The sequence below is a fragment of the Polypterus senegalus genome, chromosome 16 (assembly GCF_016835505.1).
Source record: "Polypterus senegalus isolate Bchr_013 chromosome 16, ASM1683550v1, whole genome shotgun sequence".
Classification (NCBI taxonomy): domain Eukaryota; kingdom Metazoa; phylum Chordata; class Cladistia; order Polypteriformes; family Polypteridae; genus Polypterus; species Polypterus senegalus.
Window position 1 is genome coordinate 97,612,229 of NC_053169.1, and position 144,179 is coordinate 97,756,407.

At 43.0% G+C, this 144,179-nt stretch overlaps 3 protein-coding genes across 7 annotated transcripts in view; 1 reads left to right on the forward strand and 2 right to left on the reverse strand.

Moving 5' to 3' along the window:
* Positions 1-9,443, forward strand: part of ezrb (ezrin b) — an 89,745-nt gene extending 80,302 nt beyond the window's left edge. For both annotated transcript variants that reach the window (XM_039738911.1, XM_039738910.1), the window contains exons 10-14: positions 686-816; positions 1,111-1,271; positions 4,068-4,160; positions 5,949-6,191; positions 8,066-9,443. In XM_039738911.1, the coding sequence (XP_039594845.1) occupies positions 686-816; positions 1,111-1,271; positions 4,068-4,160; positions 5,949-6,191; positions 8,066-8,230 (793 nt within the window). In that variant the 3' untranslated portion in view covers positions 8,231-9,443. The remainder of the gene's footprint in view (positions 1-685; positions 817-1,110; positions 1,272-4,067; positions 4,161-5,948; positions 6,192-8,065) is intronic.
* Positions 9,444-25,665: 16,222 nt separating this feature from the next.
* Positions 25,666-76,095, reverse strand: sytl3 (synaptotagmin-like 3). 4 transcript variants are annotated; one of them, XM_039738196.1, is made up of 16 exons: positions 75,720-76,090; positions 71,359-71,656; positions 59,644-59,859; positions 59,330-59,394; positions 57,250-57,301; positions 53,349-53,415; positions 51,528-51,600; positions 51,079-51,197; positions 49,403-49,546; positions 48,903-49,075; positions 46,293-46,395; positions 41,262-41,432; positions 39,204-39,321; positions 37,015-37,123; positions 32,033-32,238; positions 25,666-26,634 (listed from the first exon to the last, which is right to left on the reverse strand). In XM_039738196.1, exons 2-16 carry the CDS (start codon positions 71,478-71,480, stop codon positions 26,498-26,500), a joined length of 1,875 nt encoding a protein of 624 aa, XP_039594130.1. In that variant the 5' UTR covers positions 71,481-71,656; positions 75,720-76,090; the 3' UTR covers positions 25,666-26,497. The 4 variants fall into 4 exon arrangements, with proteins under 4 accessions (XP_039594130.1, XP_039594129.1, XP_039594131.1 ...); XM_039738195.1 differs by having other exon boundaries at positions 75,550-76,090; XM_039738197.1 differs by lacking the exons at positions 71,359-71,656; positions 75,720-76,090 and adding an exon at positions 61,004-61,069.
* Positions 76,096-83,239: 7,144 nt separating this feature from the next.
* Positions 83,240-144,179, reverse strand: part of LOC120516230 (ectonucleotide pyrophosphatase/phosphodiesterase family member 1-like) — a 123,440-nt gene continuing 62,500 nt past the window's right edge. The window contains exons 5-24 of the mRNA XM_039737735.1: positions 142,966-143,063; positions 133,765-133,844; positions 133,571-133,690; positions 131,315-131,424; positions 129,707-129,772; positions 127,673-127,745; positions 126,390-126,498; positions 124,252-124,380; positions 122,675-122,706; positions 122,437-122,564; positions 118,003-118,069; positions 116,164-116,251; positions 114,900-115,084; positions 110,155-110,197; positions 104,652-104,803; positions 96,308-96,452; positions 92,262-92,336; positions 89,445-89,577; positions 85,926-86,073; positions 83,240-83,773 (exon numbers count right to left, since the gene is read on the reverse strand). Coding sequence (XP_039593669.1) covers positions 83,603-83,773; positions 85,926-86,073; positions 89,445-89,577; positions 92,262-92,336; positions 96,308-96,452; positions 104,652-104,803; positions 110,155-110,197; positions 114,900-115,084; positions 116,164-116,251; positions 118,003-118,069; positions 122,437-122,564; positions 122,675-122,706; positions 124,252-124,380; positions 126,390-126,498; positions 127,673-127,745; positions 129,707-129,772; positions 131,315-131,424; positions 133,571-133,690; positions 133,765-133,844; positions 142,966-143,063 — 2,152 coding nt within the window. The 3' untranslated portion in view covers positions 83,240-83,602. The remainder of the gene's footprint in view (positions 83,774-85,925; positions 86,074-89,444; positions 89,578-92,261; positions 92,337-96,307; positions 96,453-104,651; positions 104,804-110,154; positions 110,198-114,899; positions 115,085-116,163; positions 116,252-118,002; positions 118,070-122,436; positions 122,565-122,674; positions 122,707-124,251; positions 124,381-126,389; positions 126,499-127,672; positions 127,746-129,706; positions 129,773-131,314; positions 131,425-133,570; positions 133,691-133,764; positions 133,845-142,965; positions 143,064-144,179) is intronic.

The following is a 144,179-nucleotide window of genomic DNA, read 5'->3' on the forward strand; positions in this document are numbered from 1 at the left end:
GGGTGGGTGGTGAGAGAGAGAGACCCCCAACCTAAAGTGGCGTTTGACAAAAGAGAGTTCAAATCACCCAAACTAGCGTCCCAATGTTTGCCTATTATCGTGGTTTTTTTGGTGATCTCTAATTAGGAGAGAGCGAGTTAGCGTGAGCGCCCCCTGTCATCCCAGGGTGGTATGACTTACCTCAGCAGGATTAGGAAGTTGATCCCCAGGTGCACATGCATGGCATGAGTTAACCTCTCCCGATTTTTTGCCTTCATACTAAATTGGAGAACATTTTCTGTTTCAGCACTAAGTTTGAGGTGACTGCCACAGTTGTCCTTAAAGGGGAAATCCTCCTGTTGTACAAAACAGTCGACTGCATTTTCAGATTTTTATAGCTGGCTTCCTATAGGACTCTAGGAGTCGACTTAATCAGCCTTCCAGATGCAGAAATATGAATCAAACAAAATAGCGTAAAATCATGTTGGGGGTGATGTCCGTTATGAAACCGCGAGATGTAAAATATTGACTGGTTATCTGAGACAACACGATAAGCCATGAGTGATGGTGTTGTAATCCTCCAAGATTTAGTTTATTACAGACTCGATGCACTCCTAGCCAGCACCGCGTCCGCCGTGTTTGTCTCTTGAATACCCTCCATTGTTTCGCCCGGTCGTCATTTGTGCTGTTATGCTGTTATCTGCAGAGCTCAGCTGGAAAATGAGAAGAAGAAAAGGGAGAACATCGAAAAAGAGAAGGAGCAGATGGAGCGAGAAAAGCAGGAGCTCATGATAAGGCTGCAGCAGTTTGAGGAAAAGACCAAGAGGGCAGAAAGAGGCACGTTTCTCTTCTTTTCTCTATGAAATATGCGGTTAAAAGGTGTGGTAGATTGGCATTACTAGTAGCAAGTACAGTAGAAGGCAACCGCGACTGGCTAGGTTGTATTGCTTTATTTTATTTTTATTAAATAATTCACCAGGAAAAGTGTCGCCGACTCCAACGGTAATCAATCTAAACTGCTCCGTGGTATGTGCAACAATAAGCTTGTGATTCCAGCGAAAAACATGAAAACTGTGAGAAGGCAAATTAATGCATGGTTCTTGATTTTAATGATCTCTCTTCTCCCGACAGAGCTTGAAGATCAGATGCAGAAAGCCATTCAGCTAGAAGAAGAAAGGAGAAGGGCTGAAATGGAAGCGTCGCGCCTGGAAGCGGAGCGCTTGGCTGCAGTTCGTTCCAAAGAGGAGCTGGCCAGACAGGCGGAGGACCAGATGAAGAGCCAAGAACAGCTGGTACGGGCCTACAAGTGCCTTATAAATATATACAGCTTTGATTAATTACTTGCAATCATCCGCACACTTATAAAGGCTTGAATGAGAAAAAAACTTCTTAAACGAGACCAGGGTTACCAGCAGGAATCACTTATTTGTGTGACTCATCTTTTGACGGTGTTTTAACTTTGCATATAATTAAAAAAAAAAAATTAAATAATAGATAAATTGGGCAGCATGGTGGTGCAGTGGGTAACGATGCTGCCTCACAGGAGACCTGGGTTCACTTCCCTGGTCCTCCCTGCGTGGAGTTTGCATGTTCTCCCCGTGTCTGCGTGGGTTTCCTCCCACAGTCCAAAGACATGCAGGTTAGGGTGGACTGGCGATCCTAAATTGTCCCGTGTGTGTGTGTGTGTGGTGTGTGCGTGCGTGCGTGCGTGCGCCCTGCCCGTGGCTTGTTTCCGGCCTTGCGCCCTGTGTTGGCTGGGATTAACTCCAGCAGACCCCCCGTGACCCTGTAGTTAGGATATAGCAGGTTGGATAATGGATGGATAAATGACAAAGGCAGCTCAAAATGATGCCCGTGAAAGTCATTAAAAAAAAAAAAAAATCAAAAATCACAACAAACTTTATTGTCATCTCTACCATGTACAGGTATATAGACAGATGAAATTGAGAAGCTCGGGGTCCACAGTGTAACAATATGAAGTGCAAATAAAAATGAAAAATGAAAATTAAAACACAAACAAGACGAGACAAAAGTAGCAGCAATATGGCGTGTAGTAAGCAATATGAACATTGATGCAATGTATGGTATTGTGCAATCTAGATACATATATTCAATAAATATGTAATGAGTAAATAACAGATAATGCAACCCAGTGTGAGGTAGCACAGAAATGGCTGTATGACAACAGTTTAAGACGAGTAAACAATGGCCGGTCAGAACGTTTCACAGCAGAGGGATATCAAGAATGTCCAAATCCTTAAAGGTCAGTATGAGATTTTCAGTTCTTCTCTACATGCACACTCGTCTTTTTAGGACAGTGGCTCTCATGTATAAAAGTTCAGATTTTAGAGGTGGTTGAGGCCATGTGGAAGGTCCCAGGGGGCAGCCTGGTTTTTAAGGAGTCTGACAGTTTGGGGGTAAAAACTTTCCTGCAGCCTGGCAGATCTGGCTCTGATGCTGCAGTGTCTTCTCTTGAAGAGAGGTGTGTAAGGGGATCCTGCTCAATGCTGCAGGCCTTGCGGACACTGCGTTTGTAAAATATGTGCTGTGGTGAAGGGAGAGGCACCCCAGTAATGTTCTCTGCTGTCTTCACTGTCCTTGCGTGATCTTCAATGGCTGTGGAGTGCAGGCTTCAACCCACGGATCTTGGGACTGTGGCGGTGGAAGAAAGAAGACCCAGCCTCTACAAATCTCACTGGTCTACAAAAAAATATTTTTTGTTTGCTTCTGGGAACTTCAGAGCAGCTCTTTATTAAGTTTTTTTTTTTTTTTTAACTGATTTCATATATGTAATCGGAATTAAGCTAGCACGTCAGGTTTTTGAAATACACATCATTGACATTTTGACACTTTTGAATATCCATATAATATCCATCTGTTATCCAACTCACTATATCTTAACTGCAGGGTCATGGGGGTCTGCTGGAGCCAATCCCAGCCAACACAGGGCGCAACGCAGGAAATAAACCCCGGGCAGGGCACCAGCCCACCACACACACACACACACACACACACACACACGCGCTAGGGACAATTTAGAATCGCCAGTCCACCTAACCTGCATGTCTTTGGACTGTGGGAGGAAACCGGACACGGGGAGAACATGCAAACTCCACACAGGGAGGACCAGGGAGAAGTGAACCCGGGCCTCCTAACTGCGAGGCAGCAGCTCTACCCACTGCGCCACCATGCCATCCTCAATATGACACAATATCTGGAGTTTGGACTCTGTCCCACCAAAATTTTTTTGATGTGTTTATTCTGAAAACAAACCAGAAGACAATACCAGAGACATGTTTTTTAAAGCATATTTACCTCAATATAAAAGTGAGGTCAGCGTGCCCAAAAGTGTTGGAGGCACTCGCTTTTGCGCTTGTACTGCATGTCCACCTCTCTTTGCAAGAACCAACAGTAGGCACCCATCATGCTTGGAGTGAATTTTCCCCGATATCGGTTTTCCATCACCTTTGTATCTTGATGAAATCTTTCCCCATGCTCATCACTGACATCGCTTAGATTTGGTGGAAAAAAGTCGAGACGAGAATGTAAAACATGCGTCTTCAGTGACATTCGGGCTCCCGTAAGCTAATATACTTTCAGCAGGTTCTCCACAAGCTCCGTATAATTCTCTGCTCTGTGCTGGACAACCTGCACGAATGAGGGTGCTGATTCAGTGGGCTTCAGTTTCCTTGTGAACTCCTCGTCAAGCATCAGTTCACGGATTTCAGGGCCAACAAAAACACCTTCCTCAATTCTCGCTTCACTTTTCTCGAGACCAAACTTATTTCTTAAATGCTGAAATGCATCACCTTTACTGTCCAGTCACCCTAGTTGTCCAAGACCTGGAACATCATAACTAAAAAAAGGTGACGTGCCGCTGGACGAAAACGGAGTTGGCAAGTGAAATTTGTTAAAGTACTGTACAGGTGAAAGAATCCCAGTAGCAAAATGCTTGTTGACCAGTGTTTTACGCCGTCGATCTTCAAATAAATTACCACACAATAAATAAAGCTGTTGAGGGAGGACTCCGACAGCTGTAGGTGGACTCTGACGTTTATTTATTTTTTTTATTTTGCCCCCCACCTTAGGCTGCAGAGCTGGCAGAATACACGGCAAGAATTTCACTCCTAGAGGACGCTAAGAGGCGCAAGGAAGACGAAGCAAACGAGTGGCAACAAAGAGTAAGTTTTCCTGCTTGTGTTTTTATGTGTTAAGTTTGAGCAAACCTTAAAATGTTGGTGTGACAACAGATCCCTAAATAAATTAAAAAAAAAAAAAAACGGGGGGTTAGGGGGAAAACCACACCATATATTTAAATGAAAAAAAAAAAAAGTTTCTTCAACTATGGGTTGGTGCTGTTGAGTCGCATAAGATCGAGACACACTGTTGTATCTAATGGGAAATGGGTCGCCTACGGTTTGTGACGTGTCTCACGATGGGTTGGTAAAGGTAGTTTAAGCAATTGTCGTTGCTCCACCATGATGTCGGTGACGGTTTTCCAAGGTACGGGGAATATGACTGTCTGTGGCAATCTCCTCTGTCTCTCTCTCAGATAGAAAACAAATCCTAAGTCTAAAAGTACATGCTTTAAATGTGTCTTATTTTAAAACCTACGTATATATGTTTGGTATCATTCTTTTCCGAATTAATCGAAAATTAATTTTCAGATTCTAATTCCATTTTTAAATGATAAACTAAAATATCAAGAACTGGCGTCCCGCTAGACGACACTTTGTGCCAATAGATTGAACTACGTCCGGGGCCAGAAGTAAAAGACAAAGAGTAGGACAGCTGCTGTACAGACTTTTAAATGTTCAAAGTGGATACAGGAAAGAGGAGGTAAAAAAAAAAAAATAAACTGTATTTGTTTCCCATTGTATCACCGTTTTAAGAGGGGGGTTTTGGAGGAGCGACCGCGTCGCTCCATCGTGATGTCGGTGATGGTTCTCCAAGAGGCAGCAGAATGTGACCGTCTGTGGCGGTTCTCAGTAGAACAGATAACAAATCCAAATATCTGGATAGTTTAAAGCAGAGTTTTTTTGGAGTTAACTTTTTGTCAATATCGCATTGAATTTTGATTCCGTCTTTGGACTTTCATCGTGACAACGCGACGTATAACTGGCCGTGAGTGAATTTCGTTGCTTTCCCTCTAATACATAAACAGACTTTTTCGAATGTTTGCCCCTGTGATTTGTTAATTGTCATAGCAAAAGCTGTTCTAACAGGAAGCTGTAAACGTTTTAATATGAATGGCATATATCAAGATCTCCTTTGGTGTCTAATGTGCTCCCCTGTGAAGATGGACTGCATTACTTGTCACCTGTTAAAATTTTACATGTCAGAATTGTTCAACCAATTTTGAATGCAACTAATCTTCTCCTAATGCATAGCCCATCACTCAGACATAAATCGCACAATAACATTACGATACATTGTTCTTTCAACAGTAATTCGGCCGGTAGAAAGCCAGACGGTGTTAACGGTTGTCGATATTCTTCGTGATATTGTAAGTTGATGTTTTCGTCTTCCTCACCATCACCACCAACTGTTTCAGCAGAGTCTATCGATACGCATTTAACTAATTTGCAGTGTAACTGATCGACAATTTTCACGTTTAATCCGTTTGACTTCGTCGTTTCTCGATGCTAGGATTGCCCGTGTTCTCATTTCTTCTGTTGATAAATCTTTGGGATGAAATTCTTCAATAAGATTTGGACGTAGCAAGTTGTCTTTTATTGGGATCTTAAAGTGTGGAAAACGTTAAAATTTATAAGAGATGAGAGTGCAGGAACTGTGTCTGACAAAAGCATTCACACGAATGAGAGGTGAGAGGACCGGGGTCGTGGGCCGTGAACCGGAAATGGTTGAGAGGAGGGCGGGACTTGAAACAAATCTCTTGGCAATGGTCTCGTCTCGTTTCATGATTCTCTTTAATACAGAGTTAATATCAATTGTAATTGTTATTTAAGGCCAGAGAAGCGCAGGATGACTTGGTGAAGACTAAAGAGGAGCTGCACTTGGTGATGATGGCCCCACCTCTGCCCCCACCCCCAATATATGACAACATTGATGACAACGATCAAGACGAAGCTGAAGAAAACCACAGCAGCTACAGCGCCGAACTGATGAATGAGGGCATCGACGATCACCGCAATGAAGAGCAGCGCATCACGGAGGCTGAGAAAAACGAGCGGGTCCAGCAGCAGCTTCTGGTAGGAGATTATAAGTTATATGGATGTGATATTTGCCATTTTAAATTTAAATAGAATCCACGGAGGAATGGTCTGATGGAAATACTCGTGATAACTGTTTATTTAGTTATAAAGTTCCATTGATGACGTTGATCAGCCGATGGAGTGTATTTTCAAGTTAAGTTCCTCAATACCAAGTAACTCTGTCATTAAAAATGAAGGCTGTTTAGATAATTAGAACAAACAAAATTTTACAAAAGAGGAGACTATTTGGTCTATGAAGCTCATTTGTTTAGCTAATACAGTAGCTAAGGTCCCCTAATATCTCATCCAGATCCTTCTTGAAGGGTGTCAAGGTTTCTGTTTCAGTTCTCTCTCAGGGCAGCTAGGTCCCGATTACCACAACTCTTTGAGTACAGAATTGCTTTCTCGATTTGGTTCTTTAATAAAAAAAGTACAGAAAAGTAGCTTACCCAATACAAAACATCAAGCCACAAAATGGCACTTGTGAAGGAGTTTTGTAGTTTCCTTAGAAAACGTGATACCATTTTATAGTTTTCTAACATTAACTTCACCACAAAGATCGTGATGATAATAAATATTTCATGGAATAGGAGAAGGAAACCAATAATAAGGTAGGATATTTGTGCTAAGCTACACGTAATTGTCATTTTGCCACAACATTGAGAATAGCTCGGCTTCCACCCATGACCCACCTGTGTGCTGGCACTGTGATCCCGTTTGTGATTCACCTAAGCATGCTCATCCACACTTGGAGGAATGAGTTTTATGTGTCTGTCGATTTTGCATTAGCATTACCTCACTGTGGAGTGGTGGGGAAATGTAGAAATCTGTGTTACCTCATGCGTCAAAATTCCAGAAACGGTTAGGTGCGACACTGCCATATCATCACTGTTGCAAAGCTGCACCTTCCTCTTAACCAAAAGAAGGTAGCATTACTAAAAGTTTCATTTTGGTGGCCTCTTTGCAAAGATGGAGCGGTCACACGAGGTACGAGATTTGCTCCGGATGTTGTTCCATCTCTGTCGGGGGGTCATTGTTGTCCAACGTTTCCAAAACGGAGTGGTGGCTCTGAGGCTAAGGATCTGCGCTGGTATCCCGAAGGATGGCGGTTCGAATCCCTGTCACTGCCAAAAAAGAGATCCTACTCTGCTGGGCCCTTGAGCAAGGCCCTTAGCCTGTGATTGCTCCAGGGGCGCTGACCCTGCACTCTGACCCCAAGGGGTTTGCAAAAACTAACAAATTCCTAATACGAGAAATTACATTCTGCCATTCCCGGACTGTGAGCGTCAGTCAAGTCCTAGCGAGTTAGGACATCTCCGGAGCTCTCCTCAGTCCTGGTGAAGTTGGACTAGTTTCCTAAATTGGAAAGACTGCTATTACTTCTACGCACTTCTAGAAATGGCACCAAATTTGTGTCACTCTGAGATTTTTCCGAGCCCATTAGAACCGTTTTCCTACTCTTGAGATAACTGATAAATACAAACACAGATGTTCAAAATTGTACTTTTAATAAAGCAGATCCCGTTGAATTCTTTCAACTTGGTACCAAATCACGTTTTTGAGGACAACATTGGAAGCGCGTTTAGAAGCAAAGCCAGGAATCCCTTCGTTACACAAAAGAGTTTTGGGAATCTGGAACCAACTACTAAGACAATGGGGTTGGATGCAGAAACCTGGATGACCTTTAAGAAGGATCTTGGGCCAGAGTAGCGAAACAAATGAGCCTGATGGACTGAATGGTCTCGTCTCTTGTTCTATCACATTTCTGAGGTGCCACACGTGTGACCCGTTTTTTTTTTTTTGGTCTGTCGTTCATGAGATGATAAACTGACGTGTCCTTTTTGTGTTTCCCTTCACTTGAATGCTTTTAGGCGTTAAGCTCGGAGTTGTCCCAGGCCAGAGATGAAACAAAGAAGACCCACAATGACCTGATCCATACGGAGAACGTGCGGGCGGGCCGCGACAAGTACAAGACGCTGAGGCAAATTCGACAAGGCAACACCAAGCAGAGGATCGACGAGTTTGAAGCTCTGTAAATTCACTTTTGCAATGCCGAGTGGTGTGGCTGTGCCCCATTAAAGCAGATCTCCAAATTTTTGTTTTCCCTTTTTTCCCCCAAACCCCGCAAGTGGTCACAGTTGGACCCCCTAGAATTCTCCTATCCACCATGGGATACACTAGCAAACAGTATGCACTTGTTGAGAGCAAATTCTAATTAATGATAAGGCACAGTAGTCTATTCAAACTCTGATAATTCAGTGCCAAATCTGTCAGGATTTTGTACGTAATAATAATTTGGCCAGTGGTATTGTGGACTTTGGTCTTCTAGCTTACACTACAAGCTTTTCATTTGCACAAAGCGAAAGGCTGAGCAGAAGATGTGTACGTATTGTGGGAATCGGGACTGAGCCACCACTTAGCTAAAGTACCTTTTGATTACATTGCAGATGGAGGCCAAACTCCGTGCGATGGATGCGGTCAGGTTAACCATTTGTTTAAAAAAAAAAAAAAAACCAACCTAACTACGCAATCAGATCTTTCAATGTCTGTCTGCTTGGAAGACGCAAAAAAAAGACGAGGGAGCAGATAATACTTTCAGCTATTTGAAATATGGAACAAAGCGAGTGAGCTTTGCCACCAGAATACTCTTCCTGTAAAGGTGTGACATTCTCTTATAATAAGTAATCCGACCTAGCCTAGTATTTATAGAGGATGGGGGCTGTTCCTGAAAATTGAAGGGTGCGTAAACTTGCTTTGTATATTTTTGCAATAGGCAGCAGCATAATAATAATTAAAAAGAAATGTATAAGCTCCTGTGACTCTTAACCAAAAAAAAATCTATTATTGTATTAAGCGCAGACTTTTTTTTTTTTTTTAATATTACATAGTTGTAACCGATTTAATTTGTATTCAGCCTGCATGCAGTTCTTTGTATAAAGATAAATATTAGTCCATTTCTAGTGAAGAAATATAACGTACTTTTGGCATTTATGGTATTAACATTTTGAAAGCAGAGACTCCAAAATTGAAGGGTTTTGTGTTATCTCTATTCCTATATTACTTGTTTTATACACCTCTTTGAAAAGCCCTTGAAGAAAATGATCATACGAAATGCACTATTTGTCATGTATATTATCTTTCCAAAATGTTAAGTCGCATTATTATTATTATTATTATTTTTTAATGGAACGCTCTATTTTCTTCCATTTGAATTGAACACCTCTCCCACTTTTTTTTTTTTACTATAATCCGTCTGCTCCCGCCCTGAGCAGAAATCAAGTAGTATTTCTCGCAACTCTTTTTTCCTGAGTGTATTGGCACACTTGGCCTTGTTCAGAATATAAATATTATATATAAATATATATACATAGTAGTTTAACTAGCCATTTATGAACAGAATGTATTCATTTATAACTTACTGGTTTGTATTTGCAAATCATGAATGGTGTTCTTAAAAACATTTCTCACAATAAAGATCTGCAAATAAGTGCATTCCATCTTGTATTTTTGTCATGGTGTGCAGAGAAGAGGGTAGAACTTGGGGGTTTGGTGTGAAGCGTCTCTGGCGTCCATGGTGAGCAGCTTTTTCGTGTGGAAAGAGTGAAGCTCAGACTTAAAGAGTGAGGGTGTGTGGAAAAGCAACGAGTCGCCGCGGACATCTTAACCTCTTGGGCGATAAGTGAATTCTGTGTAAATCTGGTTAAGACTCAGTCAGATTTGGGGAGATGTATAATTAGAAAGAAAACCTGAAGCCGCTGCGCCCCTCCAGGCCCAGAATTCGATACCCCTGCTCTAACAGTCTTCATTAGTGACCAGAAGATTAATTTTTGCTGCTAATTAACGTCATTTGCCTTAATTTAAATTTAACTCGACTCCGGCCCCTTTGTTGTTTGGTTTTCCCAAAAAAGCAACCAAATCCTAATGTGACAAAAAACGAACCACCACATGACCAGCTCACCTGTGCCATTCACACAATCAGTTTTTCTCTATCTATCTCTATATATCTATATCTCCATAGATAATTGATATCTATCTCTAATATATGTACACTCACCTAAAGGATTATTAGGAACACCTGTTCAATTTCTCATGAATGCAATTATCTAATCAACCAATCACATGGCAGTTGCTTCAATGCATTTAGGGGTGTGGTCCTGGTCAAGACAATCTCCTGAACTCCAAACTGAATGTCAGAATGGCAAAGAAAGGTGATTTAAGCAATTGTGAGCGTGGCATGGTTGTTGGTGCCAGACGGGCCGGTCTGAGTATTTCACAATCTGCTCAGCTACTGGGATTTTCACGCACAACCATTTCTAGGGTTTACAAAGAATGGTGTGAAAAGGGAAAAACATCCAGTATGCGGCAGTCCTGTGGGCGAAAATGCCTTGTTGATGCTAGAGGTCAGAGGAGAATGAATGGGCCGACTGATTCAAGCTGATAGAAGAGCAACTTTGACTGAAATAACCACTTGTTACAACCGAGGTATGCAGCAAAGCATTTGTGAAGCCACAACACGCACCACCTTGAGGCAGATGGGCTACAACAGCAGAAGACCCCACTGGGTACCACTCATCTCCACTACAAATAGGAAAAAGAGGCTACAATTTGCACGAGCTCACCAAAATTGGACAGTTGGAGACTGGAAAAATGTTGCCTGGTCTGATGAGTCTCGATTTCTGTTGAGACATTCAAATGGTGGAGTCAGAATTTGGCGTAAACAGAATGAGAACATGGATCCATCATGCCTTGTTACCACTGTGCAGGCTGGTGGTGGTGGTGTAATGGTGTGGGGGATGTTTTCTTGGCACACTTTAGGCCCCTTTGTGCCAATTGGGCATCGTTTAAATGCCACGGGCTACCTGAGCATTGTTTCTGACCATGTCCATCCCTTCATGACCACCATGTGCCCATCCTCTGATGGCTACTTCCAGCAGGATAATGCACCATGTCACAAAGCTCGAATCATTTCAAATTGGTTTCTTGAACATGACAATGAGTTCACTGTACTAAAATGGCCCCACAGTCACCAGATCTCAACCCAATAGAGCATCTTTGGGATGTGGTGGAACGGGAGCTTCGTGCCCTGGATGTGCATCCCACAAATCTCCATCAACTGCAAGATGCTATCCTATCAATATGGGCCAACATTTCTAAAGAATGCTTTCAGCACCTTGTTGAATCAATGCCACGTACGGTGGTGTGAAAAACTATTTGCCCCCTTCCTGATTTCTTATTCTTTTGCATGTTTGTCACACAAAATGTTTCTGATCATCAAACACATTTAACCATTAGTCAAATATAACACAAGTAAACACAAAATGCAGTTTTTAAATGATGGTTTTATTATTTAGGAGAAAAAATCCAAACCTACATGGCCCTGTGTAAAAAGTAATTGCCCCTTGTTAAAAATCACCTAACTGTGGTGTATCACACCTGAGTTCAATTTCCGTAGCCACCCCAGGCCTGATTACTGCCACACCTGTTTCAATCAAGAAATCACTTAAATAGGAGCTGCCTGACACAGAGAAGTAGACCAAAAGCACCTCAAAAGCTAGACATCATGCCAAGATCCAAAGAAATTCAGGAACAAATGAGAACAGAAGTAATTGAGATCTATCAGTCTGGTAAAGGTTATAAAGCCATTTCTAAAGCTTTGGGACTCCAGCGAACCACAGTGAGAGCCATTATCCACAAATGGCAAAAACATGGAACAGTGGTGAACCTTCCCAGGAGTGGCCGGCCGACCAAAATTACCCCAAGAGCGCAGAGACGACTCATCCGAGAGGTCACAAAGACCCCAGGACAACGTCTAAAGAACTGCAGGCCTTACTTGCCTCAATTAAGGTCAGTGTTCACGACTCCACCATAAGAAAGAGACTGGGCAAAACGGCCTGCATGGCAGATTTCCAAGACGCAAACCACTGTTAAGCAAAAGAACATTAGGGCTCGTCTCAATTTTGCTAAGAAACATCTCAATGATTGCCAAGACTTTTGGGAAAATACCTTGTGGACTGATGAGACAAAAGTTGAACTTTTTGGAAGGCAAATGTCCCGTTACATCTGGCGTAAAAGGAACACAGCATTTCAGAAAAAGAACATCATACCAACAGTAAAATATGGTGGTGGTAGTGTGATGGTCTGGGGTTGTTTTGCTGCTTCAGGACCTGGAAGGCTTGCTGTGATAGATGGAACCATGAATTCTACTGTCTACCAACAAATCCTGAAGGAGAATGTCCGGCCATCTGTTCGTCAACTCAAGCTGAAGTGATCTTGGGTGCTGCAACAGGACAATGACCCAAAACACACCAGCAAATCCACCTCTGAATGGCTGAAGAAAACCAAAATGAAGACTTTGGAGTGGCCTAGTCAAAGTCCTGACCTGAATCCAATTGAGATGCTATGGCATGACCTTAAAAAGGCGGTTCATGCTAGAAAACCCTCAAATAAAGCTGAATTACAACAATTCTGCAAAGATGAGTGGGCCAAAATTCCTCCAGAGCGCTGTAAAAGACTCACTGCAAGTTATCGCAAACGCTTGATTGCAGTTATTGCTGCTAAGGGTGGCCCAACCAGTTATTAGGTTCAGGGGGCAATTACTTTTCACACAGGGCCATGTAGGTTTGGATTTTTTTCTCCTAAATAATAAAAGCCATCATTTAAAAACTGCCTTTTGTGTTTACTTGTGTTATATTTGACTAATGGTTAAATGTGTTTGATGATCAGAAACATTTTGTGTGACAAACCTGCAAAAGAATAAGAAATCGGGAAGGGGGGCAAATAATTTTTCACACCACTGTAGAATTAAGGCAGTTCTGAAGGCGAAAGGGGGTCAAACACCGTATTAGTATGGTGTTCCTAATAATCCTTTAGGTGAGTGTAGATCAATATCTATCTCTGCTGCTCGCGTATGGGAATGCGGATGTACAATTTAAACAGATTTTTATTTTCATGGGAATTGTTACATATGCATCAATGCAACTTTTAACTGCCCGTGATTGAATTTCATTTCTTTCTCTTTATGAAATGATTTTTTAGAATGTTTGGCTCTGAGATTTGTTAATTGTCTTTACAAAAGCTATTCTAATGGGAAACCTTAACGTTTTACTACGATTGGCATATCAAGATCTCCTTTGGTGTCTAATGTTATCCCCTGAAGATGTACTCCATTACCTTTCTTAGATGCATCCTTCTTTCTACAGTAATTTGTGTGGAGGAAGACCGGACGGTGTTAACGGTTGTAAATATTCTATGGGATATTGTAAGTTGTTTTCATCTTCCGCATGATCACCACCGACTGTTTCAGCACAGTCTATTGATACGCATTTAACCAATTTGCCGTTTAACCGATCGACTTTTTTTGCGTAAATTCATTTGACTTCCTCGTTTCTCGATGCTAGGATTGCACGTGTACTCATTTTTTTCTGTTAACACTTTGTGATGAAATTCTTCAATAAGATTTGGACATAAGTCTTTAATTGGGAGCTTAACGTGAGGAAAACGTTAAAATATAATAAGAGTTCAGAGTGCAGGAAGTGTGTATGACAAAAGCATTCACACAAATGAGAGGCGAGGTCTTGTTTGAAAATGTTTGAGAGGAGGGTGTGACGTGAAAAAAATGTCAAAGCAAAAGTCTCATTTTGCGGACTTGAAAAAAAAATCTCTCTCCCAAAAGTCAAAATATAAAATCCAACGTCTGTCTGTCTGTCTGTCCGCTTTTCATGAGAGAACTACTTAACGGATTTAGATCAGGTTTTTTTCTATAATTTGCTTGAACATTCCGGTTGATTTTGCGACTTCTCTCAATGCACTAAGTCTCGTAGTTCTCTTGCGGTACCGATTTATTTGTGTAAATCCGAGAGAGACGGAGGGGGCGGAGCCAGGCCAACCTCGGGGCATATTTTGCACCTGCTTAGCTAGCGAATGAAAGAACTGATTCATGGATTTAGATCGAGCATTTTTTCGAGAATTTGCTTGAAAATTCTGAGATGCAGGCTGCGGGCCACTGGAGTGGGGAGTCGCACTACCTCTGTGTTTTGGAGTGTAGCTTGTCTCTGCTTAGCTATCGATACCTTTTTTTTTTTGTTTGTTATTTAAAGTTTGTCCTGTTTTACTACTACATGGGTGGAGCCACAGGGAACGTCTAGTCTGAAAATAAAGAAAGGTGAAGGTCTCAGTAAGGTTAATCTCTCAGGTCACCAAAACATTGTGAAGGTGTTTTTTAAAAAAAAAAAAAAACGAAAAATCAACAGTTTTGGAAATGTCTGCCGTGACAGAATGAGGGCAGCAACAAGCCATGGAATTAATGGCTTCCCCCAAGCAAGAATTGGCTTCCCATTAAGAAAGTGATTGGAGTTTGATGTCCCAATTCAGCTGCTCATCTGTTGGCTCGTTTCACATCTCGTTTCTGTTTGGCTGCCATTTAATGAAGAAACAAATCGATTCAGAGCACTGAATCCTTAAAAACAGGGCTACTAAAATGAAGGGAAAAAGAATTTAATTAGTAGTGAAAACTGGTCACTGATTAGGGAAAGGGTTAAAATGAAAACCTGCAGCCACTGCGGCCCACCAGGACCAGAGTTTGACACCTCTGAATTAGAGCATTAGAAGAGTGGTGACGAGACCCGAACATTCAGCCCAGCAAGCTTTTTGTCCATCCTCTTCCCCTTGGTTGTCCAAAATAACATCCAATCAAGAGCTGAAAGTTCCTTAAATCTCCACCACATGACTTGGTATTTTATTTCATTTGAAGAAAAACTTCCTTACATTTGGCTAAAGTCTGCCTTGAATCCTGATCCCTCTCGCACTTGGACAGAGGCAGTGGTGCTGTAAGAATTATGTTCCTGGACTTCTCTAGCACCTTCAACACCATCCAACCTCTCCTCCTTAGGGACAAGCTGACAGAGATGGGAGCAGATTCACACCTGGCGCCAAGGATCGTGGACTATCTTACAGACAGACCTCAGTATGTGCGTCTCGGGAACTGCAGGTCTGACATTGCGGTCAGCAGCACAGGAGCGCCGCAGGGGACTGTGCTTTCTCTGGTCCTGTTCAGCCAACATACATCAGACTTCCAATACAACTCGGAGTCCTGCCACGTGCAAAAGTCCGCTGACGACACTGCTATGGTGGGCTGCATCAGGAATGGGCAGGAGGAGGAGTATAGGAACCTAATCAAGGACTTTGTTAAATGGTGCGACTCAAACAATCTACAACTGAACACCAGCAAAACCAAGGAGCTGATGGTGGATTTTAGGAGGCCCAGGCCCCTCATGGACCAGGTGATCATCAGAGGTAACTGTGCAGAGGGTGCAGACCTATAAATACCTGGGAGTGCAGCTGGATGATAAACTGGACTGGACTGCAAATACTGATGATCTGTGCAAGAGAGGACAGAGCCAACTATACTTCATTAGAAGGCTGGCGTCCTTCAACATCTGCAATAAGATGCTGCAGATGTTCTATCAGACGGTTGTGGCGCGCCCTCTTCTACGCGGTGGTGTGCTGGGAAAGCAGCATAAAGAAGAGGGACGCCTCACACCTGGACAAATTGGTGAGGAAGGCAGGCTCTATTGTAGGCACGGAGCTGGACAGTTTGACATCCGTGGCAGAGCGACGGGCGCTGAGCAGACTCCTGTCAATCATGGAGAATCCACTGAACAGGATCATCTCCAGACAGAGGAGCAGCTTCAGTGACAGACTGCTGTCACCGTCCTGCTCTACTGACAGACTGAGGAGACCCTACACTATGTGACTCTTCAATTGCCCCTGGTAAGGTAAACGTTAACATTATACAGAGTTATTGTCTGTTATACCTGCATTGTTATCACTCTTTAATTTAATATTATTTTTATCAGTATGCTGCTGCTGGAGTATGTGAATTTTTCCTTGGGGATTAATAAAGTATCTAGCTATCTATCTTAAATGATTTGCTACAACATTGTTAAGCCTGAAAAAAATCTTGAAACTGTATTCTGCTGCCATCTAGTGGATAAAATAACATCATGCAGTAAAAAAAACAAATGTTTATATGCATTTTGACACTCTTGACTCGTCAGTATTCGTGAGTGGAGTGGAGTCATCAATCAGAACACAACGGCATGTAAACGAGAAGCTGTTAAGTCAGTTTTCGAACGAATGGAAGCTAACCCATTTGTTGAATCAAACGATAGTGATGACGATGTGAACTGGTCGTCAGATAGTGGAACTGATGCACACAGAACTCTGCGACTGAATCGTCATGATTTGCTCCCATGCTGCTCCCAAGTAGCTTTGTGGCATAAAAGTCAAAGATGATTGCGATCGAACAGAAGGACAAGGAGGACGTTGGCCTCCTAAGCGCTGTTCACAATGCAGTAGCAGTCGTGGGCACACGCAGAGTCGAGGCCGAGTGCACTCCTTGCATTCCTGAATTAAAATGAATAAATCACCATTTTACAGAAGAGAGGATCCGAGTGCCTTGTGGCCTCTATACTTCTTGTTTTTTTATTTAAAAAAAAAACATTTAAGTTCTCCCGCGGATAAGTCGGGGCTTGATTTTACCGTATAACTTCCGGTATTTTATAATGTCATTTGTAGAAGTTGAATGTGGAAAACTCACGCTATTGGTCCAGGAGATGATGATATGGTAACGCCCACCTGAGAGAGTAACCACGGCGCACGCGGCCTTTTCTTGATATGTGGGTGTGGCCATGCGCTGTAGCAGTGTGTGTGTGCTACTAACACCTCTCTCTCTCCTGTTGTGCCTACGTGACCAAACGGTAATTAATACCCAAACTATTCCGAAGCGACGTTTGCACTGTTTTGTGTTTTTGTATCTCACACCCTCATACACCTTAATCGTAAGAGCATCCCTTATCTACATCAGAAGGAAATATGAAGATGGTTTTAAATTCAACGTCACTGAAGTTGCAAAAGAAATTGGTAACTGCGCTGCTGCAGCACAATTCGATGTGTCTGAGAAACTGGTGTGAGATTGGAGGAGGCAAGAAGTAAGTGTTGTACTTCTGCACGGCCGTTTAGGGCAGAGTGGTGTTTCTGAGGCTACGGATCTGCGCTGGTATCCCGAAGGTTGCCGGTTCAAATCTCCGTCACGGCCAAAAGAGATCCTACTCTGCTGGGCCCTTGACCTTCAATTGCTCCAGGGGTGCTGCTCAATGGTTGACCCTGCGCTCTGACCCCAAGGGGTATGTGAAAACTAACAAATTCCTAATACAAGATATTGTAAAAAAAAAAAAAAAAAAAAGTTGGGGTCTGATTTTATGATCGATTTTTCGTGTTTCAAGCCCCGACTTATAGGCAAGTATATACGGTAGGTAGAACAACCATCTGAATATCTCTCGATTGATTAGCGTCTCACCAGTACAAAGTTCAAATGGAAACTGGGCGTCAAATTGATCTAACTTTTTAGACCAAGTTCGAGATATTGTGTGGCTGGCGTGCACAAATGTTTGTTTTATACACCAACTATAAGGTCATTTGAATGGATTTTTTTTTTAAATACATTCGTACTGTGAGTTTTGCTTAAAAAATAAATAAATAAATAGTATGATAAACACTAATTTTACACTGGCGTTGGGGGAAAAAAAATTATCGATTTTCATTTTAGTTAATATACTGAATGACCCCTGAAGAAACTCCAAATCCCCCTTACTAGGACTGCGAGCTTAACCGAACACAGCAGGAAGGAATCCATCAGGTAAGCCGATTCTGTGTGTTTTTTTTCTATTAAATTTAACAAAGTGGGGTATTTCTTATACATTCTTGTTTGTAATGGAGAAATGTCATTTAGATACGCAAGTAAGAAAATCTCTATGCTTTGTACGTGTGGCAATATGATGACTACTACGAATTTTCTTGAGAAAATTGACAAAAAAAAAAAAAAAAAAACAAACAGGATAAAAACCTCTCAGTGCAACTCCAGGACCCATTCGCACCTAAGCATCTTTCAAGTGTTTTAGCGCTTGGTCAGAATGCTCTGAATCGCGTGCAAAGTTACTTGCCCTGATTTTTCAAGGATGCTATTCACGCCTACGCGTTTTACCAGAAAGCGGTTTTCAAGCAATTCAGCCTAATGCTCGTTTCCTTGAAATCGATGGCAACGCTCGTAAAATTTTTTTTTTTTTTTTTTTAAACGGGTGTCGCTGCCTATTCTGGAGTGAGCAAAGAGTGAAGTGGCTCACCGAACGTAGAATCGGTAAGGGCGGATGAGTGGATTCATGTGATTCGGCTGTCTAGTTACAGCTATTAATTTCAAGATCAATTATGGACGTATAGCTTGGAATCAAGTGACAAGAATTTAACAAATGTTATGGGTATACATTTAGTTGAATGTAGTGCAGACATTTTAACGTGTCTTTAACGTGCAAAGCTGTCGTCCCTTCCTCACAATGCCAACTTAGAGGATTTGCATCTTCTCTGTGGATTGGATTTATCTCTGTGTGTGCGTTTAACTGCGGATAGCTGCCTACTGTTTTAACTCTTTGAACCCCACCCTCCTCGCAGTTCTGGCATTTATAACCGTAGCCTCTCCAGCAGTATTCGACAATTGTGAAAAACAAAAATTTTGATTTATAAAAGAAACATTTTTGCTATATGATGATAAGGCACACTGTTACAACAACAGACTGATACCAGAGAACAAGCCTTATGCCTTACAGACTCGCAGGTTCCATTTTCTACCGTCCATTGTAAGAACCTGATGGGCTTCAAAACAGTTTTCACTCCGTGGCGTACCTCGAGTTCGTGCCACTTGGTGCGGGGCGCTGCTTCAATTTGCTGCCCTCCAACACATCTGAATATCGTAACGTCATTTCAATTTACTCATTAAATTGGTTGAGAGAAAAATCAAGATCAATTTTGCATAGATTTATTCACATATAAACAGCAATAATTTTTCACATATTATTTATAAGCATCAGCTAGACAAGAATATCGTATAGACCAGCGTTTGTTAACCTTTACGTATTTGCGACCCGAGTTTTCATAACCGTTTTAATCGCGCCCCCCTAAGGTTTTTTTGAAAGGAGCCCACTAATAGCAATTTGTTCTTTTTTAATTAATGATATATCATAGATGCATATTTTACTATACCTACTTAACTTTTATCGACATTTATCTAACTCTATATTTATTTTTCTAGTATCAGAATGTAGTTTAAGTTAATTTGTTTTGGTTGCAATAGATATATTTTTCATATTTTCGATTCTTGTTTTCTATTTTTCACATCTTCGCCCCCAAACCCGCCCCTTAGTTATTTCACGCCCCCTTAGGGGGGTCCGCCCCACAGGTTAAGAACCACTGGATAGACGCACTGATGAGCCGTGTTCTGATTATTAGTTTAATATAATCACGCTGCGAAAACCCGAAGCATCGTAGTGTCCAAGTGATAGTCGGGGATGTTTTCTGCACAGAGCAAGAACGCATTTGGATTGATAACGAAACGAAATAATAAATTAGTTGATTACACTGGTCTACAAAAAAAATACTTTTTGTTCGCTTCTGGGAACTTCAGAGCAGCTCTTAAGTTTTTTACACTGATTTCATATATGAAATTGGAATTAAGCTAGCACGTCAGGTTTTTGAAATGCACATCATTGACGTTTTGACACTTTTGAATTTCAATATAATATCAACATGATATCTGGAGATTGAGATATGTCTCACCAAAATTGTTTTGATGTGTTTATTCTGAAACCAAACCAGAAGACGATACCAGAGACACGTTAAAGCATATTTACCTCAATATAAAAAAGTGAGGTCAGCGTGCCCAAAAATGTTGGAGGCACCCGCTTTTGCGCTTGTACTGCACATCCGTCTCTCCAACAGTAGTCACCCGTCATGCTCGGAGTGAATGTTCCCATCACCTTTATATCTTGGTGAAATCTTTTCCTATACTCATAGCTGACATCGCCCAGAATTTGGTGGAAAAAAAGTCGAGATTAGAATGTAAAAAAAAATGACATCTTCAGTGCCATTCTGGCTCCAATACGCTGATGCGCTTTCAGCAGGTTCTCCACAAGCTCAGCGTTATTCTCTGCTCTGTGACTGCCAAGAAAATTCTGGACAACCCGCACGAATGCTTCCCATGTTGCTGATTCAGTGGGCTTCAGTGAACTCATCGTCAAGCATCAGGAGCAACACAAACACCTTCTTTAATTTTGGCTTCACTTTTCTCGAGACCAAACTCATTTCTTAAATGCTGAAAAGCATCGCCGTTTCTGTCCATCGCCTTGACAACATTTTCAAAGTAATGATGAATCTAACGAGTAAAATGTCCTAAAACCTCGACCTACTGCACCGTCACGTCTCAGTTGTGTCATTACGCTTTAGAGCAGCGGTTCTCAACCTGTGGGGCGCGAAAACAAGAATCGGAAATATGAAAAATCAATCTATTGAAACCAAAACAAATTAACTTAAACTACATTCTGATACTAGAAAAATAAATAGTTAGATAAATGTCGCTAAAAGTTAAGTAGGTATAATAAAACTTGTAGCGGTGTATCGGCAGCAAAAACTATAGGAATACATTTTATTAGGGTTTCAAAAAAACGTTATGGGGGGCGCGATTAAAACACTTATGAAAACTCGGGTCATAAATACTTATAGGCTGAGAAATGCTGCTTTAGGCCGGAGTTATACTTCACGTGACGCGATGCACGCTGCAGAGGACGCTCCTGCTACGCAAGCGTTGTAGTGTTTATACTTGCGCGCGTACTTTACGTAAATCTGGAGGAATCCACCAGGTGGCAGTGCGAGATATTATCGTGGTGAGAACATGTCCGGCTTCTCTGTGTTGTGAATTGCCTGGAACACTCATTAAATTCTGATGACACCTTACCGCAATATCTTTGAAAATTATGTTTATTGATTAAATCCATCAATCCAGGGATGTGTCCATTCCAGCAAGCATTGGGCACGAGTGAGAAACAATCCCTGAACGAGGCGCCTCAGCTCATCCCAAGGTGAATACAAACACTCGCCTACACTAGCGTCATTTTAGCGGCACCAAATCCCTAAATCTGGATATCTTTGGAAGGAAACCGGAGCACAGTGTGGAATACAAGCAGGAAATACCAGCAATATAACTCTCTGCGAGACAGCAGTGCTATCGCTCCACCACCGTGACACCCCCATGTGTGTAATTATTAACAGTATTCATTATTTAAACGAAATATGTAAAATGTAACATACACACCTTAATGCATTTCATCATGAAAGTGGTATCAAGTACAAATCTAAAGATTCTAAATGTGCAGAGAGTTGGAATATCAGACACGTCATGTGTTCTGTGTGGTGATCTATTGCTGCTTGCCGCTGCTGTCTGGTCCAAGAAGCTCGTAGCGATTAAAAACTGGGATGACATTTACGATGGTCTGCATTAATGATAAAGTAAACTACGAGGTTAAAGTGGACATTTCGAGATTAAAGCCGAAATTTCCACTTTAATCACAAAATACACGTTTTCATCGTGTCCTTTATTTTTTTCTCAGTGGCTCAAATACAGCGCTATACATTATGTTGCTGTTGTTAAGTTGCAAAAAAAAACAAAAAAAAAAAACAAAAGACGTCACAAGAGATGGTATGTGAGACTTTTAAAATGTATCGTGTCATTACGATCGGGAATATGCGACGCTTGAATATAAAAGCACCAAGGATGCATCTGTATGTCGGCATTTTGCTTCACCCCTTCGAAGCATTCATCCCGTAGGATCTGCATGGAGGCTTTCTGTCACATGTAGATAGTAAACAGAGACACTGACGTCACGTTCTGACTTTTAGCACACTGCGTCCTAGTGAGCTGAATGACTTCAGGCCTGTCACTCTGACATCACATGTGATGAAGACCATGGAGCGGCTGCTGCTTCACCACCTGAGGCCACAGGTCCACCACGCCCTTGACCTTCTGCAGTTCACATACCAGGAAACGGTGGGAGCGAAGGATGCCATCATCTACATGCTACACCTATCCCTCTCTCACTTGGACAGAGGCAGTGGTGCTGTAAGAATTATGTTTCTGGACTTCTCTAGCGCCTTCAACACCATCCAACCTCTGGTCCTTAGGGACAAGATGACAGAGATGGGAGTAGATTCATACCTGGTGGCATGGATCATGGACTATCTTACAGACAGACCTCAGTATGTGCGTCTCGGGAACTGCAGGTCTGACATTGTGGTCAGCAGCACAGGAGCACCGCAGGGGACTGGACTTTCTCTGGTCCTGTTCAGCCAACATCCATCGGACTTTCAATACAACTCGGAGTCCTGCCACGTGCAAAAGTTCACTGACGACACTGCTATGGTGGGCTGCATCAGGAGTGGGCAGGAGGAGGAGTATAGGAACCTAATCAAGGACTTTGTTAAATGGTGCGACTCAAACAATCTACAACTGAACACCAGCAAAACTAAAGAGCTGGTGGTGGATTTTAGGAGGACCAGGCCCTCATGGACCCCGTGATCATCAGAGGTGACTGTGCCCAGGGTACAGACCTATAAATACCTGGGAGTGCAGCTGGATGATAAACTGGACTGGACTGCCAATACTGATGCTCTGTGCAAGAGAGGACAGAGCCGACTATACTTCCCTAGAAGGTTGGTGTCCTTCAACATGTGGAATAAGATGCTGCAGATGTTCTATCAGACGGTTGTGGTGGGCGTCCTCTTCTATGCGGTGGTGTGCTGGGGAGGCGGGATAAAGAAGAGGGACGCCTCACGCCTGGACAAACTGGTGAGGAAGGCAGGCTTTATTGTAGGCATGGAGCTGGACAGTTTGACATCCGTGGCAGAGCGATGGGCGCTGAGCAGACTCCTGTCAATCATGGAGAATCACTGAACGGGATCATCTCCAGACAGAGGAGCAGCTTCAGAGACAGACTGCTGTCACCGTCCTGCTCCACTGACAGACTGAGGAGATCCCACACTATGAGACTTGGGGGGTAAACATTAACATTATACAAAGTTATTGTCTGTTATACCTGCATTGTTATCACTCTTTAATTAAATATTGTTTTTATCAGTATGCTGCTGCTGGAGTATGGGAATTTCCCCTTGGAATTAATAAAGTATGTATCTATCTAATATGGTGAAGGCCGATATTCCGGTCAACAGTGTTATTATGGCAGAGAGGTGTGTCTCTACAATAGCGGACTGCAATATTGAGAGTAGAGTAGCGTGTCGCAGGTGGCTTGATGTGGTCACCAATCAGCCACCTACTTAAGGAGCCGCTGCTCTGTAATCAAGGCTGGAGTCGGGTGAGGAGGAAGACAAGGTCGAGACAAAGGACTCGGAGAGGCCCGTGTGTGTGAAGAAAGTGGCTATTGAAAGCCTAGACTTTGGGGGGTTTGGTGGCGGTGCACTTGACTTTGTATATAATTGTGTAAATAAACGTGGGTGATGGAGCAAATGGTGTCCGCCTGTGTGTGTCCGGGCCGCTATCTTTCACAAGCGTAACAACCGTTATTCAGGCTAGCAGCGTTATGACGGTAGAAAGGTGGGCTGTCCTTTTATGTATATACCGTTATGCAACTGGTCTGTTAGTTTCAAAGGATTAACACTAAAAACTTGAAATGTGTCAGTAAAACTTCAGTTGAGAAAATAAACTTTGTCATTCACGTACTGTGAAATAAAAAAACGCCCTTCCCGTTTCTTCATCCCCAATCTGTGCCGCTTCTTTACCTGACCACACAATTCCAAAATCTTTATCCAATAACTGATTCAAAACCCCACAGCTACTTTAATAGGTTTCTGCTGCTTGGAGGCAACCAGCACACTACTTTTGCTTTTTCGTGTTTGGCTGTGTGATTGAGGCCTGAAAAGGAGCGGCACTCCGTCCACCACGTTTGCTTCTTGCTTTACAGTGGGTGCTGCTGGGATCATTGCTGGCTCCCTGGGACCCTAAACTGGGCAGATTAAATTTACCCATGCAGGATTAACTATGAAAATGACGTTATGTTACGCACGAGCTTAGCCCCATTCTCACTAGCTGTCACGGCCAGCTCACGCGTTTGCATGATGTTACACAGTCAGGAGCTGGCAATTTATTTTTATTTTGTGAAGTAATGCATTGATTTGGTTCCCTTTCACATATCACTACTTACGTGCTTATCGGCACTTGTGTAATCCTGGAGTTATTTGAGGATGCCACCTTCGAGAGTCCAGAATTGTCTTCTTAACTCCCTTTGTTGCAGAAAAGGGTGAACCCGATATGCGCACTCACAATGCTGCCATCACCTGCTGTTCGGTTCTGTGATTGCCAGGATTAAAAGCACTAAAGTCCTAGAAGACAATGTGCAACCACAATAGTCACCTCACAATCTACAAAACGGTGTGATCAGGGCAAAAGAGTGGTGTCACCTTGATTGTTCGGGCAAAGCTGGGTTGACCCTGTTTAATAAATGAAGTAAGCAAAAATAGTGAACGATGGCACAAATGCAAAGATGGCTAAGCCCGCTTGGAGTTGGCTAAAGGGCACCTAATAGACTTTCAAATTGTGAGAAACAAGATTCTCTGGTCTGATGAGGATGCTTGGCTTCAACTTCTAAGCATCATAGCTAGAGGAAACCTGGCACCTCTGGTCACCCGTGTAGTACCATCCCAACTGTGAAGCATGGTGGAGGCAGCATCAAGCGGCAGGGCTGTTTTACAATGAAAGGGACTGGAAGACCAGTTAGGGTTGAGGAAAAGCTGCATGGAGCCATCTCATGAGATACCCTTAATGAAAACCTGCCCGAGAGCACAATGGGGGCCTCCAATGACCCCCTAACCCAAAGCCAAGACAACACAAGAGCGGCTTGAGGACAACACTAGGAATGACTCTATAGACTTGAACCCAACTGAATATCTCTAGAGAGACCTAAAAGTAGATGGCCACTGACGGTCTCCAACCAATCTGACAGAGCTGGAGAAGATCTGCAGATAAACAAAATGTTTAAAAGAAAAGGTCAAAATACTTTCTGAAGTATCGAGGGGGGCAATGTCTACTGCAAATGTGTTTCTACTTGAAAATCCAATAATAGCTACTTGGTAAGTCCTAAACTTCTTGCACTGGGTGTAAGCCTGGCCGCTAGTCCACCACAAGGTACTTCCACACACTTCCATGCTAAGTGAATCAAGAGTTATGGATGGAGTTGAACATTTTTGGAATGTTTCATAAGCAGAGAAGAGCGCACACACACGTCTAAAGAGGGAAGTGAACTTCAGGCTGAAGCCTGGTCACCATTAGAGTCGTGATCTTACTGTTCTCAAACACAGTTAATTCAGGACGACCATGAAAGGGACCGATGCCTATCAAGGTGTCATTGGGCAAAAAAGTAGGGAAAAGTACCAGATTGGGGCCTTGTTCAGTGTAGTGCCCACTCATACCAGAATTTGCCAGTTAATCGAGCAAGCGTTGCCCATTACATTTGTAATTTAGAGCGGATTTGTGCTAGACGCTCAATGACCTCGATCTCTGTTGGTCCAAAATGTGAATTTAATATAAACCTAGCAGTGATAGACCTTTATTAATGGAAGCAACTGAAATCCAAAACTCATAAGTAGCAAGGTGCCAGTGTTACATATTTTCAGTGATATTTTAATTAGTATAAACAATAGCTTTAAAATGACAAGTTAAGATTTCATCTTCAGTCCTTTCTCTGTGTTATATTTGTCGTGTCTTTGACTATCTTAGTCACATTTTGTGCATAAATGTTGGTGTGGTTGTTCACCGTAGCCTTGTTACCTTAGGCTCCCCGGGAGATTCGCAATTCTGGGGTACTCCATGTGGATTTTCTGTTGAGATTCTCGGTTCCTTTCGCTTACCCAGAACTTTAGGATTAAATTAATGGGCAAGAGTCCATCTAGAACAGAATCTTGGGCTTCCCAGAGGATCTGAGATTCCAGTGTACTCTGAAAGGTCGTGTAGATTTTCTGTTGAGAATCTCAAAGTGCCAGAACTGCCCAGAGTTTATACATTTCCTCTGATGGGTTCAAGTCTCCTTTAGGACAGAACCTTGGGCTTCTAAGAGGTTTTGAAATCCCAGTGTACTCGAAACACTCATCTGGATGTTCTGTTCAGATTCTACTGTAGGTTCCTCACAATGAACCAGAACTGCAGGGTTTTTAAACTTGCTCGATAGTCTCCTTATGGACAGAACCCAACTATCATCTTTCTGTTGAGCTTCATTCCAGTCTCTTTTGAGCCCTGGAATCGGATGGCAGTTGTTTTGTAAAAGGTTGGATGTTCTGAGTTTCTTTCTTTCACTTACCAACACTCCTAAAACACACAAACGTGATATCGAGCCAAGTAGTCCCGTCAAAGGCAGCAAATGTTAAGCTCTCACAAGGGCTGGGTTTGACTGGAGTGTAAGATTGATCGTATTCCATTCATTTGGTCTTTTCAGTATGGCCTCCCACGCTTCACGATGAGCAGCTTCCGTTTGATTTATAGGCCCTCTTAAAAGCGTACCTGTAAAAGGACACAAGTGAAAGAACATTTACCAGAAAATGCAAGCTGTAAGAAAGGAATAACTATAGACAACAATATGTTCAAATGAAGTCTGTCAAGAAACGTTTATGGGGCTCCTTTTATACTTTTGTCAATACGCCGTTATGAGGCTTTAATAAACCCGTTATTTATGGGAAACCCGGATTTAGAAATGCCTTGTAAATGCTTATTCCGGTTAGAGAAACCTGGTTAGCAGATATTTTAAGAATGTACACTCAAATAGTGAAACGGTCAAAATACTTTATGAAGCATCAAGGGGGCAAGTTCTACTCCAAATGAGTTTCTACCACCTGTGGAATATGGCCCGGACACAGACAGGTAGACATGCTTAATTCACACACACACACACGTTTATTTACAAGTCCTAATATTTACAAAAGTGCAACACAACCTCCAAACAACTCCCCCAAAAGTCCAGGCCTCTCACTCAATGCCTTCTCAGGCCACCTCCAGTCCTCTCCTCACCTGACTCCAGCCATCGAATGGAGGGAGGTGGCCCCATTTATCCCCACCCTGACGTGCTCCAGGTGTCTCCCAATACTCTTCTGCTGGAACTGTCCAGTGTGGCGGAAGTACCGGCTACGCACCCGGAAGCACTCCGGTTGTCCCTGGTCTTCTTTACCCGAGTATTTCCGGGTGTGGCGGAAATGCTGAGGGCCAGGGCTCCTCAAGCGTTCGGGCACCCCCTTAAGGTGACCACGGGCCCCTATAGGGTTGAGCTTCTAAGCTCTGTTCCCGTGGTCCCCAAAGCCACCAGGGCGGTCGACCCCACGTGGTCAGGAGGGAGGCATAAGCCCTCCTCCGGTCCTCCTACCCAGCCCCAGCCACTCGCCACACACCATTGCTACTTGGTAAGTCCTAAACATCTAGCACTGGCCACTAGTCCACCACAGGGGACCTTCACCCACATCCATGCTTCTCATACCAGGCCAATGAAGAATTACGAATTGAACGGCACATATTTGGAAGATTTTTCAGACATAAATGCCTACCAGGGTAGGGAACTTGTGGCTGTAGCCTGGTCCCCACTACAGTCCTGATCCTAGAATTCTCCAAAACAGTTAATTCAAGTCAGCCACGCAAGGGACTGATGTCAATCAAGGCGTCATCAGACAAAAAGTAAGGAAAAGTACCGGATCGGGGTCTTGTTCGGTGTAGCACACACTCATACCAGAATTTTCCAGTTAATCGAGCAAGCATTTCCCATTACAGAGGAGGATTTGCGCTGCATGTTCAACGACCTTGATCTCTGTTGGTCTAAAACGGGAGTACAGTAATCCCTCCTCGATCGCGAGGGTTGCATTCCAGAACCCCACGCGATAGGTGAAAATCCTCGAAGTAGAAACCATATGTTTGTATGGTTATTTTTATATATTTTAAGCCCTTATAAACTCTCCCATATTCTTATAAACATTCCCCGTACAGTTATACAGCATAAACCCTTTGTATTCTCTTAGATATTAGGTAAGATTCATTGAAATTATGTATGTAAACACACTCTTTATATACAGTAAAACCTAAATATTATTTTAAAGATAGAGCGTCTCCAATATCACGTATGTTACAGACATTACGATAAACAGGCCACCAGCAATATGTACAATGCAAGAAAAATTGTATACAGTAAATGTATGTACAGTGACACTAAAGTACTGTACGTAGAAAATAAATGATGCTTACTTGCCAACAATGACACGATGACTTGTCCGATAACGATGAGTTTAATTTCACTGCACAACAAAGGAGAGCGTTACAGCTCTTCTAAACGAGCCTCTTCAGGTGACTGTGTAGCACCGCCGTTGTTCTTCTTCAATCCAAATCCCTAAAGCTGACTCTGTCCAGACTACCGCCTTATTACGTCCACTTACAACTCATTTTGCGCCCTGGTTAAAGGACACTGCAGCCGTAGATCTTATATTCTTTTCCTCCTTTTTAAATAAAAAGGAATCGTGGACTCATTGATGCCGTAATGGCGTCCTACAGCGGTGTAGCTTTTTCCTTCCTTCAACATATCCAAAACTTTTACCTTTTCGGCAATCGTTAACATCTTCCATTGGCGCTTGGGCACGGCCCCTGAAGCAGGAGCAGATCGTTTTTGAGCCGTAATGAAGGGCTTGACCACGCACAAAGATAAACACAAAAGAGCACAAAAGTGAACTCTTTACACAGCGAAACACGTTAATGCTGCTGAATGAGCGAGACGAGACTTCCTGGTTAACGCCGCGGAATCGAATTCGGCGGTCCGTCGCCGAGTCAGTCAGCACACAGGAACTTAACTGCATGCTCTGATTGGTTAGCTTCTCAGCCATCCGCCAATAGCGTCCCTTGTATGAAATCAACTGGGCAAACCAACTGAGGAAGCATGTACCATAAATTAAAAGACCCATTGTCCGCAGAAATCCACAAACCAGCGAAAAATCTGCATTATATATTTAGATATGCTTACATATAAAATCCGCGATCGAGTGAAGCCGCGAAAGTCGAAGCGCGATATAGCGAGGGATTACTGTATTGCATTTTATATTGACTTATGTCTCTATTCAGCATTTGTATCCTTCTCTGACAGCTTTACAACCAATCATTAGCAAAATCTATTTTGTTTAATAAGAACGCTGGTCAACATGCATTTTGCTACTCGGTTTCTTTCACCCGTACTTTAATTTCAATTGCTGCCTCCAAATTCATTTCCTCCCACAGTCCAAAGACATGCAGGTTAGGTGCATTGGCGATCCTAAATTGTTCATAGTGTGTGCTGGGTGTGTGTGTGTGTGTGTGTGTGTGTGTGTGCTTGGTGGGGGTGTGTGTGCCATGTGGTGGGCTGGCACCCTGCCCGGGGTTTGTTTCCTGCCTTGCACCCTGTGTTTGCTGGGACTGGCTCCAGCATAACCTCATGACCCTGTAGTTAGAATATAGCGGGTTGGATAATGGATGTATGGATATTGATATCCGAAAGTGTCAAAATGGCAATGATGTGTATCTCAAAAATCGGATGTGCTAGCTTAATTCCAATTTCATATATGAAATCAGTGTAAAAAACTTAGAGAGCTGGTCTGAAGTTCCCAATAGCAAACAAAAAAGATTTTTTTGTAAACCAGTGTATAATTCACAAAGTGAGTTTCATGTATGTTAAATAGGTTCACAGTACCAAAGGAGTCTGGCTAGAGAGAGTTCAATTTTATGAATCCTTGCATTCTCAGTTAAGTAAAGCAAAACATATTGTAATAGCCCAAGTTATACATGAAAAGCTTAAGTCTGTATTTTTTTATTTCTTCCAAGCAGCTAAGAAAACTGCCTATGCTTATCAGCTCAAGGCCACTTGGCAGTTCTGCCTGTCTGCTAATTTCGGAGAGCAGTTTGAGGTGACGACAAGCCAAGGGAAAGTGTGTCCTGCAAGAAAACTAAGCACATTTGTTTTAGAAAAACTTTGGTCTTGAGAGACTCCTGCACAACAAGTAACAAATTAATTGAACAGCCCGGTATCTCATGTATGGGTCCTCCTGATCCGATTAATGAGCGAGTGAGTTTCGGACACCTACACAGGCTATGAAGTAATAATGATAGCTAGTTTCGGTCAAGTGATGGTGTAATCCACTAGGAGGTGGTGTACTGCCACCCTAACCCCCCCCCCGGACCCAGACAGGTAGGACACAGGTTCACTCAACACCCGTGTTCATTTACAGTTTGTGCACACATTACCAACAGCACAATACACAATCCATTCCCTTCCTTGCCACCAGTCGCTCTTCCTCAGGCTTGGTCCACACGGAAGTGCTCCAGGTGTTTGATGTATTTCCGGCTGCACTTCTGGGTGTGGCAGAAGAACCACCCAGGAACAACTGCAGCGCCCCCTGGCGGCAATAGGGAACCCAACTGGGTTGTAGAGAACTCCATCTCCCATGGGAGCCCTGCAGGAATCCGAGCCACCACTGCCACCCAGGGGGTTTGCCATCTAGTGTCCCAGGGGAGGTACTCTTCTGACCAGGCTTGCTCCCCTGGTCCATACAGTAAAGAGGTGTCCTGGCCGGGGTCTTTGTCAATGGATATTAAGTAATGGTGGGAAGAACTAGAAAGAGGAGAGTATTTTGCATCGATGATAAGAAATGTAATATAAACCAATGCACTTCCACGTTTAAGCTCAAGTCTCTGTTACATTGCTGCGTAATTAAGATTGCAGTAAACGATTTGATCCTCCTCCTGCCAGGCTTTGCTTAACGGTCATTTCTACCACAAAGAGGATCTATTCTGGTCCTTTTTTTATATACAAAACATGACACAGTTAAATTAAGAAATCATAACTACCTGAGAACTAGTTGCACTATTCACATTCAATGATTCAAATGAACGAGAATTGTGCACCTCTGAAAAACAATGCTTTAGTTGCCTCACATTTTTATGTAATCTTTTTGTTCACCCCACTGAATTAAAGCTGAAAGTCTGCACTTCAACTGCCTCTGGGTTGTTTCATTTAAAATTCATTGTGGTAATGTACAGAACCAAAATTAGAAAAAAGTTGTCTCTGTCCAAATATTTATGAACCTAACTGTATGTAAGATCTTCATGGGTGTAAGAGCCAATCTTAGAAAGTTAAAGTTTTGAGTTAAACTCATATTGATGTTTGCTTAATTTGAATAGAATATTAATGTCTTTCATAGTCATAGCTTATGGTATAGTCTTTTCCCCCCTATAGTTAACAAGGGATAGAACCTTCTTACTATAACTGAATAACAGTGTGATAAGAAGCTCAGTTTGTTTGGAACAAGTCCTAGTAAAGAGGGACTTGAAAGACCTATTTCAGCTTAGAAATGGGATAAGCATATAGTTTTCTGACCGTTTTGAAATGGTTCAGAAATGTTAAGTAAGAAGTAACGATTTAAGATGTAACAAGATTAAGCTTAGAACTGAACTTTTCTTAACATTAACTTTTCCTTTTTTGTTATTTTAATTTTCCTTTTATGTGAACTGTTTTACTTCAAAACTTAACTAAACTTTAAAAAACCAAGATGTTTTGTCTGTGGAATCATTTCTGCGCGTCAGGCTTTTGTTGAATCCCATTTTTTGAGTTGAAGCTGCAGAACTTTGGTAGTTTTGGGAAAACGCAGCTACAATGTTTTTTTTTGTTTTTTTTATGTAGGCCAGATAACTAACCAATGAGCTCAGTTAAAAAGAACGAATGGCCAGAATTGAATTCGAAACAACTGGCATAGGCAATTACTGAGGTCAGATGAACTAAATGAACTGGACCCTCGAAGCTATAGCTGTACTATACGAGTATGGGGTATATGAACTTTGGGGTATTCCTTTAGAGCAGAACATAATACCTTCTATTGCTGGAATGCAAAATGAAGTAAGGGTGACGTACCTTTTTCCAGACGAACACCTCCCAGGAAACGGTCGGACAGGCCCAATGCCGCCTGGTCCCACACGGTGAGGTCCAAGTTGGACTCGTGAAGCTCGCCAAGGGAAATCCCTTTAAAGACAAACTGGTGCTTCCACTGGGGATCGGTCACCCTTTTCAAGACTTGGGTTTTCAGTTTCCGCTCCTGCATATCTGGTGTAACCAGGCTTCTGAATAAAAAGAAATACAAAAAGTAGGACGGTAAGGAGAGGCAGTAATTCAACTCGTTTTTTTTTTCTTCTTTTTATCATTGACTAGTCATCCCTGGTGGCTTCGCCCACATAGAAGTGAAACATGACAGTGAGAAGGGCCCTGCCCAGCTCCCCACTCCTGATGTCACGCTTCTCCTCCTCTTGGCCAGCAGCCTCTGTCTTGGATTAACTCGAATAGACCAAAGTGAACTTTGATTCTTAGCACAATGAGAGAAGTTGCAAATCAACTGGAATGTTCAAGCAAATTCTAGAAGTAAAAAAAAAAAAAAGACCTAAAACCATTAAGTAATTCTCTCGTTCGCCAGCTAAGCGGATGTAAGATAGTGTGAGGAGGGCCTTGACCCGCCGAGTCTCTTTCGGATTTGCGCAAATAAAATCGGTACCGCAAGCGAACTATGATACTTAGCATGATGAGAAAGGTCGCAAAATCAACTGGAATGTTCAAGTAAATTATAGAAAAAAACCCAATCTAAATCCTTAAGTAGTTCTCTCATGAAAAGCGGACAGACATATATATACCTGTATATCGATATCTATATATATCTATATACAGTGGGATGCAAAAGTTTGGGCAACCTTGTTAATAGTCATTATTTTTCTGTATAAATCGTTGGTTGTTACGATAAAAAATGTCAGTTAAATCTATCATATAGGAGACACACACAGTGATATTTGAGAAGTGAAATGAAGTTTATTGGATTTACAGAAAGTGTGCAATAATTGTTCAAACAAAATCAGGCAGGTGCATAAATTTGGGCACCGTTGTCATTTTATTGATTCCAAACTTTTAGAACTAATTATTGCAACTCCAATTGGCTTGGTAAGCTCAGTGACCCCTGACCTACATACACAGGTGAATCCGAGTATTTAATGGGGTCCATTGTAAGTTTCCCTCCTCCTTTAATTTTCTCTGAAGAGTAGCAACATGGGGGTCACAAAACAACTCTCAAATGACCTGAAGACAAAGATTGTTCACCATCATGGTTTAGGGAAGGATACAGAAAGCTGTCCCAGAGATTTAAGCTGTCTGTTTCCACAGTTAGGAACATATTGAGGAAATGGAAGACCACAGGCTCAGTTCAAGTTAAGGCTCGAAGTGGCAGACCAAGAAAGATTTCGGATAGACAGAAGCGATGAATGGTGAGAACAGTCAGAGTCAACCCACAGACCAGCACCAAAGACCTACAACATCATCTTGCAGCAGATGGAGTCACTGTGCATCGTTCAACCATTGGCGACTTTACACAAGGAGATGCTGTATGCGAGATTGATGCAGAGGAAGCACAAACAGAGCCGCTTGAGGTCTGCTCAAGCACATTTGGACAAGCCAGCTTCATTTTGGAATAAGGTGCTGTGGACTGATGAAACTAAAATGAGTTATTTGGGCATAACAAGGGCGTTATGCATGGAGGAAAAGAACACAGCATTCCAAGAAAAACACCTGCTACCTACAGTAAAATATGGTGGTGGTTCCATCATGCTGTGGGCTGTGTGGCCAGTGCAGGGACTGGGAATCTTGTCAAAGTTGAGGGACGCATGGATTCCACTCAGTATCAGCAGATTCTGGAGACCAATGTCCAGGAATCAGTGACAAAGCTGAAGCTGCGCCGGGGCTGGATCTTTCAACAAGACAACGACCAAACACTGCTCAAAATCCACTAAGGCATTCATGCAGAGGAACAAGTACAACGTTCTGGAATGGCCATCTCAGTCCCCAGACCTGAATATAATTGAAAATCTGTGGTGTGAGTTAAAGAGAGCTGTCCATGCTCGGAAGCCATCAAACCTGAATGAACTAGAGATGTTTTGTAAAGAGGAATGGTCCAAAATACCTTCAACCACAATCCAGACTCTCATTGGAACCTACAGGAAGCGTTTAGAGGCTGTAATTTCTGCAAAAGGCGGATCTACTAAATATTGATTTCATTTCTTTTTTGTGGTGCCCAAATTTATGTAACTGCCTGATTTTGTTTGAACAATTATTGCACACTTTCTGTAAATCCAATAAACTTCATTTCACTTCTCAAACATCACTGTGTGTGTCTCCTATATGATATATTTAACTGACATTTTTTATCGTAACAAGCAACGATTTATACAGGAAAATAATGACTATTAACAAGGTTGCCCAAACTTTTGCATCCCACTGTATCTATATATCTATCTATATTTATATCTATATCTATAGAGAGAGAGAGAGATATTCCAGGTATGTTTAAAGTACTAGGGTGTTGTACCATGTTAGCGTTTATGGACGTAGTGAGAAGGAAAGCAAAATGACCCTTTTATGGGCTAACTAGAAAGATTACAATATGAAAGCTTTCAAAGCAACTCGGGCCACTTCTTCAGGCAAGATGCTGCCTCAGGAGCTGTGCATATTGTAATCTTTCCAGTTAGCCAATAAAAGGTGTCATTATGCTTAACTTAAAATCGTGAACGCGACTGAGACAATGAAACTGAATTAAAAAAAACCAAAGCTAACCTTTACAAGCATCATAAATTACACCGGCTGTTACAGACTGGAATCAAATGTATGTTTTTATTTTAAAATAGTAATACGTGCAGCTCACTTCTCAAAACAGAGTCGTTGGGGATCGAACCCGTGAAGATTTGATTACCAGTCAACAGTTGATTCCGTTGTGCCACAGAAGCAGTCATAGTAAATGTGTGTCAATGTCGCACCCTAACGTGGGTTCTTTTTCTGCAGTTATATTTTTGAATAGAAGCGCACTTGTTCTGTTATATTTGTACCTTTTGTGAAAGTGTTTCTTTGAAATTTGTACTTCAGGCTTCACACATTATACACTTCATGTCTGCATTTTGTCAATTATTACTAAAACATGAAAAACGTTTCTTTAACGATGTGTTTACATAGATCGTTGTAGACACAGAACACACATGAAATTCATGTGTTCCAAATAACGATATAGTGTTTATAAAAGGTGTCATTTTGCTTGACTTTGCTTGACTTCTAACTCTAAACAACTCTAAACAACTGACATGCAGATAAACAGACTTGAGCTGAGAAAACTGTGCGGAGTTGGGGATATGATAGTAGACTTTGTTTGCTGCTTATCAGCACATTTACAGGACAAAAGACGCTGACGGAGAGGTGCAAAGCATTTTAAGGTGGGACAGATCTACAAGTTAGTGTTAACTCAAGAGTGTCTTCTTTCTGGTCATAAAAACCTGACTGATAGAGTGATACCGAGTTGGTCATACTCTAATCCCAGAAGATGACTTTAGAAGCACCGTCAAAGTGACCATTGGGTTCTTGGTCACCTCCCTGACGAAGTCCCATCTTGCCTGGTTACTCAGTTTGGCTGGCTAGACAACCAACTCTAGGAAGGATCCTGGTGGTCCTAAACTTCTTACATTTCATAATTATTGAGGCCACTAAGCTCCTGAAAGCACTCAATGCTTTAGAAATCATTCTAACCCCTTGACATGATCTACACCTAACCACAATTTGATCATTTTGTCCCATGAGAGTTCCTTGGATTTCATGGCTTGGTTTTTATCCAGACGTGCAGTGTGAATTGTGGGACTCTGTGTATACAGGTACACGTGCGCCTTTCTAAATGATGTCCAGTCCATTCAGCTTGGACTCCAATCAAGTTGCAGACACATCTCGAGGAGAGTTCAAGCAAACATGAGGCACAGCAAGAGGTCTGACTACTTACTAGGAATGAGAGATTTCAATTTTAGATTTTTAATAAATTGGAAAACCTTTCTGAAACCAGATTTTCACTTACAGGTCATTGAGTTTTGACTGAGGAGCAAAAATAGCAAATTTTTACCTTGTCAAGTTAAAGCTACAGCACAATTAAGTGTACAGAGGGTGAATAGGTGTGAAATTAGGGTTACCAGACGTCCGGAAAAAGGAGGCCATGTTCTCCTTTTCGGCATTGTGTCCTCCGTCAGGCGGGCATTGCCTACAAAAGGTGAAAATACCCGGCTTTCGTCAATCACTGACTTGACCATGTCAGCATAATTCATCTCCGTTTAATCAGAAACAAAACACAGCTTCGCGCCTACGCCCACTTCGCCATTTTGCGTTGCCCATACTTGTTATACGAATACGCAGTAGCCTATTATCTAAAAATGTCGTCCAGCAGTAAACACTAACAAGAGGAAATGCAAATTCTTGGACCACATGAAAACGGAGTATCCGTGATTGGTGAAGGATGCAGCGAAAACGCAAAGTGTCACATGTCCGTTGCAAATAAGGGTACCACTGATTTAGAACGACATGCTACCGGTGAAAAACACATGTTTTCGTGAATAGAACAGGACGCGTTCCCTTTTGTCTTCCTTTGACTTTCGATGTCCTCCTTTGGGTTCGCAGGTATCTGGTAACCTTGTCTGAAAGCCACAGTTCACCCCACTAAGTTTCTTATCTTTTTCTACAATTTGTATCCCTAGTTTCTTGGCAGGACTCTAACCGATCAATCTCACACTTGCAATCCACCGAACTTTGACACTCTCCTGCCATTAAACCGCAGAATCCATACAAAACCACATCAACCAATTAAAAACAAACCCAGTCTGTATTCTGATTGGCTAACTTTATCACAGTTATCTATGGGCAAGTGCCTTCTCTTCACTCTCATTGGTTCTTCAAGTCAAACAAGCCTCACACAAATCCTACTCCAGCCTAACAAAATTAAGGAAAAAAAAAAAAAATCGAGCTTGACAGAAAATATCGTTAACTGTAGTGATGACGGCTCTTACCCTTTGACAAATGAATTTAAAGTGCCATCCGTCCTGGTCGATGGAAGGTTTTTGGCGCCAATAATGAAAACGCTTAGCTGGCCAACATCATCCATTTTTTCGTCAAGATCTGTAAAATAAACCGAGAAGTCATGTAAGTCAAAGAAACATTCTCTTGAGGCACACATCTGGTCTCATAATTGACTGATAAAAATGACGCGACGTTTTAGATTCGGAAATTTAACAAATACCAGTTTATGGAGAAAGTCTTCTAATTAATTACCATTTTATTTAGAAAATATGCAATTATTTTAAATATTAAGTATTGAGGCAGCAGGATTGAATAAATAAAATGATTGGGATATCATGAAGCACCCAGAGTTGTCCATCCACTGTCCTCTGTAAATCAAGTTTCACAGCATGAGTTCTTGGAGTACGAGAAAGGTGTTATATAAATAAAATGTATCATCATTATTATTATTTATTATTAATGGAGAATTCATCAGTTTGGAGTATTGGGTGAAGTTTATGCCAGTGTGACCCGGGCACAAAGCTGGGGTCAGTCTTGTATGCTAGGTATTGCTTGGGCAGATTGTGCAAATGTGTATTGTTTTAATAATATTCATTAATAAGTGGGTATAATTTTTATCTATTAGCCATAATTAAGGTTTTAATAATACAGTGCCTTTAGAAAGTATTCAGATCCTTTCGGGTTTTTTTCCCACATTGTTACATTTCAGCCTTGTGCTAAAATTATTACATTTTTCCCCCATATCAAACAACACTTGATATTCATGAATCACAAATCATAAACAATATTTTAGACAAGTTCTGCATACACAAGCATGACACTTTGGCTCAGGTGCATCCCATTCTGTTGTTTATCACTGAGATGTTTCTACACCTTGTCTGGCGTCCATCTGTGGTCAATTCAATTGACTGGACTGACTGGGAAAGGCACACGCACACAACTGTCTAGAGAAGGTTCCAAAAGCCATGAGGTGGAAGGAATGGCCTCGAGAACTTAGAGACTCCATTTTGTCGAGGTACCGATCTGGGCAAGGCTACAAAGAATTCTCCAAAGTTCTCCAAATCACAGTGGCCTCCATAATTCTTAAATGGAAGGAGCTTGGAACAAAATGTCTTCCCAGAGCTGGGCAATCGTATCAGAAGGACCTTGGCAAGAGTTGTGGCCAAGAACCTGATGGCTACTCTGAGCGAGTTAAAGAGAATCTGTGTGGAGATGGGAGGAAGTTCCAGAAGGACAACAATCAGCGCAACTCTCCACCATTCTTTTTGGACAGACTGGGCAGACGATAGTCTCTCCACCATAAGAGGGGCATGGAATCCCTCTTCCTTGCACCTTAAGGACTCTCAAGTCAGTGAGAAACAAGATTTTTGTGGTCTGATGAAACAAGACTAGGGTCACGTCTGGAGGAAACCATGTACCGCTCATCACAGCAATACCATTCAAATGGGGAAGTAGAGTGGTGGCAGCATCATGCTGTGGAGTTCTTTTTCAACAGCAATGTGTAGAAGGTCTGGACACGGTGGAGGGAAAGCAGAAAAGAACAAATTAAAGAAATACCCTTCATGAAAACCTCCTCTAGAGTGCCCTGGGACCGAAAAACCAACTTCCAACTTCCAACAAGACAATGAACCTTGGAACAAAGCAACGACAACACAGGAGTGGCTGAAGGACAACTCAGCATCATTGAATGGTCCAGCCAGAGTCCACACTTGAACCAAATCGAACATCTCTGGAGAGACCTGACCATAGAAGTCCACAGACGGTTCCCATCCAACCTGACAGAGCTGGAGAGAATTTACAGAGAAGAATGGCAGAAGATCCCTAACACCAGGTGTGAAGCTTGTCACCTCAAACTAAAGAATGGCTGCCAAAGCAGAGGGTCTGAAAACTTGGTCAATGTGAGATGTAATACATTTGCCAACATTTCTAAAATTCTGGTTTTGCTTTGTCATTTTGGCCACTGCTGGGTGAGGGAAAAATGAATTTAAATGATTTTGGCACCATAACAATGTGTAAAAGGTGAAGGGGTCTGAATCCACGGTACATAACACAGTCCTTGAGTTCCCCCACATTCGCATCACTATTTTATAAAGTGAATTTAGCCATATTTCAGACACGAAAACAAAATTGTTGTTCATGACTAGGGGTCCTGGGACATTGACCCATTTCGACTACTCACCATCATTGGCATACATTTCCCACTGGCGTCTGCCGTTATTTGCAGGAAGTTCAAACATTGTCTTGACGAGGAGTTCCCCATTGTACTGGAGTGGCAGCCAGTTTTCACTCCTACTATCCTGGAAAAAAGTGAAAGGTTTTCAACCCAACGTCATACCAGGCGTCTCTAGTAGGAGGAACAGATCTTTGGAAAAGAACATTAAATGATGCACTGACACCTCCTGCCCTAATTAAACCAAAAGAATTCAAATCGGTAAAGTATAGTTGATTTGAGTTACATACACAGTAGTTGTTAAAACACATGTACAAGGCTTTGATTTCTACAGATATTAGTATGAACCCGAATTTCATTACTTTTCCACTAGCTAGAGAGAGATGGCTTTACCAAGCTCCCGTAATAATTCCATTGCATTTTTTTGGTTGGTTCCAGGAATCGCTGCTATTTCTTAGTGCGGCTTGTCCCTGGTCCTGGTGGATACCCAGCTCAATAGCTCCTTAACAATGGTTTTGTCATCTAACAGACAACAGATACGCTTGGTCACTATTTAAAGGGTGGATGTGGGGGTCGCGGGATCCCCTTGAGGTTGCTGGATATCATGGCCGGCCTGTACACTGATACTGCGAGTGCTGTGCAGAGTGGAGGGAGACCCTCTGTTTTTCCAAGTTGATTCTGGGATTCGTCAGCGGTGTGTTCTTCCTCCTACTCTGTTCAATACTTGTACAGACTGGGTGTTGGGCAACGTCATGGGGTCAAGCGGCTTCACGGATCTTGATTTTGCTGACCATGCTGTGATCTTCGCGGAGTCAATGGAGTCTCTAATCGGGGCTCTCGAGAGACTGAGTGGGGGGTCTGAGTGTCTGGGCTTGTGAGGGTCCTGATAAAAACCAAAGAGCCAGACCTTTAATGACCTGTTGGGCACGACCGTCAGCAGTGTGTCTGTCTGGGAGAGAGTGTCGACCTCGTCATTGAGAGGTTTACTTACCTCGGCAGTGACATTCATGTGACTCTGGTGACTTTTTCTGAAGTTAGTAGATGTATTTGGAGAGCATGGGGGGTCATGAGGTCGCTGGAAAGGGGTGTGTGGCGCTCCTGATATCTCTGCAAAAGGACAAAGGTCCAAAGCTTTAGAGTCCTGGTGCTTCCTGTCTTGCTATATGGTTGTGAGACATGGACGCTATCCAGTGACCTGAGATGAAGACTGGACTCCTTTGGTACTGTGTCTCTCCGGAAAATCCTTGGGTCCCGCTGGTTTGACTTTGTGTTGCTCAAGGAGTCCTGAATGAGGCACATGACCGGCATTATGAGGAAGTTTCAGTTACGGCACTACAGCCATGTGGCGCGTTTCAGCGAGGATGATCTGGCTCATAAGATCCTCATTGTTGGGGACCCAAGTGGCTGGACCAGGCCAAGGGGCGCCCACGTAACACCTGGCTGCGGCAGATAGAGGGTCATTTCCGGAGGGTAGGACTGGACCGTGTGTCTGCCTGGGGGGTTGCCAACCGGGATCCTGAGTTTTTTCGTTGTGTAGTGGGTGTGCCAACGAACTGTACCAGTGCATGCCCCCCAACTTGACTTGACTTGATGTGGGGCACTCCTACAAGTACTTGGGGGTCCACGTCACTGACAGGTTGGACGGGTCTCGTGTCATAAGGGTGTAATTTCCTGAAAAAGTATGGCCTAAAATGGCCTAAAAATGTGAGTTTTTTGGGTCTAGAGGGCCAGCAACAGGGGAAAACACAAAAAAGCTTGATGTCTTACATAATTACACATGAAGACGAGCTCAACAGTATATCACACAGGAGGATTTTTCTCATATTGGTGCGTCAGGAGGCACCACACAAAGAAAACTGAAGTCTTTTCAAAGCGTTCAGAAGGAATTCCGATGAGTGCAACACCTCTGAAACCACCAAAACAAGCACACAGCATTAAATGGTGTCTGAGGTGTCAATTAAAAGCAGGGAATAAACCAATAAATCTGGACATCACACTCAATCAAAATCTTTTCTGGGCACCTGAGACATAACTATATCCATCCAATCATCCTGACTTTATACCTGCCTTGGCATTAAGCTGGTACCATTTAAATGTCTGCGTTGAATTATCTTCAAATTTCCAGGACTCCAAAGGAATCTCAACACTTCCTAGGAACACTTTGCGTTTGAGAGTCCCGCTGTGCCATACAGAGACCTGCAGCATCCTTGTCTCCAACTGAGAATGACTTATATTGTACTGGAAAAAAAGGAACAATTATAATTTAATATAATGTAATATGATTGATAGATAGATAGACAGACAGATACTTACTTACTTTATTATTCCCAAGGGGAAATTCACATACTCCAGCAGCATACTGATGATAAACAATATTAAAGAGTGATAACAATGCAGGTACAACAGACAATAACTTTGAATAATGTTAACGTTTACCCCCCGGGTGAAACTGAAGATTCTCATAGTGTGGGGTCTCCTCAGTCTGTCAGTGGAGCAGGACGGTGACAGCAGTCTGTGGCCGAAGCTGCTCCTCTGTCTGGAGATGATCCTGTTCAGTTGATTCTCCATGATTGACAGGAGTCTGCTCAGTGCCTGTCACTCTGCCACAGATGTCAAACTGTCCAGCTCCGTGCCTACAATAGGGCCAGCCTTCCTCACCAGTTTGTCCAGGCGTGAGGCGTCCCTCTTCTTTATGCTGCCTCCCCAGCACACCACCGCATAGAAGAGGGTGCTCGCCACAACCGTCTGATAGAACATCTGCAGCATCTTATTGCAGATGTTGAAGGACGCCAGCCTTCTAATGAAGTATAGTCGGCTCTGTCCTCTCTTGCACAGAGCATCAGTATTGGCACTCCAGTCCAGTTTATTATCAAGCTGCCCTCCCAGGTATTTATAGGTCTGCACAGTCACCTCTGATGATCACGGGGTCCATGAGGGGCCTGGTTCTCCTAAAATCCACCACCAGCTCCTTGGTTTTGCTGGTGTTCAGGTGTAGGTGGTTTGAGTCGCACCATTTAACAAAGTCCTGGATTAGCTTCCTGTGCTCCTCCTCCTGCCCACTCCTGATGCAGCCCATGATGATAGTGTCGTCAGCGAATTTTTGCAAGTGGCAGGACTACGAGTTGTATTGGAAGTCCGATGTATGTTGGCTGAACAGGACTGGAGAAAGTCCAGTCCCCTGTGGCACTCCTGTGCTGCTGACCACAATGTCAGACCTGCAGTTCCCGAGACGCACATACTGAGGTCTGTCTGTAAGATAGTCCACAATCCATGCCACCAGGTATGAATCTACTCCCATCTCAGTCAGCTTGTCCCTAAGGAGCAGAGGTTGGATGGTGTTGAAGGCGTTAGAGAAGTCCAGGAACATAATTCTTACAGCACCACTGCCTCTGTCCAAGTGAGAGAGGGATCAGTATAACATGTAGATGATGGCATCCTCCGCTCCCACAGTCTCCTGGTATGCGAACTGCAGAAGGTCGAGGGCTCAAGTGGTGAAGCAGCCGCTCCATGGTCTTCATCACATGTGATGTCAGAACGACAGGTCGGAAGTCATTGAGCTCACTAGGATGCAATACCTTTGGGACTGGGGTGATGCAAGATGATTTCTTATAGTTTATAGCTCATTATATGGTTATCACTCATTTTCAATAGGGTTGAGGTTAGGGCTCTCTGCTAACCCACTCAAGTTCCTCCATGTCTTGACGGCCCTGGGTTTGTACCCATTCCCAGTACCCTTCAACAGAACCAAGGCATCCAGCCTAAATCTTTCCATTAGTCATGCTGCACAAAATGTTACCATGTTGTCCAAAAAGGTTGCAATCTTCTGGTATCCACCAGAGCCAGAGTCATCCATCAGATTGCCAGGTAGTGAAGAGTGATACATCACTCCACGTTTCCACTGCTCCAGAGTCCAATGGCTGTTGTGCTTTACACCACTCCAGCTGATGCTTAACATGGTATATTCTGATCTTTGGCTCATGTGCAGCTCCTCAGCCATGGAAACCCAGTTTATGAAGCTCCAGACATACAATTCTTGTGCGGAGGTTGCTTCCAAAGACAGTTTGAAACTCTATTGTGAGTGATGCCACAGAGTTTTAACACGATATGCGCTTCAGCACGTGGCGGATCCTCTTTGCGAGTTTCCATTGTCTACCACTTCAGGGCTGAGCTCCGTTCGCTCCTCGATGCTTCCACTTCACGATAATAACACTTAGAGTTGACCGGGGCACATCTAGCAGAGAAGAAATTGAACTTATTAACTGTGGGCAAAGATGGCATCCTTTGACAGTGCCACGTTTAAAGCCCCCGAGCTCTTCAGTGCAACCAAGTGTTTGTGAATGCAGACTGCACGACGTTCGGTTTGATTTGATGCACCTATTAACATTGGATGCGGCTGAAACATTTACATTTGCTTATTTGACTAAGACCTTCATCAACATTTGAGATGCATTTGGTGAAGCACAGGCTGGTGAAGTGACATGGAGAGTCACCAGCGGGATATGAACCCACAACCTTAGTGTTTGAAGTCAAACTACTATTCCATATAAGCTGCCCAAACACCCAAACTCAATCATTTGGAGGAGTATCTACATACTTGAGGCCATATAATATACGTCAGCAACATGCCAATAAATCAATCCAATCTTTCAGCAAAACCAGAATGATAAGCAAACTTGTAGTGCGAAATTCTATTGTTCATTCGCCAGCCAGAAAACCAACACTAAACTTTGTACAAGACTTCTAGAGAGAATCCACAAACGTGGACTCGCTAGTGGCGCCAGCTTCTATTGTAGAGCAGGGTGTCGAACTCCAGGCCTGGAGGGCCGCAGTGGCGGCAGGTTTTCATTCTCACCCTTTTCCTAATCAGTGACCAGTTTTCACTGCCAATTACTGTTTTTACTCGTGTACCACGCGCCCTTGTGTAAGACGTGCACCCTAATTTTTACAAAGAAAATCGTTTGGCCCTGTTTACGACGTGCGTTGTGATTGTATAGGAAGCGTCTGGAGAGAGAGAGAGAGAGAGGGAGAGCCAGCGGGAGAGCAAGTGAGCGAGCGAGTGAGAGAGCGAATGAGAGAGCGAATGAGCCCAAGCAGAAGTAGTAAACATTACAGAATTACATTTCCTCGTGTATGCCGCGCACCTGATTTTGTGCTCTTGGTACACGTGTAAATACGGTAACTCCTTCTCTCTTCATTTTAATAGCCCTGTTTTTAAGGATTCAGTCCTCTGAATGGATTCCTTTCTTCATTAAATGACAGCCTAACAGAAATGAGATATGAAATGAGCCAACAGTTGAGCAGCTAAACTGGGATTTCAAACTCCAACCAGTCTCTTAATGAGAAGCCAATTTTCAGTGTTAATTAAACTCGTTATTTAATTCCACAGCTTATTGCTGCTCTCATTCTGCCACAGCAGGCATTTCCAAAACTGATGGAAGTTTCCTGTGGCGCCTCGTTTTGTGTCTCATTTTTATTTGGCTGCTAATTAAGGAAAAAGAGACAACTAAGATGCCCGAGTCAAGTTAATTAAAATGAAGGCAAAAGAAGTTCATTAGCAGCTAAAACAGGTCACTAATGAAGAAGATGGTTAGAATGAAAACTTGCAGTTACTGCGGCCCCATCCAAGACTGGAGTTCGACACCTGTGCTGTAGAAAGTCGTGCCAATGATGTCACAACTTCAGGACACACCCCCTAGTAACGGGGCACTGCATCATGGTAACAGTTCAATAATGTGGCACCCACAGAAAAGCAAAATGGCACCACATTATAAAATAAAATATAAGGATAAATTAAATTGAACAAAATTACAATAGCAAAGCAAAGATGCAGGAGAATATTTGTAACTCTAAACAACAAGTGAGCGAGCTGAGAAAAGTTTATAAAGCTCACAAAAAAAACATTGGAAAACACCAGAACCGTAACAGAAGACAAACGTGTTAATATAAAGCCTTGTGAAACAACAGCGACGCAGTCATCGAAGTCCCCCCACGGTCTGCACGGCCAATGGTTATACAGGCAGTAAAGGACTGGCCAATCAGGAAAAAACGTGAGCCCTCCACCTGATGCTGCAATGGACAGGTCTACCTGGACCTGCAAGTGAGATACTGAAGGGAAACAATCTGGGTGAACAGCGAGACCACAGTCAATCTGAGTGCCGTTCAAAGGGACTCCGCTTCAGGCCATCATAATAAAACATCAAACAGCTGAAAACGCGCAGAAATCCATCAAAGAGAGCAAGAAGACTGGAGCAGCGAAGGAGTATAGGAACCTAATCCAGGACTTTGTTAAATGGTGCGACTCAAACCACCTACACCTGAACACCAGCAAAACCAAGGAGCTGGTGGTGGATTTTAGGAGGCCCAGGCCCCTCATGGACCCCGTGATCATCAGAGGTGACTGTGCAGAGGGTGCAGACCTATAAATACCTGGGAGTGCAGCTGGATGATAAACTGGACTGGACTGCCAATACTGATGTGCTGTGTAAGAAAGGTCAGAGCAGACTATACTTCATTAGAAGACTGGCGTCCTTCAACATCTGCAATAAGATGCTGCAGATGTTCTATCAGACGTTGTGTGGCGCCCTCTTTATGTGGTGGTGTGCTGGGGAGGCAGCATAAAGAAGAGAGACAAACTGGTGAGGAAGGCAGGCTCTATTGTAGGCACGGAGCTGGACAGTTTGACATCCGTGGCAGAGCGACGGGCGCTGAGCAGACTCCTGTCAATCATGGAGAATCAACTGAACAGGATCATCTCCAGACAGAGGAGCAGCTTCAGCGACAGACTGCTGTCACCATCCTGCTCCACTGACAGACTGAGGAGACCCCACACTATGAGACTTGGGGGGGTAAATGTTAACATTATACAAAGTTATTGTCTGTTATACCTGCATTGTTATCAATCTTTAATTTAATATTGTTCTTTATCAGTATGCTGCTGCTGGAGTATGGGAATTTCCTGTTGGGATTAATAAAGTATCAATCTATCTATCTATCTATCTATCTAAGAACGCTTTATAATGAAACATACCACGTTCGCACATCATGCCTCCAGTAGTCAGCCTAGCCTCATGTGTTTAACACTCATGTAAAGTTTCTTACCCTTAACGTTTCATTAAAAACTGGGTCTACTGTGTTCTTCTTTATGGTGGTCTTCAGTTTACTCTGAGGGGACTTGTCTGGTAGTAAATATATTTTTATATAGCTGGAAAAAACAAAAAACATTTAACATCAACACTTTACAAGCATTCACATCTGGGCACCTCTTCAAAATTCAACAACTTACAAAATGAAGGCACTTCAATGAAGTACCGAGCAAAGGGTCTGAATACTCACGTCAATGTGATATTTCAGTTTTTTTATCCACCTTAATAAGAGGACAAGTGTCTGTGTATCCCTGTCTTTCTAATTGCTATGTCTCTGTCATTCCTGCAGATGGCGCCTCAGACATTTAATAATACATACCATCTGTTGGAATGACAAATGCACTGCGTTTATTACTACATGCATTAGGAAATTCATTCCAATAGATGGTGCATTGCAAGCATGACTGCTGAGGTCTATGTGGATTATTTAGATTTCAACCCATTTTACAGGGGTAGTACAGCTAATCCACCTTAATAAAAGGGGAAGTGTCTGTGCATCTTTATGTCCATTTGGTTGATATGTCTCTGCCATTCCAGCAGATGGCACATCACAAACATTTGTAGTAATAAAATGCATTGCATTTGCCATTCCAGCAGATCATCACAAACATTAATAATCCCTTTACAAATCCCATACCACATGAAACAGAGACATATGCATTTCGTTTGTCATTCCAACAGATGCCACATAAAGATTTCTGATGATAAAATGCATTGCATTTTTCATTCAAACAGATGGCACATCACAAACATTAACGTGGCTTTTACGAATCCCGTACCAAATGGCATATAATAGAGACGTATGTATTTCACTGGCCATACCAACAGATGGTGCTTAAACATTTTTAGTAATGCATTTTATTACTACAAATATTTGTGATGCATCATCTACTGGGATGACACATCAAATGCATTTATTACTGTATGTAATCCGAAATACAATCCAATAGATGGTGCACTGCAAATGTCAACGCTGAGGTCAATGTCGATTACTGATATTTCCACAGGTAGCACAGTGAGTGCACCTTAATAAAAGGATAAATGTCTGGTGTATCTGTGGGTCCATTTAGTTGCTATGTTTCTGTTACTCCAACAGATGGCACATCACAAACATTAATGTGGCTTTTAAGAATCCTGTACCAAATGACAGGTAACAGGGACATATGCATTTCATCTGTCATTCCAACAGATCCCACATCACAAACATTTATAGTAATAAAATGCACTGCATTTGTCATTCCAGCAGATGGCGCATCACAAACATTAATATGGCTTTCATGAATCCCATGGGCGGCACGGTGGCGCAGTGGGTAGCGCTGCTGCCTCGCAGTTAGGAAACCCGGGTTCGCTTCCCAGGTCCTCCCTCTGCGTGGAGTTTGCATGTTCTCCCCGTGTCTGTGCGAGTTTCCTCCGGGCGCTCCGGTTTCCTCCCACAGTCCAAAGACATGCAGGTTAGGTGGATTGGCGATTCTAAATTGGCCCTAGTGTGTGCTTGGTGTGTGGGTGTGTTTGTGTGTGTCCTGCGGTGGGTTGGCACCCTGCCCGGGATTGGTTCCTGCCTTGTGCCCAGTGTTGGCTGGGATTGGCTCCAGCAGACCCCCGTGACCCAGTGTTTGGATTCAGCGGGTTGGAAAATAGATGGATGGATGAATCCCATACCAAATGGCATATAACTAAGACATATGTATTTCACTGGCCATTCCAAAAGATTTGTAGTAATGAATTTTATTACTACCAATGTTTGTGATGCATCATCTGTTGGAATGACAAATCGAATGCATTTGCATTCCAAAATACATTCCAATGGATGGTGCACTGCAAATATCAACACGGAGGTCTATGTTGATGACCTTTTCCACAGGTAGGACAGCTAGTTCACCTTAATAAAAAGGATAAATGTCTGTGTATCTGTTTGACCATTTGGTTGCTCTGTTTCTGTTATTCCAACAGATGGCACATCACAAACATTAATGTGGCTTTTAAGAATCCTATACCAAATGCCCTCTAATAGAGACATATGCATTTCATTTGTCATTCCAACAGATGCCGCATCACAAACATTTGTAGCAATAAAATGCACCACATTTGTCATTCCAACAGATGGCGCATCACAAACATTTGTAGAAATGCATTTTATTATTGCAAATGTTTGCTGCATCTGTTGAAATAACAAATGTAATGCATGTATTAATACATGGACTAAGAAATACATTCCAACTGATGGTGCACTGCAAACATTAACGCTGAATTCTGTGTGGATTACTTTGATTTCAACCCCTCTAGCACAGCTAGTTTTTAGAATATTTACAACATCCTCTAAAATCCTGCTTTCACTTTGCCATTCTGGAGTGTTGGGTGTTTCTGGATGAGGGAGAAATACATCTGAACGATTTTAGCAGAAGGCTGAAGTATAATGTGTAAAATGTAAAGGGGCATGAATACTTTGTGAAGGCGCTCTATATAAATACACACACACACACACACACACCACACATCTGCCATTAGATTTACACAAACACACCCAGCCAGACACAAATGAGCACAAAAGAAAGCAGACAACACTTACGGGTTGCACTTTCTTTTCTTTTCCCCCATGTTCGCTAGGTTTTTGCAGGCTTTGATGTCAATTTCTAGACAAGACGACTTGAAATTGTAGGACAATGAAAACTCAATTTCTCCCGTGATAGCAGAATCCTCAAAGCAGCCCGCTTCACTGCTGCTAAGACTGCATGTGCTGCCCTAGGAAGGAAAAAAGAGGACATCAATGACGCAGAAACGATTTGTGTCCAGTGTTACACATACCCTGCTGTTCTTTCCGAGACTCTGAAGCATCTAGAGAATGGAAAGGCACTAAATAAATAGAACTGTGATTAAATTTGACAGGAGGAACAGACACAGGAACAGTTTAGGTTATTCGGAGTGTCCTCTTCGGCAGTCTACCTTCAGTCCAAAAACGAGACATAAAAAGAGTCATTGTTAAACAAACATGAAATCAAATGCTGAGCCTCCTTGCTTTGCATGGAGCGACTCTCCAGATTAGGACGTGCAGGACGTTGGGCTACTTACTCGGTTTTCTCTGCTGCTGCATAGTGTTGTCGCAGACCGAGCCTTGCTGACCGGCTTAAAAGATACCTCGAGCCGATTGTCTTTACCGACATTCTCTCCTCTTCCTCCTTTACTCAGGTTGGGAAGGCTCGGTGCTTTCGATAGCTGACAAGGAAAACAAATCATACCGGGTGGGTCAGCAGGTGATGTGCACACACATTCTTATCTCGTGCAGCCTTTTGCTTTTGGTAAATAAGAGATTTTGAGTGCGTAAGCTGAAAAGAATGGCAGGGAGACTGAAGGGGGGCCGCACGCATACAACTTCAATACCCCAATCCATCGCACGCCCCCATGCCCTTTATTACTTGTAGTAACCCACTGCTGATGGTAGAAAAGTTCATTCAGGTGTCCGTCGTCAACGCCGTGCAGCTAAAGTGCATTTTTGCAGAACCGGACACCCTGGTCCATCAGCGAGTGGCTAGTGAACCAAAGATACATTGACCTTGCAGTTTATTGTGAGTAAGTGTGTAATGGAGTGGAGTGAAGTGGTTAAGGCTTTGGACTTCAAACCCTGAGGTTGTGGGTTCAAATCCCACTACTGACACCAAGTCACCTGACCTGCCTGTGCACCACTTGGGACACCCAAAGTACTGTAACCAATTGGATCATAAAATGGTGTAAGTCGCCAAATAAATAAATGTAAAGTCTGTCAAACTATGGGGGTCCATGGGTCCATAGAAAGAAGGAATTATGGGTATCGAGGGAGCTAGCTGGAGACGGACTACAGCACAAATGTGGTGTAATGCGAACTCGGCAGCGACCTTAGTAAAAGTAACCTGCTAATGTTGATGGCATCTCCGTCTTTATCATTTTCACGAGGGCCTACAGCTGGGGCAATCTGCTCTTGTATTCAGTGTGGCTGGCGGGTGGGCGGTCACACCTGTAAAATGGATGGGCCGGGGGAGAGAGCACCCCCCCCCCAAGAGAATAGAGGGCAGTCTGGACTCCTGCAAGGCCTGCTGGGAGCTGGAGTTTGCTACAGCACCACAGATTCCCACAGCAGGGCATGCTGGGAGCTAGAGTTTGCTACAGCACCACGGATTCCCACAGCAGGGCATGCTGGGAGCTGGAGTTTGCTACAGCCCTGTTAAGTCCTATGAGCACCACCAGGGGGTGCTGCAGAGCCTGCTCTGCCCTACTACACTGGGCTTCCACCACACCCAGAAGATCACCAGACACCTGGAGCACTTTATATAAGGAGCCGGCCATCAATATTCTGGGAGCCAGAGGCGGGAAGAAGCGGACAAAGCTGGAGGGAGGAGTGGAGGTGGAAGAACGAGAGAAAGACATAAGAGAAAGAGAGAGAAAAGGACCGTGCTTATTTGTAATTTTGTTGCTTTGTACTATGGGGAGAAACAGAAAAAATGTTTCCCCACTTAAAGTCATGCTGGGAGATAAGACTGGGCTCGGTGTCTCTTGTGTCCAGGGTTGCCGTATGCCCCCTGGTGGTCCACATCAGTTAAGGATAACCAAAAATGGGAAAAGGGGGGAAGAGGGCAAACAAGTGCACAAAAAGGTGCCTGTGCTGATCAGCAAAATGCTTTCCTATCCATGGCATCAGGGTTTCCAAGACAATTTGGCACTGGGGCCCGTTTGTGGCACAGGACGGCTCATGGGACTCCTCATACTGTACGTACCGTTGCCGCGCTGTTGATGGCCGTGTCCGATTTACTCCTCCTGTCTTTCCTTGGACTTCGATAATCGGCCGTTAGATGTGTTCGATCGGCCCGCATGTCATCCTGAGATTTGGACATTTCTAGAAAGTAAATGGAAAGGCAGCATCAGCTTCTACTATGAATCAGATTTTGTCAAGTTTCTGTCATGATTATTTTTTAAATAATTTCTCTTGTACGTTTCAGAAACAATTGTTAATCAACAAAGTAATCTTCCTTACAAATGGCTTACGGTGTGTGTGCTGTGTGGCACACCAGTGAATAATGACATTTACTAACACAAAATAAAAAAATATTGGTGTCGATCAAATTACAAGGACCTCATGACTCGCGTTACAAACATTTGTTACTGCTGTGTGACAGCATTTTAGTAGCACCAGGACTGCAAACCAGGAATCAGAAAGCACACTTACTTCTTATGTTTGTTGTAAGTGAAACAAACAGGTTCTCCATGGATTTAGTAAAGCCTTTGGGATATGCCAAGTCCTAAAGGGAGAGAAAGAGAAAAATAATGTAGAGAATTGACAGAACTACCATTTCAAAATAAATTGTTGATATACAGCTTACAAGAGAAGCAGAAAGGAGCCCAAATCAATGGCATAGACACATCACGAGGGTGGCAATGGAGTACAAACCTGTTTATTATTGTCATGATCTGCCTTAATGAAAGGAAAACAGCCTGTGTTTGTGTTTATGTGTGTGTGTGTCTGTCTATGTACTATTCCTCTGTCGTTCCAACAGATGGTGCTTCACAAACATTTGTAGTAATAAACTGCACTGTATTTTTCATTCCAACAGATGGTGCATCACAATCATCTGTAATAATGAAATGCACTGTATGTGTCATTCCAAGAAATGGCACATTACAAACACTTGTATTTTTAAAAGGCATTGCATTTGTCATTCCAGCAGATGGTGCTTTGCAAACATTTGTAGTAATAAACTGCACCGTATTTTTCATTCCAACAGATGGTGTTTCACAAAAATTCGCAGTAATAAACTGCATCGTATTTTTCATTCCAACAGATGGAGCTTCACAAGCATTTGTAGTAATAATCTGCAACATATTTTTCATTCCAACAGATGGAGCACCACGCTATTTTAGCAGTTTTAAAAAATGTATTGCAATTGTCATTCCAACAGATGGAGCATCACAATAAATTAGTAGTAATAAAATGCATTGCAATTGTCATTGCAAAAGATGGTGTATCACAGTCATTTGTAGGAATAAATTCTATTTCATTTTTCATTCCAACAGATGGCACATCACAAACATCTGTAGTAATAATCTGCAACATATTTTTCATTCCAACAGATGGAGCACCACGCTATTTTAGCAGTTTTAAAAAATGCATTGCAATTGTCATTCCAACAGATGGAGCTTCACAAACATTTGTAATAAATTGTACCTTTCTTCATTCCAACAGATGGAGATTCACAATAAATTAGTAGTAATAAAATGCATTCCAACAGATGGGAATAAATTATATTTCACATCACAAACATCACAAACATCTGTAGGAATAAAGTGCATTCTATCTGTTATTCCAATACATGGCACTTCTCAAACATTAACACAGATTTCGTGAAACTTATACGATTTATAGTAATGAATTTTATTTCTACAAATATGTGATGAGCCATCTGTTGGAATGAAAAATGCAATGCATTACAAACAGATGTGCCTTAGACGGGTATCATAGCTAGGTTCACGTAACACAATCGATAGAGTTTTCCTCCATTTATGTAAATTACTACTAAATATTTTCAGGCGCTCGCCCAAAATCTAATATTAGATGAAAGACAACTGAGTGAACAAGTGACCCACGTTCACTCATTGCAGCCTTTCATGTGTCACTTGGCCACCCTGCCATAAAACTCCGATTAGTGGAGTGCTACAGTGATGCTTGTCCTTCTGGAAGCTTCTCTCATCTCTATTATTAAAAAAATGGAGTACAGACATTTCACTTGTTCGAGGGTTACACATCAGGGTAAGGAGCCAGCAATCTAGTGCTTGCACTTTGGCACTTTAGCCAGCAGAGGGCCCAGGATCCTGGCATTGCTATCATGATTAACATTAACATTCCAATAATAGTAATAATTATACAAATTGTACTTGTATGACCCCTTTCCTATACTCAAGGTGCTTTAAACTAGTTCTAAACTATAAACTCTACCAGAACACAACAACATTACCACAATGCACAGTCAATTCAGTTTAAAAATCACTTTACCCCCATGCTGCTCCTTGCAGATTCATCAAGAAATGGTGGTGGAGTAGGAGGGACGATGGAGATTTTACTGACAACAAAATAAAAAAAAATGGAAATAAGAACAAATGTGGTTCAGGTACAGAATGGAAAAATTAAAACACACACACACAAACACAATGATATTAAAATGTGTGAGATGAATAACACATTGTCACCCAAACCAGGTCAAGTGTCACAAATGCTCTCATTTTGTACTTTATAAAACTTGTCTGATTATTGATGAATGACCAAGAGCAAATCCATGGAGGGACTGCAGCTACAACAGCACTGTGATGGCTCCATAACAAAAGACAACGGCCTGGAGATCATGTAACAGCATGCACAGTATATGGAAGAGAGACAGACAGACCGAGAAATGTGCAAGGCACTATATGACTATATATGACTATATAGTGTCTTCTGTCTGTCTAGTCTCATTTAGATCCATCCATCCATTATATGGTGCCTTGCACATCTCTCTGTTAAACTGGGGAAAAATGCATATACAAGGAAATATAGGAAATAAAAGTAAAATTGGAGCAGATTTACTTTAATTTATTAGAACATTAGAACACTCTGGATGAGAACAGGCCATTCAGCCCAACAAAGCTCGCCAGTCCTCTCCACTTATTTCTTCCAAAAAAACATTGAGTCGAGTTTTGAAAGTCCCTAACGTCTTACTGTCTATCACACTACTTGGTCGCTTATTCCAAGTGTCTATCGTTCTTTGTGTAAAGAAAAATCTCCTAATGTTTGTGTGAAATTTACCCTTCACAAGTTTCCAACTGTGTCCCCGTGTTCTTGATGAACTCATTTTAAAGTCACCTTCTCGATCCACTGGACTAATTCCCTTCATAATTTTAAACACTTCACTCAGGTCTCCTCTTAATCTTCTTTTACTTAAACTGTAAAAGCTCAGCTCTTTTAATCTTTCCTTACAATTCATCCCCTGTAGCCCCTGAATCAGCCTCGTTGCTCTTCTCTGGACCTTCTCTTGTGCTGTTATGTCCTTTTTGTAGCCTGAAGATCAAAACTGCACACAGGACTCCAGATGAGGCCTCACCAGTGTGTTATGAAGCTTGAGGAGAACCTTGTGTGACTTGTACTGCACATATCAAGGCGCTATATAACCTGACATAGACTTCTTAGCCTTCTTAATGGCTTCTGAACACTGACTGGCACTTCACAGTTACGAGTCCACTACAACTCCTAAATCCTTCTCATAAGGTGGACTCTCGATTTTCTGACTGCCCATTGTGTATTCAAACCTCACATTTTTACTTCCTATGTGTAATTCTTTACATTTACTGACATTAAATTTCATCTGCTACAAATCTGCCCAAGCCTGTCTGCTGTCCAAGTCCTTCTGTGGTGATTTAACAGATACCAAATTATCTGCTCATCCACCTCTCTTGGTATCATCTGCAAACTTCACCAGCTTGTTACTTATATTCCTATCTAAATCATTTATAGATATTAAAAATAGCAGCGGCCCCTGCACTGCCCCCTGCTGGTCACCACTCTTAACACCACACAATACTAATGAGGTTCCTCGCACCATCACCCTCTGCTTCCTGTGTCTCAGCCAATTCTGCACCCATCTAAAAACATCACCCTGAACTCCGACTTCTTTCAATTTGACGCTCACCCTCTCATGTGGCATCTTATCAAATGCTTTCCAAAAAAATGCCGTAAGCAAAATTTACTTGACGGGATTTCAAAAAATAAGCTAAAATGTTCTTAAATTCAAATCAGTAGATCTTACAGTAAGGTATACAAGATTTAATGGCTTAATATAAAACCTACACTTGCTTAGATATCATTTTTTGCATTGTATATAATAGTCACTATATCTATCTACACTATAGAACAGAATGATGGAGATAAATGGAACATGATAGATAGTTATGTAACACACTATGTGAGACACAGATACCACAGATATGCAAGGCACTGTATAATACATATGTGTTTAGTCAAATTCACATCCATCCATGTGCCCATTATGTAGTGCCCCAAACATCTATCTGTTAATTTCACTACAAAAAATACACATGTAAACAGGAAAAGTGAAATGGGAGTGGTCCGACTTTTATTTAGTTCCTCTCCCAAAAAAAAAAAAAAAAAAGATTTCTTAAAATAGGCTAAATAATCTTAAATACAAAAGTCTTGATAAGTCAATAGATCTTAGAATAAGTAAAACAAGATGTAATGGCTTGATGTAGAAATTGTTTCCTTTGCTTATATATTGTTTTTGGCATTGTATAGAGTGACTTTTATATCTATATAGATAAATAAGCAAGGCACTATAGAATGGATAGAAACAAATAGGACTAAATAGGAATGTAAAGCATTAAATAATAGATATCTATTATATAGTGCCATACATGTTTCTATTTTCTAGCCCCATTTAGATCCATTCACCTGTAATATAGAGCCTTGCATCTCTATTTATCTCTCTCAACCAGAAACTGTCTGTCTACTTGAGAGAGAAATGGATATGCTAGGCACTATATAATAGATAGATATGAATGAGACTAGATAGACAGATAGATATGAAAGGCACTATATAGTAGATAGGCACTATATAATAGGTGTTGTGTATAGGACGAGATAGACAGATAGATACAAAAGGCACTATATAATAGATATGAAAGGGATTATACAATAGGTAGCATGTATGGCACTAGATAAATACATAGATATGAAAGGCACTATATAATAGCTAGATACATAGATAGTGTGGCATCCGGCCGGGACGCCCAGGAGGACCGGAGGAGGGCTTGTGCCTCCTCCAGACTGCGAGGGGGCATCCGCCCTGGTTATGTTGGGGGCCTCGGGTAAAGGGCTTGGAAGCCCAGCCCTGTAGGGACCCGTGGCCACCTCCAGGCGGCGCCCCGGTGCCTGTAGAAGTCTGGAGCCCAGCACTTCCGCCACACCAGGAAGTGGTGGGGAGGAAGACGACAGGGGACACCCGGAGGGCTTCCGGGTGCGCAGCCGGCATTTCCGCCACACTGGGGCGTGGCTAAGGAGGAATGCCGGGAAGCAGCTGGAGCCCATCCGGGTTCCTATGTAAGGGGCCGCCTCCCTCCAGTCATTGGTGGATGTCGGGTGGAAGTAGACAGAGGTGGAGAGAGGATTGGAGGGGGCCAGGAGAAAGGCACAAGGACTGTGAGGCCTGGACATTTGGAGGGAATGGTGCAGAAAGCACTGGGAAGTGCACTAAAGTAAAAACCTTGTAAATATTGTAAATGTCTGTGTCCGGGCCAGCGTTCACAATAAATAGATAGATAGATAGATAGATAGATAGATAGATAGATGAAAGGCACTATAAAATAGATAGATAGATAGATAGATAGATAGATAGATAGATAGATAGATAGATAGATAGATACTATATAATAGGTGTCGTGCATAAGACTAGATAAATAGAGAGACGAAAGGCACTATATAATAGATATGAAGGGGATTATACAATGGGTGGCATGTATGACACTAGAAGGATACATTGATATGAAAGGCACTATATAATAGACGACACATATGTGACTAGATCGATATGTAAGAAGCTACACAATATGACAGACAGATATCGATTATCATCAAATTATATGACTCCATGACGACCGTTGAGCAGAGTGTTTGTCAAAGTACTACAAGTCTGCCTCATTTTCCGACAGCCAATAGCATGCTGCCCGAGTGATTTACAGCGAGTTTTGCTGCAGTAGTTTTTTTTACCACTTTTACCCCCCCCCCCCAATCTGTAATGCTCCATAACACACAATCAGACAGATGAGCCTCTCCTGTGTCTGCGAGGTCTAAATCCGCTGTGTTTCTTAACAGTTCCTGATTTTTGTCAGCACTGATCATAACTGAGAGTTACCTAATTCTGGGACATGACTTTAACAGCTTTTCTCCGATGGATTCTGCATCACCTGTTGGGAGAAAGAAATATTTAGAATTTAAGAACATTGATTTTCAAAATTTTGGTTTACCCAGGTAGCTGCATTGAGGACTTTAGGCTGCTTAGTGTTGTTTCCGGCTGTGCCTACCATCAACCTCAGCTCATTTTAACATGGAAGGAAACTCTGACTCATTGATCAAACGTTGATGTGCTCACACACAATAAGAAGAAAAACATTGGAGTACATTTTCAGGAGTCTTCACTTTCAAGGGTTAAACACTGAGGAGTAGTGTGGACAGAAGGTGAAGATGTAGAGAATTGTCCGAGTTTATATATGAAAATGGAGGCCTTAAACAGCAGCATTCCCCATTTTTAAAAATTACCCATAATTATCATTTACATCTTATTGCTAAAGGAACCAACAGGTGTCCATCTAAGTTGAGAGAATAGAAGTGACAGTACAGGGTAAAATGTAGGGTACAGTACAGGGTAACAGGAACAACGTTAAAAGATGAACAGCAAATGTTGACTGATCTTTAGCAATCATAATTTTGATGGTTTGTGTGGGAGGTCCGGCTTCAACAATCAATCTCCATTGAAAGAATGCCGACTTCCGGTTGTATTTTTATAGGAGGGGGATTAGAAGGGGCGGGGTGTCGCTCCCCGTCAGATCCTCCTCCATTCCAGGGCTGGATTATGTAAATGAAGTATGCGGCTAAAGATGAAGATGAAGAGAAAAATTCTGTATTGTGACCGGGCCTTAACACACCTGCTTAAAGCCTGTGGCACGTTAGATGAAAGCCAAATGTTTACCGATTGTTAGTGTTTGTTTGGGCAGTCCGACTGCGACAGTCACAGTCCACCGAATGAACTACGAGAGACTCCCCCGGTGAAAAGGAAGTGACATCACTCATCGTCAGAGGGCTCCTCCTCCACTCTACGGCTGGCAGAGTACGAGAGGTCAGTGGCTGCGTCTCACTGTCATCCGTGCCTCAGTTTACCGCGTTCTTGTGTAACACACGAGCTAGGACTGTTTCCACCTGTGTGTATTTATTATGAACTATTCATCTTCATAAAAAATATTCAGAAGGAAACTGAAGAGGAAAAAAAAAAAATTGGGGTGTGATCTCCCTTTCGACTTTCTCGTATACTCCGATATGGGGATGGATATTTGAGCAGCAAACCACAAAACAATGATTCCATTTTTATATTATGGACATTGAAGAACCATCAATAACAAATCAAATTAATAATATATTGGAGAATTATAATAAAAGTAAAATTGAATAAAGCAGACTCTGCAGCTGCATGAATAATAAAAAGTAACACTTACAGTTAATGGATATAGCTCAAAAGGTGATAGAAATCTAGGTTTTGTTTGGTTGACCTAACTGAAAGCGTACTCAAGTTATTGTGTTTACGCGCGCACACACACACACTTACAAAAATGGTATTGAGAGTCTTCAAAATCTCAAAAATCGGATTTTTGGACGATTACAATACTTTCCCTGTGAGAAAGTAAATCGGACTCTGATAGATCTAAAACGTTGAAATTCATTAAAATCTCGATGTTGAATTTTTGGACAATTGCAATACTTTCCCTACAAGAAAGTAAATCGGACTCAGGGAGGTCTAAAATGTCGAGATTCATTGAAATCGAATTTTTGGACGGATACAATACTTTCCCTACGAGAAAGTAAATTGGACTGAGGGAGGTCTAAAACGTCAAGACTGATCAATTTTGGACGATTACAATATTTTCCCTATACTTTGTGTACGAGATAGTAAAAAGTGAAGGACTGAGAATTACTCCTTCTGGCATCCAATCATGTGGATGACATCCTTGGAAGGGGAAATAAAAAAAAAAAAAATCCACGATACAAGAATTACCTGACAGGGCAGAACAAGCCATAAAATTAAATATGAATGGTTTCTAATTAAACAAATCAGTTAGGAACCAAAACCTGTAGCCAATATGAACCTCCCAGGACCAACTTTGCAGACCCCTGGACTAGAGAAATGAAACAAAATTTGCAAAATAAAATCGAAATAAGCTAACCTTCTTGTGGGAATTTCTTAGATCTTTCCTCCAAGAACCAATCTCCAGATTTGACTTTTACTTGACTACAGAGAGAGAAAAAAATGAAATCCAATCAGAAACAGTGTGTAGGTAAGTCGTCTCACATGCAGTCTTTGATTGGCTGTTATTTGGCAAACTAACACTCTGCTGGTTAACCGTGTCAAAGATTGAGGAAAGATCAAGGAGGACGAGGACAGAGAATTAAAACCACTAGGAAAGACGAGGCCTATCTGAAATCCAGCCATTGCTCATTGAAAATTTGTAATTTTCTTGTTAACTCTTTCATGGCTTACCCAAGCATGTAACAGGCTGTGCATTTCCACACCCTTGGAGACAGGACAATACGGCACTTGGTACAAATGCGATGGCTGCACCCTTTGCACACGGCTCCACTGTTCAGCAGCTTCCCGAGAGGTCTTTGGCAGCGGGCGCATGTCCTTTCGCTGTAGTGACGAGTGAAACTTTTTGCGCCCTTCCGTCGGATTTCTTGCAGCTCGGACCTTAATTTCCTGTCAAGAACACAATGAGCAATAAAACAAAGTCATTTATTCATTTTAGGTTGGAACTTTAAATGCAGAATGGCATTCGACGTTCAAATGGTACCTGGGCATTACACCGGATGAAACTGAAAACGTCTGGCGTGAAGGGCCATTTCATTTCAAATATTAAATATGACACACCAGAATGCACAGCATGACATACTTGGACCTTATGAAATTAATTTACATATTTGGCAGAATCCTTTATCAAAGGGGACTTGCAACATTTACGACACAATTGGTTCCATTTCTTTTTGTTTGACCAATTGGATCATGCGACAAGCTCAAGGTCACACAGTGGTGTCAGTAGTGGGATTTGAACTCACAACCTCAGGGTTTGAAGACCAGAGCCTTAACCACTACTCCACACTGCCTGCATAATTAAGATTACTTGTGAAAATAAAAATGTCTACTAATAAAATAGTAATGATATGGTATGAGCATTGCTGCCGCTATGTTTCAGATTTCACAGAATTTCTATGTGCTTAGGTTTGTTCTGCTGTGTGCCTTTTGTTTTGTGGGCGGTTCCCCAAGAGGCGGAGCCACCTGTCAATCTCCACTGAGGGATGGCTACAAGCCTTATAAAGGCTCATGGGAATTGCAGTCCTGCTGCGGTGCATTATATGCAATCGGTGGTTGGCGAGTTTGTCCTTTTCTTGCTATTGCTTATTCTTTGCATTTACTGGCTTTTCGACTTTTAGACAGCAAATAATAAATAAAACTGATTAAAAAATGCATAATTATGCAAATAATTAGCATAAATAACAACATTGGTTACTATCATTTATGTATGTTAAAGAACGAAAAACGGAAGAAAAACAACATAAGTAGTTTAAATGTAAGCCAAGGTAGTGACCGTGGCTTAAACATAACAGTTTTGATGTCATTACCCATTCATTCATTTTCTGCCACTTATCTGGGTGTGGGTCACAGGGGGCAGCAGCCCAAGGAATGATTCCCAGACATTCCTTTTCTTTGCCACCTCCTCTGGGTTGAATCTTTTCACTTACAGTAGATATGAATCCTTCTCATAAGGTGTAGTTTCAATTTTCAGACCCCCTATTCTGTATTCAAACCTCACATTTTTTACGTGTAATTCTTCCATTTTCCTTACATTAAGTTTTATCTGCCACAACTCTGCCCAGGCCTGTATTGTGGTCCTAGTCCCTCTGTGACGAATTAACAGATTCCAGATCATCATCCAATCCACCCATCTTGGTATCATCTGCAAACGTAACCAGCTTGTTAATTTATATTCCTGCCCAAATCATTTATAGATATTAACAAGAGCAGCAGCCCCAGCACTGACCCCTGCTGGGCACCACTCTTAATATCCGCCAACTCTAATGAGGTTCCTGATGAGAGTAAATATTATCTGATCCTGGTGATTTCAGGTTATTTAATCTCAACAGATCTGCTCCCTCTACAATTTCCAAATCCCACAGTACCTCTTTGAGCAGTTTCTGTTACCGCTGGGTGGTTATCCACTTCCTCACATGTGAAGACCTCAAAAAAATCTGAGATTAGAGCATCTGCTATGTCACTGTCTGTATTCTTTCATTTCCCCTTCACTATTCCTCCTTGACTGTTCTTTAACTTCTAAATGACTGTTATATGCCACTTGTGAACATTTGTGATGCGTCATCTGTTGGAATGATAGAGACATCGCAACTGGATGGACACACAGACATTGCACATACCTGCAGCTTAAGTACAAACTCAAATTCAGTAAATTGATGTTTGGGGTTTCTTGATGAGAATTTCACATTTAAAAAAAAAAAAAACAACCCCCAGCAAACTGGAGAGGGTAATGGGATGCCCTGGGACCACTGAGGGATGAGGGGCAGAGGTTTATAGTAAGCCCTACGTAGCAGGGAGTAAAGAGCCGGGAAACCAGCAAGAGAGGTGAGAAGATGGCAGGGTAAAGGAGATGTAAGAGAGACACCATGCGCCCTAAGTGCTCAGTGAAGCGATAGGTGGGAGAAGGAATGACTTTGAGTAGAGAACCGCTGATGATGGTGCAGCTGAATTTGCAGTTAAATGTCGATTACAAAGGAAAGGTGTGCTCTCTGCACAAAACCGACAGGATTTAACACCACGTGTCTGACGCAATGACTGAACCGGCCTGCCTGCGCCTTCACGCCCTCAGAGGTGGCAAACGGACACCCACCCATAATCAACAATACATTCAGCTCGATGAAAATATACCGCATCAGACGGAGCTGCTTACATTTTTTTTGTAAATGTGCTGAAAATGACAGGCAGTTGCAGAAGCGGCGTTCAGACAGCATAGGAAGGACCACTGAAGCAGAAAAATGAGAAGACGGTCATCAAAAACAGCAAAAATATGACCTGCAGATGAAAACGAATCATTTTTCTTTGGGAGTGGAGCTGGGTAAATACGAACTGTAGGTCAAAATATGAATCTGAAAAAACTGAAATCGAGTCCAAAAAAATAAATAAATAAAATTGCGGTCAAAACACAAAGCAAGAAGATCTTCTTCTTTCAGCTGCTCGTGTTGGGGGTTGCCACAGCGGATCATCTTCTTCCATATCATCCTGTCTTCTGCATTTTGCTCTGTCACCCCTATCACCTGCATGTCCTCTCTCACCACATCCATAAACCTCCTCTTAGGCCTTCCCCTTCTCCTCATGTCTGGCTGCACTATCCTTAGCACCCTTCTCTCATTATACCCCTCATCTCTCCTCTGCACATGTCTAAACCAATGCCATCTCACCTCTCTGACTTTGTCTCCAAACCTGAGCTGACCCTCTAATGTCCTCATTTCTAATCCTGTCCATCCTCGTCACACCCAATGCAACTCTTAGCATCTTTAACTCTGCCACCTCCAGCTCCGTCTCCTGTGCCACCATCCTGTGCCACAGCTGGTCTCACTGCCATCCTGTAGACCTTCCCTTTCACTCTTGCTGATACCCGTCTGTCACAAATCACTCCTGACACTCTTCTCCACCCACTCCACCCTGGCTGCACTCTCTTCTTCACTTCTCTTCCACAATCCCCATTACTCTGCACTGTTGATCCCAAGTATTTAAACTCCTCCACTTTCCCCAACTCTCCTCCCCTCATCCTCACCATTCCACTGACCTCCCTCTCATTCACACACATGGATTGTCTTGTTCTTACTGACCTTCATTCCTCTCCTCTCATATTTCCACCTCTCCAGAGTCTCCTCCACCTCCTCCCTACTCTCACTACAGATCACAATGTCATCAGCAGACATCACAGTCCACGGGGACTCCTGTCTAATCTCGTCTGTCAACCTGTCCATCACCATTGCAAATAAGAAAGGGTTCAGAGCTGATCCCTGATGTAATCCCACCTCCGTCACTCCCACCGCAGACCTCACTACGGTCACACTCCCCTCGTTCATATCCTGTACAACTCTTACGTACTTCTCTGCCACTTCCGACTTCCTCATACAACACCACCGCTCCTCTCAGTCACCCTGATGCTTTCTCATGTCCACAAAGACGCAATGCAACTCCTTCTGTCCTTCGCTCTACTTCTCCATCATAAACCCTCAGAAAAAACATCACATCTGTGGTGCTCTTTCTTGACATGAAACCATCCTGCTGCTCACTAATCATCACCTCACTTAGCTTCCACTACTCTTTCCCATAACTTCATGCTGTGGCTCATCAGTTTTATCCCCCTGTAGTTACTGCAGTCCTGCACATCCTCCTTATTCTTAAATATCGGCACCAGTACACTTCTTCACCCTCTCACTTTCCAAGATTCCATTAAACAACCTGCTTAAAAACTCCACTGCCATCTCTCCTAAACGCTTCCACAGGTATACAAAGCAAAAAGATCAAAACCTTTAAATTGCAAGAAATTGCTAACATGGAATAGGAAGGCCTAATGCTAAAACCTATGGAAGATCATTCAGGCCAAAATTAAATGCAACCCATAATGCGAACTAAATTGAAATGCAACACATTTAATTTTGGCATGGTTTTATTGTGTCGTAATTAAGAACATATCACCCACGTGATCGATTGCTTTTCACGCCAGTTTAAACATATTGCATTTTCATTCACGTCCACAGATCGTGCGTCATAACGTAAAAAGCAAAGCGGATGTATTGTAATTGGCTCAGAGTCTGTTCAGAATGTATTACATTTCGACTTGAGACTACGCCTTAATCGTGCCAAAACTAAATGCTTCCGTGACCAATCTGCATCATTTCATGTACTCCGTCTTCCTTAGGTTCAGGTTTTCCTCCAGCCATGATCTTCACCGTTGTGAGTTTCGGCCCAAGGTTGGCAAGCTGAATGTCATCGGTATATAACAGGGTCCAAACATATAAATTGACAATGTTGTGCTGTGATGTCACCCCAGTAAAGCCGAAAATAATCAAAACAATGAAAACGGTCATGAAATGGCGTCGTCAAAAAGACAAAAACACAAAAAAAACAGTTGTGAGGCCTCCAAATAAAAGTAAGGAAGCAGGCCAGGACTTCTACTAACCTGCACAGCTAGAGTTGGGGAGCTGGCAAAACCTAAAATGTTCAGAAATCTACCTAAAAGTCCACACAAGAGGGAGGATATCCATCAACCCCTGGCTTGTGAACCAAAAAAATAGCACGAAAAATCTTGTGTGTCAAAGATTTAGAAGAAAATTTGTACAAAAAAAAAATGCTGCACAGAGCAGAGAAAGGGCAAAAGGAGTTGCCTTATTTAATTTATTGTACTTTTAGTGTTCTATTTTTATTATTATTGTTTGATTTTTTGGATTGTGTCTATGTATGCAAGCTGTCTGGCTGGTTCTCCCAAGGGTTTTATGTTTAAGAGGGAGACGCTGACAGCTGGTAAGTGCAATACCCCAAAATAACTTTTTTCTTCTTCTTCTTCTTTTCTTTTACACCTCTCAGACCAAAGCAATCAAGCTCACAAAAAGCAGACCTACAGCGCATGGCTGCATAATCGAACCCTGTAATTCAATAATAACACAGAGCACATATATACCAGTAAGGCCACCTGTCAGTCACTTCCAGGAATTTCACCCCATCACATTAATCCCAGGGGTAAAAGGGTCTCCCAGAGTTCCCAGAGGTTCATTTCGAACACGCTAAGGAGTTTTGCTGAGTTCTGCATTTGTCTTGTGCTTATTGCAATTTATTGGATTCTATGACTTTCTGCTCAAGCATTTGACTTTACCTTGTGATTCTGTCATTAGACTTTGATTGCTTGGACTGCCTTGTGCCCTTCGGAGCTTCACCGTATTACAGAGTATTTTATGTGTGTGCGAACAATAGAACCTTTTTATTTTTATGCAGTTTCTGTGTTTGCCAATTCATCTGGCCAGGGTTTAGAAGTAGATCCCCCTCTAGTGGGCCTTATTGGAAATGCCTTTTTCAGCTCTTTGGGATTTACGTGCTTTGATACTTTGAGCATCACAACACTAAAGAGTCAAAAATTAACAAAGGAACCATAAAAAAAGGGGAAGCATGGTGGCGCAGTGGTAGCGCTGCTGCCTCGCAGTAAGGAGACCCGGGTTCGCTTCCTGGGGTCCTCCCTGCGTGGAGTTTGCATGTTGAATGCAAATGTAGAATTTCAGTACCATTACAAGTTTACAGAAAAGACAGCAATTATTTATATAATAGTCTCAACCATTGAAACAGTTGGATATTGACATCTAAAACACTGCTTAAATGTAAATGTACATGTATGTAAACTAATTATTTTAACCATAAATTGCATAGTCTGTTACTCTGAATATATATTTACGTTGGGTGGCACAGTGGTATCGCTGCTGCCTCGCAATAAGGAGTCCGGGGTTCACTTCCCGGGTCCTCCCCATGTCTGCGTGGGTTTCCTCCGGGTGCTCCGGTTTTCCTCCCACAGTTCAAAGGCATGCAGGTTAGTTGTATTGCCAATCCTAAATAGTTCCTAGCGTGTGATGTGTGCCCTGCGGTGGGCTGGCGCCCTGCTCCGGATTTGTTCCTGCCTTGTGCCCAGTGTTGGCTGGGATTGGCTCAAGCAGACCCCCCCGTGACCCTGTGTTAGGATATAGCAGGTTGGACAATGACTCACTGACTGACCGACCATAAAACAAGGATTTGAACCCCAGCCAGGGGTTACCCCATACCGTAAATAGAAATCATATGAACAAAAATGGTGTAATTACGAAAACTACATGACAATTTCTCAAATACAAGAAGAGAAAATTTACTTTAAACTTAACTGAAACACAACACTACCAATAAAGAGTTTGAGATCAGAGGCAGAGGTCATCACACTTGATTACCACACAATTAAGAATAATTACATTAAATTTTCACACATGCGCGTCTGTGGATCATCCTCATGGCTCCTCCAAGATATGCGAGGTATCATCCCCAGTCGAGAGGGGGCTCCATCACTAACCATGTCCTCTCCTATTCCCCCACCCCCTGAGGGCCCCTGACTCCGCCCCTTTTGGTTTCCTGGCTATTTATCACGAGGTCGGCAGAAGGAGGCGCCACTCTGTGAGCGGAGCAGGACGCAGGCAGAGCTCCTGTGATAAAACCCGACTGGGGTGATTTTACTCGTACTGTACTTTCGCTAAAAGAACCCCAAAGTAAATGGAGAATGACCGACTTGGGTGCCCCAACAGTTCATTCTTTGGGACTTGCAATTCATCACTCATCCACAGGGTCAAGTGTGGAGATCTCATGCTTGGATTTATTACATTGTGGATGTAAACCGTAGGGGCAAAGAAATGACACAGCCATTGACTTTAAGTGGTCTTCAGCTTATACGATGCCATCATGTAAGAACGTTGAACTTCCAGGACAGCAGTCTCTAAACGAGAGCGAGAACCCACCGAGCATTAGAAGCTGTTCTGAGGGCTTGAGTGGATTCTGTACATTTTACCATAGCGCTTACCACTTTCGCCGATGCAACGTCAAAAACTGCTGCTCTCTCGCATCAGAAACCTCAAAGGGCTTCATTTAGGCTTTTCTTCTAGAGCTTCAAAAGAGCAAAAAAAAAACCTCTCTTTACCACAACCATCATTTGAGCAAGCAACTTCGAGAAAGGAAATCCTAATCTGAGAAAGATCAGCCAGTAGAAAAGAAACTCGGGGGGGCTTTAATGAAAGAAGAAACTGTAATGGTTAAGATTGTGGTCAAGTAAACTTAGACTTCAGAAAATGCAAGATGTTAAAAAATCTTGAAGACAAAAAACGACTTGGCTTTCATTTCAACAGTGTGACACCACAGCACTCGGTTGTTTCCAGAAGAGTTTGAAACGGACCAGAGTTACGGCATCCCTACTCCGGATAAGGGACATTCTAAAGCATGCGGTGGTCTTTGGACACCCCCAATGTGTGGTCATTGATGTATTGGGGTACAGTGGATTCAGAGAGTCCTCAGGCCCCTTCACTTGGTTATGCTGCAGCCTTTTCCTTGTGTTTTTCCCCCTCATCCAGCAACACTCGGTATCCCAAGAATATCAAAGTGAAAACGCGAGTATAGACATTTCTACACATTTACTGTATTACAAACTAGCTAAAATGGCCATCGGTGCCCGGGAGGAAAATAAAGTTTTTTTTCTAATTTTTTGAGAAAAACATCCATCCATCCATTATCCAACCCACTATATCCTAACTACAGGATTACAGAGGTCTGCTGGAGCCAATCCCAGCCAACACCAGACATCAACACAATTTCTATCCGCTCCTCACGTGTTAACCTCTGCGACATGTCAATGGCTGTAAGCAAAGAGAAACTTGTAAATAACTCATGAAAGAATAAAGTTACGTTAAAACCAAGCACACCATTATTTTTCTTGTGAAATTCCCAATAAGTTTGATGTGTCACATGACCCTCTTCCTATTGAAAAAACAAAAGTTGGATCCAAAATGGCCGACTTCCAAATGGCCACCATGGTCACCACCCATCTTGAAAAGTTTTCCCCCTCACATATACTAATGTGCCACAAACAGGAAGTTAATATCACCAACCATTCCCATTTTATTAAGGTGTATCCATATAAATGGCCCACCCTGTATATAGATATCTCTCTCTCTCTATCTATATATATCTATATATCTATATCTATATATCTATATATATCTATTATAGATAGATATATAGATATAAAGACCTGAAATATCACACTGACAAGAATTCAGGGTATCACTTTAGGTTAGGTGTCCGTAATTATGCCGTATTTACCCTGTAATAATTACAGTGTAACTAGTTGTAATTACATTGTATTTACTGTGTAACAAAATGTAATGCTGTTGTTAAGCATTTAATTGTAATTGTTACTCCAATATTTATATATGCAAGTACTTATAAAATTGTGGAACAACAATTACAATTACAAGTACTTACGGATATAAATATTGGAATAACAATTACAATCAAGTGCCCCAATAATTACGTACTCAATTGCAATTGTTGTTCCATAATTTTTGTTAGTACCTCAGGAGCACCACATTCTACTGATCATCCTTGAGATGTTTCTACATGTTTGAGATGTTTGGCGTCATTCTGTGGTCAATTCAACTAATAGCACACAATTCAGAAAGTCACACACCAGTCTACAGGAGGTCCCACAGTTGAACAAAAAACATGCCAAGAGGTTGAAGGAATCGCCTGCAGAGCTTAGAGAGACAATTGTGTTGAGGTGCTGGAGGCTACAAAAACCATTCCTGTCATATCTGAAGGTACCCAACAGCACTGAAGACTTCAGAATTCTTAAAAGGAAGAAGTTTGAAACAACCGTGACTCTTCCTAGACTGAACAATTGGAGGAGGAGAAGGGCTCAGTAAGAGAGTGGACCAAGTACTAGATGAGCCCCAGAGAACTTGAATGGAAATGGGAGAAGCTTCCAGAAGGATACATACCACTGCAACACTCCACTAATCTGGGCTTTACGACATGGTGGCCAGAGAACACATGAAAAGCCCCCTCAGAGTTTGCAAATAAGTGTCCTTTAGGTGTTTTATGACTTTGAGAAATAAGACAGTCTGGTCTAATGAAACCAAAACTGGCCTCAATTCTAAGCATCTAGGCACTGCTCATTCCTATGGTGAAGTGTGGTGGTGACAAAATCATGCTGTGGTGCTGGCGACTGGGATACTAGTCAGGCTTGAGGAAAAGCTGACCAGAGCAAAGTACAGAGATATCCTCCATGAAAACCTTCTTCAGAGCACCTGAAAACCTCAGGCTGGACCAAAGGCCTACCTTCTAACAGGACAATGGTCCTAAACTGAAGATAAACACAATGCAGGGCCCAGCCTGGGAATGTTGTCAAGTTCCCTAATCAGATATTAGACTAGAAAGTAAATCTGAAGAGAGACCTGAAAATAGTCTCGATCCAACCTGACCAAAGCTTAAGTAGATCTACAGAGAAAGAAAGACAGACAGAAACTCCCTAAATGCAGGTATGTGAGGCTTGTCACGTCGGACCCAAGAAAGCTTGAGGCTAGCGCCACTGCCAAAGGGGCATCAATGAATTACTGGAGGAAAAGGTCCGAGTACATGTGCCAGTGGGATATTTCAGTATTTTTTATCCACCTCAATAAAATAAGTATCTGTGCGTTTGTCTTCCTGTGTGTCCATCTGATTGCTCTGTCTCTGTCATTTCAAAAGATAGTGCATCACATTTTCAGGTAAAAAATGCATTTCATTTGTCATTCCAACAGGTGGCACATCACAAACCTGAACACTGCTTTTATGGATCTCATTCCAAATGGCATAACAGACATATGCATTGTATTAGTCATTCCAACAGATGGCACATTACAACCAATAACACTGCTTTTACAAATCCCATTCCAAAGGGCACACCACAGACATATGAACTACATTTGTCGTTCTAACAGATGGCGCATCTCAAACATTAACGCTGCTTTTATGAATCCCATTTCAAATGGCATTAAACAGAGACATATGCATTGCAGTTGTCATTCTAACGGGTGGTGCCAAAGAAATATTAATGTTTTTACTAATCTCATACCAAATGGCATATAACATACATATGCATTGTATTAGTCATTTCAACAGATGGCATATCACGGCTCGCTCAACTGCCCGCTTACTCTGATGCCGCACAAGACAACGTAGCCCATCAGAACAACGAAACAAATTGAATTCTTCAATGACTCATTAGCAGCAACTGCAGTGGTGAAGGGTAAGTTTAGAAACACGGTGGCCGTTAAACACGATGATGAAACTGCTGAGTTCATAATGATTTTATTCAAACTAGTTTAATGCAGTCAGATCCCAAAAGTGATATGTTCTTATTTCACAAAAATGGAAACCTTCAAAACACAAATGGAGTGGAGCCAGCATTAGTGACTATAAGGCGATGATATTGCATTTCTATAGAGCTTTTCAAGGCCCTCGAGGTGCTTTACATAGAGAGTGGGGGGCTACTTTGACCACCGCTAATGTGCAGAATCCACCTGGATGAGGAGATGACAGCCAATTTTCACCACACATTAGCTGTTTGGTGGTGAAGTGGTGAGAGAGAGAGACAATTAGAGACAGAGGATCATTAGGGGGCCTCAATGACTAGGCATGGCTAGCCAGGGCATCACTTTGCGCCCAGGGATCTTTTATGACCACAGAATGGCAGTGTCCTTGTCTCATATGAAGGATGGCACCTTGTTTAAAGCACAGAGTCGCCACACACACACACAGACCAGAGGGTAAGCGCCCCCTGCTGGGCTCACCAACACCTTCTTACAGCAGCAACTGAAGCTTTTCCTAGATGGCCTCCCATCCAAGTACTTGCCTGGGGCCTGAATATGCCAAGCTTCAGGTGGGTGACCTCTTGTGAAGTGCAGGTGGTACGTCTTCTTGAGCCTGTATGCTTACCACACGTTAGAAATTAGGTGGTGCAGGGGTGAGAGAGATAGTTAGCTAAGTAGAGACAGGGACTGATTAGAGTGGATGAGAACATCGGGGGACACCCAGCTCTATTCAAAAGATGCCCAGAGATCTTTTATACCCACCGAGAGTCAGGACCTCAGTTTTATTGCACCATATTTACAGCAGAGTGTCCTCAATCACTACACTGGAGAATTGGGCTCCACATTCAGACCTCGGGTAAGCGCCCCCTGCTGGCCTCACCAACACCTCTTCCAGTAGCAACCCAAAGCTTTTCCTATGATGGTCTCCCATTCAAGTCCTGGCCATGGGGCCTGAACAGGCTTAGCTTCCAGTGGATGACCTCTTCTGAAGTGCGGGTGGTATGGCTGCCAATTTAGGACACGGGAGACAACAGAATTGAATAATTCCGGCCCCCTATCCCCTTTAGGATTTATAAACTTTAACAACACAGGCTTGCTCAGTAGTTGCAGGACCAGACGTACTTACTGATTTGAAGCCTTTGATTTTTTGCTAACCCTTGCAGTTGTATCTTCTGACCGCTCCGTCACTACAAACTTGGCATGCTTAACAAGCCACCTTGGCCCCCACCAATAGTTTTATATATTAAGACATTACCTTATCCTTTCCTCCTCCACCGTACGCAGGACTTTATCCCTGTACAGGACGTCCAGCACCTTTTCCCTTTCGAGTTCCTTGAGAAAAGTTAAGTCCAATTTGTCCGCCATCAGTCGTTTCATATCAGTGGGAAAGCAGCAGGATCACAGAGAAATTTCAGAAATCATCGGAAGGTCTCTCAAAAATGGATTTGCCTTGGAGAGCATCATTGCAGCCCGGAAGTTGGTTAAATATCAGAGAAATGAAGGGGTGCCTGCTGGTATCCGCCTCCCTTTATCTATTGTAAATCTTGCAGGATCTGGAAATAATAATAATAATAAAAAAAACAGTAGGAAAACTAAAGTTTTATTTCAAAATTCCAGCAAGTCATGGTGCAGCCTTAAAGCCAAGAGAGCAGCACAGCACACCTGCCCGTCTGCACTATTGATCCTCGTATGGCTTCTTCGTGCTGCACATTTAAGTGGGCAGACCTGCCTCTCTCCAGAGCTTTCCATCGGATTGCATTTGCACTCGGCACACTCTCCTCTTTAATGGCCCAGCAGCACATGCATCCCTTTCAGATCTCTAAATCACACATAATGCAAGTCAACCCACAGACGTCTCTCAGCCTCTGCTAACTGCTCTGCTAGCAATCAAAAAAAAAAAACCCCCGAGAGCTGGCGCATGCAGTCATTATCAAAAATTAGATTGGGACACGTTGGGCACATTAAGAGCACATTAAATCATTTCCCACACATTACATCAGCTGGGTTGGGCAAACTGCATCAGCTTTCTGCTGCAAAGCGATAAGATGAAAATAAAATAAAAATACCTTACACCAGATGCTATCTCTGCCACCCAGCCTGGCACCACACAAGACATCAGAGCAAGCTAAAGAGCTTTAAAGAGTCTTGCTTTGCTTATACTGGCTGGGCAGCAAGAACTTGCATTCAAAAAGCTTTATTTTATATATATATATATATATATATATATATATATATATATATATATATATATATATATATATATATATATATATATATATATATATAAATAATGGTTAGCACAGCCACATAAAAATAAAGATTGAGGTTCAAAACCTGAACTGGGAGCAAATCTCCATGGATTCCTGTTCACCATCCCAAAAATGTTGGTGAGGTTGTATGGAAGACACTTTAACACTTATGGGTGCCACAATGGTGGCAGCTCTTCATAGATGCTCTCTCCAACTAGTTTTTCTATTTATATTATATAGACACACACTGTGTATGTTTATATATATATATATATATATATATATATATATATATATATATATATATATATATATATATATATATATACACACACACACACATATATATATATATATATACATATATATATATATATACACATACACATACACATACACATACACATACACACACATATTACACATTATATACTAGCTGTCCCCATGGCTGCACCCACATAGCAGTGAAACAGGACAGCCTTTATAAACCAAGACGTTGGCACCGTATCTGATTGCTGTCCCCATTTAGGTGAAACAGGACAGCCTGATCTCTCTGGCAATTAGCAGCTACCCTCTAAAACACACAGAGCTCTGATTTCTCTCTCAAGTTAGAAGATTCAGGTTCACTTCCTGGGTCTTCCCTGTGTGGAGTTTGCATGTTCTCCCCATGTCTGCGTAGTACTCCGGTTTCCTCCCACAGTCCAAAGACATGGAGGTTACATGTATTAGTGATTCTAAATTGTCCCTAGTGTGTGTGTGTGCATGCATGCCCTGTGGTGGCTGACACCCTGCCCAGGGTTGGTTTCCTGCCTTGCACCCTGTGTTGGCTGGGATTTGCTCCAGCAGACCCCCATGACCCTGTAGTTAGGATATAGCAGGTTGTATAATGGATATATATATAGATATATATATATATATATATATATATATATATATATATATATATATATATATATATATATATATATATATAGATAGAGAGAGAGAGAGAGAGAGATAGAGAGAGAGAGAGAGAGAGAGATAGATAGATAGATAGATAGATATATATCTCCCCGTGTCTGCGTGGGTTTCCTCCCACAGTCCAAAGACATGATCCTAAATTGTCCCTAATGTGTGCCCTGCCCAGGATTTGTTCCTGCCTTGCGCCCTGTGTTGGCTGGGATTGGCTCCAGCAGACCCCCGTGACCCTGTGTTAGGATAATGTATGGATATTTACAGTGAGCCATCCATATGAAAGTTCCAGAGTGAACCGTTATTTATTTAACACCACAAATGCCAGATTTGTGAAATACCGCTGTGCTTCCAATTTTAAAAAGGTTACTCTTTTACAAAAACACGGGCTAAGTTCTGGTGCGGTTGATCTGGTAGTTACCTACTGGGTAGTCTACAGATTTCTGTTTCGTCTGCACATCAGAGCCAATTTTACACCCATAGAACCCTTCCTGGATTTTTGGGTGGGGGTGTTTCTACAAGGAACCCCACGTCCCAATAATGTGTCATTCACTACCCATCTTTCTTCTTTACTAGATTAAAAGGCAGACATCGCATTTAAATGACTGCACAACGGGTCATGCCAAAGTCGCTTCTAATGAGTGAGACCGCACTGGTGCACTTCAGGCTCAATGGAAATAAAAATGACGTGTCGCTGCTTTTAAAAGAACGAACAGTTAAGTGTAATGCGGGGCTTTTTAGACTGATCGATGGCTGGATGTCTAAACCGCAGCGCGCTTCAAGCAGAAACAAAGGTGCACGGCGCAGATGAGCCACTGGAAACTTCAGTTGCACTCTGAAGCGCGCACGCGCTCACACGTGGATTTGCAGCCGATGCGCGCGCTCTCGCGCCCCTCTCACTTAGTAAACAGGGGCTTAAATAAGGTGATGCGTCGCTGCCTAAGGAGTATCGCTCATTATATAATGATCGCGGCGGACTAAAATTAAGGCGCTCCGTCATCAAGGTGGGTGGTCGTATATACAACGCTGACTGAAGTGCGTCTCTACGTACATCGCCCAAAAAAGAAAATCTTGCATATCCACTTCTGAGCCGCTTGCTGAGCCCCTGAAAGCACAGGACAACTCGACTACAGTGATCTCGGCAATTACACCTTCTTGAGAAGATGCATGTCGTAAAATAATAAAAAAAAAAGTTTCAGTAATCATGGACAATGCAATCTTTCCCGGATTTACTACCCTTTGTGAAATCAAGTAGTGAGTCGTTATTTTTTCGGAAGTGATGTTAATGAAGAAATGGTGTCCCGTAATAAATTTTATTTAGCACAGGCTCATGTATGGTGGGACCTGCTCGCTGTCAACGAGCTAATCTGGCAGAAAGCAGTCCGGGTATCACCACAGCGACCGAGATCCTTCTCGTCGAACCCCCGTCTTCTGAATGAATAGTTTTAGCTGCTGGTACTAAAAATCCCACCTGCGTGTTTTTGCGCAACCGCAAACCCGCTTGTTTTCCAAATACTTTAATACTTCTCGTTATTGTAAATGGAGAACTGTGTGTGTGTGTGTGTGTGTGAGTTAGTCAGTGAGTTCTCGCGACCCGTCAGTGACAGCTGGACTGACTACTGTTGAACCTCGTATATTAAGATTGAGCAAAGAATTTGAAATTTAGCGATGTGTTCAAATAACTACCTAAAAAAATAATAAGTTTTAATCCGTGCTTATAACAAGCGCTCTCAAATTGTTCTTAAGTGGGCATGCAAGATTCATTTTTCCTAGTTGTCGTTACTCGTAAAGATGCTCAGTCAGCGCCTCTTGAAGCGGTTCACTTTAATTCGCCATGAGCGGAGTTACCCCCTTTGAAGATAGAGTGATGTACTTTAATCGACCGGAGTGTGGGGTCCGTTGTGAGGGGTGGGACACCTGGAAGACCCTCGATAAAGGGGCTCCGTCAAAATCCGCACGATCCAGTAGGAAGAACGTCGGACCCTCCTTCATGATCCCTGCGATTGAAGGAAGGAAAAAGAACGAAAAAAAAAAGAGAGACTGGGTGCGCCCCTCCTCTCAAGATCCAGGGCTCCGAGGAACAGCGAAACCCCCAATGTAAAGACACCCTCTCCATACCCCCATATTTGCGCGCCACGGAACCCAGGCGACACAAAAAACCCAGAAACAGGAGACCATAATAATAGTATCATTTTTCAACATCGTCAATAAAGTAAAGCAGATTTCAAAAACTTAAATATACATACCACATATCAAGCGATAGAAGATTCGGTACTAAATACGTCCGTGGAAATCAAAATTCAGCTGCTCTCCTCATACGAATGAAAAATCTTTTTTTTTTCCTTGGAACGTCGAACTCCGTAGAAGCAACGTTAAACGGCGCGTCACGTGACCCCGGCCGACGTGAGAGGCTCACCTGTTGGGCTAGCGGACTGCACATCAAATCACAAGCGCGAAGCGGCGCACCTCGGGGCCCAAAAGCGGACTGCAGGAGGATGCGCGTCACTTCTCTTCCTTCCTGCCAGCCTGATCAAAATCGGAGAACACTCCTCTTCAGCTCTGAAACGGGAGGGATGCATCGGGGCCAGGAGGGGAGGTACTGCGGTTTGCAGTCAGTACACGCACATTACGTAAATGAAGAAATCAGCCGGTCGCAAAGTATTCGGCAGAAAGGAAATCCGTGGCTTCATTTGCACCTTTGATGCAATTAATTCGATTAAATAAAACTCTCTTCACACTTGGAACAGTCGTGTTCTGTTCATGTTCAGTGGTGATCGCGGTTTTAAAGGGGCTTTCCCGTTTGATTAGCTCTCTGCAAGCCCTTCAAAGGATTAATCCTGCCCCTTTTGTCCATCAGGTTGTGTGGCAGGTCCTACTCAGGTAATTAAATCAGGCCAATTAGTAACTGATGTGCAGCAGCCATACTCGGGTATCTCTGGGGCATGGAGCCCCCACCCTGGAACCCCAAGTAGGTGGAACTGACACCAATGGGCTCCAATCGAGTCCACTTCTAGAGCTCTACATGGTTATACGATGGTTAAGACTGAGGTTGTGGCAGGTTTATTGGACTCAAACAATGCCTACTGTCCATTAACTCTTTGAGGGCCGAATATCCATTCATCCATTATCCAACCCGTTATATCCTAACTACAGGGTTACGGGGGCTACTGTAGCCAATCCCAGCCAAAACAGGGCACAAGGCAGGAAACAAACCCCGGGAAGGGTGTCAGCCCAACACAGGGCACGGGCACGCACACACTAGGAACAATTTAGAATCACCAGTGCACCTAACCTGCATGTCTTTGGACTGTGGGAGGAAACCCACGCGGACACGGGGAGAACATGCAAACTCCACGCAGGGAGGACCCGGGAAGTGAACCCCGGTCTCCCAACGGCGAGGCAGCAGCGCTACCCACTGCGCCACTGTGCCACCCTGGGCTGAAATGGTAAACCCAATTCAAATTAGACCTACAATGCAAAGTGCAGGAAGTGAAGGGGTCTCACCATTTTCGGAATCCACCATGCCATTCCCAGAGCAATTTAGAGAGAACAGAGTGAGAAAATCTCAGAAGAGCCATCGTTTCAGAGGTACTAGAACTACATGTGCTGGCCATGTTTGTCAAACGAGAGCGAAACCTCATGCTGGAGACCACAGTTGACAGACTTGAGGGAAGAAAGGAGAGGTTAGAGATTATCTGTGGGACAGCAGTAGCGTGATTTGAGCAGCTTCTTTCCACCACTTATGAGAACCGCCCATACGTTCACAAATGAGCCACTCAAATTACAGTGGCGTGCAAAAGTATTCAACCCCTTTGGAAGTCTTCATAATCTTCAGCGAGACAAAAGATTTGCTCATTCAGTAATTTGAATGTGAACTCTTGTGCTGTAACATTACATTTCCAAAGAAACCATTTTCTGTAGATAATTAACCAAAGACGACAAACTCCAAAGTGAGTGTTTACCGAAGTATTCAAAGACGACACGTTCATCCTTTGCTGCAGTAACAGCCTTCATTCTTTCGGGGTATGTAATTATGTCCCAGTTTTGCACATTGTTCACCATTCTTTTCTAGAGAAACCTCTAGATTGGTGTGATGACTGTTTTCAAAAGAGTGCCGCAGATTCTCCATAGGGTGAAGATCAGGGTTTTTTTGACTTGGCCACCTTTCTGTTGGTGGGCTATCCCAGTGTCGCTTTGGCCTTCTGCTTAGGGTCGCTGTCATGTTGAAAGATGAATCTTCTCCTGGGCCACAATAGGTTCATAGTAGTGTGGAACGAGTTCTCCTGCAGTCCTCTGCGTGGTCTTTGTGTCCAACCATTGCCCCTTCAACTCAGCACATCCTCCATAGCACGACGCTGCCACCGCCATATTTCTCCGTTTTTGAGGCCTGGGCGGTGGTAGTTTTATGCCACACATCCCTCTTTGAAGTTCTCTTTTGGTTTCATCAGACCCTAAAGTCCTCTCCCTCATCTTAGCTGAGGGGTCTTTCTCATGCTTTGTAGCAACTGCCATATGCGCTTTTGTGTGGACGTTCTTAAGGAATGGCTTCTCCTGGAGAGCTCTAGAAATTGTGGACCCCTTGCACCTTCACTCCACATTTGGTCAAAGAGCACTGCGGACCTCTGAAAGCGATGGTTGGATTTTTAGTGGCCTCCCTCACCAGTTGACGTCTCGCTCTGATGTTTGGTTTGGAGGGATGGACTGCTCTGGTCAGAGTCAGGGGGCTGTAATGAACCGTCCACTTTCGGATGATGGCAACGGGACATTCAGCACCTTTGATATTTTTTTGGTAGCCATTTCCTCCATCCATCCTCTTCTGCTTATCCGAGATCGGGTTGCAGGGGCAGCAGCTTGAGCAGAGATCCCCAGACTTCCCTTTCCCCGGCCACTACTTCTAGCCCTTCCGGGGGAATCCCGAGGCGTTCACAGGCCAGCTGGGAGACATAGTCCCTCCAGTGTGCCCTGGGTCTTCCCCGGGTCGTCCTCCTGATCAGATGCCCAAACCACCTCATCTGACTCCTCTCCCAGCCATTTCCCGCCTTGTGCATTTCAGTGAGTTTGTTTCTCACATCAGCAGATGCTCCTTTGTCTTCATTTGTGCAGTGATTGCCCAATAAAGATTACCGCCTTACAAAGGGGGGCTTCAAATTTACAAGGACTGATAAATAGGACCTCATTGTTTAATTCTGTCTGTCAAATGTCACCTGTGTGATTAATTTGTGCAAACGTGGAGCTTCCAAAGCACAGACGTGTAAATGCTTGGGCAAACACGGACTGTGGAGTTTGACTCCTTCAGTTAAATATCAACAGAAAATGGTGGATTTTAGCTTTGGAAACATTTTGTTACAGCAGAAGAGTCACAGACAAGAGCGACCAGGCTGATTCTGGGGCTAAAGGGGATGAATTATGAGGAAAGATTAAAAGAGATGAGCCTTTACAAGTCAAGTCAAGGAGCAGTTAGAGGTAAGAGTGTGTTGCTTCACCCACCACATGATGAAACCTCTCAGGATCCCGGTTTGCAACCCCCCAGGCCGACACGCAGTCCAGTCCCACCCTCCAGAAATGACCCTCTATTTACCGCAGCCAGGGGCGACCCCTTGGCCTGGTCCAGCCACTCGGGTCCCCAACAATGAGGATCTTATGAGCTGGATCACCCTCAGGGAATCACGCCACATGGCCGTAGTGCCGTAACTGACGCTTCCTCACAATGCAGGTCATGTGCCTCATTCGGGACTCCATGAGCAACACAAATGGCGCTGTTCCACTGCATAGTACGGCACGACACGGTTCAGTTCAGCTCACTTTTGGGGGGTTTTCCACTGGGAACAGTACCTGGTCCTTTTTTTAGTACCACCTCAGCCGAGGTTCCAAGCGCGCCGAACCGTTACCAAAACGTGACGTGTAAACTCTGCTGGTCACTGATTGGCCGGAGAAAATCGTCATTACTGCGTCACTGAATTTGCGACACGAGACACAACAGACCCGCTAGATTTTTAGCACAGCCAGCGAAGGTTTGGACGCACCATTTTGTTTTTACCAAAAATGGCTGTTTCGTGGTCTATTGAGGAAGTGCAGGCGTTCCTCGTTGGTAGCCGAGGAGCGGATCCAGCGAGAGCTGGATGGGGCGACGCGGAATGAAAAAGTTTTTCAGGAGGTCGGCGCAACTATAACAACACGTGAATAATCCCGCCCACTTTAAAGCGGTACTAAACTGCAGTCGAAACGCAAACTGAGCCGAACCAAGGTGAGCTGTACTGAACCGTGCTGTTGCGTACTATGCAGTAGAAAAGCGCCAAAAGTCAAACCAACGGGACCCAAAGATTCTCCAAAGAGTTACAAAGGAGTCCAGTCTTTGTCTCAGGTCACTGGATAGCGTCCATGTCATGCAAACATATAGCAAGACAGGAAGCACCAGGACTCTAAAGACTTGGACCTTCTTCCTTTTGCATAGATATCTGGAGCGCCACACACCCCTGTTCAGTACCTCATGACCCCCCATGAGTCTACTGACTACCTAGGAAGAGTCACCAGAGATATGAATGTCACTGCCAAGGTAAGTAAACCTCTCAATGACGAGGTCGACACTCTCTCCGGAGACAGACACACTGCTGATGGCCATGCCCAAGAGGTCATTAAAGGCCTGGCTGTTGGTTTTTATCAGGACCCTCACAAGCCCAGACACTCAGTCTCTTGAGAGCCCTGATCAGAGCCTCCATCGACTCTGCGAAGATCACAGAATCGTCAGCAAAGTCCAAATCTGTGAATCTCTCTTCACCAACAGATGCCCCACGGCCACTGGACCCCATGACCCTGCCCAACACCCAGTCCATACAAGCATTGAACAGAGCAGGAGGAAGAACACACCGCTGAGCCTTTACAGTTTAAGAAAAAAAAGATGAAGAGGAGACCTGATTGAAGTATGCAAAAATTATGAAGGGAAAGTTTGACACTGGCATGATCAGAATCTGTAAGGAAAACCGGATTAAGGTTGAGGGAGGTATACACTGTACGTCTTCTGACAGCATTGAGCACCGGGCAAGAACCAGTCCTGAGTAAAGTCAAAGTTCATCCCAGGACGCACCCATTCCCACGGGGCTAGATTGGTTAACCTAATTTGTATTTGATTTGGCATTTGTGAGAGAGCAGGTAGAGTGAAACGCCATACACAAATGGGAGAACATGCCAACTCCACAATGGCAACAGCATCTTTCGTCTCATTTCATTCCCAAAGCTCCAGAAGGGCCTGACCCCGTCCTAGCAGCACGGGAAAAATAACCATGCAGTGGATCGGGACGGTGACTTTGAAATGAGTTCATCAAGAACACGGGGACACAGTTGGAAACTTGTGAAGGGGAAATTTCACACAAACATTAGGAAGTTTTTCTTTACACAAAAAACGCTAGACACTTGGGATAAGCGACCAAGTAATGTGGTGGAGAGTAAAACTTTTAGGGACTTTCAAAACTTGACTTGATGTTTATTGGAAGAAATAAGTGGATAGGACTGGCGAGCTTTGTGGGGCTGAATGGCCTGTTCTCATCTCGAGTGTTCTAATGTTCAAAAAGAGTACAGCCTGAAAATACTGAATGGATTAATAATTAGGGCGCAGTGGGTAGCGCTGCTGCCTTGCAGTTAGGAGACCCGGGTTCGCTTCCCGGGTCCTCCCTGCATGGAGTTTGCATGTTCTCTCCGTGTCTGCGTGGGTTTACTCCCACAGTCCAAAGACATGCAGGTTAGGTGGATTGGCAATTCTAACTTGTCCCTAGTGTGTGCTTGGGGTGTGTGTGTGCCCTGAGGTGGGCTGGCGCCCTGCCCAGGGATTTGTTTCTGCCTTGCACCCTGTGTTGGCTGGGATTGGCTCGAGCAGATCCCCCGTGACCCTATAGTTCGGACATAGCGGGTTGGCTAATGGATGGATAATTACGTGGAAAATGATTTTGCCCTGAAGAACATTATGATGATTTTCCAGGAGATTGAATAGTCTTCCATGCCACTTCATGTTTTTGAGAGCAACCCCTTCCAGTCCCTGTCCCTCACTTACCTGATAAACAATTCATACAAAAATCTGTTTTTGTAATAATGATTTCCATTGATATAGCACTGTTCTCACAACTCAAAGCACCACAGGGAGTGGGGAGCCACTTCAACCACCACCACCATCACCACGGTGGTGTGCTGGGGAGGCAGCATAAAGAAGATGGACGCCTCACGCCTGGACAAACTGGTGAGGAAGGCAGGCTCTATTGTAGGCATGGAGCTGGACAGTTTGACATCCATGGCAGAGCGATGGGCACTGAGCAGACTCCTGTCAATCATGGAGAATCCACTGAACAGGATCATCTCCAGACAGAGGAGCAGCTTCAGCGACAGACTGCTGTCACCATCCTGCTCCACTGACAGACTGAGGAGACCCCACACTATGCGACTCTTCAATTCCACCCGGGGGGTAAACGTGAACATTCTACAAAGTTATTGTCTGTTATACCTGCATTGTTATCACTCTTTAGTTTAATATTGTTTATCATCAGTATGCTGTTAGAGTATGTGAATTTTCCCTTGGGATTAATAAAGTATCTATCTCGTGTCTTGTTGTGGGTTTCCACTTTGAAAATCGAGAATGCGGTACAAATGCAGCCCGCGATTCAACAAAATTGCTCTGCATACCCGATTGTCTCATCTGACAGTACCTGAAAAGCAGCCACAGGATAGAACAGCCTGAAGTAGTCCAGCGGCTGCTAATCTTTCGAGTCCAACAGCAAGCCGTGCCATCTTGTGAAGTCCAGTAAGCCAGTTTGGCTCCCACGGATCAATGTCTGGGTATTCCTCCCACACAAACCTTGCCATAGGTGCGTTGGCTGCACAAATGCGCTCAGCTGGCAGCCCATCATCTGGGCTGGTGTCTGATCAGCTGATGCCAGCTCCTCACTGTCTTGCTCGATTCTCCTCATCGCGGTCAACAAAATCAGATTCGGAAAAATCAGAGTCCGACTCAGCGATAATGCGCAAAACATCGTCTGCTGAGTATTTTCTTTTCTGCACTCGCTTCACTCCCTCGTGAGATGTCGATGCCATCTTGCCTTTGTTTACATTTCGTAATTCGCGCACACACAAGGATTAGATGCCAAGTCAATGACTCTAACATTCCTCCAAGCAGAGAGGGAATGCCTGTGACGTAACAGTGAATTTTGTCACCATTAACAGCCGATTGTCGCTCTCTACCCTTGGATGTCGACTTTTGTCAGGTAATACACATCACGGTCTGACGCAATATTCGCTCCATAAGACTCACAGACATTTCCACCCTTCTTTTGGGGGGGGAAAAAAGTGCGACTTATGGAGCGAAAAATTCAGTAAATAACGGGTTTAATTAGCAACAAGAACTGGCTTCAAATTAAGAAAGTTAATGAAGTGAAGTTGGTTGGAGTTTGAGGCCCCAACTTAGTTGGTCATCTGTTGGTTCGCTTCTCATCAAATTTACGTTTAGGTGGCGTTTAAGGAAAAAAGAATCAATTCAGCGGTCAGAGTCTCAAGAAAAGTCAATTAAAATAAAGGGAAATAGTTAATTAGCAGCAAAAACTGGTCACTAATTAAGAAAAAGAGAGTCAGAATGAAAACCCACAGTAGCTCTCCAGGACTGGAAATGGAGACCCCTGATCTTCCTGGATGAAGCCATGGCAGCCATTGTGTGCCAGTACACTCACCATACCCAAGCTGTTAGGTGGTGAAGGGGTGAGAGAGAGAGAGAGAGAGAGAGAGAGAGAGAGAGAGAGAGAGACGGCCAGTTAAAGAAAGGGGATGATTAATGGGGAGCCAGAATTCCATAAATGAAGAATGTCATGCAGGAACAAATGCCATCAGGAAGGCTAATGAGTCTCAAATTCCAAAACTGCAAAATTAATAGGAACCAGAAGACATGGGGAAAAAAGAAACAAAACAAAAAAAAAACAATAACTTGTATTTCCAAGGCTAGGAATCGGGTACAACAAAAATTCATAACATGGCAAAAATCGAAAGAGAGGGGTTGTGGGTTATCAGAATTTGAATGTAGCAGCATTCCTTGAAATGTCATATACGCACTCCATGACAATGTCTTCTTCCGTTAGAATTTCATAAGAAGTTACAGTGACAGTCGGACGAACTCTGCACCAAATACAAAATGAACAAACATATCATGCTTGTCACATTCATTGTGTCCCTGAGAAGTATGAAAAGTTGGGTCCATGACAATAAAAAAAAAAACAGTTTCTAATTAAAAACAGAAGTAATATAAAAAATTTAAAATACTGTCACTGCCAATTACTACTGTTCATTTTCTGGAAAGGTTTTTAAATACGTCTTCAGGTGTAACATCTCAACCATATTCCATTTCCTATCATGAAAAAAGCTCAGCCCCGTGAGGAGCTCGACGTCCCTCACGCGTGCCACATGCAAATGGAGGAAATCTTCAATCCAGCGTTGGTCGGGGCTTTTCTGAAAAACACAAAATGCAAAAATGAAATCCTTTGGGGTGACGGTTTTCAAATCACAAGCAACAGTTTGAAAAGCAGAGATAGACCAATCGAAATGGGGCTCAGACACAGTCCAAGTTTAGATTGAAAACTAGTGAAACTCACAGACCACAGCACACCATCTATTGGAATGTATTCTGTAATGCCTTTAGTAATAAAAATCCATGCCATTCTTTATTACAACAGATGGTGCATCTGTTATATGCCATTTGGTATGGGATTCATAAAAGTAGCGCTAATGCTAATGATGTGCCGTTTGTTGGATAACAGAGATCCAACAGTGACTCATTTCCACCATTTTATATTAGATCAGCCTGCAGTTAGCTGGGGCGGGGGGGATGGGTGGTGGTCCAGTCATTTCCTGGAACCATTTACCTTCAAGCTGTCTGACTCTTCACAGTGAACTTGCTAGGTTCACCGGTGACATTTGCCTGGAGAATTTCTCACAGAAAATTTGCCATGCGGCCAGCTTAGGCCAACTGTTTTTTGGTCCCAGCACCCCATGATGTTTTGCCAGGTCAGTGCGACACCACAGAGCTGTAGCAGCCAATGCCAGGTGGGGTTGTCACTACCCGATCTGTGCTACCTGCTTGATTTATGTTACATATGTACAGAACATTCACACATACTTACTGTAACCATACTCCACCTCCAACTTTCCAGCAATGCCCGATCTGCGTGAATTACTTATGCCATACACATTACCCAATCGGGACTCCAGCCGGATTTGCACACTCATGCATTTTAATGAACTTGTAGTATTTTTATTTGAGATACAGTAATCCCTCCTCGATCGCGGGGGTTGCGTTCCAGAAAATCCGCGAAGTAGAAACCATATGTTTGTATGGTTATTTTTATATGTTTTAAACCCTTAGAAACTCTCCCACACCGTTTATAAATATTCTCTGCACAGTTATAGTAAACCCTTGTTTGTCGCGGTTAATCTGCTTCCACGAAGTAGGATTCTTTATTTGTAAATCTTTATTTATAAATATTTTCACAGTTAGAGCATAGAAAACCTGTTTACGACTTTCTAAATACATTTTTTTTAACATTATTAGAGCCCTCTAGACATGAAATAACATCCTTTAGTCAAAAGTTTAAACTGTACTCCATGACAAGACTGAGATGACAGTTCTTTCTCACAATTAAAAGAATGCAAACATATCTTCCTCTTCAAAGGTGCGCATCAGGAGCAGAGAATGTCAGAGAGAGAGAGAGAAAAGCAAACAATCAAAAATCAATACGTGCTGTTGGGCTTTTAAGTACATGAAGCACCGCAATAAAGCCGCCGAAGGGATTGAAGGGATCAATGTGAAGGTATTCTTTTCAGCATTTTTTAGAGGAGCATCCGTATCTTCTAAGCAAACAGCCCCTCTGCTCACACCCCCTCCGTCAGGCGCAGAGAAAAGCAAACAATCAATAATCAATACGGGCTGTTAGAGCTTTGAAATGTGCGAAGCACCGCGCAGGAAGCATATCGTAGAATATCATTGAGGAGTTTTATTTAATATGTAATACGTGCTCTGATTGGGTAGCTTCTCAGCCATCCGCCAATAGCGTCCCTTGTATGAAATCAACTGGGCAAACCAACTGAGGAAGCATGTGCCATAAATTTAAAAGACCCATTGTCTGCAGAAATCCGCGAACCAGCGAAAAATCCGTGATATACATTTAGATATGCTTACATTTAAAATCCTCGAAAGTCGAAACGCGATATAGCGAGGGATCACTGTACACAATAATGTCCATAACAAGATTATGAAACTAATTCATCAGTTGTTCTGCATAGACTCATTGCATGTTGCGTCTCCACTGCTGGACTGAGCATGTTATGCTCCTCATTATACAGCGCAGATTGGGTAGTGACAGGGACAGCAACCCAGAGTATACAATGCTGACCCCACCTTTGTCACAGGCTCATTTTAAACCATAGCAACAGGAGCTCGGGGACACAGAGAGGCTCTGAGTAGAATTTTAATCTCAGGGAGGTACGGTGGCACAATGGTTAGCATGGCTGCCTCACAGTTCAGGTCACCTCTTTCCTTTAGCTTTTCCATTATAACACACAATGGCAGTAGAAGTGGTGTCACATAAATAGAAAAAGGACTTACTGTACAAATTTCTTCATAGGTCTCTCTGTGTGGTAATATGAATGACACGACATCCAGAGAATCCTCACAAGTTTCCGGCAACTCAGATTCAGTCTTACAACTGGACACTATAACAAAATAGTGCGTCGGAGTTGCAATTCCGGGGATCCTAGGGGGCAAAAAAAAAAAAAAGACGACATTTATCAATTCTTCCAGCACAAAATTTGCTGAATCCACTGTAGGTCTTAGGCAAAAACCTGATGTGCACAAACTTAATTCTATACACACACATAAATGGTTCATTATGTGGCATTGAGGTTAGAGCGGATATCTCACTGCATATCCCAGACCTGTCCTGGTTAGCGTCTTGTACTTTAAATGCCAACCCAAAAGATGTGCGTGTGTGTTGGGTTGACTGGTATCTCTGTAATGCACTAGTCTCCCCAACGCTAGGGCTGCTGTGACTCCAGCTGTCCACGATAATGAAAATGTACAAATCAATCGTTTTCATCCACTTGTTTTTCACCCCAACGAAAAGTAGCAGGAGACCAATCTTTTGCCTGTGTTGTCGGGGTCATGCTCAGGCACACGCATGTTATTTCAAGAGGAAAAGTGACCAAGAGATGAACGGCAAAGCCCCCAGAGCAAAGTCAGACAGGCAAAGGTTAAAACCGTGACAACAAAATCAAAGCAAGAACACCAAGTTAGCCCCAAAGGTGACTCGGTGTTCTGGGTTATTTCGGTTAACCCCGAGTCAGAATTTGGACAGCATGTAATAATTCACTTTAGAGTCTTAAGTCCAGATAACTCTCTTGACAGTATTCTTCTGCCATTTAGTAGATAAATTATCATCTGCCAAAAAAAAAAAATTCTACGCATTTTGCCACTCTAAGGAAACTCATCAAAATTCATGAGTGGGGCGGAGCCTTCAACCAAAAGAGATGATGGCGTGTAAACGAGAAGTTGTGAAGCCAGCATTGGAACAGACTGAAACGGAGCCATTAGTCGAACCAAGTGATAGTGAGGACGATGCAAATTGGTCATCAGATGTTGACATAGAGAGTGAAACTGATGCATAGTGCAAAATAATTGCAATCAAGTCGAAGAACAAAACTGACATTCTACCCAGAGAGATAGAGCTTTGTTAGACTAAATGGCCTGTTCTTGTCTGGATTGTTCTAATATAAACTGCTCAAAAAAATTAAAGGAACACCTTGAAAACACATCAGATCTCAATGGGAAAAAGAAATCCTCCTGGATATCTATACTGATATAGACTGGGTAATGTGTTAGGAACGAAAGGATGCCACATCGTTTGATGGAAATGAAAATGATCGACCTACAGAGCCCTGAATTCAAAGACGCCCCAAAAATCAGAGTGAAAAAATGATGTGGCAGGCTAGTCCATTTTGCCCAAATTGAATTGCAGCAACTCCAAGTTGTACGCAGCACTTTGTATGGCCCCTGTGTTCTTCTATACATGCCTGACAACATCAGTGCATGCTTCTAATGAGATGACAGATGGTGTTGTGGGGGATCTCCTCCCAGATCTGGACCAGGGCATCACTGAGCTCCTGGACAGTCTGAGGTGCAACCTGATGGCATTGGATGGACCAAAACATTAATGTCCCAGAGGTGTTCTATTGGATTTAGGCCAGGAAAGTGTGGTGGCCAGTCAATGGTATCAATTCCTTCATCCTCCAGGAACTGCCTGCATACTCTCACCACATGAGGCCAGGAATTGTCGTGCACCAGGAGCCACTGTACCAGCATAGGGTCTGACAATGGGTCCAAGGATTTCATCCTGATACCTAATGGCAGCCAAGGTGCCTTTGTCAAGCCTGTAGCGGTCTGTGTGACCCTCCATGGATATGCCTCCCCAGACAATCATTAACCCACCACCAAACTGCTCATGCTGAATGATGTTACAGGCAGCATAATGTTCTCCATGGCTTCTCCAGACCCTTTCACTTCTGTCACGGGCTCAGGGTGAACCTGCTCTCATCTGTGAAAAGCACAGGACGCCAGTGGTGTATCTGCCAATTCTGGTATTCTATGGCGAATGCCAATCGAGCTGCATGCTGCTGGGCAGTGAGCTCAGGGCCCATTAGAGGACATGGGGCCCTTGGGTCACCCTCATGAAGTCTTTCTGGTTGTTTGGTCAGAGACATTCACACCAGTGGCCTGTTGGAGGTCATTTTGTAGGGCTCTGGCAGTGCTCATCCTGTTCCTCCTTGCCCAAAGGAGCAGATACTGGTCCTGCTGATGGGTTATGGACCTTCTATGGCCCTCTCCAGCTCTCCTAGAGTAACTGCTGGTCTCCTAGAATCTCCTCCATGCCCTTGAGACTGTGCAGGGAGACACAGCAAACCTTCTGGCAATGACACGTATTGATGTGCCATCCTGGAGAAGTTGGACTACCTGTGCCAGCTCTGTAGGGTCCAGGTATCGCCTCATGCGACCAGTAGTGACACTGACTGTAGCCAAATGCAAAACTAGTGAAGAAACAGTCAGAAAAGATGAGGAGGGAAAAATGTCAGTGGCCTCCACCTGTTAAACCATTCCTGTTTTGGGGGTCATCTCATTGTTGCCCCTCTAGTGCATCTGTTGTTAAGTTCGTTAACACCACAGCAGCTGAAACTGATTAACAACCCCCTCTGCTACTTAACTGACCAGATTAATATCCCAGAAGTTTCATTGACTTTATGCTATACTCTCATTAAAAAGTGTTCCTTTAATTTTTTTGAGCAGTGTATATAGTGAACAAAAGGAGTCTGAGTGGGTTGGTTGAATCACTCATTCATTGTGGGCCAGTCAACCTTTGAGTTGTGCCAGAGGAAAAACTGGAAATGTTCCTCCCATTGGGGAGAATAAAAAAAAAATTTGATGGAGGCACTGATAGGACAAACCCCACATACAGAGTTATTGGATGGTGGTTTAAAAATTAATAAAGAAAAAAAAAAGATATAAAATAGTTCCGTGTTCTAGTGGTATTGTGTCAAAATGAGACACCCATCCATCCATTCCGCTATATCCTAACTACAGGGTCACGGGGGTCTGCTGGAGCCGATCCCAGCCAACACTGGGCGCAAGGCAGGAAACAAACCCCGGACAGAGTGCCAGCCACCATAGGGCACGCGCGCACACACACACACACACACTAGGGACAATTTAGAATCGCCAGTTCACCTAACCTGCATGTCTTTGGACTGTCGGAGGAAACCCATGCAGACACGGGGAGAACATGCAAACTCCACGCAGGGGAAACGAGAAGCAAACCCAGGTTTCCTAACTGCGAGGCAGCAGCGCTACCCACTGCGCCACCGTACCACCCAAAATGAGACATTTATATGTATATTTAGTTGACTTTTCATATGATTTGTGAAGCAACTAACATCTATGCTTAGATCTTTTTACAGGATTTCGTAATGTTCTTATCTACACACTGTAAGAGTATACTATAAAAAAAAAATGTATGTGAGCAGGAAGAATGAGCAAGACGCTTACGTCTAAAATAGAGAAATGAAAGCACACACTTACGACTTCATATATTCAGAAGAGTCCACAAGTCCATCAAAGTTGTTGTCAAATGCTTGCCCGCTGATCACATTCACACCCTTTTTCCCTTTGGCGTAGCTGGGGAGGAAGATGTTGTGAAGATACAACCAAATGACTGGAATGAAAAGATGGGCAGAAAAGCACATTTGTTTAAAATGATTTTCAATGCAAACTTTGGAGTTTGGAGGGTTACAAGGAACAAAAAACTCATTATGGAAGCATCAGGTACATTAAGTGATGGAAGGAATAAGAATTTGGAGCACAGCTGAGGGGGGTCACACAATCTGTAAATTCCTAGTCTCTGTCGAATCCACGCTGGTCTACTCTCAAGCCCCCTCTGGTGGGTGCAACGGAGAATTCCTAGTGGATTCTAGGAGGGCGAGCTGCTCAGGCATTCTTATGTAGCACAGCAGTCCCAAATCTCCACTTCCATCAACGCCATGCCTTACAGCTGCTCTCAGGTTCTTCTGGTCAAAAAGGGATCTTTGGTTTTCACATAACAGATCTTCAGGAGTTGTGGCTAAGTAATTTACCTTGGCCTCATCTGTCCTGAGCACATTGGTCATTTGCCCAGGTGATCAATGTCAACTTTATTTATATAGCAAATTTAAAACAACATAGGAATGCTGTGTCCAAAGTGCTTTACAATTATAGAATAAAAGAAAACATACAAATAACACAAATAGAAATATATGAACATAAATATAATAAATAGAAGTAATGTTACATAATCACAATGAGGATGCCATCAATATTACTGAAGGTCACGGAAAGCAAGTGACTAGAAATGAGTCTTTAATCTCGTTGTGAATTGTCGATGACTCCTTTATGTGACGAGGTGAAGAGTTCCACAGACGAGGAGCAGCAGCTGCACAAGTCCTGTCTGTCCCCTTACTGTGACACTTGGTATGAGGGACAACAAGAGACAACTGACCAGAAGATCTAAGCACTCTAGATGGCTGGTGTAAAGCACACAATTCAGATAAATAAGCAGCAGCGAGCCCATGTAAAGATTTAAAAACTACCAGCAAGATTTTAAAATCAATTTGAAAACTGACAGGCAGCAGCCAGTGTACAGAAGCTAAGTTTGGAGAAACAGAATCAGACTTTCTTGCCCCAACCAGAAAGCAAGCGGCAGGATTCTGGACCAACTGTAACCTGCGGATCAGAGATTTGCTAATCCCAGAATACAGCGAGTTGCAGTAATCGAGGCGAGAGAAGATAAAAGCACGAGTAGCTTTCTCAAGATCCCTAGAAGATAAAAAAAGACTTGATCTTAACTAATAGATAAAGCTGGAAAAAGCAACTGTTGACTACTGAATGAACTTGTTTCTCAAAAGAGAGGTTACTGTCAAAGATAACACCAAGATTGAGAACTTGAGGTTTGCAAAAGACAGAAAAAGAGTCGATTTGGCTTTAGCTGATGGACCCGCTATAAGCGCCTCCATTTTATTTTGATTCAGATCAAGAAAATTATTAGCCATCCAGGATCTTAGTTCAGACAGACAGTTGTGCAGTTGATTCATTGCAGACGGGAATATAAACCCGAGTATCATCAGCATAGCAGTGAAAAGAAATGTTAAATTTCCTAAAAAATAGCTCCAATAGGGTGAAGGTATATAGAGAATAAGATAGGACTCAAAATGGATCCATGAGGAACACCACATTTAAGAGGACGAAAAAGAGGAATTTAAAGTCACTGAAAAGCGTCTACCAGTTAGATATGACCTGAACCAGTTAAGTGCTGCCCCTTTAAGCCCAACAAGATGTTCAAGCCACAACAGCAATATCTCATGGTCAATAGTGGTCATGGGAAAGCTAATGTTGACCTGATGCTCCTTCTGGTCTACTCCTGGCACACCTCCCATGCAGATCTAATTTGCACAGCCTTTCTCTCATGGTAGACTCCTGCACTTTTGACATCAACTGAGGGCAAGAGCTACCGGTAGGTTCCATGATAAAATGCTGGCCTTCATTATGGATTTCTTTCTCAAGCTGAACTTGCTGGCCTGGACAAGTTGGTAGCTCCTGTAATTCATCTACAATCCTTCGGGTAATGGAACGGGTGACTTTCAATGGTTTGAAGATCTTTCCTAAATTCCTTCCCAGAGTCACAAGCATCCCTGAACTTCTTTCCGGAAGACCCAGAGAGCTCCTTTGGTAACCAAACTAAATGTCCAAGGTTTTAAAGACGACAGGTTTTCCCCAAGATCTTCTCTAAAGACGTTCTAAACATCTGCACCCAATCCTAATTTGGCGTATTTGAATGATAGGGATACTTTATATAAAAGGTTGTGGATGGGGTGGGGAGGTTAAAAGTGGACACATTGAATGCCCCCCCGAGATTTCAGCATCATGATAACCCACCTAAATGTCGAACACGTTTTTCTTTTTTAACAAGCATTAACTGAACCCACTTTCTCAATTGCAAGATCAAATGGGGTCAAGAGAAAACCCACATGGAGACAGGGAGGAATGGGACCAGCAGCTGCTCCGATGACTGGGCCACCAGATTTTCTAACAATCACTTGAAATAATGAGATATTATCTGCCCCAAATGGAAACTCGGTGATGTTTCTTCAGAATTAATTCAGCAGCTAGAGAGAGAAATAATAAGTATGGTGCGGAAGTCTGGCAAGTGAGGGTGCGGAGCAGAGATTTCCTGTAATATTTTACTTTCAACACTGTGGATAAACTTCCATTGTGCACGGTCATTGCCGGGAAGTCTGCAGCAGATGTTGGACTTGGCAAAGCTCGCCTGTAATCGAGAAGCACATTATTACAGAAAGATGGAGTTACCTTTGAAATCGGGATACAGTGGCACCATGTTGCTACTTATGAGGGAATCTGGTCGGCTTTCAGCAAAGCTAAAATCTAAAAATTAAAAAAAAAAAAAAAATGACAAAAACGAAATTTCAATGCCAGACTGAATTAGGACAAAAATCACCAAAGCAGATAAAACAGAACAACTAATCTAATTTCAAAGCAGATCCAAAAACGCAGAAGTTTGTACACCACAAGGGATTTTTCGTTGTCACTGGAGGTGCCAACCACTAAACCGCATAAAAAAAAAAAAAATATGGACAGCCCATAACCTTATATGCTTTCTTAATTAATCTTTAAATGGACTGAATCCGACTATCGAGACATCTGCCAAGTTTGTTTTTTTTGTTGAGTTTCTAGTACTTCGCCTCTCACGCCACCACACAACTGGAAGTCACCCGTTGTTCTAGTACCAAATCTGATGTGACAACAACAAGCTGGACCTCCACTTTATAACATCAATCTGATCACAGAGCAGCCCGACTCCTTAAGCTTAATGCGTTCGGAAAGTCCCAAGAACCCTTCATTTTTTTGCACACTGTGTTATAGATTTAATCTGAAATCAGGGGTGTCGAACTCCGGTTCTGGGGGTGCCACAGTGGCTACGGGTTTTCATTCTAACCATCTTCTTCATTAGTGACCAGTTTTTGCTGCTAATTAACTTCTTTTGCATACGTTTTAATTAACTTGACTAACAACCCTTAGTCGTTTCTTTTTTCTTTAATTAGCAGCCAAACAATAATGAGACACAAACCAGACCGCTACATGACCAGCTCACCCGTGCCCATTACACAATATCTGAAATTAAAGAGAGGTGATGGTCTTGGTAAGGTTGACCTCTCAGGTCACCAAAACATTTTGACAGTGTTCTTCTTTGGGGCATGGGGGGTGGTGACCAAAAAAAAAACGTGAATGATCTCCCCTCGACTTTCTCGTATACTTGCATACGGGGATGGATATTTGAGGAGTAAACCGCAATACAAGGATTATATTTTTATTTTATGTACATTAAAGAACCAACAACAAATCAAATGAATAATACAGTATATTGAACAAATATTATAAGAGTTAAATAAAACCCTAGTATGTGTTTGGGTAAAGTACCACTTCCGGTTAGCGGTAATAGCCTAAAAGTTGATAGAAATCTATGTTTTGTACCTAACACTTGCAAAATTTGGTTGACCGAAGTGAAAGCGTACTCAAGTTATCGTGTTTACACACCCACACCCACCCATCCATCCACTATCCAAACCGTTATATCCTAACTACAGGGTCACGGGGAATGGTACTTTTGGACTCAGGGAAGTCTAAACACCGAGCTTCATCAAAATCTCGAAATCAAATTTTTGGACGATTCCAATACTTTCCCTATACTTTGTATCCGAGAAAGTCAGGGAGGTCTAAAACATTGAGATTCCTCAAAATCTCGAAATCAAATTTTTGGACGATTCCAATACTTTTCCTATACTTCATATACAAGAAAGTAAAAAAACAGAAAAATCAACAGTTTAGGAAACGTCTGCTGTGGCAGATCAGATCAACAACAAGCCGTAGAATCAGTTCAGAGGCCTGAATCCTTAAAAATAGGGCTATTAAAATGAAGGGAAGAGAGGTTCATCAGCAGTGAAAACTGCTCGTTGATTAGGAAAAGGGTTAGAATGATCCACCAGGCCCGGAGTTCGACACCCATGTCCTAAAATCTAACATCCATCATGAAAACGGGTTTTCAGAAAAGATTTGCACATTTATTTGAAAAGAGAAAAAAAAAAAATCTGGAATCTCGCATTCCTAAAAGTATTCAGACCGTTTGCTGTGGGTCAGGTACATCCCGTTTGTTTTAATTCCTCTTGAGAAGTATTGAGAACTTAATTGGAATCCACCTATGATTGACTAGATTGACTGGACTCCTATGAATAGTCCCTACTTTTTCAAATGCTTTCACCTGAAGATTATTATCCTCATTGTGGTTTGGTGGAGTCCAAGAGCCTTCAAAATGGCTTTGCATGTCCTCTGTAGACTGATGGGTATCAACAACTTTTTTTTTTTTTTGTTTGGAGTTGACCATCTGCCCTTCCAACAGGTCTTCCACCTGAATGTTTGGGCCTTGCCAGTACCTGGATGGGAAACAAACCAGGAAAGCTTGGGGTGTTGCTGGATGAGGCAGTAGTGAGGCCAGCAGGTGGATGCCCCCTCCTATGGTATGTGTGCAGAGAGGTCAGTAAGTGGATGCCCCCTCCTATGGTTTGCGTGTAGCGAGGTCAGCAGGTGGATGCCCCCTCCTATGGTACGTGTGTAGAGAGGTCAGTAAGTGGATACCCGCTCCTATGGTATGCGTGTAGAGAGGTCAGCAGGTGGATGCCCCCTCCTATAGTCTGTGTGTAGTGAGTTGAACAAGAGGATGCTCACTCCTATGGTCTGCTTGTGGATACTTTAATGGCACCAATTTTTACAGCAGTGTGCCCGTCCTTCAGAGAAGACATAAAACGGAGGCCCTGACTCTTTTTGGTCATAAAAGATTTCTGGGCATCTTTCAAAAGGAGTAGGGCGTTTCCCCGATGACCTTGTTAATTTGTCCACCATGACTTTGTCTTTTCTGGACACAATCATCTACAGTCTCAAATAAGCAATTTCTCTCATCCCTTCATCGCCTAATAACTAATGTGTGGTGATTATATTGGCACGTAAATAGCTGCTGTGGCACTGTCCAGGAGGATGCTGCACACTGGCAGTGGTCGAAGTGACTTCTTCTTAATTATGCCAACTTCTAGGTGTACCCAGAAAAGCACTATGTACATGTAATTTTGGTTATTTCCTTTGCTTGTGACGTTATATTAGATATTTTTGATGTTAACCTGAGTGAGGAGATAAGAGTCTACACCAGTGAGGATTAGGAGTGTGTGCCCTACGCTGAACTCAAATATCTGCCTTTATAGAGCAGACTTCACTTCAGGGCAATTTACTTTTTCACACGATTTTGGAAAACGCTCAATAAATGACATAAGGAAAAAAGTGGTATTGGATCACGTAGGTCACAGGTGTCCAACTCGGGTCCTGGGGGGCCGCAGTGGCTGCAGGCTTTCATTCTAACCATCTTCTTCATTAGTGACCAGTTTTGGCTGCCAATTAACTTCTTTTGCCTTCATTTTAATTAACTTGACTCAGGCCCCTTTTTCCTTAATTAGGAGCCAAACAATAATGAGGCAGGTGGCACGGTGGTGCAGTAGTAGCGCTGATGCCTCGCAGTAAGGAGACCTGGGTTCACTTCCGGGGTCCTGCCTGCGTGGAGTTTGCATGTTCTTCCCATGTCTGCGCGAGTTTCCACCGGGTCCTCCGGTTTCCTCCCACAGTCCAAAGACATGCAAGGTAGGTTCATTGGCAATCCTAAATTGTCCCTAGTGTGTGGTTGGTGTGTGGATGTGTGCCTGTGCCCTGCCCGGGATTTGTTTCTGCCTTGTGCTGGCTGGGATTGGCTGCTGCAGAACCCGACCCCGGGACCCTGTGTTAGGATACAGTGGGTTGGAAAATGACTGACTAACTGACTGAAAATGCGTTACTACAAATGTTAGTGATGTGCCATCTGTTGGAATGACAAACGCAACACAAATGTCTGCTCTATGCCATTTGGTACGGGATTTGTAAAACAAGTGTTAGCGTCTGCCCTCAGTTGGAATGAAAAATGCAGTACATTTTATTACAACAAAATGTTTGGGATGCACCATCTGTTGTATGGCAGAGACATTCCAACTGGACGGACAACCGGACACTCAAGGAGGACAGTCTTAACCTTCAATAATACGGATAAAATGTACAAACAAGGGTTGACTAAGCTGCTTATTACAGTAAGGACTGTGACGAAAACCCTTTGAACCATCGTTTTTAAAATGGACCGCAAATACATTTTCTGGTATGAAAAACATCAACCAATCTTGGATGATTCCGATTCTTAAAGATTCGTCTCGTTTGCTTAAAGCACGCAACATCAAAGCTTATAAACATATTTATTATTTTGTGGTCAAGCTTACCAGGAGGATGCAAAAATCCAGTGGTTATGTTGAGATTACGTCGATAGATTGCACATCCATGGTGGTATCCGTCAGATAACCGAGGGTCAAGCCGTACACAGTCTGAGCTTTGAGGAGAACTGGCACTGCTTCGGTGGGAAAGATCCTGGCAGGATATAAAGGACACTTTTGTAAATAAAAGACCACTCACTTAGGGGCATCAGGAGTGCCCTCTCCCACTTCATTTATTTGTTTGTTACATTCCGCATGTGTTTTATAGCAATGACTGAGAACATTTTTTAAATCAAGCTTTTCATGGGGAACGTAGATAAAAGTGTTGAAGATAAAATACACGCCAATGGTGACCAATCCTGTACAATGACAAGTGACATGAGCAGTGCCCGGGTTGGGGAATGGTTGCTTATGTCACAAAATTCACACATCAGTTATCCAGTCGTTTCTTCACAACATGCAACACACATGTAGTGTATTGCTAAAATACTGTTAAAATTACGCACCCAGTCACATGGGACCGAGTTTTTGAGTTGAAGCTCCGCCTCTCCCCTCAGTTTATTGGTCAAGAGTCCTTCAGCAGACCGGAGTCACAAATCAAAATCAACCTCACATTCAATTCTCCGTCTCCCTCCATTAATGACTGCTTGAACCTCGTGGCTTTCATGTGAAGTGTGGAGGTCCTCAAATAGGGACTCCCAAATATTCTAAATGCACAGAAAACTTTCCAGCATTCAAGCTTTTGAGCAATGCAAGGTTGGGTCTTTCATAATCACCATTTCACACGTAGTTTAGGCCTTATTGCTTGCTTCTTCGGTCCTTAAACGTACGCCTGAGAACTTTGGTTGATGTGGGTTTGTGACATCTTAGAAAAGAGGATTTGAAACCTTGAAGGAGATGCTGTGTGGATGAGATGGTTTGTCAAAAGGGGATTCAACTTGGAAAGTGGGGGCTTCTGGAAGGAAGCCGGGAGCAACAACACACAAAAGCGGGGAACTCAGACCTGAAGCCATCTACTGGAAGTTGGATCTCGGTCAGATATAAAAGTGAGATGCGTCTCAGGAGGTGAACCCTTTGTTTTGTATTCTTCCTGGTAGAACCAAACATTTTATATTTGTGGCAGCTTGGTGTGGATTTGCTCTGGCTATCATCATCCTCTCCCGGACTGTGACGACTTTACTGCAGACTGAGATCTTCTGCTGAAACAGGTTAATAATTGTGAGGTCATTGAGCGCCCTTTCATTTGGGAATGTAATTGCTGTTTGGGGTGCTTGTGTCATAATGCGATTTGTTTCCTTGCGCACTTATCAATACATTTGCAGATATCACTAAAAATGGCCAAATTATGGTCCAAGGATTTTTGGTGAGTGGTTCAACAAATGAAGCTCAGTAGTGTTGGTCACCGAGCCCCAAACAGTTTTTAATTTATAATAAAATATCTGCGCCTTGAGAGACAGCAGCATTCCAATTGGGCAGTTACTTTAGGTCTAGTCAAATTCTGGGGAAGCAATACAAAATAAAAGTAAAAATATTTAGGATTTTGTGTTTAAACTCATGTGGGATTCTACCCAACGGGATGACACGCGGAAGAGCGTCCCAAAGCAATCGCAGTCTCTCAGCTCTGTAGCAGTTCGCCCTATAAGTGCATCCAAAAAGATCGCAGACATGCTATAAGCGCCTGCCGTCGATGGGTGATACAAGGAACATTATAAAGATCCCGCTGTTGCCATTTCAAGCTGAATAAAGCTGATGTTGTTAAAGTACTGAGACTCAGCTTCGTGTTTTGGGGTGCAAGATGGGAACTCGCACTTCACAGCACACACGTGCGCGCGCACACACTCACACAGTCACAATGCTGTAGTAAACAGTATACGCTCGTACGGATGTTGACTATATGAGTGAGGCACTCAGACGGAGAATAGGAGACGATTGCCCTCAAGAGAAGAGAGAGAAAGAGAGAGAGGCGAGCGAGCGAGCTAAGGAGAGAGAGAGAGAGAGAGAGAGAGAGAGAGAGAGAGAGAGACACGATGAGCGAGTGAGATAAGGAGAGAGAGAGAGAGAGAACCACCATCAGCTCAGTTGTGATCACATGACGATCAGCAGACAAAGTGTATCCATGCTACTTGTATTGCAAGACATCGCTCGTTTATCAAGTCAGAATTTATTTAAAAATTTAGCTCGTCTTGCAAAACAGTCGTAAACCGAGGTTCCACTGTAATGGCGAAAGAAATGATTTGCCTTTCACTAGTTGTTGTTTTATTAATGGCCAGCAGATGTCACTATAGTGTTACTTCTTGCTGGATTTTGTCAGAGTACAATTAGTGACTATTGGAGGTTTTGTTTTTTGTTCTTTATTTCGCCTTATACGACTTCTCGTATTAGGAAATTGTTCGTTTTCGCATACCCCTTGGGGTCAGAGTGCAGGGTCAGCCATTGTACAGCGCCCCTGGCTCAAGGGCCCAGCAGAGTAGGATCTCTTTTGGCAGTGACGGGGATTCGAACCGGAAACCTTCGGGATACCAGCGCAGATCCTTAGCCTCAGAGCCACCACTCCGCCCAAAGTTTGCTTCAACCTCTAAGTATAATAATAAAAATAAAATGCATTAAAATTTATATAGCGCCTTTTCCATGCTCAGTCATGAAGTTTATACAAATATATAAAGAATTTATTATTTATTTATTTATTTTTTTTACTATTTGTCACAACATGAGGTGTGTGTCGGGGAAAAGTTTATATAAAACAAACAAACAAAAAAAATACAAATAAAAATAAAAACAGCAATTAGCCTCGGGTGGGGAGGAAGTGTGCAGGTGTGTCAGAGTAGTGGAGCAGCTGTGGAGTGTAAATGGTGTTTGTGACGCATTCAAGTAGAGACGCGCACTGTCTGGCCGATTTCCTTCTTGGCACTCCATGGCACACAACTAAGCTCCTGTGCCCGGCACTATTCCAGAAGGGTGGCCGAGCAGCAAGGGGAGGAGAGAGCCTGGAGGAGGAAAGCCCGCTTTAAGACAGGTCTGGTGGTGTAAGCAAGCGCTGGGGAGGGAGCAAAGGTAATGGGACCCCCGTGAGGTGTCTACGCTGAGCTTTGGAGTTAAGAGTGAGGACTTGGATGGACCTCCTGAGATCCGGATGGCACAATACGGTATTCAGGGTGACTGGGGGCTGACGAAGTGCATCTTGGCCCAAAGCCGAAGAGTGCAAGCAGGATGGTGACGACTGCAGCAGTTGGCATCACCTCCAGTTGAACAGACCCACTGGGGTGAGCTGGAGAGCGCGATACAATTATCTGAAGAGACTAACTTGAGACCTTGAAGCATTCATTTATTGATGGTTTAAACCTGCACAACTTCACAGCCTCCTTTCTATGGACTATTTAATGACTGCTTTCCTGTAGTGTGCTTTTTGATTTTGTTTCAACGAACATGCATGGTGCACTCTGACTTTTCAAAACTGTTGGTGGTCTTTCGCTTGCTGCTGGGACTATCTTGGTTACAAACTGGGTTAAATGGGGGGTATGTCACCCGGACATTGACCCCTGACACTATTATTGGCGAAAAATGTCATTTAATGACCAACAGATGTGACTGAAATGGGGTACTCGACTCTAGTGCTGGAGGTCTTTAGGCTTTCACTTGAATTAGGACCCAGTTATTTACTAATAAAGCATTTTTTTTTTACTTGGCCTTAGTTTTAAGTTTCTTTCTACAGCTCAGAACCCTTAATTGTCCACCTTAGTTTTAAACTGCTGTACTAAAGGTTTTAATTGTTGTCTGCCATCCTAACCCGCAATCAGTTAATGATGAGGGGGAAATGACAAAAGAACCAGCAGCTCTCCAGCTGGTATGCTTCCATTTACACCAATGTGTACGTACATCATAACGTGTCCGGGTTAAAACGATGCTTTGAAATAAGTGAGAGGGAAGGACCACCAAAACAAAACGGATAATGCTTTCGGACGATCTACATGATCATCTGGATCTAGGCTGCCTAGGGTGAGACCTGTTTGAGCTCCAGACCAGGGGGATTGTATTATGATGAACAGGCCTACAAATCCACCATATCAATAATTCATAATGGAGTGGGGGAAAAAAAAAAAACCTCATTTATTTCAAAGCATTGTATTTGAATTTTTAAACTCCAATATGAATTATTGATATGGTGGATTTGGGCCTGGTCTGGAGCTCAAACAGGTCTCACCCCAGGCAGCCTAGCACCAGATAATCATGTTGTAAATTTTGCATTGTCTGAAAGCATTATCCATTTGTTGTGGTGATCCTTCCCTCTCATTTATTTCAAAGTAATAGTAAGGACCATGGGCAGCATGGTGGTGCAGTGGGTAGCGCTGCTGCCTCACAGTTAGGAGACCGGGGTTCGCTTCCCGGGTCCTCCCTGCGTGGAGTTTGCATGTTCTCCCTGTGTCTGCGTGGGTTTCCTCCCACAGTCCAAAGACATGCAGGTTAGGTGCATTAGCGATCCTATATTGTCCCCAGTGTGTGTGCTTGGTGAGTGGGTGTGTGTGCCCTGGGGTTTGTTTCCTGCCTTGCTAACCTGTGTTGGCTGGGATTGGCTCCAGTAGACCCCCCGTGACTGTAGTTAGGATATAGCGGGTTGGATAATGGATGGATGTAAGGACCATAAAACATATGGATAATGTTCTCAGACAACGAAAAATTTACAATGTGATAAAGATGTGTCTTGGTAGAAGGAAAGGACTAACCAGCCATATCATTAAATGGCAAGTTTCCTCATCTGCTAGGCCGGACTTCTAATTTTGAAGCTAGTTGGAAGGAAAACCTGCATCTACTGTGAACCTCCAGGACTGTAACCGAGTACCCGTGGAATATAATGGTCCTTATCATCGATTCTCAGACATGGTGCAGGACCCTCTCGTTATCCAGTCTTATGACTTAATGCGATAGACACTTGGAGTTGGCCATTTTAACACAGAAACAGAGCCTCAATGTTAAAGCCAAGGAAGCTAAAACCTTAACTCTATTTTGGGCCTGCGCAGGTCAAAGCCTACTTTTTAAAGTTAACATTTTTTTGAACAGTAGAGCATCTCTCTATTATAAAAAAAAATATCCTGGAGAGAAACAGTAGGGCGACGAGACATGATCTTCACGTTAAGATCACGGAAGACACTTAAGATTCGCAGGACTAAAGAGATTGGCCACAGAGCGTCTCGCAGGGACCTTAAACATGAGACTCAGTGCCAAGAGAATGACCCAGGGATCTCAGAGCATATAAAGCATACAAGGACAATACGTTATAAATGAAACGTAGACGACTAAACGAAGAAGAAAGCAGTGTGTGGAAAAGAGACTCAATAGCGTTGGAGAGACAAAAAAGAAAAAGAATAATCTAGGTGCAAATTCAGAAAATAAGGAAAATAATTATCAGCCCAGAACAAGTGGAATTGGGGGAAAAAAAGCAGGTGGGCGCTATACACATGCAGAGCAGGTTAGAGATTATAAAAGCAGTGGAATGTGAAAGGCTCAAAAAAAAAAAAAAAAAATGAAAAAAGCGCGATAAACATGTGGAGAAAGTTTAAAGAATATGAAAGCAGGAAAATTAGAAAGTATAAAAAACAGAACGTAAAGATCGCAGGAGCGCAAACAAACTGAAATTATTACTCGAAAAAGGGAAAATAATCACCACGGACCAGGGGGTTATTTTCCGTATGTCGCTTAAATCATCCGAGATCAGATGCCTCATCTTGGATGAGTTAATGCCAGTGAAACTCATCCGGGATAATTCGGTTTTTCAAACGCAGCGGTGTAGTAGATTAGTCGAGCTGGATCTAATCATCCAAGATGAATGCGTGCGCACGCGCCGAGTGAAAAGCCCATATAAATATTGAGTCTAGAAAACATGATCAGCAAGTCTTTTATAGGCTGCAACAAAATGAAAGAGCGGGTGCATTTTTTTTTCCCCCACACAAGCTGTGCGTGTTACTCAAAGGGATTTCAAGATTTAATATGCACAAGGGGTAACATTGCAAAAGCAGCCCAAACCAGAAAAGAGAGCTGGCAAAAAGTGGCCGACAGATTGCATTGAACTTACTGAAAGCAGAGTTTCATTTCCTATGTGTCAGATTAATTATTATTTAATGTCATAATTCCAGATCAAAACGTGAGCACAAGGAGAACATGTGAACAGGTTAAAGTGAAGTACAAGAATATACTTCAAACTGGTAAATATTGGTATATAACTATTTAAAGAATTGTTGACATAAAGAATCATATATAATATAAAAAATATTAATTTTAAAGCTAATAAGAAGAAAGCAGACAAGCAAAAAGCAGGTGGAGGTCCACGCGGTCCAGACCAAACCCCTGCAGAAGAGTTGGCTCTCCAGCAAAATGCCCATCGCCCAGTTTCTGAGGGCATTCCAGGGGTAAGCTACTCCTCAGAACCAGTGGCAGGATGCAGTGGTCACTTCTTTTCAGGTTAAGGATGGTCAATGCATATATTTGTCCTCAATGTGTGCCATAGGTATGTTCCATATAGTCCTCTTTTTTTATTGGGTCAGTTGCAGGGAATGTCATATCCCCAGAAGCTGTGACTGACCAACGAGACATTGACGGAGGTCAAATATCTGATGAAGACACTGTGTCTGATTATTCATTAGGAGGAGAGGTACACTTTCCAAGTAATGTTTGGTCAAATTCCACTCTGATCAGTCCCATGTGCCCCGATCACATTTGGAAATCCTGGGTATGGAGAATGTTAGGCTGATTCTGAGATTCTTTACGGAGCTGTGGGTGTTTTTGCCTGCGTATTACCTACCTGCAATGGCATCAAACGCCTCTTTTATTGTCTGCACACGCAGGTGTCCAGTAAACACTATGAAAAACCGATATTCAGAACCAAACAGACTTTATGAATTGCCTGGCAAACTGCACTTTTAGATAGATTTTCCGCATCGCCTACAGTATATAAAAAAAATGCCACTTGCAAAAAACCTCAAAGCAATGCCTGCTGTCTGTGTGGTTGTGAGAGCCCGACTTCGCCTAGTTTGACTTCAGATATAAGGTGCTGATAAATCTTTGAGGTACAATATTCCCCCTCGGCTAAAGCGCTATCTTTCGAAAATAATTTCCTCCGGGAGCAATAAAGGATCTTGCCGATCACGCAAAACCCTCTCTGTATGAAATTTGCACACCGATATCAATTGGTCACTCATTCATGAACGGCGAAGCCATGACTAAATGAATTCCATGCACGGACACCGATTAGGTGTGTGAGCTAATCCTTGTTTACACAGAACAGACCTGCTCCGAGCAGGTTTGAGGATTTGGATCTGCTGCTACGGCAAATACATCCAGCAAGAGTTTTGAAAAGCCGACAGATCCAGGATCATGTCAAATCATCAACAGTTACATGCGGCTAAACGAGTAATCCACGTACGAAAAATACCCCCCAGGTGTCATTGAAAAAGAAGCAGGATAAAGCGAGGTCAGAAATAAAAGACAAAGAGTAGAAAAGAAAGTAAAACGTCATAAAGAGTTTAAAAAACAAGGGGGCCACACACATGCAGAGCAGGTTAGAGAAAATGAAAACAGTGGAATTCGAAAGACTCGCAGAAACACACGCAGAGCGAGACACAGAATATGAAAGAAGAAAACAACGACAGTGTCAAAAAAAGAAAGTAAAGATCACATTAGCGCAAAGAGAGAGAAATTATTACTCAGAGAAATAACAAAAAGGTGAATAAAGATCGAATATACGGACACAGGTGATATGTCAGAAGTACGTAAACATTGTAAGGATTTGTAGTTTAAGTCAGAGAATTTCATAAACAGAGTTTAATCTCACATGCATTTATTGGTTACGTTGCAAAAAAAAAAAATGATTAACTGCTGATGATGAAGATCGTTTTGTCTGTGCTGAAATTCCAAAACAGAGAAACCTGTCCTGAACTGTGGCACAAAGTCATTAAGCACACGTCTCACGGAGCTCATTTTAAAGATTCAGAACGTTGGGACTCCAAAGATTCTAAATATTGTTTTTTACAGAAGTTCTGAAATAAAAGTTAAACTAATGAAATTCAAAGAAAAAAAAAAAAAATCTTAAAAGTGTGTTTCCGGAAAACTAAAAAAAAAAACACGGGAGTTGGCGAGTGAAGCCCCCTCGTTTGTAACAAGAACAGGCCATTTAGTTCACCAATGTGGGGTTGGGCTGCCTGTGGTGGGGCCTGTTTATGAGATCCAGACCGTGTGGATTATATCATGAACAGTAATCCAAATCAGGTAATAATTTATATTTGAGTTCAAAAAACACCTTAATAATCTGAGGGGAGATTAAAAAAATGAGGATGGCACTAATTAAATGAAACGTATGAGGACTTACTTTGGGTTGAATGGTATAGCTACTCCACAGAGGTGTTCTGTACGTCGTGCTGTAGCCTGTCACATAGTCCCTCTGATACAATAAGCAGTACGATTCAGACACAAGATGTCTTGGTCTTCCGTACGGCATGTTGCTCTTGTTGGTTGCTGCCACTGTAAAAGAGTACAAAGTTCATTAAAAAGCTCAATTCAAAAGATAAAAAGCAGCTTTGTGGCTAAAAATGCATAAATAGAGTTCTCTTGTCACACAAAGGAAAAAATGAATGTAAAGTTTGCATTTTCCTGAATTCTATATTTTGTGGTATTTTCAAAGCTCAAACGTTTTAAGCCTTTCATTTTCTGTACCTGCTGATGCAGGGGCCGGTGAAAAATCTCAACATAGCTGGGCACAAGCTCATGGCAGGACACCTTCACTCCCCTATGGGGGTCCATTTACAGAGGATACTAACCCTAACAGGAACATCTTTGGGATTTGGGAGGATGGCAGGAGTACGGGAGACACGGCCAACATGTTTCAAGCTCCACTTCAGGATTTGAATCGAGATGTCTGGAGTGACGAAGCAGAAGCTCTAATCACTGTGCCACCATTCCAATAAGTTCCACGTATCATCCAATATTAAAATCTGATACACTTAGGTGGCAGGTTGGAGGTGGCGGTGGGCTCTCTTTTACAGAAACATTTGCTATCTTGAGATGTTTTCTTAAAATGATTTTGCTTTGCAATAATTTCCCACAACCACAGACATCTTTATTAGTAGCGCAATCTCCATTTATTTTGCACTGGGCACAACAGAGCTGGAGGGTCTTCTGCAGAGAGTGGCTACGAGTCTGTTAAATGCCAATTGGAAAGTCCAAACACAAACCAGGGATCCTAGCAGCGGGTACAACTCTTGCAGTTCAGATGCATTCCTGAAGGGGGCTAAAATCTTGCGTCAATGTGAGGAAGCGATGAAGAGGTCTTCAGAAGGGAGGACGGGCACCTACTGTTCAGCACAGATACGGCCCGCCTTTAGGCTCCCGTCATTGTTTCCCCATTAGAGCAGACTGCGGTAAGACATACAGAAAATCGGCAGAGCAACTAGTTGTTTTATACAAGAACCGGTCGTTCATTTGCAAGACAAGCCGATAACTTTTGAGGCTTTTGAAGTACATGGTACCAACGTTATGACTAGATGGTTGAATTGTAGAGGAAATACAGGAACGGGTACATTTTACAAAACTAATTTAAATGAAATTGATTAGAGAAGGTGTAAGTGAAACTGTTGCTCTAACCCAGTGGTCTGAAACTCCGGTCCTGGAGGGCCACAGTGGCTGCAGGTTTTCAGTCTCACCCTTTTCTTAATTTGTGACCGGTTTTTGCTGCAGTTGGTGACCCCTGGTCTAAGAGACCTTTAGTTGCCTTTTTGTAGACTCCAAGTGGAATTTCATGTGCCAGCTGGCCAGTTTATATTAAAGACCAGCTCAGTGGTACGTTGTGGTGTTTGTCCTACTGGTATTGCACGGGTGAGGAGCGGTGCCAGGTGTCCTCCAGACGTGGCACTTAGACTTGAGGACGGGCAGTTAGTTAAATCTTAGCTTCATCAGAGCAGAGAATCTTGTTTCTCATCAATCTAAGACAAGGGATCCCCAACTTTGGTCCTCGGGGGCTGCAGGTTTTCATTCTCACCCTTTTCTTAATCAGTGACCTGTTTTTGCTGCCAATTAACTCTGCCTTTCATTTTCATTGACTTATTCCTTAAGATTTGTTCCCCTGAATTTCTTCGTTTCTTTCCTTAAACAGAAATGAAATGTGAAGTGAGGGAGCCAACGGAGGACCAACTAAGTCAGGGCCTCAAAACTCCAAGCAATTTCACTCCAACCAGTCGCTTAATGAGGCGCCGATTCTCGCTCTTCCATGGCTTGTTGCTGCTCTCATTGTGCAATGGCAGACATTTCCGAAATTGTCGATTTTCTCTTTTCTGTTCAAACATTTTGAGGACCTGAGCAGATCAGCACTCCTGAGACCGTCATCTTTCTTTATTTTCAGATATTGTATGATGGACACCAGTAGTTTTGGCTCATTTTGTATCTCATTATTGTTTGGCAGCGAATTAAGGAAAAAAACAATTAAGGGGCCTGAGTCCTCAAAAGCAAGTCAATTCAAAAGAAATTAGCAGCAAAAATACACACACACACACACACCAGGGAGGACATGCAAACTCCATTTTGGGAGCACCAGGGACGTGAACTTTGGCCTCCTCATTGTGAGGCAGCAGTGCTCCCACTTATCGCCAGTAGGGCCCTGGTAGGGCCACCCAAGGCAAACTGGTCCTAGGTGAGGGATGAGACAAAGAGCGGTTCAAAAACCTCCAATGAAGAATAAAAACTGTGGACGACGTTTTCCCTTGCCCGGACGCGGGTCACCGGGGCCCCCCTCTGGAGCCAGGCCTGGAGGTGGGGCTCATGGCGGCGCCTGGTGGCGGGCCTGCACCCATGGGGCTCGGCGGGCACAGCCCAAGAGGTAACGTGGGTCCTCCTCCCATGGGCTCACCACCTATGGGAGGGGCCAAGGAGGTTGGGTGCAGTGTGAGTTGGGTGGTGGCCGGAGGAGGGGACCTTGGCGGTCTGATCCTTGGCTACAGAAACTGGTTCTTGGGGCGTGGAATGTCACCTCTCTGAAGGGAAGGAGCCTGAGCTAGTGCGCGAGGTGAGAGGTTCGGCTAGATATAGTCGGACTCACCTCGACGCACAGCTTGGACTCTGGAACCAATCTCCTTGAGAGGGGCTGGACTCTCTACCACTCTGGAGTTGCCCCCGGTGAGAGGCCCGAGCAGGTGTGGGCATACTTATTGCCCCCACTGGAGCCTGTGCATTGGGGTTTACCCGGTGGGCGAGAGGGTGGCCTCCCTCCGCCGGGGTGGGGAAGGGTCCTGACTGTTGTTTGTGCGTATGCCAACAGCAGTTTGGAGTATCCACCCTTTTGGAGTCTCTGGAGGGTTGCTAGAGGGCATACCTTCTGGGGATTCCCTCGTTTTGCTGGGAGACTTCAATGCTCACGTGGGCAATGACAGTGAGACCTGGAAGGGCGTGATTGGGAGGAATGGCCCCCCCGATCTGAACCCGAGCGGTGTTTTGTTATTGGACTTCTGTGCTCGTCACGGATTGTCCATAACGAACACCATGTTCAAGCATAAGGGTGTTCATATGTGCACTTGGCACCAGGACACCCTAGGCCTCAGGTCGATGATCGACTTTGTGGTCGTGTGGACTTGCGCCATATGTCTTGGACACTCGGGTGAAGAGAGGGGCGGAGCTGTCAACTGATCACCACCTGGTGGTGAGTTGGCTTCGATGGTGGGGGAAGATGCCGGTCAGACCTGGTAGGCCCAAACGTGTTGTGAGGGTCTGCTGGGAGCGGCTGGCAGAGTCCCCTGTCAGAAGTAGCTTCAACTCCCACCTCCGGCAGAACTTCAACCACGTCCCGAGGGAGGTGGGGAACATTGAGTCCAATGGGCCATGTTCCGTGCCTCTATTGTTGAGGCGGCTGACGGAGCTGTGGCCGCAAGGTGGTCGGTGCCTGTCGTGGCGGCAATCCCGAACCCGTTGGTGGACACCGGTGAGGGATGCCGTCAAGCTGAAGAAGGAGTCCTATAGGACTTTTTGTCCTGTGGGTCTCTGGAGGCAGCTGATAGGTACCGCAGGCCAAGCGAACGGCTTCGTTGTTGCTGAGGCAAAACTCGGGCATGGGAGGAGTTTGGAGAGGCCATGGAGAACGACTTTGGACGGCTTCGAGGAGATTCTGGTCCACCGTCCGGCGTCTCAGGAGGGAAGCAGTGCAGTGTCAACACCGTATATGGTGGGGATGGTGCGCTGCTGACCTCACTTCGGGCGTTGTGGGTCGGTGGGAGGAGTACTTCAAGACCTCCTCAATCCCACTAACATGCCTTCCAATGAGGAAGCAGAGCCTGGGGACTCTGAGGTGGGCTCTCCCATCTCTGGGACTGAAGTCACCGAGGTGGTCAAAAAACTCCTTGGTGGCAGGGCCCGGGGTGGATGAGATCGCCGAGTTCCTTAAGGCTCTGGATGTTGTAGGACTGTCTTGGTTGACACGCCTCTGCAACATCGCATGGACATCGGGACAGTGCCTCTGGATTGGCAGACCGGGTGGTGGTCCCCTCTTTAAAAAGGGGGACTGGAGGGTGTGTTCCAACTATAGAGGGATCACACTCCTCAGCCTCCCTGGAAAAGTCTATTCGGGGATTCTGGAGAGGAGGGTCCGTCGGATAGTGAACCTCGGATTCAGGAGGAACAGTGTGGTTTTAGTCCTGGTCGGAACAGTGGACCAGCTCTTCACCCTTAGCAGAGTCCTGGAGGGTGCATGGGAGTTTGCCCGACCGGTCTACATGTGTTTTGTGGACTTGGAAAAGGCATTCGACCGTGTCCCTCGGGAATCCTGTGGGGGTGCTCGGGAGTATGGGGTACGGACCCTGATAAGAGCTGTTCGGTCTCTGTACAACCGGTGTCAGAGCTTGGTCCGCATTGCGGCAGTAAGTCGAGCCCGTTTCCAGTGAGAGTTGGACTCCGCCAGGGCTGCCCTTTGTCACCGATTCTGTTCATAACTTTTATGGACAGAATTTCTAGGCGCAGCCAGGGTGTTGAAGGGGTCGGTTTGGTGGACTCAGGATTGGGTCACTGCTTTTTGCAGATGATGTTGTCCTGTTTGCTTCATCAGGCCGTGATCTTCAGCTCTCTCTGGATCGGTTCGCAGCTGAGTGTGAAGCGGCTGGGATGAGAATCAGCACCTCCAAATCCGAGAGCATGGTCCTCAGCCGAAAAGGGTGGAGTGCCCTCTCAGGGTTGGGGAGAGATCCTGCCCCAAGTGGAGGAGTTCAAGTATCTCGGGGTCTTGTTCACGAGTGAGGGAAGAATGGAGCGTGAGATCGACAGGCGGATCGGTGCGGCATCCGCAGTGATGCGGGCTCTGCATCGGTCTGTCGTGGTGAAAAAGGAGCTGAGCCGTAAGGCAAAGCTCTCAATTTACCAGTCGATCTACGCTCCTACCCTCACCTATGGTCATGAGCTATGGGTAGTGACCGAAAGAACGAGATCGTGAATACAAGCGGCTGAAATGAGTTTCCTCCGCAGGGTGTCTGGGCTTTCCCTTAAAGATAGGGTGAGAAGCTCAGTCATCCGGGAGGGGCTCAGAGTAGAGCCGCTGCTCCTCCGCATCGAGAGGAGTCAGATGAGGTGGCTCGGGCATCTGATCAGGATGCCTCCTGGACGCCTCCCTGGTGAGGTGTTCCGGCACGTCCAACCGGGAGGAGGCCCCGGGGAAGACCCAGGACACGCTGGAGGGACTATGTCTCCTGGCTGGCCTGGGAACGCCTTTGGGATTCTCCTGGAAGAAGTGGCGGGAGAGGGAAGTCTGGGCCTCTCTGCTTAAGCTGCTACCCCGCGACCCGACCTTGGATAAGCGGAAGAGGATGGATGGATGGATGAAAAATAACAAGTTTTAACAGTTTTACCTTCACTCGACTGCAGGTTCAGCCTCTGGTTCAAGGTTTCTTCCTAAAATGTTAAAAGGACAATTTGTGTATTTCAGGTAGATGCATTTCTAGTATCATCTAAAGGAAAAAATCAAGGCATAACAGACCTTATGGTGTGTATATCATATACCCCATGCAGTTCAGAACAGGCCATCTGCCTGCAGCTAAGCATGTTCAGGCCTGGCCAGTAATTCGATGGGAGATCAACCAGGAAAATCTGGAGATGCTGTTGGAAGAGGTGATGGTAAAGCCAGCAGGGGGCGCTTACCCTGTGGTCTGAATGTGGATATCAATGCCAATGCTGTCAAAATGGCACCGTCCTTCAGACGAGACCTAAAACCAAGGTCCCTGACTCTCAGTGGTCATAAGAGGTCACTAGGCATCCTTCATAAAGAGGTCACTAAATGCCTGGCTCTTTGGTTTTTATCAGGACACTCGCAAGCCCAGACACTCAGACTCCTCACTCAGTCTCTTGAGAGCCCCGATCAGAGCCTCCATTGACTCCGCGAAGATTACAGCATCATCAGCAAAGTCAAGATCTGTGAACCTTTCTTCGCCAACAGATTCCCTACAGCCGCTAGACCCCACCACCTTACCCAACACCCAGTCCATACAAGCATTGACCAGAGTAGGAGCAGAACACACCGCTGAAAAAACCCTGCCTGTCCTGGAGGTTGTGACTCCACTCTGAACAGCACTCACAGTACCAGTGGACAGGCCGGCCATGATATCCAGTAACCTCGAGGGGATCCCGCGAACCCTCAAAAAAAATCATGTGCTGCATGCCTCACATTCCTTAGTCTGATTGGTCGCAGCCTCATTCCCTCATCAACACTCATCCAAGGTAGCTTATTAAAACCAAGGGTGTGTCTAAAAAATTGATGGCATCGAGCAAATAAGATACTTACTAATACATTTCGTAAAAGGTTTTGGAATTTGACAGCTATCGCATTCATTGCAAAAATGTTCATACTACAGTAATCTCTCCTCGATCGCGAAGGTGAAAATCCGTGAAGTAGAAACCATATGTTTGTATGGTTATCTATACTAATAAAAGGCAAAGCCCTCACTCACTCACTCACTGACTCATCACTAATTCTCCAACTTCCCGTGTAGGTAGAAGGCTGAAATTTGGCAGGCTTATTCCTTACAGCTTACTTACAAAAGTTGGGCAGGTTTCATTTCAAATTCTACGCATAAGGGTCATAACTGGAAGCTATTTTTCCCCATATAATGTAATGGAGTCTTGAGTTGGAGATGGCCGTGGGGGGCGGAGTTTCGTGTGACATCATCACGCCTCCTATGTAAGTACGTAGAGAACAAGGAAGAACTCCAAACAGCAATGAGCACAAAACGCCATTTCACAATTGAGAAGGCAGAAAAACATTATGAAGCAAATGATGCATACAAGCATATTCATAAGTACAGCTACTGCGGAAACAAAGCACGGCGTGAACCGTAAGTTTATATTAAATTAAGTTCATAGACAGGCTGCCACTAGCGTTTGTAATTTAGTGCCTGCCCATATAAGGCCGCCCATCAGCGGCAATCCAATACAAACACTGCCGGTAAATGTTCACGGGTGAAGGACTGTGCTTATGCAGAGGAAGATGAGATGGTCAGGGTGGTGTTTGGCACAAACTCATTGAAACTGCGAGAGAAAGTTTTAAGTGCGGGTCTTAGCTGACATTACACGAGATGGCACCAGTACAGCTGGGAACCTTCGATGCAAGAACACCAAGCTGCTCACGTGAACTGGCGCAATGCAGACAAAAGCAACAGTTCCAAAGAGTGCTGAACAAAACCGAATTACACAATTGAGAAGGCAGCAAAAAATATGAAGCGTCTTATACATACAATCATATTCATAAGTGCAGCTACTGCGAAACAAAGCACACGGTGGAAAAAGTGAATGTCCTGCTAAAGGAAGACAGTGTAAAAAAACCCGTGCATGCAGTTTGTCACATCACAGATAAAAGGAAGACGAGCTGTTTATTGATGCAGTAAGGAACTAATCGATGAATGAAACCTCTTATCTTTACAACGATTGACAAACACGGAATGTAACTTGAACACATCCTACAAATACGAGCCTGATTGAAAGAAATAATGATAATCAAATCCTTGATGACAGCAACATTCAATAACACTCACAAAACAATTACTGTATATTGACAATCATGTTACGTTATTTTTAAAATGTTCCCTTTTCATAACTTCTACTTCTCCACTGAGGTACACGGGTATATATATAAATGTATATATATACCCGATCTACAATACATACTTTAGCATAGACAAGCCACACGCTGTGGCTAATTGTAGAGTCTTAGCCTCTAACGCCGACATTGAGGTTCGATTCCCGAGAGGGTGTACTGACTATGTACGTGCGCTACCCGATTCATTTTACCTTCGCATCTCCTTGGTTTGGGACGTATGAAAAATATTAGGTTAACGCAGAATCATGTTACGTTATTTTTAAAATTTTCCCTTTCTTAGCACAAGCACAGCTGAGAAGCTTCGATGCATGTACTCCATAAGCGTTAAAAATAACTCATTTAATCACACTTTCAATTCCAAGCAAGCGGAACTTTTGTCAATGCATGATTTCCTGGTACATCCATTACACTGATGCACACATCACAGCTACAAAAATGTTAGAGTCGTTCCTACGACTGATCATTTGACTACCCGAAATGTAAGCCTTGATAAAAGCATGGTTTTGTGCACACTGAAAAGCAAGCAAAATTAGATGCATTACAGAAAGCGGACTTTGTGGCTCTTACTGGGGATCATTGGACTTCCGTGACCGTTAGTAATTCTAAATACATCTAATTACAAAATGTTCAATGATCACACTGTTTTAGCCTAATGTACAAAATAATTTTGGCTAATGTTACTCAGAGTTTAAAGAGTAAGCTGGTCAAATTACCTTTTATGTTTCTGACTTATTTTTTAAGAAGAAAACTGCACTTTATGTTGAAATTTTGGTTATTATTATTTAAAGACAATACTATTCTGAAAATCTACTTAAACTACCACTTTATTTTTAAGTCTGCCCAATTTTAACCAGGGATGATATTTTTGTTTCTGTTTTGAATTCAAATGCAGTTTAAAAGCTTTTTTTCAGAAATTAAAACAGCTTCAGTTTACAATATTCATGTCCATGTCTATTATTTGATTCTGTCGCCCACTAAAACCGTTTTAAATTAAAAAAAAAAAACATTTGCGATTTGGGGCAAATTTATGTGTGCGATTACATACGATTAATCAAGATTAATTCTTACACAGCCTCTAATTAATTGGATTAATTTTTTTAATCGAGTCCCACCCCTAATATATATATATATAAATATATATATATATATATATATATATATATATATATATATATATATATAGATATGTATATGTTGTATATACAGTATGTATATATACAGTATGTGTATATACAGTATGTGTATATATGTATATGTTTATATATGTATGTGTGTGTGTATATGTATATATATATATATATATATATATATAAAAATAGATAGATATGACAACAACACCATATCAATGACAAAACAATTACATTAACAATCATCTTACGCTATTTTTAAAATGTTTGCTTTTCTTTTCATAACTTCTTTAACACACTACTTCTCCAAGGCGCAGGTATTCTGCTAGTTTTATATATTTTAAGCCCTTAGAAACTCTCCCACACTGTTTATAAATATTCTCCGCACAGTTACACAGTAAAACCCTCGTTTATCGCGGTTAATCCGCTCCAGACAGATAAATGAAGTTCCACAGTAGGATTCTTTATTCATAAATCTAATATTTTCGCAGTTAGAGCATAGAAAACCTGTTTACGACCTTCTAAATAATGCTTTTAACATTATTAGAGCCCTCTAGACATGAAAAAACACCCTTTAGTCAAAAGTTTAAACTGTACTCCATGACAAGACAGAGATGACAGTTCTTTCTCACAATTAAAAGAATGCAAAGATATCTTCCTCTTCAAAGGTGCGCGTCAGGAGCAGAGAATATCAGAGAGAGAGAGAAAAGCAAACAACCAAAAATCAATACGTGCTGTTGGGCTTTTAAGTATACGAAGCACCTGCGATAAAGCGGCCACAATAAAGGGATCAATGTGAAGGTAGTCTTTCAGCATTTTTTAGAGGAGCATCCGTATCTTCTAAGCAAACACCCCCTCTGTCAGAGAGACAGAGAAAAGCAAACAATCAAAAATCAATACGGGCTGTTAGAGCTTTGAAGTATGCGAAGCACCGCGCAGGAAGCATATCGTATATCATTGAGGAGTTTTATTTAATACGTAATACGTGCTCTGATTAGGTAGCTTCTCAGCCATCTGCCCATAGCGTCCCTTGTATGAAATCAACTGGGCAAACAAACTGAGGAAGCATGTACCATAAATTAAGACCCATTGTCCGCAGAAATCCATGAACAAGCGAAAAATCTGTGATATGTATTTAGATATGCTTACATATAAAATCCGCGATGGAGTGAAGCCGCGAAGTGCAATATAGCGAGGGATCACTGTATATATATATATATATATATATATATATATATATATATATATATATATATATATATATATATATATATATATATATATATATATATATATATATATATATACTATATTATATAGACTCCGGATGCTTGCATAAACAAGTCAATTTAAAACAAAGAAAGAAAAAAAATAATACCTGCGTTTTATTCATATTATCACAGTCACAACCCATTTTGTGTACAACGGAAGCGGCCTTAAATGGGCAAGAATAAGGACCCAACACCTCCATGGGGAAGGCTGGACTGAAGATGGGCTTCTTGAGCAAATGATTCAGAGTTCCATGTGTGCCATTGTTTTGTGCGGGCGCGATATTCAACAAGTCTGTGGGGAACAAAAAAGTCTGAATTAGTGCAAGTCGCCCGAATTCAAGGAGTTCAGAAGAAATAGGATTGAGGTAGAAGTACATAATAAACATGAATAACTGTGTCAGACATTAGAAATATTCAAATGTGCCTCAATTAACAAGTCTAAAAATTCTCGACTGTAATAGCAACTAGCCGTCCTCTGCGGCTCCGCCCACATAATAGTGAAACAAAACAAACTTTAAAAATCAATAAACACACGGGTATCACTAGCTAGGCGAAGGGAACGGTAAATGCCAACACGTGGCGACAGGTACTCCGACTCAAACATAGGCTGGTGCGTGAGAGAGGAGGGCCCCCCTGGCTTCCCACTCCTGAGGTCCCGCCTCCCCCATCCCCGTGGCCCACTGCGTCTTTCTCAGATTCACGCAAATAAATCGCTGCCGCAAGTGAACTATGATACAGAAGTCGCAAAAATCAACCGGAATGTTCAAGCAAATTATAGAAAATCCGTTAAGTAGTTCTCTCGTGAAAAGTGTACAGGCAGACAGAAAGACACACGTTGGATATTATTTTTTATATAGAGATGTGTCATTCTTCATCTACTGCGAGAGGTCCATATAGGACTAGATCTCTAGAAAAGGATAAAGAAAAATTAAACATCACATTCATAATCAATGACCTTCAAATAGTCTAAAACGATACCCCACATGCTCATATTTGAAATTTGTTATTTTCAGCCTTGGGGGAGACGCTCTTAGAGGGCTAAGACCACGAGCAAAGAATCAAATCTCAAAAATATGATCATAGTAGTAACCAGAAACCTCTCCCCATTATTTCCACCAAAAAGTTTTGTGGAGTGTGGCAGAAATTTGAATTGATGTAATCACCCCAAAGAACCAGGCAGGAGGAAGCTTGTCATCCACCCGTTTCTCTTCATGAAAAGGGACGTCCCTACAGCTAACAGAATAGCAGAAGGGATGGTCTCTGAGCAAATAACTCTTAGTTATACCTGCTTAGCTTACATAACACAACATATCACAGTTATATAAAGGAATACCTCTTATTGACAAAAGGAGGAAAGAGGACTGGCCTTACCACAAAGCAGATTATAGATCTCGATGTTCTCAAATGGTTCCACTTTGGTTTTAAATTTGAAGAGGGGTCCATAGCCAATAAAGATAGCCTTAAAAAAATGAAAGAAAACAGTTGGCATCAGAAACCACTTTGACTCTCCCAGCAGTAAAAGGCATTCTTTGTTTTTTTACTGTCTACGCCACGGGTGTCAAACTCCGGGCATGGAGGGCTGCAGGTTTTCATTCCAACTATCTTCTCAATTAGTGGACAGTTTTGGCTGCTAATTAACGTCTTTTGCCTTCATTTTAATTAACTCGACTTGGGCCCCTTTGTTGTTCCTTTTTTCCTTAATTACCAGCCAAATCAAAGTGAGACACAAAACAAGTCGCCACATGACCAGCTTGCCTGTGCCCATCACACAATTTCTGAAAATAAAGAAAGATGAAGAAGGTCTCAATAAGGCTAATCTCTCAGGTCACCAAAATATTTTGACGGTGCTCTTTGAAATAAAACAGAAAAATCAACAATCGACTGTGGCAAAATGAGAGCAGCAACAAGATGTGGAATTAAGTAACGCATTTAACAGCAAGGGTGGCACGGTGGTAGCACTGCTGCCTCGCAGTAAGGAGACCTGGGTTTGCTTCGTGGAGGTTGCATGTTCTCCCCGTGTCTGCGTGGGTTTCCTCCTCCTAAGTCCAAAGACACGCAGGTTAGGTGCATTGGCGATTCTAAATTGTCCCTGATGTGTGCACGTGTGTGTGCCCTGCGGTGGGCTGGCAACCAGCCTGGAGTTTGTTTCCTGCCTTTGCGCCCTGTGTTGGCTGGGATTGGCTCTAGCAGACCCTCCGTGACCCTGTAGTTAGGATATAGCGGGTTGGATAATGGATGGATGGATTGATTTAAACCGCAAGACTTGGCTTTCTTATTAAGAAACTGGTTGGAGTGAAATTTGTTGGGAGTTTGAAGCCCCAATTCATCTGTTTTATGTCTCATTTCTGCTTGGCTGCCATTTAATGAAGATTTCAGAGGACTAAATCCTTAAAAACAGGGCTATTAAAATGAAGGGAAAAGGAGTTAATTAGCAGTGAAAACTGCTCATTGATTAGGAAAAAGGGTGAGAGTGAAAACCTGCAGCCACTATGGCCCTCCAGGCCCGGAGATTGACACCCCCCTAAGCAATGAATGACCAACATTTGTGCTAATCTCTCAATCCATTTTCAGCCCACTAATTCCAGTAACAGGGCTATAGGAAGACAAAGCGTGTCCCAGAATCGCAGGACACAGGTAAAAGCTTAGGCGTCATCCACGCTGCTACATTTTTGTTTTTAAAAAATGCAGACATTAGCTGGTTTTCACCCACACTATTCTGCCATTTTTAAACACCTGAACATGGAGACTTTGGAAAACTCTCTCCAGAGCTGGAGACTTCAGAAAATGCCAGGTCAGGTTTGCAATGTGGATGGGTGAAAACGTAATTCCGAAAACACTGTATTACCCGACCAGCTGTGGAGGGTGACATACTTGTAAATGGTGGAGGTTATTACTCTAGGAGTGAGCACACAATCCACTGTTCATTCAGTCATGGAGTTTCCTCCTGAACACTTGTAGGCAAACTGCTGAAATGTACCACAGTAGGCTGGGCTGCCCCTCTACTCTCACAAAGACCAGCAATTCAGTTTATGGATGACTGGCGAGTTCAACGTCTAAGAACGTCTGGATTACTAAACCAGAAGAACAGGAATCCGTACATCACCAAGATCTGATCCTGGCCAATTTCTGACTAATATGTGTAAAGCTTCTAGCTTGACATGCACCAGACTCAGGTACCACAAGTCCATCATGGCAGTCTTGTATACTTACCCTCATATTTCGGAACAAATTATCTGAACCATGGAAACCCCCTGAACAATAAACATCCTTCTTTACCCTTAAAAAAAAAACAAAAGTCTGTCAAACTTTCGATTTGTTAGAAGTCGAAAGAACACTGCATGCTACAAGAAGTTAAAAGCAATTAAATTAAACAAATCAACTAGAAAATGTTTCAAATTAGTCAGTTCAGGGTACAATTAAACACTGAATACCCAACGAATGGGTTGTCGAAAGTGTGAGAATAAAACGATGTTCTCCCTTCACACTTCTATTTCAGGCTCTGAGCGAGACCACCATTTGGTGTGCCACGCCTTCAGAACGCGGCCAACATTAAAGACCTGGTCAAAAGCCAAACCAAAATTCCATGGCCAACAACCACAGTCCTATCTTACGTCAAAACCCTAAACAGAAGTCGTTTATTCAAAGCAAGTTGTTGTGAAAATGTGCACTAACATACCCACACACTAATAAGGAGAAATCATTTTATCCCCAATCTCGGATAACTTGTAATCGATCGTTAGTTATAGCTGCTTAAGCCAACGTCACTTTACGGGATTTCTAGTTGTGGGGTATGTCGGATTTACTGAGCGCAGTTGCGTATCTCATTGCCGCACCACATCAACTTTAAAAAACTGAAAATCACTGCCCGTGTCGCATCTACCAACCGAGAGCCATATTTCCATCTAGCTGTGCTCATCTTTTCTTAAGACAGCCAATAGCGTGCCAGAGCTGTACAAAGGGTTAACAGGTATGGCGAGTTCTGTCACAATCTCTGCTCTATTCCCCCCACCTGGCCTATTATTTAGTGGTATGTCAAACGGGTGCTCTGGGTTGGTTGCACCTGCCATACACTCCTCCTTCTTGAATCCAGGACTGTTGATAGTCATAACCAAGGGGAGTCAGGTAGGAAGGATACAGAACAGTGAGAGATCATGCAAAAAGTGCTAGTGCTTTCGTTTCAATAGAAGAAATCTTCTTAATAAATAATCCATGATAAAATAATAGGCGTTCTTCAAGTGGAAATTAAACCAGCAATAAAGAAGTTTGAGGATTTACAACGCAACTTTCTGGGGTACGTGACTTACAGCCGGTTTTATAAAGCCCCATATTTTTTTGCGTGTGTACACTGGTTTTGCCTTTTGAGTGTACTCTGACTTTTTGTATGTAATCTCAGCACTGCCTTCACGATCCTGTGGTAGCACACCTGTGAGTTCATGAAGCACTCGGCCTTGTTCTCACCCAGATAGTGGACAGAAGCCATTAAGGAGGCTAAGAGTCAGTAATGCTAATGCTCAAGCGAGGCAAGCACATCGGCAAAACGAAACCTCAGAGGACAGAGACACTCGCTTAGCCGCTGATAGACAAGTGAGGTGAGCACATCGGCAAAACGAAACCTCCGAAGAGAGAGAAACTCATTTAGTCACTGACAGACAACGGAGGCGACCACGTTGGCAAAACGAAACAAGAGAGAGAACCTCACTTAACTGCTAATGCTTAACCGATGAGAGCGATTGATTGAAGTGCCAGCACATGTGGTTTCTAGGAGCCTGGGCTTTTTACAGCACGGACTTACACAGCTAGTATTTTCATATTCTTCGTATTTCTTTCTTCATCTTGTAAAGCACTTTGAGCTCCATCATTTGTATGAAAACGTGCTATAGAAATAAGTGGTGTTGCTGTATGTTATCCAACTTTCTGATGTGTGGAGTACAAGTCAAAGGAGGGTATGCTTAAGCGATACAGTATGCTGCTGCTGGAGTATGTGAATTTCCCCTTGGGATTAATAAAGTATCTATCTATCTAAGAGAATGGAATTCGCCAGGCTAACACGGTGGAGCGTTTTAAAAAACAGCTAAACACCCATTAGTTGAACAGGGCTTTCTTAGAGCTTCATTTTAGTGTAACCTTGAAATTCTGTATATGCATTGTGGCAGACGGCCGGTGGCCTTGCCCGGTTGGGACACCCTTCTTAGGAGAGGGCATGTCAACAGCAGTACCTCTCCTGGGACACGAGAGGGCAGCCCCCCTGGTTTGCATCGGGCCCACTGGCTTGGAAGGTCAACCCTGCTGGTGCCTGTGGCCATAGACAGGGAGCGCCTGGACAGTAGCACTTCTACCACACCCGGAAGTGTTTCCAGAAGATGATCGGGGATTACCTGGAGCACTACTGGGTGCAGTGTTAAAGTGGCTGCCTCACTCCATTCAAGGAGCCGGGGTCAGGAGGCAGAGGACAGAGCTTGTGAGAGGAGTGGAGGCGGGTGTGAAGAAAGAGAGAAGGAAAGAAAGATAGGACTGAGCATTATGTGGTGCGGTAAAGAACAATAAACGTGTGTGTTTTGGACCTCTGGGGGTCCGGCTTCTGTCTGCATTATTTTAATCATGGCTCCACAATCCATACTAACCCCTGCTTTCTCTGCTGTTCTTTTTCCAGCTTTCTGTGGTGGTGATCTGTGCTCCCACCGACTGATCAGGGCATCGTGCAGTCCTTACATTGATGGACTGAAGGCCAGAGGTCCACATGACCATCATTATTATCTAATTCTTTCACGTGAAACCTGAAAATTACGAGGACTGATTTACATCATTTATGTTAGGTAGAATGCCCAATGGGGGCTGGGTGGTCTCATGGCCTCAGACCTCAGCAGATTTTGTTTTTTTTCTCCAGCCCTCTGGAGTTTTGTTTTTTCTGTCCTCCCTGGCCATCTGACCTTACTTTATTCTTTGTTACTTAGCATTGCCTAATCTTCTTATATGTAAATGTCTACGAGTGGAAAAGGGTGTGTGTGTGTGTGTGTGTGTGTCTGGCTACAACATAAAGCTCAAAGAAAGCATTGAGTAAACAGAGAAACTTGCTTAGCCGCTAATACACAAGGGAGGCACAGACATCGGCAAAATGAAACTGAAGAGAAACTCGCTTAGCTGCTGATAGACAATGGAGGTTAGCACGTCAGGAAAAACGAAACAGAAGAGAACCTCGCTTAACTGCTAATGCTCAAGTGAGTCGAGCACATCGGCAAAACAAAACCTTAGAGGAGAGAGAGAAACGTACTTAGCCACTGATAGACAAGGGGTGGGGCAAGCACATCGGTAAAACAAAACCGCCCAGGAAAGAGAACGAAACTGTAGAGAACCTCACTTAACTGCTAATGCTCAAGCGAGGCGAGCACATCGGCAAAACGAAACTGAAGAGAAACTCGCTTAGCCGCTAATACACAAGGGAAGTGAGCACATCGGCAAAACAAAACCTCCAAGGAGAGAGAAACTTACTTAGCCACTGATAGACAAGGAGTCGAGCAAATCGGTAAAACAAAACCACCCAGGAAAGAGAACGAAACTGAAGAGATCCTCGCTTAACTGCTAATGCTCAAGTGAGGAGACCACATCGGCAAAACGAAACTGAAGAGAAACTCGCTTAGCCGCTAATACACAAGGGAAGCGAGCACATCGGCAAAACAAAACCTCCAAGGAGAGAGAAACTTACTTAGCCACTGATAGACAAGGAGTCGAGCAAATCGGTAAAACAAAACCACCCAGGAAAGAGAACGAAACTGAAGAGATCCTCGCTTAACTGCTAATGCTCAAGTGAGGAGACCACATCGGCAAAACGAAACCTCATATGAGAAAGAACCTTGATTAGCCGCTGAAGGACAACGGAGACAAGCACATCAGCAAAACAAAACCTCAGAGGTGAGAGAAACTCACGTAGGTCACTGACAGACAACGGGGGTGACCACGTCAGCAAAACGAAACCGAAGAGAACCTCGCTTAACTGCTAAGGCTCAAGTGAGGCGAGCACATCGGCAAAACAAAACCTCCAAGGAGAGAGAGAGAGAAACGTATTTAGCCACTGATAGACAAGGGGTGGGGCAAGTACATCGGTAAAACAAAACCGCCCAGGAAAGAGAACGAAACTGAAGAGAACCTCGCTTAACTGCTAAGGCTCAAGTGAGGCGAGCACATCGGCAAAACAAAACCTTAGAGGAGAGAGAAACTCGCTTAGCCACTGATAGACAATGGAGGCGATCACGTTGACAAAACAAAAGGAGAGAGAACCTCATTTAACTGCTAATGCTTAACCGATGTGATCGATTGACTGAAGTGCCAGAATTTGTGCTTCTTAGGAGCCCGGGCTTTTTACAGCACAGACTTACACAGCTAGTATTTTCATATTTTTCTTATTTCTTTCTTCATCTTGTAAAGCACTTTAAGCTCCATCATTTGTATGAAAAAGTGCAATAGAAATAAATGGTGTTGCTGTATGTGATCACAGCTTCCTGACGTGTGGAGTACAAGTCAAAAGGATGGTATGCTTAAGCAATACAACACACCGGTAGATTATTTCTAAGTGAATGCCCCTAAAACAAAGACCTTACAAAACACAATAAAAACACAAGTGCCATGACATTCAATCAGACATCAACTTACAGTCCGGCCTGCCAGCCTGCCTTCATGTAAAAGTTAAGCGGCCCAATTCGAGGGCTATGGGCGTAGTGAAAACGCTTCGGCAGATTCTCTTTCATATACGGTGTGAATGATTGATGGCTGGTTTTGCACTGGAGGGATAGAGGGAGAAAAAATAAAACAAAAGAAACAAGCGTGACGGGAAGCAGAGCTGTTATTGGGCGGTCAAAGAACAACAAAAAGAAAGTCCAAAAGCACTTACTGTTAGGTTGTCCATTAAATTTTTGTAGTCATCTGTATGAGAAAGAAAAAAAAATAGAAAAAGGAAAATCAAGTTATTAAACAGTACAGAAAAGTCACAATAATGCAAAAACCAGGAAGTTCAGGGCACACGGGGCAGTAGGCTCTTAGACATCCATCCATTATCCAACCCGCTATATCTTAACACAGGGTCACGGGGGTCTGCTGGAGACAATCCCAGCCAGCACAGGGCGCAAGGCAAGAAACAAACCCTGGCCAGGGCGCCAGCCCATGGCAGGGCACACACACACCCACACGGGACAATTTAGGATCGCCAATGCACCCAACCTGCATGTCTTTGGACTGTGGGAGGAAACTCATACAGACACGGGGAGAACATGCAAACTCCACACAGGGAGGACCTGGGAAGTGAATCCAGGTCTCCTAACTGTGAGGCAGCAGTGCTACTACTGCGCCACCGTGCTGCCCCTTAGACATCAAAAGGCCATAACATACTAAGATTTAAAACACCACAACAGGACATTTTCAATGTTTAACGACGTACAGTTTGGTAGAGTAAATAAACTTGTGACATTTGAAAATGATACTAAAATTGCAACAATGGCCGACACTGAAGAGGCAGCAAAAGCCAATTCCTGACAATCTTCAGAAGTGGATGAACTACGTGGAAAATGCAGTTTAATGAAGAACAGTGCAACGTGTAGGGCAAAAGGAAAAATCGATTATTCAAAGACGATGGGAGACAAACTACACAGGAATGGCTTCAAAACCACAATGTGAATGAATGTCCCAGAGTCTGAATCCAGATCTCAGTCCTATTGAGATTTTCTGGCTTGACTTAAGTGTTCCCTCGGGACCCTCCAGGACCCCTGATAGTACAAAGAAGGAGGGAGAAAAAGTGGTAGGCCGAGAGACCTGTGGCACACAGACTCAAGTCTGTCATGGCTGCCTGCCATCTCCTAAATACTGGCATGAATCGACCATTTTGTATTTGGAATTCTCATAGACTGCTTTTCAGAGATCGGTTTTCACTTTGACATTAAAGAATATTTATTTTGTTGATCAATGTAAAAAAATAAAAATAAATTAAAAAAATAAAAACTAAGATTCAGTGTTGGGGAAACCAATAAAATGTGACAACTTCCAAGGGGATGAAGACTCTTTATTGGCGTAGTAGGTAGGTGCACTGCGATGGACTGGCACCCTCATCCAGGGTTGGTTCCTGCCTCCCACCCAATGCTGCTAGTCGATTGCCCAGGCACCCACTGGAATAAGTGGCTTTATGAATGTTCGGTTATGATGCAACCCCTACTTCAAAATGACCATCCAGAGCCCTGTATTAATCTCATTTGACAAAAATATTAATTTTTGATTTTATTGTTGCCAAATATGTAATATTTCTCTGATATTCTAGTAGAAAATAATGGTGACTTCCTCATTGAATGTTCAGCACAATTCTTCAACTACTATCTGGTATGGTGCCAGTGGTGTTCATGCCAACTCAAAACCTTTCTAAATAAGTCATGTGAATACACAAATGTGAAAAATAAAAGCTTGCAATCGGGAAAAATTACTCACAAGTACTATATACAGAGAGGTCTGTGGGCATCAAGCGGCCGGCAGCGCCAGTCCTCATCACAAAGTCGTCGGTGTTGGGTATGAATTCGGACAGGATGACTGATTTTTCGCAGGTAGATTCTTCCATGCCTGCATCAAAATAAACAGAAATGTCAAATAGGTTTCCCAAACTTCTAATTTCTTGAGCAAAAAGCCACTTCTGTAGGTCATATGGGTACAGTGAAATCAGCTGGTGGGCTCCTGGCTGAGTTGATCACTGCATAGAAATCCGTGGGTGTGGTGGAGAGGCATGTCAGAATCCAATCTTACAAAAAAAATTAAAAAAGGGGTCTTGTGAATTTTCAAATGGGGGCACACATCACCGGTCTATGATGTCATTTGTTGGTTTTTATTCCTCCTTTCTTTACATGAGGGGATCCCAACCTAGAAGGCACAAAATGGCATTTAAGGGGACGTGACAAAGAGGAAGGCTGCGGTGTGATTCGTCAAAACTGAGCGAGGTGTGTTGTCAGAGTATCGTGGTGCAATCGTCGTCTTGCAGTGTGCCGTAATTTATTAGTCAGTGCTCCAGTTATCTCTACATACCGTGTATACTCGCGTATTGGTCGGCGTCTTGAAACCTGAAAAATCGATCATAAAATCAGACTTGTACGCCCGTTCAAAAATACACTTTTTTAAAAAAAAAAAAAATCTTCTTTCCTCCTCCAATCTCAGTTTCTCAGACACATTGAATTTTGTGGCGGCAGCACAGTTACCAACTTCAACGACGTTTAATTTAAACCCAGCTTCCTATTTTCCTCTGATCGAACCCGCCATCGTAGAATTTTGTTCTGATCGAACGCGCCATCGTAGATAAGGGATGCTCTTACGATAAAAAAAAAAATGTATGAGGGTGTGCGATACAAAAAAAAAAAAACAGTGCAAACGTCGCTTCAGAATAGTTCGGGTATTACCATGTGGACCCGTAGGGAGAATACACAGAAGAAAAGGCCGTGTGCTCCGTGGTTACTCTCTCAGGTGGACGTTAGCATATCATAATCTCTTGGACCAATAGCGTGAGTTTTCCATGTTCGACTTATACAAACGACATTATAAAATACTGGAAATTATACGGTAAAATTAAACCCTGACTTATCCACGGGAGAACTTAAATGCGAATATATTTGGTTTATCTATCTATCTCTCTCTCTCAATGGGTCATCGTAACTCAACCTTCAGCTAACCAGATCACCTAAATGCAATCATTGGAGTTATGAATAGATTTTTTTTTTTTTTAATAGTTTGTTCTTGTGAAAGAAAGTTTACTCGATCAAAAATAAAAACCACGCCTCTCTTAATATTAAAAACCACGACTTTTGTGATTTTGAGTTTAAAATTTCAAAACAGAAGAAGAATCTGAAAATCTAACATCACATTAAAGTTTGATAAATTATGAAAAGAATGATACAAAACATATACACACACACACACACACACACACACACACACACATACATATGTCTGTCGGAGGTCTGTGGCCTCCGCGAGGGGGCGCCTGGACCATCTCAGAGCCCTGGATGGCAGCACTTCCACCACACCAGGAAGTGCTACAAGAAGATCATCAGGGAGCACTTGGGGCACATCCGGGTGTGCCATAAAAGGGGCCACCTCACTCCATTCGAACAGCTGGAGTTGGGTGGAAGAGGATGGAGTAGAGGCAGCAATAGAGAGAATTAAGGAAAAGACCGAGTTATTGGGAGTCTTTGGGCACTGTGGTTGTGCGGTGTGAGCAGAGGAACATAAAGCGTGTGTTTTGGACATCTGGACGTCTGGGTGTCTGTCTGTGTCCAGGGTTATCTTTCACAATATATATTACATACACACAGAGACAGAAACCTTATACAATCTATTATTCTATGTTAATTAATGTTGACTTATTTTCTTTTCTTACTGTGTCTTTTATTTTTCTTTTCTTCATTACGTAAAGCACTTTGAGCTATATTTTTTGTATGAAAATGCGCTCTATAAATAAGTGTTGTTGTTGTATTGCCTCAAAACCATTCCAAAATCACAGCGTTAGGATGGAATGGAGTCGGTCAGGAAGGTGCACAATTTAAAACTAACAGGGTTAGTTCAACAAAGCAGTTAAAAGTGCTTACCATGATCAGATACAAGGACAACGTTGGCACATTTATGCAACTTCATCTGCTTGAGTCCGTCCATTAGCATTTCCACTATTTTGTCAACTCTTTTCAACGCATCTTCCACCTATTAGCAAACACAGGAAATGTCATTTGGTTGTGCTAATGGCTTTGTGGTTTATTTGTAAATGTACTGTTAAACTCTGGGATGCAAAAACCTGGGATGTGACCAAAATACATTATACTTATGATACTTATCAATTATCTTGTGTTTTAGATCCAAAATCAATTTAGATCACTTTGCACAGATCACTCTCATTTTTTGTGCTATGGTAGCATACTGTTCATCTTCAACACCTCTGGTTGAATTCCACTTTTACTCTTTTTAAATGGTAACCCAAAAGCCCTGAATTGTCCAACCTGCTTAGTCCCAAAACACAGTCAACAAGGGTTGGGTTTAAGGCTGGAGCCTATCCCAGCTGGCATAGGGCACAAGGCAGGAAACATACCCTGGACAAGTGGCGCCAAGCCCATCGCAGGCAACCCCAAAAAAGTCAAATGGAGCAGTCAGGATGCCTGGTTGATCCTTCTATATAAAAGCGGTCAGGTGTCCTTCCGTCCCGTGAGTGCTACGCAGGCGCAGAGTTTCACACACGCCCCGTCCATTTTGCAATGCACGATGGGATTTGTAGTTTTGTTTTTCCAGGTAAAAGATGATTTTTCTCCTCCAGACTGTGCGATATCATCTTCTTCTTTCTTACTATATAAAAGCGTTTGGGATTGTCCTTCCGTCCCGTGAGTGGAAAGCGTAGCGGTATTCCACTTATCACAGACTTACTACTTGCAGCTTGTGGTACGAAGCGACATGATGTGAGCAGAGTTCTGGTGCTCCCATCGTTCCTTACTTTTGTGCGCGATGCACTGGAAAAATAGACAAAATTATGTCTCTGGAAATAATTAATGTTGATGGAGTACAAATGCTTCACCACGTAATAAATATCAGGGGGGTTCAAAAGGGCGACCTCAATATAGAAAAAAAAGTTTAAATTTCATCACAAAAAAAAAAAACAGAAACTACGAGTATTAAAGTAATCCCGCTCAAATGCAATATAACCAAATTAATGAGTTTGTATAAAATATCAAATTGATCTACATATTGAATTGCCTTAAGAAGTGGTCGCCTTAAAAGGCGGGTCAGCCTAGTGGGATTATAAATGGTGTCGTCTGGAGTTCTGCTTATTGCTTAGACTTTTATTACACACCGTTTACTGCAAATTACTGTGGAATTCGGTACAACTCACTTGACGACTTGAGGGTCCGTATTTGTGGCCTGAGGTATCCGGCTCATCTAGGTACAAAGTGTAAAAGTCCGGCCTAAACAGAAAAGAAGATGGATAGAAAATGAAATGCGTGTTAAGAATGCATTACACACAATGTTTGGTGAAAAGTGGTCAGATCTTCCATAATTCTAAAAAAGAGAACTCTTGGGAAAATTAGGCAATGGAAAATTCAGTGGAAACCAAAAGACTTCATTATGCTTTCAGACACGATCTACTACTTAATAAAATGCTAATATATGTGTGTGAGAGAGAGAGAGAGAGAGAGAGAGAGAGAGAGATCCCACCAAGCAATCGGATTGGTCAGTTGCACTTTGGTTGCACAATCAAAATATGATCAACCAGTAAGAGCGCACTGCACGTTATCCACTCGACTTGAGCGTTCCTAGTTTCCATCCTTTTTCTTTCTCTGTACGTTTATCATTCATTTGCTCAGAAGTCGATGCACCGCCTTCTTCCTGAGCAGCTCTTCTTCTCTCCACCCTAGTGGCCTGCTTCTTCTCTTCTTCCATCGCCATCTTTTCGCTTTAAAACTGATTAAGTTGGTGTTTGTGTGGCAATTACTTAATACTTTCATTTTTCACTTAAGCTGGCACTTATGTCATCAATCTGCCTCAAGAATGATTTAAGATATGAAGAGGTAGAGGAAGGGCCAGCGAAGGTGGTAGGGAATGAGAACGCCACCCTTACACATGCGCCACACGGCTGCGAGTTAATTCTACAATAAAGTAAAATAAAAATAATAAGAGGAATAAAAATCATTACCCTGAAAGCAGACAGACTTCATGTAGTACGTGCACCATATTTCTGGTCAAACGATTTGTGAGCGACAGGCGATTTAAAATCCTAGACAGACGAACGGACAGCCATGGCAGCGTATTATATAAGACGACAAGGTTCACAAACGTTATTCATTTTCCATTTAATCTTCTGAACTTTTATGTGGTTTCGTGTTTTCCGTGTGTCTCATTGATTTCATGTTCAGTGTGGGGTCAATGGAGGGTGTATGTTGAATATTAACTTTTTCTGCACCTTTTTTATTATTACACCAGTAACGGCGAACTGCTAGAACGAGAACGTGCAGCGCGCACACACTTGACTTATAGGTTTTCCTTCTCTTTCTCTCTCTGCACGTTTATCATTTGTTTGTTCAGAGGTCGATGCGCTTGCTGCTTCCTGAGCAGCTCTTCTCTTCTCCACCCTAGCGGCCCGCTTCTCTTCTTCTTCCGTCGACATCTTTTCACGTCAAAACTGATTTGAGTTGATGTTTGTGTTGCAATTACTTCGTACGTTTATTTAATTTTTCACTTACGCTGGCCCTTAAGTCTTCAATCTGCCTCAAGAATGATTTAAAATATGAAGAGGTAGGGGAAGAAACGGTGAAGATGGTAGGGATGAGAACGGCGCCCATACACATGCGCCACACCGCCGCCCTGCTGGCCACTTAAATAATTCTACAATAAAATAAAGTAAAAATAAAAAGAAGAATAACCTTGGAGGTCAATCATCACTCCGAAAGCGGATCGTAGACGGCATGTAGTATTTGTGTACCAAATTTCAGGTCAATCGGTCAAATGGTTTGCGAGCAGCAGGGGATTTAAAATCCTGGACAGACAAACTGACAGCCACAGTAGCGTATTATATAAGAAGATACAGGAAGTACCGGGCAAGAGAGCTCGATACCCACAAGGATACCAAAAAAAAAAAGGTGTAGCAGGAATGCTGAGAATCCCCTTTAAAGATGGGAAGTATTTACACAAATACAAATGATGTTCTCCCAGTGGGAGACACACAAGACCCCAGACTGCCAGAGCTGCGACACGACACACCACACCACTGAGTAGAACACATCAAGTCAACTTGATTTACTCCCAAACGCTGGAAACATTTAGTCCTAGAGGCACAATTTAATGCCTGTTCCTAATTATGAAAATATCACTCATTAATTGAATTTAACAACATCTGCATAGCCCCAATCCAGTGCAAATAATGAAGTACCTTTCTCCCTTGGGTAATGCCAACCAGTGCAGGATGGTATAAAGCCTTTCTTCAAAATCCTTGGACCTGATGAATGAAGACAAATCACAGGTTAATTGTGAAGGCTGCTGCAGGTCAGAAACGCTTGCACAAGGAGAACAGAAGACATTTTGAAGTGATGTCATTCTGCAGCATTTCTACAAAGGGATGTGTGTGTGTGTGTGTTTTTTTTAGTTCTTTTTGTTTAGTATGTCCCGTTTGGAGATTGTTAAATGCGAAGTATCAACACCAGTAGCTCAGATACCTGGTTTGTAAAAATGGGGTCTGTGTCCTTAAACAGGTTTGTGCAGATGCAGAGGGGGCTTTTGGGAGTTGCAGTTGTAGGCACCATACACATAAAACTGGAACAGAAGGAGGTGACTTGACAGTTATTTTTAATTTTTTTTACTTATCCAATATGCACCAACTTCATGAATGAAAGCCCCACCTAAAGACCCTTTATGAACGGTACGCCCGCAGCAGAGATTGATTTTGCATGATCATCGGATATGGGGATGGCAGGGGGTACCCCCCATTCCTGCCCTCAGTTGCTCTCTGTGAAGTGATGCGACTCAGAAGGCCATTCACTTTCTAGACTCTGGTGGCAGGACTGTGTTCATTCTCTTGAGAATGCCAACCGAGCTTCACAGTGATGGGCTGTGAGCACAGGTCCCACTAGAGGATGTCGGGCCCTCATGGAGTCTATTACTGACTGTTTGGTCAGAGACATGCACACCAGTAGCCAGCTGGAGGTCATTTTGTAGACTCTGGCTATGCTCCTCCCTGCACAAAGAAGCAGATTCCAGTCCTGCTGCTGGGTTGATGTCCTTCTCCGGCCCTGTCCAGCTCTCCTGGTGTAATGGCCCTTTCTCCTGGTGTCTCCTCCATGCTCTTGAGACTGACAGGAGAGGCAGCAAACCTTCTTGTGATGGCAGGTATGAATGTGCCATCCCAGAGGAGCTGGGCTACCAATGAATCATGTGGATTTATGACACAGGCAGGGGGTGAGCATTTGTGGGCACCAAGGATGAACATGGCCTCAACGGAAAACTCATAAAGATCAAATCTGTTTCTTGTAAATATGAAATTTAAGCCCTACTTGGACAAGAGGAATTTCACTCCAGGAAATGGGAAAGGAATTATTACTGAAGGAGCTCCAGTTTCTGCGGTGGGCTGGCGCCCTGCCCGGGGATTGTTCCCAGCCTTGCACCCTGTGTTGGCTGGGATTTGCTTCAGCAGACCCCCGTGACCCTGTAGTTAGGATATAGCAGGTTGGTAATGGATGGATGGATGGATCTCCAATTTCAGCCTCATCCAAAGCACTCGCATCATTAACTTTTTTTTCAGTCTGCACCTTCATGTCTCAGTAAAGATCAGAGACTTACCTTCTGTTAAAATAACATCTGGTTAAATCAGTCCCATTCAATGTGACGTGTCAGAGAAATTCTGTCATTTGAACAATTCGGACGGGACTAAAATTACTAATAATTACTGTATTTTACCCAATACCTGACATAAACCAATCACACTCTAGCAGGGCTTAAGATGGATATAAAATGTCTTTCTTTAAAGTAAACTCGCTCAACTCACTTGTTAAATTTCATGTACTTATCCGGGAAGGACCCACTGATATTTACATCTGAGCCAGGCCAAAAGTACGTGCCACTCTTCAAACCATTGTACTTGGCGGTCAACCAGACCTGCAAAAGATGAAAATTACTAAAAGGAATGAAAACGCTCCGAATCACAACATGTTACCAAGGTAAGAAAGCAACATGAAATTCTCCATTCTGGGCATATTCACGATTTTAAAATTAGAAAGAATGCAACAGCCATTTATTGTTTTTGCTAAAGAATGTTTAAAAGGGAGCGAGACTGGCGCAGCACAGAATACTCAAAAATCGGGAGTGGTCTCCCCTAGACTCTCATATACGGGGAGGGATATTTGAGGAGTAAACCGTAAAACAATGATTATATTTTTAGATCGTGTACATTAAAGATCCATCAACAACAAATCAAATATATTGAACAATTATTATAAAACTAGACAGTATTGCATAAACATTATTAGGAACAGTCTATATTAAATGGCAAGGGACCTTGACCTCATTCTGTTTGTTGTCTTAATTTTTTTTTGTTAAAAATATTTTTGCAAGAAGCCTAAAGTAAAAGTAAAATAATATTAAAAATAGAAACGTATATGACAATACAGTAAGTATAATTAATAGTGTAAAACTTTGTAACAATCTGTAGGACACAATATCTGAAGAAGATATTTAGGTAAAATTTTCTATTTGTTTACTTCATGAAATTTTTCTATACAATTTCATTGTAGACAACATTTCTTGTAAATATTCTGTCTGAGTCTGGCAACAGTTTGCCTTGTTCAGGAATCTCTACAACCTTGACAACATCATCTGGAAAACGTCTAACTTTTGATAATGTAACATATAACTGACTGTGGCTGAATACTAGTTCTATCAAGTAAATGCCAACTTTTTCTAAGGTTTGCTCTTCTGAGTCTTTCTCTTTTAGCGTTTTTCTGACGGTCATTTTCTTTTTTTTTCCAATCGATCTATTTGCTCGTATTTTTCTTTGTCTTTCAGCCTTTCTTTTGGTTGATGTTTACTTGCTGAGCTGACCGTTCTTCCAGGAGATGTTGCTTATATAGTATTTGATTGTCTGTGTCTTTTGTCCTACTTGACGTGTCCCTTTTTTTTGGGTGGCATGTTGTTAGTAGATACGTCTGTAGTATTTTCTCTTACAGTAATACTGGCTTGTATGAGGCTGTAATATGCGTCACTGTATTGTGTGTCTTTAATTTTCTCTCGTAGTAATACTGGTTTGTATTTCCGTAAAATGCCTGTAATTTTCTCTGACAGTAATATTGGCTTTGAAGTCCGTAATAGGACTTTAATTTTCTGCCACAACAGTGAGCAATCAGCAGAGTGTCCCCAGCAACTGATGTAATGTGTGGCATGCTGCTTATAAATTGTACATGTGGTGTCTCCCTAGCAAGTATTTTAATCTGTGCTGGCATGCAGCTGATTATTGTAAGTGTGGCATCTCCCCAGCAATGGATTTTATGTGTGCGGCCGTGACTACTCAATCAGCACTCTCTCCAGAAATGGTGTCCTTTATTTCTTATCATGCCGGCCGTGGCAAGGCCATTCACTGTGTGCCCAGCTTCCAGTGTGTGTGCGTCCACGGTGCTGTGCGCATGGGCGGGACACGGTGCGATGTGCAGCGCGGCCCACGCATGCGCACTTCACCAGAAGACACACACACACACACACGGACACCTCTAGTGTTACCTCTAGTGCAGTAGCATCTTGTGGGGACCACTGGGGCTTTTATCCAGTTCTCAAGTCCCTAATATTCAAGAACCTTGGGTGATGACTCAAGCGGGGGCAAGGGAGGACCCGCGCCAAACCTCAACCCTTAAAGAGGGGGGGCGGAAGGTCCCAGAAATACCCAATTTTGACTGCACAAAAAGCCATGGGTGACCCTCTTTACTCATCTAATGTAACTAAGCCCCTGTTAAGTGCTAAAGGTCATAACAAGTCTACTCAGGAGGGGGCTTTCACTAGCAGCAGACATCTGTCCCTGCATATTTTTCCTCCAAGCTGTTATCCCTTGCCCCCACATAACAATGAAAGAAGTCCATTCATTCCTTTAATGTATGTATGACCCCCTCCTCCCCCCCGCCTTTCTGATTCCCAATTTTTTTTTTTTTTTAAGATGGGACAATATTTCGGTCAGATTATGCTGCTAATAACTGCCATATGAACACTTTATAATCATCACCATGCCTGCAATGATTAAAGTGCTTCATTCAGTACTTACAGGCTCTCCCAGGTACCAAGAAGGAACAAATTTCTCCTTATCCTTAAGGCTGAAAGAAGCATTTCGACTCGGATCGTACATGCGATTGTCTATGATGCCATGAGACTCTGGGTACAGGCCCTGGAAACAATGACATAAATTATTACAATTTTTTTTAAGACTTTAAAAAAATAAATAAAATGCAAGAAACTCACTGTAACAATGGTGAAGTGATTAGGAAATGTCTTTGTTGGGTATACTGGTATCATATATGGTGGCGATACTCCACAAGACTCTGGAAGAAAAGCCAACAGGTCATTTTAAATTTTTGTGAACGGACCCATACAAGAGTGTCTCTCATTAACAAAGACTTTGAGCAGAAGAACGGCAAAGCGCTGCTCTGAAAAGGAAAGCTGATTCGGCAGCGCAGTGCTTTTATAACACAGTACTTGATAACTTCTTAAATACAGGAGGGTCTTGGATTACGGCAATCATGCAGATACAAATGAGAACATTAACTCCCACCAAATTTCCCTAAGCAGATCATAGAGGAGAAGAAACCACTGTTTAAAATTCCCAACACTCTAAGAACTCATCCCAGACCTGTCTTCTGTTAGTATAGCTGAGAGATGGAGGAGAAACCCTTAGCACACCTCAAAGACGGCACATCTCTGCCAAAGGATCACTCACACTTGAACTGTTACCAACTTGCATAGAAGAGGACCCAAGTGATTCCTCATCATAAGTCGTCTTGGGGGACCACAGGAGAGGAGCAGTTTGGTTTTATGCCAGGGAGAACCACCACCGATGCAGTCTCTGCATTGAGACAACCCATAGGGAAGCTCTGAGAAAACCAGAGGATTGCACATGGTGGTCACCGAGCTGGAGAAGGCTTATGATAGAGTGCTGCGGCAAGAGCTCTAGAGGTGCACAAGCGAGAACGGAGGATCAGAGTAGTGTGTGAGGATAGTTCAGGATACTGTATGTACGAGGGAGTGAGGACTCGGGTGGAGGTAACAAGACAAGATTCTCAGTTAGAGGAGGTCTACACCAGGGATCTTCTTGAAGTCCTTACATCTTTGATGAGGTTATAGAGAACTGATGAAAAAATTATCAACCCTGGTGCGAGCTTTGTGCTGATGGCACTGTGTTGTGTAGCACCAGAAGAGGTAGATGGAAGAATGGAGACGGGCTTTGGAAGATAAATAGTAAGACAGACAGACTGAATATCTGTGGTTTGAGGAGGATCAGGATTCAAAAGTTATCCAGGCAGGTTCAGCTTAAATATTTAGGATCAGTGGTAGCCGAAAATGGAGAATTACATGCAGAGATAACCCATAGAGTTCAGTGTGGATTGAACAATTGGAAGGAGTCAGGAGGATTGCGTGATCAAAAAATTAAGGTGAAGGTTACATGTAAGGCTTTTAAGGCAGTGGAGAGATCAGCAATGATGTGACATAGGCAGGAAAAGGAGCACAGCAGGAGAACTTAGATGTGGCCGAAATGAGAATGTGGAGATGGATGTGTGGAATTTAGGAAAAAAAGACAGAAGAAATGAGACAGTCTGAGATATAACAAAAAAGTTAGAAAGAGAGATCTAAGAAAGGACAGGAAAGGAGGTTGAGGTGATGTAGGCATGGAATGAGGAGAGACAGAGACAGAGACAGAGACAGAGACAGAGACAGAGACAGAGATAGAGATAGAGATAGAGATAGAGACAGAGATAGAGATAGAGACAGAGATAGATACTTTATTAATCCCAAGGGGAAATTCACATAATCCAGCAGCAGTATACTGATACAAAGAAACAATATTAAATTAAATAGTAATAAAAATGAAAAGAATTAAAATAAAATTAATGTTCGCATTTACTCCCCCGGGTGGAATTGAAGAGTCGAAGGGCTCGACTGGTGAAGAGGTGCGGGACCGAGCTGTATGGAGAAGGCTGATCAACCCTACAGTGATGATGAGGAAGACGGCAAGATTTAGGTATCTTATATTTAAACGTCTACATGTGGAAGGTGAGAGGTGGAGTCGGTTTAAGGGCTCCACCTCCGAGGATAAACAAGCAAGGCGAGCACGTTGGCAAAAGGGAAACCTCAGAAGAAAGGCAATCGCTTAGTCGCTAATACACAAGCGAGGTGAACACATCGGCAAAAAAAAAACCTCTGAAGAAAGACAAAGTCTCTTAGCCACTAATAACAACATTTATTTCTATAGCACATTTTCATACAAACAGTAGCTCAAAGTGCTTTACATAATAAAGAATAGAAAAATAAAAGACACAATAAGAAAACAAAATAAATCAACCAAAATTAACATCGAATAAGAGTAGGGTCCAATGGCCAGGGGGGACAGAAAAAACAAAAAAAAACTCCAGACGGCTGGAGAAAAAATAAAATCTGTAGGGATTCCAGACCATGAGACCACCCAGTCCCCTCTGGGCATTCCACCTAACATAAATGAAACAGTCCTCTTTGGATTTAGGGTTCTCACGGAAGGGCTTGATGATGATGATGGTCATGTAGACTTCTGCCTTTTAATCCATCCATCATTGTTGGAGCATCATGAAGCTTTGAGTAGGTGGTGGTGGCGCAGGCCACCACCACAAAGAAACCGGAAAAAGAAACAGAAGAGAGAGTAGGGGTCTTGCTAATACACAAGTCATGTGAGCACATCGGCAAAACAAAACCTCAGAAGAAAGAGACACTCGCTTAGCCGCTGATAGGCAAGCGACGGGAGCACATCGGCAAATCAAAACCTCCGAGACGCCCAGAGTAGTACCTTTCAATCACCTGACATCTTTACATTTCAATTTTTTTTTCCCTGATGATTTCAATAGTTTTTCGGACCCCAGGCTACACAACTAGTATTTTTATATATAAGCTTTTTTTTCCCCCCCTCTTGCTGTATTCACTGGGTGTAACAAGCTAGAACATGCAAATGTGAATATCCCAGACCCGGAGGGGGTGTTCACACTTCTCCCTTTTTGGGAAGAGCATTTCCTGATGATTAGTTGGCCTGTCTCAACTCACAGCACTGAAAGGAATTTAACATTTATATACACACACACACACACACACATTGTAGTTTGTGAAGTTTATTTTGAGGAATATTTGTACGGAAACCAAGAACATCTAACACTCTAAAAATGCACCGAGCATTTCAGTGGGTTAAAGAGAGACCGCATAACTGCTCAAATGTGCTTTGCATTTCCTTGGCCGTCTATAATCCTTTAGTAAATAAACGAGACAATGCATGACACACACAACACCTTCTAATTCCATCACAATGAGCTCCATACCTTGCAGCAATGAGTCACCAAATTATCTCTCTTATGTGCTTACTCTGCCATGTGTCATAAAGCTGAACTGCACTGAAACAGGATTATGCAATTTTCAACTGGGAGTGCTACTTTAAATGTTCTGGGCACTAAATGTTCAATTGATTATATCATCTTCAAAAAAAAAAACCACAACTCCAGTTCACGTCATCAGAGACCAAAAATACAGAATGCTTCTCACGACTAAAGAGACAACCCCTTCATAGACAGCAGGAGCTTCTTCAAAACATCCTAGCAACAAAGGAACACTGCACTGCACTCTGTGGAGCGGCAAAAACAAATGAGTTCAGAAAGCAAATGCTGGGGAATCACCTCCAAGAACACCCGTGTTGAAAATTCCACAGCTGCATGAAATTCAAAAATCGATGCCATGTTCTAAATATCACGCAGTATCATTACATTGTTTGCCCCCTAACGAACCAGGAGGATCTAAAAATAAAGAAAAATTCACACTATTCACAGTTTAACAAAACTAGTTTACTGTAATGCACTCCCCCTAACAGGGCAATCGAAGAGAGACTTAAAATCGACTGGTGTGAGGTCAGAGTTGTGTGGCCTCAGCAGTCTGTTTGGCTCGTTATCTTGCTGTATGATGAAGTGCAATCCAGCGAGTTTGTTGTCATTTGCTGAGCTCGAGCAGATCAGATGTTTCTACGCAGTTCAGAATTCATTGCAGTTCCATCATCAGCGAAGAGAAGTGTGCCAGGACCTGTGCCAGTCATACAAGCCCAAGCCATATTACCCTCAGCACCACCATGGTGTAACAGATGAGGTGGTCTGCTTTGGATCCAAAGGGGCTGGCAGTTTCTGGTCGTCTCCACACTTTGCTCTCGCCATCACTCTGATGAGGTTCATCTTGGTCTCGTCTCTCCACAAGACCTTTTCTCAGACATCTGCAGGCTCTCTGAAGTCCTGTAAACTGGCCATCCTGTTTTTGTGGTGTTCATCTTGCAGTATGGCCTCTTCTGTGTTTCTGTTCATGAAGTCTTCTGCAGATAGTCATCTCTGACACACACACATCGGCCCAATGAAGACTGTGTCTGGTCTGTCAGACAGGCGTTGGGGGCTTTTTCTTGACTGTGGTGAGGAATCCTCAGTCATCAGCATTGGAGGTCTTCCTTGGCCTACCAGCTCACCTACAAGTTCTTTGTTCTTCATGATATTGCAGACAGTTGATTTCGGTCATCCTAAGGTTTCATCAATGTCTCGCACAGCTCTTATGTTGAACAATGGCAACTAGACTCCAAAGAGTAGAAGAATGACAAGGTATCTCACGGATGCACTACCAAAGCAATGAAACCCACCTTAAGAGTCAAACACCTGTGATGCCAATTGTCCCAAACGTTTTGGTTCCCTGAAATGAAGAAAAGGTGTTGCGATTTTTACACGGGTGTGACCAAAATGTCTGCCAATCCCCTTAAATGGAAATCTGCAGTTCTGATTTAATCACATCTGAACTGTTTGATTTAGAATTTTAAACTGTGGAGCAGACAGTTTAAACAAAACAAGGAGAAATGTGTCTTTGTCCCAGACACTATGGAGGGCACTATACACAGTTGTTTCAAAACAGGAATTCCTAAACTGTAACAAATGAAATCAGAACTCTACCTAATGTGAAATTTCCACTTTATCCTTTTTCTTGCATTAGTCAAGTGCGACTAGCACTACCCTTCTGTGGAATTAAACAACAGAACATGGCGGTAGAGGACCCTGTGCCTACACTTTGAGCCTCATCCAAGTCTCACCCGATAGTAGCTAGCTAGCTAGATAGATAGCTAGATAGAAGCAAACCAAGGTCTCTTATGAAGCGAAGAAACCAACCTGAGGAATCACAAACACCCAGGACGCCATTTGCCCCAAACATTACAGTGCCCTGGAATGTGGTAGGGGCTGATCACGTAGACGAAGTTTTGCGATTTCTACATGGTGTGACGGAAACGTAGGCAACACCCCATAACTGAAAATCTGCAATGCGCACATTAAAATTACAATTCAAACATGCTTAAACGCTGGAGCAGAAGGGGAAATTGAGGGGGAAAAAAATGCAAACATTATGGAGATCACAGTATATCTAGATAACATTTTGCTTTATTGCTTGTGTGTTACAAGGGACGTTCAATAATTTATATACCTCAGTAAGAAAGAAAAGATTTTTCAAAACATTAATTTTTCAATATCGTCCCCCTGATAGCTCCATACACTTGGTAAACTTTTCCTGCAATGACTTTAACCCCCTTGGAGAAAAAAAAAATCTTTTGTTTGACCAGGATGTCACAGCGGTCTTTACGTCTTCACTTGAAAGCCACCGTCCACTGAGAGATGTCTTCAGAACTTGGAACAGGAAATCATCTGAGGGAGCCAGTGGGTAGATGGTTCAGCTGCTGGAACCCATGATCTCGGAAGGCATCTTGTGATTGATGTGACATGTGAACCGGCGCATGGTCATGAAGAAGTTTACTTGATTGGCACCAGGACTCTCCTGATCTCCTCTCTCTTGGAACATTACACTCGCAGTCAGCCACAACTGTGCAGGTGTCACAAAGTCCCTAGATTTGTTTCAACGTACTCCGATAGATAAAGTTATTGAACACCCATCATGTACTTTTACGGTTGGGAAGATTTGACCCCAATAATTATGAATGAATGTATTGGGACTGAGGTATGGAAGCACTTGTTCTCTTCAGTTTGAACTCACAAAGCAACAACAAAACATTTATTTATATAGCACATTTTCATACAAAAAGTAGCTCAAAGTGCTTGAAAACAGAAAACAATTTGCTAATGCGGAGGTTTCCACCCGCACTTCACTGGTCTTGTCGATGGAGGACTGAAATCCTTTTGTGTATTCAAGCAGCACATGATAGCAACTTTCTTACCCATGCACACAGCCTGCTGGTCTTTCATGAACTTGTTTTGGGGATCTGTTTGCCATCAGTAGTGGCTATCGGATGTGAAAATAAGGAAAATAAAATGTACAGTTTGATATAACCGCTGAAGGTAAAATTTAAACCGTAAGCGAAGTTGTAGTAGAAGCTGCACAGAAGAGTTCTCCTATCTGAAGGTAGACAAGGCTCTTTAATGTAAAATTCTGAAATTTAAAAAGCTTTGTACAGCACAATCTGTTCAGGATATTTCAACAATAACTAATCTGTCTTGACAAATTTCCTCAAGAAAATAAGTGTGTCTCATTTCAACAAAATTAGTCCACGGTTGGCCGAGATGTTTCATGCAGACTGAAAGACAGACACAAGTTAGTCATTGCAAAGGGTGCTTTACTCATGATACGTGAACTCACCTATAAAACAAAATCGAAAGTCAAATGTGCACTTCTTCCTTGCGGTCATTCCACGTTTGTGCAAGTTCAGCTGTCGAACGGGTCAATCTCCTTGTTTCGATCTGGGGCATCTTGGGGGGCCACCTTCACTTGTCGCACGTCTTCTTTAATTTAGTCAGGCCAGAACTTCTTTGGTCTACCACAGACTTAATCGTAGGGCTGTCTTGGCCAGCAAGTTGTTGTTGAGTCATCCTTTGTGTTTGTATTACGTGTTGTAACATTGCTGGGTTTCAGGGAAAGTAGTGTTGGTTTTGTGTTCGCTGTAATTATTTTACAATGACAATAAAGGCTTTCAATTCAAAATCAAAAACTCTAGGAAATGGCTGTCACAAGGACAAATGTTCAAATGAACCCATCATACCAGGTGCCATATGGCCGTAGCATGGCAAACGTTACCATGGAACATAGTCAGCCTGACAGTTGCTGGGGTTAAAACCAAAAGACTGGATGGGCTAAGGAGTGAACACCCAACTCAACCCTGGTAGTGCCCCTTCAATTCCTAACATAATATTGGGTTTAAAGTGAAGTGTTCTATAATGGAAGGTATGCCAACGGTACCTCTGACCACTCGATTAATGTCCTGTGCCATCTGAAATGTACTGTCATCCCGGGCCATACCAAGACCCCCTGTATAACCGACTCTCAATCCACTTGTCTTGTAAGCAGACAGTGGGCGGCTAAAAGGGCAGCACAATGGAGGGAGTCACAAGTTACTGGTGTTTACTGAAAGCCACACATTCTCAGCCGAACAGTCAAATCTATAATTGTCAAATAGGGTTAATTACAAAGACCACACACACACACACAAACTTGAAACTTCTGACTGACCTCATACAGTCACGTAACAAGATCACCCTTGAGGCAGTGTAAGGAGCAACAGAGACTGCCTTTGCCAAGGGGAAGCAAGCAATGCCAGCATGGCAGCTGTTAACTGCAGCTGAAGGGCTCTTCTGTTTGTCAAGAAGGCTCAGAGTCAGACGACAGACTGCAAGCAAAGTTTTTGAAGAGATTTGATGTAAAGGTTACATATATAGACTATAATTAGTTAATAATAGTATGTAAACAGAAATTTGTGTAGCTGAAATGCTGCCATACTTCCTTTAGGATTTGGATTCATTTAGAAGAAAAATGAAGAAACGCCAATTATAACACATGCTGAGGGACGCAGGGTAAAAGATTTTTCAAGCATCCATATTCTATCGAAAAATAAATTATTAATCTGGACAAGTCTTCAAAGTGTACCAGCCTAATCCTCACACACTTCAAGCCCTTCCCTTTCTAAATCGTTTCAGCCTAAATTACTTGAATTAGCGGTAAAGAAGAGAGTGCAAGCAGGGTGGAGAAGAGTGTCAGGAGTGATTTGTGACAGACGGGTATCAGCAAGAGTGAAAGGGAAGGTCTACAGGATGGTAGCGAGACCAGCTATGTTACATGGGTTGGAAATGGTGGCACAGGAGACAGAACTGGAGGTGGCAGAGTTAAAGATGCTATGATTTACATTGGGCGTGACGAGGATGGACAGGATTAGAAATGAAGACATTAGAGGGTCAGCTCAGGTGGGATGGTTGGGAGACAAAGTCAGAGAGGTGAGATTGCATTGGTTTGGACATCTGCAGAGGAGAGATGAGGGGTATATTGGGAGAAGGGTGCCAAGGATATAGCTGCCAGGTAAGAGGAGAAGAGGAAGGCCTAAGAGGAAGTTTATGGATGTGGTGAGAGAGGATATTCAGGTGATGGGTGCGACAGAGCAAAATGCAGAAGACAGGATGATATGGAAGAAGATGATCCGCTGTGGCAACCCCTAATGGGAGCAGCCGAAAGACGACGCCTCCTAAATTACTTGAATTAAAGGAGGTGGGAGTAACAGAGTTTTCTAGATTACCTTCCACGCTTTGCAAGCTGGAGAGTTTGGGACACTGCAAGATGGCCTGAACTGACTGCCACCCAGTCATGGGTTGTGTGTCTATCTGGTTCAGGAAAGAGAAGGTGGGTTTGGGCAGCCTAAAGGAGGTTAGGGGACAATGGAGGGGGGCTGGGGTGGAGTCCCAAGATGGAACCAGTCAGTTCCCTGCTGAATACCAGGCTCAAGAGCAGCGCCAATGTGTCTGGCTCTACAATTTTGTATAAAAGAACTCTGAGGTGCAAAAGAAGGGTTGGAGAACAAGGAAAATGGACTCATATTATTATAAGTGTCTGGAAACTGCCTGGATTTTGGGTTTTGTCTGGGGTGAAGGGTTGTTTTTGCTCTTTTTAGTTATTTACATACTGTATGTGTGGGGATGTGGGTTGACGGAGGTGCGCCCACGAACGTGGTTGTTGCCATTTATGTTAGCATAGTTTTCTAATACAGTTATTTTCACCTTGTCTGTTTCTCACGTTAATTATGCGGAGATTGTGTAATTTACATTAGGTATCATATCAGTATCGCAGGAAGGGGTCCGATGGCGTTTTGCGGTTGACCTGCTATCCAACTCTTTGGTGGTGATGTATTGCGATATTGACCAGGAAAATGTCAAAGCATTATAAAAGGAGAAAGTACGATGAAATGACACCTTTGATGGGCTAAATAAATAGATTACAAATGCAAGCTTTTGAGGCAGCTAAGGCCCCTTCATCAGGTAAGGTGTAACCAAAACGTTATAACGGCACAGATCATAACCATCACTCTTTAACACTTACAGAATTTTTATCCCCATATGACGGCGAGCACGTATGACACACAATAAAAACCAAACTTACTTAATTTTTTAATCGCCGGAACTTTAATAGTCTTTCTTTCCAGATATTCAGATCTGAAGCCATCCAAAGAGAAAAGTATTACAGGTGGCTGGGAAAACCTGAAATAGAAGAAGAGAGTGCACAATTGATGATGTTAATCGAGTCTACGTCTTCTAAAAGGCAGCTACTTAATCCAACACATGGACTGCAAATGTATTTCTTTCTGTGACCTGTATATACAATTATGAAGTCTGAACTTCCTTGGCATTAACCCCAAGCCTCTCTTGGCTTGGAATTCTATGTAAAAATGGTTAACCCCGAGTCTGACTTGGTGGGTGGGGAACTGTTATGGTGTGCAGTGTTAAGCTCGAATAACACTCAGGACAGTAATCTGCTACCATCTAGTGCAGGGGTGGGCAAAGTCAGTCCTGAGGGTCACAATGGCTGCAGGATTTTGCTCCAACCCAGTTGCTTAATTAGAAAACAATCTTTCTTCTTCCATCTCTTCCTGTCCTCGTCTTCTTGCTCTGTTAAACTCATCACCTACATGTCCTCTCTCACCACATCCATAAACCTCCTCTTAGGTCTTCCTCTTTTCCTCTTCTTTGGAAGCTCTATCCTTAGCATCCTTCTCCCAATATACCCAGGATCTCTCCTCTGCACATGTCCAAACCAACAATCTCGTTTTTCTGACTTTGTCTCCCAACCGTCTAACTTGAGCTGACCCTCTAATGTCCTCATTTCTAATCCTATCCATCCTCGTGTAAATCTTAGCATCTTTTACTCTGCCATCTCCAGCTCTGTTTCCTGCTTTCTGGTCAGTGCCACTGTCTCCAACCCATATAATATAGCTGGTTTCATGATCGCCCTGTAGACCTTCCCTGTCACTCTTGCTGATACTCGTCTGTCACAAATCACTCCTGACATTCTTCTCCACCCATTCCACCCTGCCTGCACTCTCTTGTTCACCTCTCTTCCACAGTCCCCGTTACGCATTACAGGAGGAGGAGTATAGGAACCTAATCAAGGACTTTGTGAAATGGTGCGACTCAAACCACCAACACCTGAACACCAGCAAAACCTAGGAGCTGGTGGTGGATTTTAGGAGGCCCAGGCCCCTCATGGACCCCGTGATCATCAGAGGTGACTGTGCAGAGGGTGCAGACCTATAAATACCTGGGAGTGCAGCTGGATGATAAATTGGACTGGACTGCCAATACTGATGATCTGTGTAA

Coding starts and splice junctions, on each gene's coding strand:
- sytl3 (XM_039738196.1), bottom strand. CDS start 71,480: ATGAAACGACTGATGGCGGACAAATTGGACTTAACTTTTCTCAAGGAA. Junction 59,395..59,643: donor ACAGCCTGTTACATGCTTGG/GTAAGCCATGAA, acceptor CTCTCTCTGTAG/TCAAGTAAAAGTCAAATCTG. Junction 41,433..46,292: donor TTTTTAATGAAACGTTAAGG/GTAAGAAACTTT, acceptor CTTTTTTTCCAG/TACAATATAAGTCATTCTCA.